This window comes from Elgaria multicarinata, chromosome 9 (genome assembly GCF_023053635.1).
Source record: "Elgaria multicarinata webbii isolate HBS135686 ecotype San Diego chromosome 9, rElgMul1.1.pri, whole genome shotgun sequence".
In the NCBI taxonomy this organism is placed as follows: domain Eukaryota; kingdom Metazoa; phylum Chordata; class Lepidosauria; order Squamata; family Anguidae; genus Elgaria; species Elgaria multicarinata.
The window spans coordinates 37,181,651-37,283,551 of record NC_086179.1 but is presented as its reverse complement, the minus strand read 5'-3'; the positions used below and the strand labels follow the sequence as shown (position 1 = coordinate 37,283,551).

The following is a 101,901-nucleotide window of genomic DNA, read 5'->3' as shown; positions in this document are numbered from 1 at the left end:
CTTTATTACCCATCCTCCATGATTTTGTAAAGATATAGACAGTGGTTCTGAGAGTTCGTTTGCCAGCTCCTTTATTACTCTAGGATGCAGTTCATCAGGCCCTGGAGATTTGAATGCATTCAAAGAAATTAGATGTTCTGTGACCATTTCTTTATCAATCTCAAACTGCAATCCTGCCCTTTCAGCTTGTACTACATTTTTACCAGAGGGATCATAGACCCACTTTTGGGAGAAGACAGAGCCAAAGTAGGAATTGAGCACTTCAGCCTTTTCTTTGCCATCTGTTATTTTTCCATCCTCACTGAGTAGTTGAACCACCATTTCTTTCTGAAAAAAGCATTTTTGCTTTTAGCATCTCTTGCTAATCTCTGTTCGTTCCCAGCCTTCCTGATGCCATTCCTGCACTTCTGTGCTACCTGTCTGTACTCTTCTTTTGTAGCCTGGCCTTCCTTCCACTTCCTATGTGTGTCCTCTTTTTTGTTTTCATGTTATCTCTAAGCTTTTTGTGGAGCCACATTGTTTTTTCTGATTTTTTTTCCTAGTTGGAATTGTTTGTAATTGTGCCTTTAAAATTTCTTTTTTTAGAAACTCCCACCCATCTTGGACTTCTTTTCTAATTAGGGTCTCTTGCCAAGGGGACTTACGTATTATTGTTCTGAGTTTATTAAAATCGGCTTTCCTAAGATCCAGAGTACGCATATGACTACACCCAGCTTTTGCTTCCTTTAAAATCAAGAACTCAAGTCTGACGTGGTCACCTTCCCCCAGAGTTCCTGTAACTGCACTTTACACACTAAGTCAAGGATAGCTGATCCTCTAGTTCCTTCCTCCACTTTCTGTAGGAGAAAATTATCAGCCACACATCACGAATTTCTTGGAGGGGCCACTTTTGGCAGAATTTGTCTCCCAACAAATATTGGGGTTATTGAAGTCCCCCCACATTAATACATCACACTTCCTTGAAACATTGGCAATTTACTTATCAAAAGTTTTATCCTCATCTTCTCCTTGTTTGGGTAGTCAGTAGTAGACTCATTTTTTTTTATTCTTTGTCCCATTTATTTTAATCCAGATGCTCTCGATGGAGCTACCAGGCTCACCCTTTTGTATTTCTGTGCAGGGTTAAGTATTTTTAAAGTATAGTGCAACTCCACCTCCCTATTTCTTCTGTGCTTTTTGAATAAGTTACATTCTTCAATTGCTATATTCCAGTCATGGGAGTCATCCCACCAACTTTCAATTATACCTATCAAATCGTATTTGCCTTCATGGATTAAGAGTTCAAGTTGTTTCCCATACTCTGAGCATTACTATATAGACATTGAAGACCATGTGCTTTATATGCCTTGCACATCTTGGTCTGCAAAGTGGAAGTACAAGGGCCTTCTTCCCATAGCCTCAAGGACTACTCCCTTGAGGGACAGCCAGGGCTATCATGCAGTTATGTGTGAGTTTGCTGTAGGTTCTCATCAAGACAAAAGCTGTTTTGTAAGACTTTTGTATTCCATATTTGTGAATAACCAATTTACATAAGGACCTACAGCAGCATCAACCTACATTTATTTTTATTACTACATTCATATCTTTTTTCCTTTCCCAAAGAAACCCAAGGCAGCTTTCATAGTCCTCATCTCCATTTTATCAACAACCTACATGTATTTATTATGCATAGATATTGAACAAATGATTCTTGCCTGACTTTACTGTCCAGTTGGAGATACTAAACTTTCTAGCAACATGGTTGTAACTGATGTTTGTTTTTATAAGAGTGGGAGTAGGCACCAGTCCCCTATATTCTCCTCTCACCAGACTCTGCTCTTTAGGAAGTAGCGTCATATCAGGTACTCATTCATCTCTTTTGCTAGTTGGATACAGGTATGAACAGTTGGAAATACTATAATGTGAAACAAAGAATGATTCTAAATGGTCAGCTCTTCAAAATTTATCTTCCTTGCCATTTCCTAAAATACTTGTTCACAGCCATCCCATCTCAACAGTTTGGGGGCGTTTTCACTGATCAGGAAGTGCAGTGCCTAATGTAAACTTTTCAATTTACCTTCGCCAACAGCGAACTCTGTTCAACGCTTCTCTCCAGCAGCTTATACTTCCACATCCTTGTAGTACTAATTTTCTTTTCTGTGCCTCCAAGAGTCAAAGCAGCTAAAGCAGTTTCATTAATGCTAACCTATTTGTGAATGGGTATTTAGGCAAAATCTTTCTCCTCTAATTTTACAGACTCCTATCTAGAGAATTAGGCTTAAAAAATAACAGGTTTTTTATTTACCCACTCTTAAAAGTTTTTCAGAAAGTGGAAGGGAAAACTGCATGGCTGGTTGAATATAGTGTGTTGCGTCAGGCTTTCCCCTCACATCGAATTTCTTCTATAGCATCTCCTTTGAGACCGTCAACTTGTTGGAACTGGACCAAGTATTTTCCCCTAATGATCTGCAGCCCCCTTTCTTGGTTCAGCCTAACTCCTTTGCCCTTCTCTTTTGGCTAGCCCTGATAAAAGGATGTGGAGGTCCTGCTCCTTTTGAGACCAGGGGGCGATTGGTAGCTGGATGTGATTGTTCTGTACCCTAACTCCCCTCCTAACAAGAGTTCACGAGACATTCCCTACTGACAGTTGTGTGAGAGTAAGTTTGGAGTCTGCATAGATTAGATAAAGGCTTAGGTTTGTTTTGTGTTTAAATGTATCCTGTTCTTCTGTCTCAGTAATTTTTTATATATGTCTTTTTTCTTTTAAATGATGGAAGTCTGTGATTGAGGTTTCTGACCAACCCCCCAGTGAGAGTGTTCTAATGTGGCCTAACCACTCAGTAATACTACCAAAGTATTTGATCTTAACCCTGGAAGGTGGGTGGGTTGCTGCATAAAGGATCTCAAGTAATCTCCATCAGACAGTAAACCAGTTTAGAAGGGGCAGAACACTACAGACTGCCCATCCCCTTTCCCCCTTTATCCTTGGCCCTTTCTACACCGAAGCATTATCCCAGGAAAACGGAGGGATTGTCCCTGCCGGCTCCCAGGATCCCGTGTGTCATTTGCATACACAGGAATGATCTCGGGAGGATCCCTGGAAAAAAAGGCAGGTGTAGAAACAGCCCTTGTCTTCTACTATTATAATGTAATATTTAATATAGGATAGCAAGTTCCTTGGGGCAATTTTTTGATTACTATGTAAAACACTCTCTCTCTCGTTTCCTTGAGACAGACTGACTAAGCTAACATTTGACTACCTGTACCATAGGAGTTAATGGTACAGTTAAAAAGGTTGGCTGCACCTTCATTAACAGCCTATCTGACTAAATGTACCTGTAAAAAGTGACAACTTTACTTTTTTGTAAAGCCTGGCTACAGCAAAAGGAGATTAAAAATTAGGGCCAGTTTGTGCTTCTACATGACAACAAAAGAGCCGAAGCAACCTAAAAGTCAATGCTGGAAACAAGGAAGTAGGCTTCTGGCTTTGCTTATGTGTTTTCCATGAAAACCAACTTCACATTTAGACAGGCATATCAGAAGGCAACACCTTCTTACTTCTGCCTAAGAATGGGATAGCAGCTTTATCCTGTCTGAATTTGGGAACGGCAATTTTTTAAATTCTGAAATAGTGTTTCTCACTGATTAAAAACAAGATTTAGCAAGCTGCATATTGTAAAAGCTAGATCCATCTGTAAGCCAGATAAAGACAGCTTCGGCTATTGGGCGGTATAAAAATGAAATAAATAATTAAGAGAACTTGTCTCACAATATATCTTTGATTGCAGTACACCTAGACTGATCTTGTTTGTATACCCGGTCTCCTTGTAGAGAGACCTGTTCATTGTAGTACAGGTCCTATAACCCAGTCCAGATTAACTCACCCTTTTAAAAAAGTAGGATTGGCTAGGTCAGTTTGCAAAAACTTACTGTAACTACTGTACTAAGATAAAGAAACTTGTCAACTTAGAAATGTTAGCTCCAATCAATTTTGAATGCATGTTTGGCTCAAGAACTAGAAAGAAATTTCATTTTATATTTCCATATAGCCCGTGTGTAAACAAGAATACGTTATAAGGTAGAAATGTAGTACTAACATGAATAAATGCAAAAGCCACCCAACAAAAATGAAGGAAGACATAGTTATGGGTAGTGCAAAAATGCAACATTGGTGATAGTTCATAGAAGATACAATAACATCCACTTCAATTTAAAGTAAATTTGCATCTGCAGTCCACTATTAGCATATGATTTCAAATTTCTCTTCTTAACCTCATAGCAGCTTATGAATCAATGATTTTGCAGTTTTTACCAGACTTCGGAAAGTCTGTAAAACTATTTACATAGTAGACTGTAGATTCAGAAATCATTTTAAACAGAAGTCTTTGACAACATTGTACTTTGTCATATTTTTGCAACACAGGTAATCGTACATTTGTGATTTCCTTTTATGGTAGTTCTTGAGTCCTACATTCACTGCTAGCCCTTACATTACTTTAATAAATACCCAATCTCTATGACCCTGTTTTTGGAACTTAGCTAATCCAGAAAAGGATGCAAGAGGCTGTGATTCATTTAGAAGACCTTATCTTTACTAACTCATATAGGCACCAAGATGACAGGATTTCTATGCTTTAGTACTTGACAACACAGAAGCTTCCTCAAACTCTCAGGACACCCATAAGAGCAGAAACCAAGACGCCTCTGCAGAATCCTTCTGCAATATTACTGTATTTATTATTAGATGGGTAGTTAGGTATTGCTCCATCTACTTTAGTGGGCACAAGAAGCTTCAAACTACAAAACTGATGTGCTATGATATAGGGTGGATTAGGCTTCAGAGCATTCTTCTAATAAGATTAAAAGTGTGATATTGTCATAGCAGGCCGATATTTCTAGTGTACCTGAAGTCTCTATTACTCCCCAAACTCTTCAGGTCACACTGCATGCCAATTTGCTGAATCATAGGATGGTGCCTGGTGTTATAATAAAACTTAATCTCTCAATCTGCTCCAGAATCCACACACTGAAGTACATTCTGCAAGTTTGTTTGAGGATGAAGAGGTACTCAAGTCAAATATGCAGACAGCATCCCACCTGGATATTAAGAAATGTTTGTAGTTTCCACATCACAAGTAGAAGCAAATACAGAGTCACAGCAAAATGGACATTGATCATCTTCATTACAGCCCATAATACCCTTTTTAAAATAAAAACACACACAATAGTATGTTATACATCAAGTAGATCTCCATAGGTTGTTTTTGCAAAAGCAAACCATCTTCTTTCCCCATTTTAAAATAAGCACCAATAGCAGGGGAAAAGAAGAAGGGAAGCATTAAAAAACATCAGTCTGTCTCACACAGTTTATTTAACAATAGGTAATAAGAAATCAATTAACAGTCTATACAGTGATCGAAAGTTCATATTTATAAGTAATCAACTTTAATTGCATGATTTACAACATTTGAGGGTTTTTTGCTTTCTATTTTCAAGTTTTACAGAAAATGGAAGAGGAGGAAAAGGGAGGGGAGGGAAAGAGAAAGCAAGCATAAAGAAGAAACCCCAGGGATTTTCTCTCAGGTTAAAATTATACCCTTGGAATAGTTTCTTACCCTCTTTATTTTTTTCCTTTGTTAGATGTAAAAATAACAAAAAAAATCTTTCAAGAAAACAAACCACAATATATATACTACATCCATTTGGCAGCTGCCCCCGTGTATTTGCAAAAAAGTTGTCTTCTCTCTACATGTACAAATTTTAATACTTGAAGTTTAAGCTCAGACTCTGGTATAGAAAATTCTTGGAGGACAAAAGTAGACTTCGGGAGGGAGACTGGGTTACTTAATATTTTTTTTACAGTTTTTAAAAGAATTGACATCTTTCCAACCAAAGAGGAAAAATTGGTATTTATCTTTAATATATATTTATATATATGCACTGTATTTTTAAAGCAACATTCACCCTTTTTTGTCCTCCAGTTTTAGGTAATGTTCTGTTTTTTTTTTTGCAGTAGACATGAGGAAAACCAGAATAGGGAAAAAGTTAACCATCTGCCTCAGTAAATTATAACTATCAATATTACATATTTTCATTAATTTAAAAAAAAATAAAACCTATTGGAGGCCAGAGAAGGGTCATTTGGTCAGCAGCCAAATAACTATTCCCTTCCCAAGCACCTCCCCAACGCACGCGATGGGAAAACAAAAACAAGAAAAAAGACTGGTTTAGGATCCCAGCCATAACAAAAATATATTTTCTTTGTATTCTATTGTCCCTCAGGTTCATTTTGTTGGTTTTGAGTTTTTAAAACCATAAACTACTGCTGCAGAGTTCAGATGTATTCCAGGGAAAAATGTTCTGCTAAGAAAGATTCAAAAAAAATTGTCTTCAGTACAAAAAGTCTTGTGAAAATAAGGTTTTTTTGCTCCCAAAATGCTACAATGTGTCTTAGTGTATGTCTAGTGTACTCTGTGAAAGGTTTGTATTCAAGTCTGAATTATCTGAGCTGAGTCCCAGTTCTGTGGCACTTGCACCGTGGAGACCTGCCATGCCTGGATTGCTAGCAAGCTGAGAAAGCATTGCACTCTGGTCCGGGCTGGCAAAATGCCCCTGATCCATAGGGTTAGCTTGGGCAGCTACCAGTCCTGGATGTGGGGAGCTGGTCTGTGGGGAGACGTGATGTGGAGAAGGTTGAGGCTGCATCCTAGGGGAAGGGCTGGAATGGGGTGGCTGGGACTGGGGACGTGGTGAGGGGACCGGCTGTGGGGAACGCACTTGATTGGTGAGCGATGATGGAATCTGCTGGCCTTGTAAGTGTGGGGACTGGGCCTGGCTAGGGAGCATGTGCTGTTGGGGGCTCATGGGATTGGGCTGAGCTGGTGATCCCATCTGCTGCTGGAGTAGCCGCTGCTGGAAAGCTTGCTGCAAACTTGATCCTGTGTCCGCACTCATTGCTTGTGGAAGCTGGCTCATTTGTCCCATGTTTCCTTGCTGCATCTGCTGCATGTGATGCTGCATCCGTTGCTGCTGCTGTTGGGGGTACCCGACTCCCTGGGGCTGTTGGAATTGGTTATGGTTGGCCATGCCAGGACCCAGCCCTGGTCCTGCTCCTTGCTGCTGCTGCTGCTGCTGCTGCTGCTGACGCTGCTGTTCAATCATTTGATGTCGTCTCATAAGGAGATCCCGAAACTGGGGAGACATTGCTGAGTGATTCATGTTCATTGGCTGTGCCTGAGGATTCATCCCACCCATGGCCTGCTGGGGTGGAGGCTGCTGGGGTGGTGACTGCTGCGGCATGCTGGGCCTCTGGACACCCGCTTGCATCGGATTCATGTTTTGCATGGCTGGATTTGGGTGCACACCTTGCTGCCCAGACATAGCCTGCTGCTGCTGCAGCCCTGGTTGCCCCTGCGGCATTCCAGGCTGGCCTGGCATGCCCTGTGGATTCTGGTTCCCAGCATACTTGGCAGCCCGCTGCTTGATGAAAGCGGCTAACAGCTGAGGGTTGGAGTGCAGGATGTTAAGTACCTGCTGCTGCTGCATGGGAGAGCTGGGTGACCTGAGAGTCCGCAGCAGGTTTTGTAAGGCTGCCTGGGGCAGAGAACTTGGTTTTGACTGAGCTGCACCAGGTACTTGACCCATTCCTGGCTGTGGTGACATATTCATCGGCTGCCCAGGCTGGGCCATTGACATCATTGAGGGTCTCTGCATTCCTGGCTGCAGCTGCTGAGGTTGGGGCAACCCACCCTGGGCCCATGCAGGCTGTTGCTGAAGACCTGTTGGTCCCATTCCTTGATCTATGTGGCCACCAGGACCTCTGGCCATCTGAGGCTGTGTTACACCCATAGGCTGTATTGGATTCATTTGGGGCATCTGGTGTTGAATTGGCCTCTGGAAAATTGGAACATGAGCCATCTGCCGCTGGTGATCTGCTACTCGCTGTATCTGCATGGCTATTTCCACTGCAGCTGCAGGAGGGCCCTGGATAGGTGGCTGAGCAGTCTGAGGAGTTGTTGGAGGAGTTACCTGGCCACCTGCCTTGCCTTGCGACACAGCACCAGAAGGTTGAATTCTTGAAATGTTAAATGGAGGCACGTTATTGGGAGGTGCAGGTTGTGGCTGCGAGGCAGGCTGGGGTGGAGGCTGCGGCTGTGGGGTCTGTGGAGTTGGGGGCTGCTGGCCTGTTGGAGTAGTTGGTGTGGCTGGTGTTGGCGAGGGCAGTGGCTGCTGCTGGCCTACCATGCCGGTCCTGTTCATGCTCGCCATCCTCCTTCGAAGCATCTGGGCCTGCTGCAGGCGATGCTGAAGCTGTTGCTGACGAAGCTTGTGTTTGATGTTGAGGCAAAAGGGCACGGGACACTTGTTCTCCTGGCAGTGCTTAGCATGGTAGCAGCAAAGAGCAATGAGCTGCTTGCAAATTGGGCATCCTCCATTGGTTTTGCGCTTGCAACCTTTGGTGTGTTGGACAACCCTCTTCATCTTCTGGCAGGACGGCAGTGAACAGTTGGCGTTGCGACACTGGCAGGCATGGACCAAGGACTGGATGCAGCGTTGGATGCTCAGGCGACGCGAATCTCCAGGGCTCTGAGTGGTGGCTGTCTGCTGGTTGTTGCTCTCGTCATCAATACCAAGACCCAGTTTCTCCATCTTGTGCTCGTGGTTTTTAGTGTTGTAGCAGGTGATGCACAGGTCATAATCCTAAAAACAGAAATAATTAGTCAGGTAACTGGCCATGTTGCTCAACAGGAGCACATGAGTTTATCAACTCTAAAAAAAAAACCTCAATAGCATTTCAGCAGAAATCTATAGCTTGAAGAAGATAGTCTTCATTAATGTAAATCTCAAATTGCTAAAAATAATCTTCATTAATGTAATCTCCAATTGCTAATGATGAAACTGTCCAAGAAACCCACCCCCCTAAAACTTATAAATGTGAGCATCCCCACCCAGAGACAGGAAAATCTGTTCTGATCAATACAGATGAGAGAACTAACTTCTTAAGCTGAGAGAGGTGAAGGAATAAACACTCACTGAACACCATGCAATGAACATCAGAGCAAGCGGTACAGAACATTATTAGGACTAGTAGGGGGAGCAAAACAAGTAAAGGGCTGTCTCCCATCCCTGACAGATGCAGTCCTGCCATAGTGAAGCACACACCATCATCAAGCAAACAGGGATCATTACAAAAAGGGCCTTAAGATGGTACGTTTCTATTATCTATCTGGCTGTAATATCCTATGGTAGATACTCTGTAAGTAGAACTACATTAAGTTGGAATACATTAAGTTGATAATTACTTCATTATCAGTCACAAAGGAAAATAGCTGGGGTGGGACAGTAGGGAACATTTGCTTTACAAATGTCCCAAGATAAAATTCTACATGGACCATATTAAGAATCCCATGACTAAAGAACCCCCTTCCCCCTCCGTAGACCTCTGAATGTAGTTTAACCGATTGTTTCATTACAGGGCAAACATACCTCACAGACAGTGCAATGCCACCTTGTCTCCACGTGGTGCTTGCATTCATTGCAGGTATAAACAAAACGGTCCTGGCTCTGAGTGTGCAGCTCTACCAGCATGCACATAGTTGACCACATTGCCCTTCGTAGTGAGGAAAATTCAAGGTGTTTGTCTCTGGCAAGGGTGAGGAAGGCATCACGCCCATCCATTAAGTCACACGGAATGAGTGGGTCAGGTTCAATGATGGGAGGCAGGGAGTTGGCTTGAGGACCAGCCATTAGACGAATCACAAAGAATACCTGAAAAAGAGTGGCCAATTTTAGGTTTTAGTCTAAGAGGTTTTAGCTATTACCCTTTACTACACATTACTTACTGCTCTATGGTATTTAATCGTAGTGTGAAATGCTTGAATACATCAACAGGCTACAAAGATCAGAAACAGGCATCAGGTGCTCTGCATAACCTGTATAGCACTGGGTGATCCCACAATTAGGAGCAAGTCCCCCCTCCTCATGCACAAACTGAAATGTAACTAATTAATTTCCCCTGATGATCCAGTCACAACCAGTGACAAACAAGTGCAACTGATTCAGAATTGCAATAAAGTTATGTTTAACTAACAGTAGTATGTTACTTTATCAGGACAAAACCAATCCAGATAACCTCAGCCTGACTGCATGCCTCCATGTGAACATCATTTAGCGTTTTCCTGTGTCTTTTCTTACCACTTCCTACTTTTTCATTGTGTATAGAATGCAAACTTATGAGCATATTTTTAATATTTTATATTGTACAATGCTTTAGAATTTGGCAAATACTATCAACTTTTCAGTTTACAAAATACAATCCTTAAAATAGCAGTGCAGGTTATTAGTTTCTAAAATATGATAATGATGTTCTTTAAATAAGAGAATTAGGACTTTTTTTGGATTTCTTGTTTAACACAAATAGAAACCATATGAGCTACTTATTTCCATAATGTTTCAGTGTGTGTGTGTTGTGGTCTGCTGATCATTTCAGTACTGCACTTTGTCTGAAGCCTCAGGCCGCTGGATTAAATTAGCAATGGGCCTAAATTGTTGACAAATTAGAAGAAGAATCTTATTTGGGCGTGATAGAACTTCTGAGACAGAAAAACTCTCTCTGCTTTCTGTGTCCCTGGTCAGACATTCAAGTATTATTTTTGCTCTTACCTCCTTGTGCTTCTCCATAGTGGCATACAGTTTCTGGGAAAGGTCATTGGAGACATTGGGCATTCCAGGCTTCTTTTTATTACCACGACTCAAGCTGCTCTTATTTTTACTGGTCTTCTTATTGTTCTTCTTTTTGGCATTTTTGCTATCTCCTTTGCTGACCTGGAAGTGAACCCAGAACTTAAGTCAAGTTTGAGAACGTCAAGATACATTTTATTTAGGACCTGACATTATGTGGAATAACTAAACTATCGTCAAGAAGCAAGTTAACAAAATACTTGCTACGCCACTGATCCCTCAGCTGCTGGTGCTGAGGCAAAGATGCCAGGCAGAGCCAAACAAAAGGCTGGAGTAGTATGCAAATCTTTCAGCCACCCACGTTAGTCACAAGGACTGTGGCAGATGAAACACTCTTCAGGCCAATTTAACACAATGAAAACAAAATGCCTTTGTTTGGTCCCTAGTCTCTTGCTCTTTATCAACCACCCTACAAGCCATTAAGAATTAATTCGCTAGCTGCAGATTTTAGAAAAGTGAAGGATGGCAATTGTTGAGTTTAAGCTACTTCCTTACATCAGTGCTCTCATTGCTAGTGTTCTCTTCTCTCTTCCGTTCTTCCTCCTCTTGTTCTAGCTCCTTAATGCTCTCTTCTAGAACATTTGGCCAGAAGTCACCTTCAAAGTAGGGCAGTTCTTTTGCACTTGTTAGACGGTCTTCTGTTGCCTGCTTAAAAATATCCTGCAATGCAAAGTGTTTGTCAGCATACACTACATTGAAGAAAACACCCAAAGCTGAAAAATGTTGAGACACATGTGCAAAAGGCGAGTTATTCTCTCTTGAATCCTACACCAAAAAAAAGTTTCATCAGGCTGCTTTGGTTGTATAGCTTCTAGATGTTTAAACACGTATTTAGGATTATAGGAAAGAAGCAACATTTTTTCTAGGTATGACTGCTTAAGTCCCTAAATGATCCAAATACTTTTCAATTATGAAGTTAAGCATTGAGATATCAAATACTTCTGAAAAAATGTTTTTACACTGTTTGAGAAATAAGTTCCTATTCCATGATAAAACAGAGGTGTGAGAACAGAAGTGATAAATCTAATTCACAACCAACCTTGTAATCATGGACTATGCGCTCTGACACCGATTTATCCAGCATCTTTTTGTACCACTCTTGCAGTCGTTTGGGTTTGGGTATCTTTTGGTCAGGAGGATGGCAATGGAAAATATAATCATCTCCTTCACTAGGGGGGCAGGCCCAGATATGTCCAGTTGTATACCTAATAATATTTAAAGAAAAACCAGGACCATTAATTCTATTATCCATTATTATTAATACTGATTCAATGTGCTGCCCACTTCATTCATCCATTTTTCCAGGAGCAATTTTTCTCTCTACATGCAACTAGCAGAACAAATAAGAAAAGTTATATCCAAGGATCTCAGGAAGTGTGTGCATAATGACGTCAGCCACTGGTATAACCCAAAACTGCTTAGCTGCAGCTACAGAACTACTTGAAGTATCTTCAAACCATTCTAAGGATTTGAGAAGCCTAATACAGGAGGCAATGGAAAAAACTTTATGTCCATCCCTATTCACCTAAACTTTCCCAATACCTCGCTATGTAAATAGCTAGTTAGAATCAGTACTCAATTAAATCTACAAACTGGAAGACATCTCAGTTCTACACGTGATTATTTTGGGCATCTCACTAGCCTACCCTCACCTTCTTTAATTTTTGATTCCTTTTCTTTGGAGATGGAAAATAAGAGCTTTCGATTCAGAGAGCTTTAACATATTTATTGATGTTTGAATTGGTCATAGTTCTCCTTTGTACCCTTTCCCCAACTTGGTGTTTAATTTTGAGTATTCCTCTATCCATTCCATTACTCATAATCTCAGGCTTCCTTGGTCCAATATTTACCAAAGCTGTTAAGCAGGTTCTGCAGAGTTGATAAAAGATGCTATAGTGAGGTTGCCTTTCATTTTAGAGGTTGTTCAGGATCTAGTGTCTATGTTTCTACCCTTTGGAACTACTTACCCAATATTCCCTGCTGCGCTACAATAATTTTTTTGCTTACTGGTTGATGACAATTTATGCATACTTTGTTGACCATTTTGATTATGGTTTAATGGCATTAAATCACCCACTCCTCGGTCTTCTGCAACTTATATTCTCCCCTTTTAGCAACCGCTATGCGGTGATCAACAGCTTATAAATCTGTGATAGTTTATTCAGGTAGATAACTTCTATATGCCTCAATTTGATGGCAAAGAACACTTAACTTGCCATTGAAAAGGTTACTTTACCAAGGCAAGAATTCCGTAGCAACTGTGATTGAAATAAGCAGAGAAGCAACAAAACCTCATTGAAAAATATCTTAAAATGTATTTTTGCTTGGATTTAAAATTTTATATAATTCAAAAAACAACTCCATGATGATGGAGAGATTTGGAATTTCTCTTATGAGCACATTCACCCTCATCCCACCTTTTCTTCAAATCCAACCCACTTTTGCTTATTTTACTTTGTTAGATATTAGATTAAACCTGTAGCCCACAATACATCTCACAGCAGTTTTTTTTTTAACTTTAACCCTACTTTTGAGATAAAAATGGCCTCCTAAAGTGGTTCAATATAATAACTTCAATAGAATACTGGTGTCCAACACTACATGAATGAAAATGAAACCCAGGCCCTGCCCTCAGGTATTCAAACTATAAAAAGAAATGACAAGGAGAAGTGGAAGGGAAAGGTAGAGAAGAAAAACCAGTTTGACAATAAAGTTCGCACTGCTGACAGAGACAATAAAATAAAACTACCTTTATTTTTTGTAAGTCAGTATTTCAAGAATTGTTCTTCTTTTACTCTTGTATGGCACATACTGTCATCCTGGAACTCTACGTAACTGACAACTCTCCCCTCCACTGAAGGGACTAAAATGCATCCTATAGTTCTAACAAGCAAGCCGGCCTTAAATTCTTACCCTCCACTGAGGGTATACTAGTCAAAGCATATCTAGACTTAGAGTACAAAATACAGCTTGTATACCATCTTCAATCATTTTTGATATTATGGAATTTTACATAAGAGAAAGCTTACCCCAGTTTCTTGACATATTCTAGGTATCCTATTAATATTTCATGATAGACAGCAGTCCTCAGGCATTTAGGGCGGAAGAAATGAACACTGTCAAGATAAGATATGTATACTCGCCTAGATAAAAGACAGAGAAAGTTCCTAAGTCCAGGCCAAAATTAGAAGCATTTCGCAATGTTTAAATATCTGTCCATTCTATTTCCCATCTTTCAGCAAAAAGGTGTCATCTGTATTTGAATTAAGCTGCCATTAACATTTCAGGAATTTGCCTTCCTTCACATTTTTATCTTCCTCCTCCACAGCTATTGCATTTACACTGCCATTTTACTATCCAAGCTATCTTCCTCTGTTTTCCACGTAATATTTTGCACTTTATTCTAAAACTTTAACATACAAACTCTCACCTTGGGAAAAATGTAACACAGGACTGGTTCAGACCCAAGGTCCAAACATGCTTTGGTCTACAAGAATGAACATTCAAGGAGCTGTAAGCTTGCACAATGCAATTCTCTTCCTAATTTGAGACAAGTCATAGTTTACCATTTTGTCTGAACTGGCAAACAGTGATTTGCATTTGACCTGCAAACCAGGATAGGCAACTGAGATTGAACTGAGGGTGCCAATTCCAGTTTGTAGGCCAAGTGCAAAATGACAAACTATGGTTTGCCTCAAACCAGGAAGGGAACTGCCATGTGCAAACGGGGGAGGAGAAGTGAGTGTGCAAATCCAGAGGTCTTTGAAGATCTGTTCTTGTAGTGTCAGACCATGATTAGTGTTTGGAAGAGAGCCCCAGAGCCTCCAATGATGGCTGTTCCCACATGCTTCATAGGTTGCGTCAACTATTACAATAACAAACATGTATTAAGACTTATTAACAGTGCAGCATTTTAACTGTATTGCAACTTACACAATTTAGTAGAAGTGAAGTTAGGACAATAAGCAAAATACATAAGAGAATAGTTTAGATCAGGAATGGGAAATGTCTGGACCACAAGCTTAATACAGTCAATGGAGGTTCCCCATCTGACCCACCAGATCTTTTGCCAGGCCCTTACACCATTCCCCCTAAAGCCCTAACCCTGCTGGGTTTCCCCGAGTTCAGAGCTACAAAAAGGGAGCCCTTTCTGTAGCGCTGAGATGGAATGATGGTGAAATAGATGGGGCTCTCCCTGACATCATCTGCCGCCCGCCCTGGGGAGGAGGGTGTCCCAGGAGGAAATCCTTGGCAGCAGCACTCTTAAGTGCCACAGCCCAGCATCAGCATTCTTTTACCTTCTTTCCCTGCAAGGACAGAGAAAGAGTGGTGGGGAAGGTCCTTCAGCTGTTGCTCAGCAGGGACTCTTGAGTCCCTTTGTCAAGTATCAGCTGAAGCCAGAATCCTCCCTGCCTTCTTTTCCCACCAGGCTGGGAGGGGTCCTTTGCATTTACCTCCATCAAGCTAGCAGTGAGGATGAACCTGATGGTCCCAAATTTTGTTTTGGCTAGCAAGGCCAGACAAAAATTGTAGACCCTAAACATAAACGTGAGGAAGGGGGAAGCTAGTATAAACAAAAGGCTTTTATATAATAGCAGAACTAGGTACAACTAATGGCACATTCCAACAAATTGGATAAAAGAGTCTTGCTTTTAACAATGCAGTCAACAGATTTTAAGTTGAGTCAAGCTGTTTCTATAAAGCAAACTCAAGCTGCTTCTAAAAAGCAAGTAATTGTTCCAAACTTAAAATAAGCTCCTTTTACCAAGCATAAACAGTTTGTTTGCATAGAGAAAACTCAACTTTTGTGTGACCGGCAAGTTAGGCAAAGGACAGGAGAAGAAGAAAGCTGTTTTAAGTTGTATAAACCAATCTTGTTTCTTAGCTAAAATTTTCAACGCCTCTTAGGTCTAGCAACAACCCAACTATAATCAAAAGAATAAACACATCACAATGTAGTTCTTTACCTCTGGTTGGGTTGTGGGCAATCTGACCCATACTCCTGAACATGCATACCAAAAAAGCACAAATCTACACCATCAATCTCCTCAAAAGCAAAGAGGGCTTTTGTTCGATAAGGGAACTGTTCTGCCATCTCTCCACTATCTACAAACCTGCAAAATTAAAAGGCATAATTTAAAGGCAATCCCTGAAAATTAACATAACACAACAAAAACAGAAAACTGAAACCCATCATGTGAGAACCAAATAAGAAAATGTTTTAACTGCTGCTGCTTTTAAAATTTTAATGATAGATTTATTTTTATCTGGGTATTTTAATGCTTTTGTGTAAACTGCTTTATCTTGACAGTATAGTGGCATATAAATAATAAACTAAACCAAACCTGACCAAAACCACCCACTCAACAGTTCAAAGTATCTACAAGTCACTTGAAAAATTATTCTCTTTTCTGCTTGCTGTAAAGAAGAGAGTAACATTTGATACCAAAACCCAGTGCTCAAGTTTATCACCTTGCAATCACCAGACTTATTAATTTATTTTAAAAAATGTTTTGCCGCCTTTCAGGGCAAAATCCCTCCCAAAGCAAGTCACAACAATAAACACATAAAACTGATTAATCAACTTACTTTCAAAAATCATGATTGTTAAACTGGAAAAGCATTTTAAAATCAAATTATTCAAAAGAGGAAGGCTAGAGCATATTATATGTCAAATACCGCCAATGGCAAAGATATTGCCAGTGCTCTTTTGATTACCCAAGTAACATTTTGTAATGCCCCAAAACATGTAGCAATGCTAAAAGGGTTGATCTAAGAATAGAACATACTACTTAAAGGCTTGAAAAAAAATCATACCTTGCTTTCATTCCTGGTTTAACTTCTACAGTTTTCTCTGAAGTATGAACCACCCTAACAATGACTTCTCCTGACTCAGGGTGATTCTGTCTTCTCAGAAAGTCATTCACTCTGTTCTCCAAGAATGTACCAAGTCTTGTGGTTGGTAATCCTATGTAAATAAAGAACTCTTAATATACTATTACCGTAACACACCAGAACCAAAAGAGCTTGTAGCTCAACTGATTAAAATTTGCACAGTTGCCCCTGATGGTCAATTAAAGTTTCTTTGATTAATCCCCCAATTAAATGTTGCAGCAGTGAAGAGTTATATCAGTTTTCAATAAAGGTAGTAGTCTCATCTTATGCAAGTGCTCCCCATGAATAGAGGGTGCTATCCAACAAAGCCACCACCAAAAATGAAGAAAAAGAAACTTATCTAGAAGAAATTTATTTACTTACAACATTTATATACTGCTCTACATCTAAACAGATTCCAGAGCAGTTAACAATAAGAGATAAAATAAGATAAAAAGAATAAAATGCCATATTAAAAGTATTCTTTTTAAAATCAGAGTTCCAATTAAAACATGATGAAGCAAGACAATGGCTCTGCTCTAATTCAGCACTGTTTCCAGTGGCTGGCCATATGCCTCTGGGGAACTCACAAGAAAGGCATGTTGTGCAGACTTTATACTGTTAGTTTTACCCTACCCTGTGCCTGCTTACCCTACCCTGTACCTGTTTGCATTCTCTTCCCCTCCTTATTGTTTTACTAGGATTTTATTAGATTGTAAGCCTATGCGGCAGAGTCTTGCTATTTACTGTTTTACTCTGTACAGCACCATGTACATTGATGGTGCTATATAAATAAATAAATAAATAAATAATAATAATAATATCCCTCAGCATCTAGAACTATCTGCCATGACAAGACATTTGCTGAACTGATTGACTACTGAAGAAAAAGAACTTGGTGAATAGCTCACTGAGAATGCTGTGTGCAGCCACAGAGAGAGAAAAAAAGGCAAACCCAATATCAGATTAGGAAATGAATTGGGAATTAAATAGTACATATGATACTGCAACATCCCTACCCCCAACCTCAGTTCTCAAGCAATGATCCCAATAAATCTAGGAAGCTTTAATTAGGGGGGGAAAGCAAACAGATGTTGAGACTTGAAATATCAGTCTCATATGGTGGTTTGGTTTCCATTTTAGGAGAATGGAGCTGAAGAATAAATCTTTTGGATAGTTATGTTGCAAGTTAATGTCTTCCATATTTCAAGGATGTGTAGAGAACTGGGCCTCCTAATTGCCCCTTGTCAGTGCAACTTACCAGGCAGTTACCAATAGCAAAGAATTTGTAAGCTTGTCTGGGTTTTTTTTAATTATAAAATGATTAAAGATTCTTAACTCCAATTTATTAAAGGCAGATCATGTTCCTGACAAGGCAATATTGTTGGGCATCATATTAGTAGCTTAAATGGAACTCATCTGGTCTACAGAATTTTCTTCACAATTTTTGCAGTATAAGCAGTTTAGGAAAAGGGGAGCATGCAGTTAACACCATCCAATATTAGTAAGGCTGCAGCCCTCAACACTATTTGACAATAAAACTCACTGAAATTAATGGGGCATATTTCTAAATTAATAATCCATACAAACCTGTCCACTTATTGAACCATTAATGGAGACCCTCCTGCATGCCCCAATAGCCCTTGAAATACATCTGGGTTGGGATTTGAGAGGGTCTCCTCAGTTGTTCCACCCAAACTCTGGAACATGTTCCTGAGAGAAACATGTCTTTTTAAGAAGGATTATAGAAACTGTTAATTGGCCACTGTGGGCTATTTTTATGCTATTTTTAATTTTTCTTGTTTGATTTTATATGGTGTTTCTTATTTTTAAAACATTGTTAGGCGCCTTGAAGTCTTTGAGGAAATGTGGGCGAAAGTTGCTTTAAGTTAATAAAGCAAGGAAGCAAAAGATTGAGGAGTACAACTGAAGTCATTTCTTCACTTACTTCTAGCAGAGAATTTATTCTCTCTTCGGGTTCGCCCTGTTTTCTTTAGGCAACCATCACAAACAAAGCTGAAATAGAAGAGAGTAAAGTAGTAAAACTATTTATCCAAGTATATTCCTAACAGAGTTGTGAATAATCTCCACAAAAAATTCTCTTGATACGTTCTACCATTCTGACACAACCCATTATTGATTCCAAACACTAAAGAAGTGTAACATTTTGGACTTGAACAGTATTTTACAATTAATCAATTATAAAGTCAGCAAATCACTGAAAGAATCCACTGCCCAAAGAGAAGGGTTTCATCAACTAACACTTATTGTTAAACCAGAGAACTAATTTTAAACTGATCTAATTATTAATCTATGCCACTACCACACCCTGCACCTTATTACACACTTTCTCAACAAACTCTGTATTATGGGATGGACAGAATGGAAGATCCTGTGGTATACTCTGATCTATGGCAGTTTCTACTCCTATCAGTAAGGAATCTACTAGAAGTATATAACTAAGCTCCCTGGGATTTGAGTTGTGGAAAGACTCCCTAAAGGCCACATTGAGATTACACAGCAGTACGAATTTAAATGTCTATTAAAAGGGCCAGTGATCTTCAACCCGAGAACCCTGGGACTTTATGACTTAATGACAGACATTTTAAGGAACATTTAAAATGAGCATGGATTCGGCTTTAAGTTATGGCAGCAGCACATTTCCTAGACAGAACTGTAGTTAGTGTCGTTTTTTTAGATATGCATACAAACACATCAATATATAGCCCAATATCATCCTTGCAAGAAAAGGAGAAGCAGCAAGCAACCCACCCAGATGGCCAGATTGTCTCATTGTGAAGTACACAAATTTGATGCATTTTTCTTCCACATTCTATACATTCAACAAATCTAAAAGAGAGAGAAAGAGAAAATAAGCAACACAGGATATTGTAGATGACAATAGGATTGTTTAGGAAAATGATTCATTGTGATGTCAGAAATTATGTAGAATTCTATGTTCTTCAAACCTACATATTTGCTTTACATTCAGGAATAGGCAAATGTGCTATGCTTCAAATTCATACTATCCAGCCTCAAAACACTACTCCCCAAATGGACTAAAGTAATGTGAGGTGTGAATTCCATAAACTTTGCTTTTCTTATACTCCATTACTAAAAGAATTCAGAGCAACTGAGACTCCAGCACACACACACACACACACACACACACACACACACACACACGTGAGAGTGTATAATTTCAAAGGTGAAACTGGGTACATGACAAAAAAAACCTGAACACTTAAGATTGGGAAAGCTTCAGAAAAAGTGATGTCAACTGGATATAATTTTTCTACCTCAAGACAAATGTTCTCAATAAATTTTAACTTTGAAAATTACTACAGCAAGGCATCAATATCTTGCTCTCCCCAAACTCAGAATAAATAGAAAACAAAACATAACATCCTTTAGCACAATGATAGGCAGGCAAGTTTTTGTTTTCTTCACAACAGAATACAGAATCAATATTGTAACTGACAGACTAAAGGAATAAGGCTAAAACCCTTTTTAAAAAAGCATAGATGGTGGGAAACGGCTGCCTTTTTAAAATGGTGAATACATTTTTTAAGGTGTTATCTGAGCTGCTCAGATATTACTTACTGTTCAGGATCCAGTGTATCATTTTTTCTTTTTGAAAACTGATCTTTATTTATTGTGCTGAGGAGAGAAATTGACAAACTTAGTTGTGACAAGAATAGGCAACTGCTCATAACAAAAATGTCCACAGCAGACTATTATACACTTCAATAGGATCTTCGTAAGCATATTGCTTCTTAATTGTTTGGGGAGGAAGGAAAAGGAAGACTGAATGGGACAAGAAGATAGGATACCATATCCCAGGATGAATGCTGTCACATCCAGCTTTCCCATGAAGTAAAGATTACTTTCACAGAACACTAGAGGTGGATTTTGATAACTGGGAGCAGCACAACGGCTGGTTAAATGTTTACAACACCGTGGTTATCCATTGCCTGGGACCATGCATTTAAGCACTGCTACCCTTCTATAGATGCATCAAAAGTCAGAGGGTGGTCACAGGGCTAAACATTACAGTCAGAAGCTACAGATAATTTTCTCCTTATGAAGCACAGGATCCCCATAGGTTACTAAGTGGCTATCATGTGTCTAATCATCCAAATCCATCCTCTTGTTACAGATGGGGGAGCATATGAGCACAAAGAGGGCTCCAGGAATACCAAATGTGTTCTTGCTTGTTTAAATGTCTTCTTTAGTTTGAATTAAGTGTAAGAGTTAGTGATATTTTATGAAATGTAACACGGGGTTTCCAAGCAGGCCCCTTTACAGTCATTGGTCACAGCCTGCTTAGCTTCATCAAGGGGGTGGGGCTGCATCATGTGCCCTCAGCCTACTAAGAGTTTGTTCCCAGGTTCAATTTAAAGTGCTGTTTTTGACCTTTGAAACCCCAAACACCTTGGGACCAAGGTACTTAAAAAAACACCGTCTCTCATATCAACCTGCCCAACCTCTGAAATCTGCTTCTGAGGCCCATTTCCAGGTACCCCCACCCTTTAGAGATTCAATGGGTACCAACTAGGGAGAAAGCTTTTTCGGTAGTGGTGCCCCACCTTTAAAAAGCCTCATTAGACAGATTTACAAGGCACCACTATTTAGGGACCAGTTTAAGATTTTACTTTTTACCAAGGCTTTTAAACTGAATTGTTACCACCTTTTATTGATATCTGTTTTATTAAATCCAGGTAACTCAGTTTCTCAGAGGAGGTTATGCTGCAAGTGCCCTCACCAACTGAGTTATGGTGTCTGTACGTTCTATGGTTTTCTTGGTGAGTGTGCTGCAGTTATGAAATTCTTGCCTAGAAGAGGTATGCCTGGCCAGTCCCCTTTCACTTTGCTAGAGTAATTTGCCCTCTCAGAATCCAATGAGATTTAAAATTATGTCTGCTATGATCTGATGCACTTTACCCAAAAAATGTATTAAAACAGTCTTTTAGGCATGTGTGGTGATATGTTTAGGACAGGAGGACTTTGAAGGACTTTGTCATGTGAAGGACGTTGGAAATAAAAGTATCTAGTTATTTGTAGGAGGAGAAACACACTATATGCTGCATATTGAGGTTTTGATTTCACTTCAATGTGACAAAATGGCTATATTTTTAAAAGATAGCGAAATAGGTTTTGTTATCATCTACTATTTTAATATTGTCCAAGTTCAAGAGAAAGACATAAGAATGTTTCAATATTTTAAATATTTCCCTGTTATTTGGCATAACTACAAAATCACTATCATAAGCTACTTTTTAGTGACTAACACCTTGTGTATTACTAATCTTGAGACACTGCAGAACATTATATGGAAGGATCACCTCCAAATTCAGTAATTTCTAACACTATCATACCTCATTCTGCTGTAAAAAAAAAATACGCAACAGATTCCCCAGAAAGTCTACTACACAGCATATTCTATAGTTGGAAATTAGTGGTGGATCACACTGAAGAATACAAGTTTAGTTTCCTGTTTTAAAGAAACTCTTCTTTCGAATGCTTATTAGCAGACTCCTCAGCATTAGGTTCTTTCCTGCTTGTAGCACCTGTCCAGTTTATACTTTCACATGAATCCAGAGTCGTAAGATCCTCCACTACAAAAACGTTGGGTTAAAACGAAAGCCTGCAAGCATGACAGGACTTTCTCCCTTTGTCTCCTCCCACGGCTGCAGCCCTCTGAAAATCTGCTCCAGAGAGTTCCACAGCTCTCTAGAGCAGATCTGGAGGGCAGGCAGAAGGGAGAAGGATGAACCCCACTGCCAGTTCCATTGCCGGAAGTAATTATATCGGAGGACAGACACCACTGGATTCAACCCATCATCTGCACCTCTACAAAGAGTTGCCTGTTCTTACTGCAATTTTTGTGTATTTTACACATTCTGGAACTATTAAAACAAGGTTGAAGTTATTGATATTTACACAAGATTGTCTTGCAACTTATAGGCATTCAACTGGAAAGTCTCCTCTACAAGCAGAAGCCAAAAAACAAATGTTCAGACTCAGGTGAGGTGGGTTTTTTTTAGCATTAGGTATTTATGCACTCTAGCACATCGTATCAATTTAACTGGAAAAATTCTTCCATCTTTAAAAAGTGATGTTTCTTATTCATCCCAAAACAAATATCTGGTATTTGTTCAGAAACCTACCATTTGGGATTGATGCAGGTTGTCATGAACAAATGCCTCTTTCTTCTGTTCCACCCATAATTTGGCACAAAGGCTTAGCATTAAATAAAACAATGTACCCGAATTTGACTTATGTTTCCCCCCTAAGTTGTAGTGTTTAGACAAGGGTAAGCAACCTGGTACCTTCCAGATGTATTGGACTACAACTCCCATAATCCCTGACCATTAGCCATGTTGGCTGTGGCTTGTGCGAGTTGAAGTCCAAAACATCTGAAGGGCACTAAGTTGCCTACCCTTGATTTAGACCATGAAGAGATTGATTAATGCTATGGTGAGTATTTATATATATATATGAAAAGGATATAGCTACTCACGTTTGAGGTTGTGATGGGTCATCCCCCAGAGAAACGCTCTCCCCTTGGATTTCGTTGAAGCACTTCTCACAGAAATGATACCTGTCGGCAAGAAGGCCATATTTGGGTGAACTGTTCCGTCCACACAACACAGCCCAAGCCAAGCAACGGAGCCACCAATCACAGCAGGCCAAGGAGGGGGGCGGGAGCAGAGAGCAGGTCATCAACGGCGACAGGGACATTCAATGATGAAGATTTATGGGACCCAGAGTTTGTGTTTGGTTGTTTAGGTTTGTTTTTTTGTTTTTTGGGTTGTTTTTTTGCAATCAAAGCCAAGTGCAGACAACGACAAGCATGAAGGAGAAATAAAAAAAACAACATACACACACACACAAAGAAATGGGGGTTTGCAGGACGAAAAACAAAGAACACAGAAGCAAGACAGGACAACACAAAGCAGAAAGCCAAGGCAAAGCACAGATTAGCATTAAATCTCTCAAACGGGATCACAAGCAGCAAATTTATAGCAAATAAAGAGTATTCCATTTTAGTATACCCATGCTCTCCTCATTTCAATAATCAATGCCACATAAAGCAAAGAATCAAAATGAAGAAGGAAGAGGGTTAAGAGTAATTGCTGCTCTGACATCTGCATCAGGGTAGCAATTCCTTTCACAAGAACATCTGCCAGGAGAGGGCTGGAAAGGGGTGAAAACAATCAATCTTGAAAATGTCCAAATGTTGACAGAGCACAAGTCTTTCCCTCCTGAAGTGTTTGCTTGCAACACTTGTTTAAATCAGCAGCAACTATCCTCAACACCATTTCAATGCAACTGTTCATGATCTGGCAAAATATTAGGTACTTTAACACATATGACGATCAGCTACACATATCTATGTTCATAATGTAAAATACTGATGTACTTGAATTTGGAAGGATAGTACAGCTGACATATTTAAAGGGTTTCATCTTCACCTGAATTAATCTTCAGTGTTTTATTCAAAATATTTTCTTCCTTAAGAGTGTACAGAAACCACAGCCTTTCCATTGCTAAGCAAGTTAATTTGAGAGCACAAACACAACAAAAAGGAACAAAAACAAAAAACAGAACTACGACAGTATTTTAAAAGCAAAACAAAACCAACAGTATGAGGTTTGTAATTGCTAAGAAATGGATCATTTCCCCACCCATCCCCTCTTCAGGTACATAATAGCAGTTTATTCATTCATGACAATACAAGGATGGAAACACCAATTTGTATGTTCCAAAGAACCACACTAGTGCCATCTGCCAAGAGGGCTTCGGGTTTCATGTTTTAGACAACAATCTTCCATTCCACACAGCACACAGCTTTTGGAATTAAGGGGTGTTTCAAAAGTAGTTCATGGTATGGCATCAGGGTCTGCTGATTGAGGCCTCAAATCTTAGTAGAAATGCCCAAACCCTTACAGTAGTTCTTTGGATCACAGCTCATATATGTACTATCAAGTTGGCATTTGTGATAAAGCTTATGGCTGGAAGCTGTATATTTTAAAAAAAGTGAAAATTCAGCTTTAGGTTTTTTTAAAAGATAATTTCAAAGGGATGAGTGGAGAGTACAGGTATGCAAAAAGAGCTTCCTGTCTACCTCTGTGCCGGGAAGTCTATTTTTGATTGGCCCTGCCTTCCACATAAGTGAGAGTTAACCCTTTCCGGCCTGTTCCACTCCTCCACTGACTAAGAACAAACATGATTTGCAGCAATCCCCCAAAATTGAGGGGGGAAAGCAAGCAGATTAAAATTTCTGTGTTCTCAGCATTGCTTCTTTCTTCATTGTTTGTAACACAATTCTCCTATTAAATGTTTGTTGCCCCAAAAGCAGAAGACTGAACCTTTCTGTGAAATAAAGGAAGTAAGTCTTGCGAAGACTGCCACCATCATGCAGGTGGAACTGAAAAGGCATGAAGATGCTGATTTAATAGAGCAACTCCGGAGACTTCATCTCTTCCACTTAAGAGAATAATCTAGTGCAAGAATGGACAAAAGGTGGAGTGTAGGTCTATCAGTGGGGAATAGAACAACTACTGGTGGCTGAATTACAGCAAAAGATTTTGGACTAGGTGGACCTTGGTCTGATCCAGCAAGTTCATAAACAAGAGTACAAACTCAGGATCTCTTGACACAGATTAGCTATACCTTAATGTTAAGAGATCCCAGACATGCACACCATTAGGCCATCACAGAGATTCTAGGTTTTTTGTTTTTGCTTTTAAAAGACAAACTATGGTATGGTAAACTGAAGAACAACCCTGACCTAGCAAGCACTCTGCTTTTAATTTGGTTCTTAAATCAAATAAAGTTTAACCATTATGGTTTTGGATGTGACAACTGTATGGATTTAAATACAGGAAAGCACCTCCCTTGAGAAAAGACTAAAGGCAAAAAAGGCAGTGAACTCAAGATGCAGACATGCATGCTTTGCTGTGCTCTATTTGGCAGGGAAAAAGTGATGATCAGCTTACTGCAACAGCTTTGAACTTACTATGGTATACAGAGAGTTTATTTAAACATTCTAGTTCCTTGAAACAGGGAGAAAAAGTCAAATGGTGCAACAGGGCAGTTAGTTAGCATGGTAAGTCAGCAGCTTAGGTTTAGAGCGTGCCTGCCTATATCTATTACGGTTTTTCACAGCAGGCAGAATACTGCACCAAAATGCTTTCTTACCTGTTTTGGTAACTGTAATATGTAGCATCTCGTGGGATTGTGCATAACTGTTTTCCATAGCAACATAAAGTCTGTGGTGAAAACTCCAACTGCAAAGAAAGAGAGGGAAACAGGTTGCTTACAGATTATCCAAGGAGAAATTCCAAACGCTGCTACTCAGAAAAAGTAGTTGAGCAGTAAGGCACAGACAACGTTCTGTGGAGTACAAGCACTGTTGTGGGGGGGGGGGGGGGAGCTCTGCACCAAAATGTTTCAGTAGAAAAGGTCTAAAAGGTCCTGAATGCTTCTCTGCACAGGTGCAGAGCCCATATAAATGTGTGCAGTATTAGCTAGGTGTATTTACTGCCATACCAAAAGAAGATAGATTCAGTTTTGGTAATTCAAAATCAACATTGCCTGCACACCAGAACAGATCCTAGCATCAGTAGAAATGCGGCATGCTAGTGAAGATGCATTTACACATTAATTTATTCATTCAATATTCCCCAGTTTGTAAAAATACCCTCTTTGTACAACAACACAATATAGTTTATGAGGCATGCTTACTTAGAAACCCTGTCACACTTAACATTGTGGAACTCATTTCCAAATACATAAGCAGATGATTCCACTGTCAAGAACAGGAACCCTCCCTCTGCCCCAAATAAGCCATAGCATCCAAAATACTGAATATTTTGTACAGACTTGTGTAGGGATAGACCAGGGATGGCAAACATGCCTTGGAGAGCCATTTGCTTTATGCTTACATGCAGTAACACATTAAGGAATATTTAATCACCCCTTGAATAAGTAATGAACACAATTTAAGATATCAAACTGAACATTAGTACCAAAAACCTTTTGAACTCTTTTTCTCATTGCAGATGAAAAATTCCAATGACCTGCAAGGCAAGTCAGCTCAGAACCCCAAGGAAGTTAGAGCCAGGAGAGGAAGAGACAAAAACTATGGACTCCATGTTCACCATACTTAATGTCTAATCTATTCCCAAATCTGACAGAAAGAACTGTAATATCAGACAATCAACTACCTTGACAAGTGTTACAATTTCCTGAAGTTCAACTTAGAACCTGCCCCCTGCACTCACCTTTCGTCCACAGCAATAACCAAGGCTCTGCATAACTGGATCAATTTCCTGCTCAAACACCTCTGCCAACTTGGAGCAGTATTTATACACTCTAGACGTTTTGCGGTTGTAAAGCCAGGCATTGTTGAACATGAGCCAAATATCATCCACATATTGCCAGGGCTCCTGGTACTGTCCTGTGTCAAGCTTCCTCTTGATAGTAGAAAGGTCCATGGGGTTCTTCACTATTTCAAAATAATCCTACCAAAAAAGAAAAATGGTGTAACAAATTAGAATTCTGAACCCTTAGGTGACCATCTTGGACCTCACTTTCTTCCTGTTGAAGTTAACGTTGCTTCCCTCATTTGCTATGCAAACATGGCATGAAACCCTTACAATGTGTCACCCTTCCTCAGAAATCAAGGGATAAGCAATTTCAAAGAGGATGCCCAAATTTGAACTACTACGCTCCAAACTGAGAAGTAGAGAATCTTGCTCTGAATGTGACTTTTCATAGCTTCTTACCCCAAATTCTGATCTAGGAAGAAATGAGACGGAACTAGAAGACCCTTTAGGTATGCACAGAAGCCCTGGCAAAGCGGTTACGCATTAAGAGAAAGAAAATACTTTTAAAATACACTTACAGGAATTCCTAGAAGCTGGGGATCCACAGGCTGTCGAAAGGGAAGGGACTCTGGATCTTGACGGTAAAGTGCCTCCAAAGTTGGCATAAGTGCCTGCCTCAACTCTTCTGGCTTGAAAACTTTTTTTTTTTCAAAAGAGAAGACATGCAAGATTAAAGTAACAAAACTAGCAATCTTCAATAACACTGAGGCAATGCAACATCTTGAAGTTTCCCTACCCAATATCTAATACTGGAGTGCTAGACAGAGCTTATAACTGGCAACAGTAAGAACCAGGCTTTAATGATATGACAAGACCGTGTTAAAAAGTAATTTACTGAAGGGCTAATGTACACAGTAAGGGGCAAATTGTGCTAATATTAAGTAGCTAAACGTCAAAGATCTGTCTCCCAACCAGTGTTTCAACAAGGTTTGACAATCTATAATAGTATTTCTATTAGCAAAAATTAAATACATTTTCAAATCTTAAGAAAACTTCCCATGTAACTGACAAGATAACTTACTTTTCCTCTTCGACTGTCCTGAAGCCGGTGAAGACTGAGTACCTGGAGTACTAGGTCTTTCCTCCTCTTCCTTCACTTCTTGCTTCACTTCTGGTTTCTTCTCCTCCTGCTCTGTTGGTTCAGATTTACATTCTTCGGCCATGGATTCTACCTTAACCTGGAAAACAAATAACACTTTAGAAGAAAGTAACTCACTAATAAGAATATGTTGCATGCTCTCCCCTAAACAATTGCTCTCCCCTAAACAACCTCTCACTCATGCAACTTGTTCTTGTTCAAAATGGACATTTCAGTCACTATGCACTCCCTTAATACTTCTTTGTAGAAAACGGTGTCAAAATCATGGTTAGATAATCACATGATAACTGCACACAAGGCTAAATAAGTACACAGAGGCTGTACTACGTCTGAAAAATAAATTGTAATGTGTATCAGTCAACAGTCCTACTGCAACTATCGAAAGGCCTAGCACCAACAAGTGATACTAAGAAAGCTGCTCGGTCATAATTTGAAGCTATCTTCTAAGTCTGCTTGGGTCATGCCTCAAGGACCATGTAGACCAGAGTCCTAGCCATCATACACACCATGTTTTGAAGTACTTCAGTTTTGTTTGTAAATTTTCCCAATCAGCAAATAAGAGTGAAGTATTGGATAAAGTGCTGGACTTAGGTGGACCTGTGATCAAATCCATGCTCAGTCATGACACATACAGGCGACCTTGAGCCATTTTTCTCAACCTAACCTACTTTACAGGGTTACTTGGATAAATTGAGAAAATCCCACATACACCAACCTGTTTCTTGTAAGATGAGCAAGATCCAAATATGACAAAATAAAATAACCATGAAATACTAATCAACCACTAAGAATGCTATGCACTCACCTCTGGTTTCTCTTCCATTTGAAGGTCTGTTTGTTCTGACTCCTCCTCTTCCATTTTAACCTCCATTTTAATTTCAGGCAAAGGTTGCTGCTGCTGCTCAGGGGCAGCTTGCTGAGAGTTCACATCTGCACTACTGGTGGATGGTGGGTTTGATACCTGCCCATCAATATTTGCACCTGACTGTGAAAGCTAAAGCACAGAGCAACAGAATAAATAATTCTAGATGTTAAATAGTGAGAACCACATAATTCTGCATAAATTTATTCTTTGCTTCATTCTGTGCTTCTAAGATAGAATGTTAAGGTTGTTCAATATTTCCAATACATATCCACCATGGGAAGATGTTTTGTTATGCTCTTACTATTCCCCCTCATTCCCAAGACACAGCTACACTTAAATTGCATCTTTGACAGCACTGAACTCCTTTGAAACACTGCTCCACAAAAGACAGTATATGTTCCAAACTCTAGTCTATTCTTTCATGCAATGCATGCCATCCACAGAAACCACTGAGCAATAGATGCTGTATATAAACAATTTAACTCTAAAAAGACTGTGTTGGAGGTCCAACTCTCACACTTAATATTAGTAGAAGGCTTAAAGTTTCCTTACGGGTGTTGTAGGATGTTGAGGCTGCAGCGTTGCTGTTGGTGTGGGCACAGATGCAGTCGTGCTCTGTTGTGAGAGAGGTTGCTGTGGCAGCTGTTGCTCTGCAGAAGGGGTAACAGAAACTGGAGGCTGCACTTGTGGAGTCAGCTGAGTCTGGGGAGGTGTGGGAGTCTGCCTCTGAGGGGGGTGCATAGTTTGTGACTGTGGTCCAGGTGGCATTGCTTGAGAAACACTGGCAGGAGCAGAGGCAATTGTGGCCTGTGGTGGTGCTGATGGCTGCTGCTGTTGGGATACCAGACCTGGGGGTGTATGGTGAGGTGTGGGAGTACGACTTGGTACTGGAGAAGGAGAGTTTCGGTGCAAAGTTGACTGCGGAATAGGGGGACAATGAATATGACTCCCCTGAGAACCTGGAGCCACTGCTGGAGAAGTCACAGGACAGGAAGAGCTGGTCATTTGTGCCTGTGAAGAAAGTTAGAATTATCCATATCTGAACATATTACATTCTGCAACAACAACAGGAGGCTCCAGGGCCAAACGCAGGCCCCAAGTATTATCAGCTTCTCTTCCCCTCCCTGCCAGTTGCAGAAGGAGTGATGGTAATGAGTCTTGCTAACAGTGCAGACTGGAGAATGGGCATGGCTCTAGCTCATCACCATTCATCTTCCACTCAAAGTGCCCCACTTGTGAAACTAGTTACTTGTGAACAATGAACAACCCACAAAGGGAACCCATAGTTTGTTGTTGGGTTGTGAACTATGGATTGCTCATGGTTAACAAAAACATGTTTGTTAGTGCATCTGGGTTCACACAACACAACAACCCCATCTCAACGATCCACACTCAACCCATACTCAACCTTGAGTGTAGGTTGTCGTGCTGTCTGAACCCAATCACTGACTTTTTGTATGAAGTGTTTTGCTTCCTTTTTATAAATCCCATTTACCTGCCTCTACCATATACATAAAGAAGTCCATATTCAAAAAAGCTGCCAATGGAACTTCAACATACTTGAGAAGTTGGAGTCTGATTGCCAGGCTGAGTCATAGGCGTGTTTGTTGGATTCATTCCAGGGGACAATGCAGGAAACTGATTCTGTTGCAGGAACTGGCTCTGACTGGAAGGCTGTCCAACCCCTTGCTGTTGCATACGTGGGGAAAATCCCATCTGTAACTATGAATTAATAAAATATTGCACCATGTGATTATCCTTACTAATAATCGAAGTTAATATTGATCAAACACTTCCATTTAATCATAATATAGTATATTTATTGGTAGCCCCTTCTCCTCAAAGTTGTAATTAAGTTGCAAATTTAAATAGGACTGCCTCTGGATCCGAAGTCCAGCTCCTCAAAAAATCCATTCTCTGAAGGAGGCTGCAAGCCTAGCTTGAAACAACCCAAGATAGAACTGATTAAAGAATAGATAAGAACTCTGCTCTTAGAATGCTAAGTAGATTACTGACAAATTTATATAGAAATGAAGTAATAATACATACAAATAGTACGGACATCACAACTAACAATGGATAGAAGAAATCAACTGACCTGGCTCATGGTCCCTGTCTGGCTTAACTGTGCAGGATGCTGTAGGGGAGGAGTTTGCCGGGGTCCAACTGATGGTATCTGCATGCCGAACTGAGTCATTCCTGTGAGTTTGCACGTTTAAAGCAAATGCTGAGTTCATTAGAACATTTATAACATGCCACACAAAAGTTACATGTAAGACAGGAGGAGAGGAAATATTTTAAGTGGGCAAGAGAGGAGGGGGAGATGACAGGGACAAAACAAGAATTAGTCCTGGAAAGAAGAGGATAAGGCAATACTAAATGGGTAAGCAGCTGTAACCACGATCATTAAGTGAGTGTGTGTGTGTGTGCGCGCGCGCATGTATATATATCTTGTACGGGCAAAAAGTGTTGGAAAGCAAAAGCAATGCAAGGGGAGTGGAGAGATTGTGTGCATAGAAGTAGTACGCTTTAATGTGTAAGTGCAAAGCTTGTAGCTGAAGTGAACAAAAATAGGAAGCAAAGAGGAACTTTATCAGGCACTGGAGAGAAAATACATTTAGCACAGGGATTCTAAAACAAAGCAAGGGAAATACACCAGGAAGGGGAAAAAACACGTAATAGACTATAGGTAATTACTTGATATGAATATGCCCTAGATTTACTTGATACGGACATGCAATAAAGAGAAAAAGTTGAATCTTAAGATTTCCTAGAAAAGGAAAAAGCAGCAAAATTTTGGCAACTATTTGGTAAGAAGGAAATGGAGGCATCATATACACCCCTGTATGATGAGAGAATTAGCAGTATTTTGTATAGAAGCCAGACTGACAATAGTCTGTGAAAAGATGAGCTCTGTCTTGGCCATGTTCAAAGAAAAATGCCATTAGAACTCTCAGAAAAATGTGTCACAGAGATATAAGATTCAACAGAAATTGAGAAAAGTAGAATGAAAATAGATACGAGGGTCAGTTAAAGTTTGTAGTAAGAGACAATTGAGCAAGTCAGATCACCCAGGGATAGAGAAACTGAGCACTGCAGAAGACCCACAGAAAGTGGGAGGGGTGGTGGCTGAAAATAATAGTTTGAAGGAGATCAGAAGACCAAAAACAAACAAACAAAACCCACCCACAACCCCAAGGAAGTGAGGGTTAAAGAGACAATGTGTCAAAAGCAGCCAGGCATATTAGGATGTAGGGATTTGGCCAGAATTTGGTAGAATGCCACTGGGAGCATTTTCAAGGATTGCAACGTGAAAAACTTGTACATGGACAGGAACAGAGATGGGTAGTTAAAGGGAATGAGTATGAAGAACCACTGAAGAATCAAAAAGGCAGGAAAGGATAGGGAGGAGCCTATACAATGTAAACAAAACTTCCCACTATCCATTCAAGTTCTCACCTGGTGGTGTCTGCATGCGATTCACCATCTGATTTGGCACACTGGCACGAATCATATTCGGGTCGGGAAGAGGACCATCTGTAATGCAGATGAAACCCAAGGTTAAAAAATTAAAATATTTCCACAAATCTTAGATTTCTCATATTTTACTACGGGCGGGGCATTGACTTGACAATGTTTAAACTGTCCTCATTTTCAAAAACTCGTAGCTTAAACTATTATTTTAAGAAGTCTTCAACACTTTCTCACTTGCATCTGAACACTTAAATCTTGGGCAGATGTCAACAACAAGGTAACTTCCCGTATTCACATTGAAAAAGCACACAGAAACAAAACATAAAACAAGCACAGGTGTTATATATTACAAATATGCCTAAGAACTGTTCACTTCTTATAGGGAGTTTTAACGAAATTGGATTGTTATTATTATTGTTATTATTAATAATAATAATTTATAAAGCGCCATCAATTTTCATGGGGCTGTACAGAATACAGTTGCTTTGAATGTTAACAATTTTATCTAGGACACCAAACACCAACGCTAACCAAGTAAAATTTTATAGCTCCACAACAGAGTGGAAGCATCAAGAACCAAATGCATCTTCAGAAATGAGCCTTCAAGGAGAAAGACAAAGGGCATTATTTGGTGCTATATAAATAAATAATAATAATAATAATAATAAATTATTCTGAAGGCACATTCTACAGAAGATGAGAGCATGCACAGTTCTCCAAGCAACCTCCCTGGAGCTGGAGCTATCCAAAGCAGAATAAAGATAACCTTCAACAGAACCACACACAGTGGAAAAGAGATGACATGCCATTTCACTGGCCATGTTTACACTGCTAGAGAATCCTGGCTTATCGAGAGCAGTGCACACTGCCTGATTTCTCTGACTTAGCTCCTCCTGTCAGTGGGTGTGGCTAAAGCAACCAGAAACTAACCTAGAAGCAAAAGCTTAGCTGTCTGTCTGACCCAGGGCTCTTGGTTTGTTGCTCCCCTAACAGGCCAGAATTTGAAGCCACACGTTTAATATTAATTCCCAATTCCTGGTTTGTTTGGGAGAGAAGCCAGATGTCTTGGTTCAGACACAAATATTTGCCTCTTGGTTAGTTTCTGGTGGTAAAAAACCAAGCAGGAGTGATCAAGCAGTGTGCACTAACACATTGCTTGTGGATTATAAGCCAAAATGTCAGGGAATCCTGGCCTATTTCCAGTTTCAGTGAAATTATTATTTAATGGTTAAATAATTGGACACACATATCAGAAGGCTATCACCAACCCAAAATGACTGATCAGTAGCTAGTAGTTTTCATACACACGTACTGAGGTAATGTTTCCTTTCATAGACAATGATAGCTATTTTGAACCACGTTCTTATATTTTGCTCCCATGAACCCAAGGACTGTATACAAATCATGCAGCCATTCCCAATCAGCACCCAGTTACAGGAAAGCTATCAACTGTGTAGAAAATACCATGGGTTCACAAACAGAGTTGCCAGAAGCAAGCATAAATTTAGTTCTGGTGACCAGTAGAAAGAGTTTCGAGTATACTCTTAATGCAAAAAAATTTAAAAGCTGTTGCCAACATAAGGAGGCACCTCGTCTCTCTTTCAAAATGGCACCAGAATGCATCCTGTACCCAGGATTCAGCAAAGGGAGTTACTACTAACACACACAAACTACTCCTCCAACACATATATCATAAAAAACAACCACTGAACGCTGATACTAGGCTGGCTACTAAAAACAATGGTTGGCCACAAAACTATTAGAGTTATATGGCTTCTTGGGGGGGGGGGAGGATCATACATTAATCTTCACCCATGTGATTGTACCATTTACAAGCAGCTCCCAGATGACATCATATGGAAGTACTACATGGTTGGGGATACTGGCTCTGTTCACCCGTATCAACTACAATTCTTAGAAGCTCAAGTTTCTTGGGGAAACTTTAAAAGCTACTTTTTTATTGGCCACTTTGAAAATCAACTCAGGATGGATAAGATTTTATGAACAAATTGACTGAACACCAGTCAGTTTTTAAAAATGGATATCCCTCATTCATTTCTTTATAAAATTAACCCAAGTCTGTCTAAGAGTCTATGCATAAATTAAAAACACATCATTATAATAATAGCTGAGGTTTCCTGTTCACTGGCACACACTGCGACAACACAAGATATCTGCTTAGGATCTCAAGTAGATACATTTCTATGACTTTCTAATGCTATGTCTTTTAGTTTTTTATGCAGCTAAGAACCAAATAGTTCAAATAGTTTTATCCTGCTTTCCTCAAACTGTGTAATCACACAACGCTTACTTGATGTTAACCCAGGCTGCGGCTGCCCCATAGACCCTTGATTCACAGGAGCTGACGGCATGACTTGGTTTGGTATCATGTTCTGCCTCTGCAGTCTAGTCCTCCTTTTTTCTTCCAGTTCCTTCTGGATTTTATAAATCTTCTCTGCTAATAAGTGGTAGTACTCTGCCTGTAATGGGAAAAGAATAAGAGTGTAAGAAGAGCTGACTGGATCAGACCAAAGGTCTATTTAGTCCAGCATTTTGTTCCCACAGTGACCAACCAGATCCCCCAATGGAAAGCCCACAAGCAGGTCATGAATGCAATAGTACCACCCTGCTGATGTTCTCCAACAACTGGCGTGCACAGTCATACTGCCTCTGTAACTAAAAATAATATTGAGTCATCATGACTAGTAGCCACTGATAGCCTTATGCTCCATGAATTTGTCTAATCCCCTTTTAATGTCAGCCATGTTGGCAGTCATCACTACATTGCGAAAAGAAGTACTTCCTTTTGTCTATTCTGAATTCAGCTTTATTTGATGATTCCAGGTCCTAGTATTAGAATCATAGAATCATAGAATAGCAGAGTTGGAAGGGGCCTACAAGGCCATCGAGTCCAACCCCCTGCTCAATGCAGGAATCCACCCTAAAGCTTCCCTGACAGATGGTTGTCCAGCTGCCTCTTGAAGGCCTCTAGTGTGGGAGAGCCCACAACCTCCCTAGGTAACTGATTCCATTGTCGTACTGCTCTAACAGTCAGGAAGTATTTCCTGATGTCCAGCTGGAATCTGGCTTCCTTTAACTTGAGCCCGTTATTTCGTGTCCTGCACTCTGGGAGGATCGAGAAGAGATCCTGGCCCTCCTCTGTGTGACAACCTTTTAAGTATTTGAAGAGTGCTATCATGTCTCCCCTCAATCTTCTCTTCTCCAAGCTAAACATGCCCAGTTCTTTCAGTCTCTCTTCATAGGGCTTTGTTTCCAGACCCCTGATCATCCTGGTTGCCTCCTCTGAACACGCTTCAGCTTGTCTGCATCCTTCTTGAATTGTGGAGCCCAGAACTGGACGCAATACTCTAGATGAGGCCTAACCAGGGCTGAATAGAGAGGAACCAGTACCTCACGTGATTTGGAAGCTATACTTCTATTAATGCAGCCCAAAATAGCATTTGCCTTTCTTGCAGCCATATCGCACTGTTGGCTCATATTCAGCTTGCGATCTACAACAATTCCAAGATCCTTCTCGTTTGTAGTATTGCTGAGCCAAGTATCCCCCATCTTGTAACTGTGCCTTTGGTTTCTATTTCCTAAATGTAGAACTTGGCATTTATCCCTATTAAATTTCATTCTGTTGTTTTCAGCCCAGCACTCCAGCCTATCAAGATCACTTTGAAGTTTGTTTCTGTCTTCCAGGGTATTAGCTATCTCACCCAATTTTGTGTCATCTTCAAATATGATAAGCGTTCCCTGCACCTCCTCGTCCAAATCATTAATAAAAATGTTGAAGAGCACTGGGCCCAGGACTGATCCCTGCAGTACCCCACTTGTTGCCTCTCCCCAGTTTGAGAAGATTCCATTGATAAGTACTCTGAGTCCGATTCTGTAGCCAACTGTGGATCCACCTAATAGTTGTTCCATCTAGCCCACTTTTAGCTAGTTTGTTAATCAGAATATCATGGGGCACTTTGTCAAAAGCTTTGCTGAAGTCAAGATATATGATATCCACAGCATTCCCACAGTCCACAAGGGAGGTTACCCGATCAAAAAATGAGATCAAATTAGTCTGACAGGACTTGTTCCTGACAAGATTATAAAAGACAGGGGGGGGGGGGGACATTCTCCTTATTCACTTTCTTCACTCTATGCATAATTTTGTACACTGCTATAATGTTCTCTCCTTACTTGCCTTTTTTCTAAACTACAAAGCCCCAAATGTTGTACCCTTTCTTCATAGGAGAATTGCTCCAGTTCCTTCATAGTTTGAGTTGCCCTTTTCAGCACCCTTTCCACCTCTACAATATCCTTTTTGAGGTGTGGTGAATACAATGGCACACAGCATTTCAAGTGTGTTTGCCCTATTTGCATAAAGGCATTATGGTATTGGTAATTTTATTTAGATCCCTTTCCTAACATTCCCCAACATAAAATTTGCCTTTTTCACAGCAGCTACACACTGAATATACATAAATAAAGCAAACAATATATATTTCCATTCAAAAACTGAAGAAATCCTCCAACTTTACCATATTAAGATAGCTTTTTCACATCAGGATTTGATTTTTACTCAGTACTAGTAAAATGCTGATTATTGTGATGGATGTTCTGCTAGCAGAGATGGAGGGCCTTTATACTGCAGTGACCAGGACAAGGGATGAAGGGGGGAAAGCATGGGCATTGGTTTCCTATCAGGAGGGCAGGTCTTAGGCCAGGGCTCCTAGTAAATCAGGCAGCACTGTCTTATCTCCTTTGGCACCAGTAGTCTTTTTACACTGCAACTCTGGAAGACTAGTCCTGTGCTTCAACGGCACCATCCAGGTGACCCAAGGGCCAGTATCTATACATCAGACCCTATAAAGCACTACGCTCAGAACATGCTCCTTGGTCAAAGCAACTCATCACTAGAATGTTGCCTAATATTGTGCTGCCTAATATTGTGCTACCTTTCCTTGTCTATTGCTTTGAATTTGACTGTTGCCTGTTTGGACCACACAGACAGCTCTGGCCCAATCAGACTGACAGCCAACTCCCAGAAATCAAGGGCTTTGCAGACAAAGTAGCTTTGTCCAACTACTTTGTCACATTGTGGAAACCATTTCAAACCAACCTTCACCTGTCTACATACTCCAGGCTAGGTTCTGCTCCTTGGACACAACAGACTATGACTGAACCATTATAACTGGCTTCATACGTAACCAAACCATTTACAAGTGATGACTCATTGATACTATTTAAAGCATTCCTTCCAAATAATTTGTTTCATATACATGCTACTATGATGGGGAAGAATGTGATATTTTTTTAATAGCATGAGTATAGAAATTACAGAAGGACCAAGTACTTAGAAATTAATACTTAGAGCAGAGATATATCAGGAAATTATAAATCTCAACAACTTACCCTGCTATTTGCTGATTCATACATGTCCCCTTCCACCTTCCGAGCATAGGAGACAAGATTTGCCATGCGCCTATCTTTTAGTGCTGCAGGGTCAGGAGTTGGAAATATGGCTTGTACTCTACAAAAATACAAGGGGGAAATTTTGAATATATTATTTGTCTCATGAACATCTGAAGGCTAAAATGTCCCAAAATCACTTCTAACAACAAGGATACTACAGCTTTGATTGAATAATAAAAAGTGAATTCCACATACAGTTTATCATCAAAAAATTCCTTTAGGAACAGGAAGCAGGTAGCTGGCTGATGAAACCACTCCCATCAGTTCTCAACATATATAAGTGTCTATAAAACTTAAATATCATAAGATAAAACATGAACAGACAAGGAACTAGATGTAAAGAATAAAAGAAAGACCTATATCCTATGAATAAGTAACCCATGTACTTTAAATTAAGCAAGATCAAAAGAAGAATCCAGAATGAGCTGGGGTGAATTGTCCAGCTAAGGTGTTTTTTTTTTTGTATATTTTCTTTTTCATACATTCTCATTAACTTCTGCTAAAGGCGAAAAACATTCATAGACTGGGAATTCTATAGCTATGTTGGCCAAAGAGGTAAAAAATCAACTCACTAAATTTACTGAAAGCTTGCAAATTTAGACCACACCAGTTGTCTTATTTATGCACAGGTGTTCAGTAAAATGATGATGTTTGCCCACAGAGAGTTCTTAGAAACAAGAACTTGGAGGAATCCAGTAAAGTATAGCCTACTACAATAGTCAGGCACAGAAGGCTATAGTGACTGCTGCATAGGTAAAGCTTTTCTCAGCAGAAGCTACTGGGCTGCTCAGATGGATGGAATTGTCCTGTTGCTTCAAAGGAAATGATAGCCGTCTAACCCTTTTAATCTATAATCCCAAGGGGCAGGAGACCACAGATCCAGAGTTTTAGTTCTAGGCCCAGTGGACCCTAACAAAAGTCTGCTTTTCATTCCATTCGCATGTACTCTAAAAACTATATGCAAAGACCCATCTTTCAACAGTTTCTACTGTTGGAAATGTGTGCTGTGTGTCTTGTCAATTACATTTTGATCCATTTCTCATGCTAAATTGGGGCAATTCATATCTAAAAGTTGGTAAGAAAATGTTTTTGTGGTGGATATGGATAGATAAAGCGAATTTCACTTTGGATCAACTGGTGAGTGCTGACTATGAGTTCTTCTTGTTCTCTATCCTGTGTGCTAAATATGATTTGCCAGCTTTAGTTGAATGGCAGTATTTGCAATTAGAACATTTGTTAGTATCTAGGTTTGGCCCTGCTGCTTCTGCACCATCAGAGATTCTGTCATTATTGGAAGTACTTATTGAGGCTGGTCAGGTCAAGAAAAGACATCAATTTAAATCACTGATTTAAATCAAATTTCCCACTTAAACTTTTCCCACTAAAAGTATATTTCCTAAACAATGTTGTAATGCATCTTTTTGTCTCACTGAATATATTTTGCATACTTTCCATTTTTATCTATACAGAGAATGTCTTTAAAATATTCTAATGTTGCATTCAGTTATGAATTCTCAAAAGTAAGTTTATTCTTTCTTATGATTAGTACCAATGACAGCTTAAAGTTAAAAGAACAATCCTATATATGTCGCCTCATAAATAAGTTCCACTGAATTCCATGGGATGTACTCCCAGGGAAGTGGCTACAGGACTGCAGCCTTAGTATGAGAATACATGAAGATGCACAAGCAACAATTTTGCCTTCTCTTTTTCTTTCCAATGCTGCTCCTTTCTGCTTCATTTTGTCTTGGACCAGTCTTGCGCACACAAACAATGAAGTAGCAAACAAAAACAAAATGTCCATGGCTGATAAGACAAAGCAAGTTTGATAGTTACTAGGCTGAAAAAAATCCAACGTAAATTTCTTGTATCCCATTGTTTTGGATTTTTTACAAGCAGCAAGTTTTATCTAACCTGCTATATTGTCTTTCTGTCTTAACTCCTTGCTTGGTCCAACTTCACCACCACACAAGAACAGAACAATACTATCTAGTCTGTGTCTTGCCACAGTCGGAGAAACTGAAAGCCTAAATCTTTCAATAAGAAAAAGCTGTTAGGCTGGGCAGTGCCATTTTCATGAGAGGAAAAACTGAAATTAATTCCCACGTTTGATTGGCAACTTCATTTTTGTGAGACTGCAAGTGTAGGTTTAGAATTTTTACGAGATTTAATTTTAACTAGGTTATTTTTTTAATTTAGAGGAAAATGTATTTTATTTATGATTTTTTTTAAAAAAAAAAATGCCCCCCGATTTAAATTTTAAACAAGTTAAATCTAGAAAATTCCAATTTTATTTTTTAAAGAAACGGATTTTATCCACTCTGCTTTGAAACACTTATCGTCCCAATAAAGCTTGCCTATCATATTTATTGTTGAAGTAAAGGGTGGGCATAGGGAACTCTGTACAATGCCTTGAGCTCTTTAGAGGAAAAGGGGTAGGAACATTAAATAAAAACCTTTCAGGGAAGACTATCACAATAATGAAGAGCTCTCCTGGTCCACCCCCCAAAAATGAGATTCTAGAATCTCTTCTTCCTTAACATTTTCTCAACTGATTTGATATGGGCATGTATCCCAGCCTCCATTTGATTAAAGAAAGTTAGCTCGTTCTCTGTTAACTTGAGAGAAGTTCTGTGGCAGCCTCCTTTATGTCATTCAACGAAATATGGCTGGTAACCTAGCATAATTCATCTGGGCAGGGCTACAATGCTCAATATACTTATTCACTAATCACACTGTGAACCAAGTTTCCTTTTAGCCCTAGAAATGATGCATTTGTATCTTGCTGAAAAGCCAGGTGTGGCAACATTCACTGGAAAATTCATTTCTAATGACCACAGAAAATGATAGTTCAACATAGTATGAATGACACACACTGTTAGATGTGGGTCTCATAATTTTGCTGTCCTATCTGAATGTTAAGTACAGCAACTTTTTACAGTTTGGGTTGCACCCACTGGATTGGGTCGAGTTAGCAAGGCAACAAGTTGGAAGTGTTTCTCACAATCTTTGGGCCTAGGTTCCTTTGCTCCTTTCATTGACAACTGGGTCTGGGCCCTGGATTCCTGGTCAGTCTCCCACAACTCCCCAACAGACAAATACCATTAACCTGATCATTACAGAGCTAATAAAAATCGACAGACATCAATCATACATGGCAGGAATACAACAGAGATATTCTTCTTTAGAAGCTGTATGTATATCTTTCACCATTTCAGTTCTTTTACCTAGAAGTCTGGATAACATTTGGTGATCAATACTTACAGTTTATGGACAAGGTGATTTCGGAGGTCCTGAGTAATATCTTCATGCCATGGTTTTCGAATTCCAATGCCAGATGGATGTGTTGCTGTTGGCATGGCCCCCAGACTGGCAACATTGGCATTTTCATTCATCATAGGACTGAAAATAGAGTGGGAACTTATCAAAGATAGCTTAAAACCTAGTTGAGTGATACTCGCAGTACATATAGTCATCACAGATTATTGAATATGGATGCAGTCTACCTATGTTAAGATTCCTACTCAGCAATTGCCAGATAAATTTATTTGGATCACCCTTCAAAAACCCATTTTTGACTCTTTTTTTTAAAGCAGTTTTAGCTATATGTTAGTTTTTCTTTTAAATATAATCACGTTTAAAATGAAACCTGAGCACTGCAAGCAATCCTCTAAAATTGAACTCATGATCCTCTTAAAAGCTTCTGAAAGGCTGTTTTTGGGAGGGTAATGAAGTAACTGTTAGCTTATTTTATAAAATGACTAGGAGCAAAGGATTAGCAAGTCATCACTGACACTACAATCCAGGTGATGCCATCCACTCACCAAAATCATCCACTAAGCCGATATAGATGATCGTGCACTCCTATTTCATACCCAACTAGCTCTGCAATGTGTTCAGTTCTAAAGTCAATTTTCATGTTAGCATGGACAATCACTTTATAGATGGAGAACTCACATTTCCCCCAGCAACTGTTGCTTTTGAGAAGTCCTGAAGATGTGGCTGCAACTCATCTTAAATCCAAGGATGAAGTCTCAAGGTATACTTTATTATCCTTTTCTAAAATGCCCTCATGTACCTTTTCAATGCTGTTGTGCTATATGCCAACTTTGAGAATTCTTTGCTCAAAGTATTATTCCAACAGGCATTTCATATACAATTAAACAAAAATAAACTTACTTTTGAGAATTCATAGCTGAATGCAACATTGATTCAGGTAGCAGACTCTGGGCTTGAACTCCAACACCTCCATTCACTCCCATAGGATTAGCATCTAGACATAGGGGGAAATCAGTAAAAAATATGCTTGACTATAGATTCTTTCCTCTAGGTTATAAGAGCCCTAATGTGGCCATAGCACTCCTTCAGTTTTAATTGGTTTTATGAGCTCTGCTTCATTATGACTTCATTCCACTACTTCCATAATTTAGTCATTGCAACTTAAGAAGACAGCTCCACACAAAATTAGTACCCAAAGAAGACAACCAGCGTGTTTTTAATGGTGCATTTTTTGCACATTTCAAATTTCTTCTCTGTAACAACCAAGCCCATACCATTACCATTATTTGGCTTTAAGTGTACATTTAGTTTTTGCAACATTTTTAACAGAATTATTAGCATTACTAGAGAAAATGCCTATCATGACCATGGGCACTGAGATATGTAACAGCAATTTATTCACATGAGGTAAAAATAAGTTGGACGAACTTCAGGGCATAGGCAGATATTGTTTCTTTAACTGCGTCCTAGATAAGGTTAAACTATATCCCCCATTCCTTAGAACATAATGTATATTACTGAGTCCAGACCTAAGCCCTCTCTATAAGGCTACCCTCAGTTCCATTTTGTAGTTATGACAGAATACAACGGAACCTTGAGAATGTTGACATGGTTTACTCATAAAAACCAATGGGTTGCTGCGCACAAACGGGCACACTACCTGCATTGCACCCACCTCTTCCGCTTTACAGCACAACCCACAATCATCTCCTTCATAGGTTGTGTAGCATGACGTGCAATTCTGGACCACTGGGTGACTCATGGCTTGTTGCTGGATTAAACTGCTGGATTATTTAGCTCCTAAACAACTCAGCAGTCTGGGTTCACACATCATGCTACACAACAACCTGTATTTAAATCCATGTTGTCATTACATGCAAACAGCCCCAATGACTTCTGGATAAGTGGCATAAAAAAGTTATCAAGATGGCTCGGCTGGTTTGCGAAGATGAAGATGATAATCAAGCAGCAGCAGCAGAAGAGGCTAAATTAAACCCTACTATTTAGTCCAAAGAGTTATTTGAGTAATGAACAGGCCAGATGTGTACTAAAGTTTTTGCTTATCAATTAAACAGCAAAAAATATTGTGTAAGGCATAAACATCAGAAAGCTTGATATACGTATGTCCCAAAAAATGAACTGGTTTCATTAGCAAATTTTAAACAAGGAATTATCTTCTCAAAGGTATTATTCAAAATTGATCATATCTAGCCTGAAATGTATATGCAGAGGCTTTTTCCATACACTTTTATTTTTTAAGAGTATTTAGTAACAACAAGATAATTAAGACTGGGAGCCCTAATTTATGGGACAGTAAATAATAATAGCTAGGCAGCATTTTATTAGAAGATTATCTATGAGGCTGCCACAGCAGCGATCAAAAGAGAACTGAGGGAGCAGGTTTGAACCCACTTACTGGGATGGTGGGGGACGGTTGCTGCCAAAAATTACTCTATAGAAGGTTCTGAATGGGCCCCCGCACATGCGCAGAGCCAATATGTGTGATCCACAGAGACAACGAAGAAGAATTTGCTTTTACCACTTTCATTCTTTCACTCCAAAAAGCATAATTTTGCAACTTTACCAAAGTCCAAGAATACATGGTTTTAAAGGATGTTATGAACTTACTCGTGGGATTCATGGGGCGAAGTCCCTGTGGTGACTGTCCTTGTTGCTGGCTCTTCACTTGAGCCTGAGTCTGTGTCTGCATCTGGTTCCCTTGATATGTCAGTCCGAGAGCTGCATAAGCCCTCTCAATAGAGCTGGGGTCAATCTGATTATTAACATTTATGTTGGGTGTTGTCTGCTGTCCCACTCCTACAGAACCAGAATTTCCAAGTCCTACTGCAGCACCACCTAGTAATGCTAGAAGAAAATCAAACAAAGATGATGATTAGGATTATCATTTATATACTGCCCCATAGCCGAAGCTCTCTGGGCGGTTTACAAAAGTTAAAAACAGTGAACATTAAAAAGAAATATACAAAATCTAAAACCATAAAAAGCATAAAATACAAACAAAGTCAGATAATATCCATTTAAATGAAAAGTTCTCAGAAAACACTGACTATAAGGAAGAAACAGACAAGTTGTTGGGACACGATACTCTTTTAAAACCCTTTGTGATGGAGACATTTTGCTGCATTAGACAGTCAACAGGGTGCTTCGATCACAACTGGTAAAAATTTAAAAGCCAGCCAATGTAACGCACAGAGTGTTTGTATGGCCTGATTCACATGTAACATCAACCCAAACTATGACTGGGTTCGTATGACATATTAACCTGCTACGGGGCAGCCAGCCATGTTGAGTTGTTATGCTGACCAGTCCTGGAACATTTTCTACCGGGTGGTTTGTTTGTTTCCCCCCAGAAACAAGTCACACTAAGAACCCATGGCTTGTTGTAGGGTTGTTAATGCCCACAATGGGTTGTCGTGCCATCTGAACCTAGGAGACCATTTTTATCGTGGGTTGTGGCAATACGCTACAGAGTAGCTCATCAAGAGCAGCAAAAAAGCATGTGTTGATTGCATTTCACAATCTCACTAGTGACTGCCCTTCTACTGATGCTGAAATGGCACTTTGGAAGGACTGCCACTCGTTACCAAGCATTTTTATTTATTGGTGCCTCAAAAAATTGCAAGTAGAGATGCGATTTTTATATTATTATTGTTGTGGATCTTTTGCAAAAGCACACTTACAGCTATCCAATATGCACTGCATTGCTGCTGTTTTGATCTGGTTGAGCTTTTATGTTGTAATTTATATTATGGTTTTATACTGTTGTTTTATACTTTGAATGGTTTTAATTTTTGTGAACCGCCTAGAGAGCTCCGGCTATTGGGCGGTATAGAAATGCAATAAATAATTAAATAAATAAATAAATAAATAGTCTTGTCTGTTACATTCCCTTGTATGTTTCAGCTGTGAAGTGGAGTAGGTAAGATACAAGAAAATTGACAAAAGGAGGTTGCATATCTGTTAATTTGTACACAGTTGCAAAGGACTGGGGGAGAAATAATAGTAAGAGAAAGGAGGGGGGAAAGCCAAAGGAACAAGTGCACCAAAAGGGGGGATGGACAATACCTCCCCCTTGGCAAAGTGACCCTCTAGCTTTTAAGTTTTGGAATGACATTTCTCAGTGTCCTTCACCTTTTCAACACTTCCCCAAGTCTCCACCTACTCCATAGAGGGGGAGCTATTAACTCCCCCACTACACACACTTTCCACGGATCCAAAATGGGTAGTGATCAGAGTGGGAGACAAGTTTTTTTTTAGCTGCAAAGTTGCCTGGGCTATGTGCCAGAGCTGGCTAGATGACAGAGGGGGAAGGAGGCGGAGAACAAGTCATAGCAAGGCTGATTGTCGGATGTATCCTGAGTAGTTCTGCAAACAAACAAATGACCGTGGTTTATTCGCAGGGTAGCTTTTCTAGATATGTGAACCCACCCTACAGGTTGAGTATGGGTTGTTATTGAATCATGGGTTGCCATTACGTGAGAGCCCTGGACTATGTTTTAACTAAAGGTTGTTAACCACAAGCAACCCAGGAAGAGAATCATGGGCTGTTATTGGGTTGTGAACTCTGGGTTGTTAATTTTAAAGAGCTCCACATTCTTTCTTTTCACTCCCCCCCTTTTTTAGATCATGGCAAATGGCCCAAGGAACTGTTTAAGCATAGTTTACATATGTATGCCCCAGGTACACTTGGCATCCTCTGTCCCATAGGGTCCTGTGATCCACAGGCCCTCCCATCCATCTAATTTGATAGTATTGGGAGAAACAGGATGACGATACAAAGCTGTAAGGCCCTGATTTGTTAGTCCAAATGACCAACCACAATTTCTTAATGACCGCACTCTTAAGAAGAAAATGAAAATGAACTTCTTACATTGTTGATTTCTTTTGTCCCCAGCATTCTTGAGAGGCAGACACACAGGACAATCATGCCGTGTACAATTCTTCCAGTGTGATATGATTTGTCGTGAAGATGCACAATGAGCCACTAAAAGATGGTAAAAACACCATTTTGTGAAACTTAAGCTGCAAATTTCTTTGATTTATCAATACAAATTGAAATCTACTGCTGATGCCTAGGAACTAATCACAATTATTCTAACTTAAATATGGATATAGGCATGCAACCTTAAAAAACGACAACCCTGCTGGCTCCTAGAATGTGAAAGACTTTTCCTAGTCCTGCTTTGCTATCAACTAGGATGTCCCATAGACCAATCTCATTCAAATGCAAATCAAGGCTTCTGTGGGCTTTGCAACAGGTCAAACCAATTCCGGATCACTTGTTCCTTTTACACAGTGGAGACCCAAGTTGATTGCTAAAAGCTAAGTTTATCTGTATTTCTCATCCTGAATATGTAATGTTGGAAGGAGTAGAAATTACTGCAACCCATTCTTTTACTGCAGTCTTTTCAGACAGTTAGCTTCCTACTGTAAGAGTGCCAAGGTTTCTGGAGAGGCTTGGCTTATCCTTCACTACAGCAGGAGAGAAAAGATTTTAAGAATGCGGGATCTACTTTGATTTTTACTAGAACCCCAAGATCCAGCAATGCCTCTAAGTGTATAACCAAAAGACATACACTGAGAATTAAATAACTAAGAACCCAGAAATGTGTTTTGAGTACCAGAACTGAACAGAGCACTCAGCCCCTTCACACTCCTGATTACCCTAAACTTCCTTCATTTCACAGCATATATTAGAATGGGGGATTAGTTCTGTTGCTATTTTTGCATACTTGAGAGTCAGAAATCCCTACCGATATACTACAGATCACCAAGAGATCTAAGAGTAGATCCTGATACACCTTGTGCCCACCCCTGCTTTACAGAGTAGAACCACAGATGCATTAGAAAACAAGAGGTTTACTTACCCTGGCAGGATTTTCCAGCCTGGCAGTGCGTCATGTGATTGAGGACATTCTTCATGGTTCGACAATGAGGGAGGTTACACTGTCGTACCTCACCATTTGCTTGTTCCCGCCGCTGACATTTGTGAGCATGTAAAAGGAGAACAAGTTGCTGCTGAATGAGCTTGCGTTTTTCTGGGTCTGCTGTAGGTGCTCCTGATCCCATACCCTGGGGGGCAGTTGACACCATCCCAGTCTGCTGAACTGGAGGAGTCTGCTGTTGACCCTTCAGAAGGAGATAGAGTAAAATACAAATTAAAATCTTATTTCTTGAAGACAGCAAAATGTAGGAAAAGTAGAAAATGTAGAACATTTAGCGAAACTTTTTGCTTAAACCTGTAAAAGAAGCAACTATACCAATTCTCTCTCAGAGCTAGGATCACCTAGCAAGCTGTTTGCTCCAGTCCAGAAAAAAAAAGCTTATTCTTTAGCAAAGCTGTAAGGAGGTTCTTGGCAACTCACAATGACTGCATTTACACATAGTGATTGTGCCTGGAATCCTGGCTTGACATGAATGAGCAGTAAGCGAGTGCACGCAGCCCATTCACTCCCACTTTGCTCCTCCTTTTACATAAAACCAACCAGAAATATGAGTAACATTGCGATGTCTTAACCCAGGCTCCTAGTTTGCTGCTCTCAAACAACTATGGCTTGTTGCTCGCTTACAATTCCTGGCTATTCACTTTTTGATTTCATTAGTCATTGACCTTGTTCATATGACACGACAGTAACAATGCCAGGACTTGAGTAGCAAGGCTCACCGCAATAAAGGTGTGACCAGCTCTTGCTACTTCCAAGCAATTCAACATGTGTCCAGTTTAGATCATCCATGATTATTAAGTATAAATAAGAACTGCTAGAATTATGGCAAGAAGGAAGCTCCTATTAGCTGAGTACACAAGGAGGGATTTTTCAAATGGTGTAATAAACAGCTAGCCACTGAAACACACTACAGAAATATTTGTGGGAACACTGTCACAAGAACCTAGTGGGATTAATGCATGAAGGATGTGTTACTTTTATTCTGGTGCCACAATTATGCTCTCCTGTGATTAAAAAAAGAGCACCAGAACTGCTATAAACACTTGTTGGCTACTGAACTACAAACTGAAACACTTCTGCAACATTTAAGACTTTTTAAAAATTTCTATCCATCTTTTAACCCTAGAAGACCATCAAGTCGGCTTCAAAATTAAAACACGGAAATACAATAAAAATGAACAATACAATAAAACCCCCCACAAAAGACCATAAATATTAAAAAGGCAGGAGAGGTCAGTTTAAAAACAGCATAAAAACAGGTCAGTTTAAAATATAAGACCACAGCCTTTCAGTATTTCTATTCTCAGAGCCACTAACCATTTGTAATAAATTATGACAAACATGTCAAAACGGCACACAGACAAGAGCAGAAATAAAAGCAGAGGAACAGTGAAATAAAAACAATTCAGGTATTTTAAAAGCCCAGGGATAATTTAGGTATTTTAAAGGCCAAGGGCTTTGCCTCGTGTCAAAAGGACAGAACTAAGTACAAGATGAGCATCGCTAGAAAGAGTGATCCAAAGACAGGATGCCACGACTGAAGGAACCCCTTTTCTGCTTCCAAACCACCTTGCCTCAGAAGGAAGAGGCATCCAAAGGGGCTCTGAAGATGACCTCAAGTGATGAGGGATATTGTGCTTTTAAATGTAACTTCCATAATCTGGGCCAGAAAAACTTGCCAGACTGGAAAATGAGCAGACATTTTGAGGAACAGGCACCTTGCCCTAAACAGTGCAGTTTTGATTCCCAAGTCGGAAGTGAAAACTTTCGATTCTCCTTCCATGCACACAAATGGAAAAAGGGAGGTCATAAGTAAAAGAAGACTCACTCTTGTAATGGGTTTCCCATTATGTCTGAATTTGGCCAGTGCGTAAGGAAGAAAATATTCCAACAAATGGACAAAACCAAAATAGTTGAATACCTAGAAGAATACCTGAAATCTTATACAAGTTGTTGCCATTGTGACTAGAGATGTGACGCCCTGGGAAAAAACCAGAAAAATTTGGAAACACTGAATAGTTTTGGATCATGAAATATTTTCTTTCAGAATTTAAGGCAAGTGTTCGTATATTTTTATCTAGCTTTTATTCCCCAAAAAATGATTTCTAAGAACCATGTAATAATAAAGTTGTTTTAAAAAACTAGAGCTGTAAAATGTTTGGAATTAATGAAGCCATGGGGGGCAATGTTTTTTTTTTAAATCCTCTCTGCAAGATTCCAAAAATAGTTATTTCTTCCACCTTTATTAAAATTATTGATCAAATGTATCTGATAGACATTTAGGGATGCTCCAAGTCATACTCAATTTTCCAACATGTGAGTAGAGTTACCATATCATAATATAGAAGATGTGCATTCTTGACAGATTATTGTTTATTTATTGCATTTCTATACCTCCCAATATCCAAAGCTCTCTGGGCGGTTCACAAAAAAATAGGTTTTGTTCTATAGAGTCCTGTCTTTCTGGGCTTGTTCTAGTTAGATAATAGTTCTAGATGCTGTTGCAGACAATTAATGTAGTTCTAATCTAAAAATCTCATGTGAATAAACACTGTAGATAATTTCACCACTGTCACTAGATGCATGTTGGTTATCCCACCTATGTTTCTTTTTTAAAATTAACTTTGAGGCGTGGGTCTATAAAACTCTCTGCCACCGTTTTTAATAAAGTTGTCAATTAAACTTCATCATCGGGGAATGCTGCCTCAGCTATAAACCTTTTAAGTGCTGCCACTAGAATAAATCCTCTCTACCTAAAAGGAACTCAATAGGCCGGTTCCTAGGATATAGGCATGGGACTGACACTACTACTATAGACAACCCTTCAAAAGGAACAAGAAATAAGATGTTTAGAATAAATTATTTACAAAAATGAATAAAATTATACTCTTCAAATAATAGCTATTAAAGGTTCTTAAATTAAATATGGTTGTTTATAATACCTAAACTGAGTCTTTCCCAGCTAAATAAAATCTTAATAGCTGTTCCTTCGGATCAAATTTCCACCTAAGTTCCACCTCACAAATAGGAAAAGGTTTAGGAATTTCCCTAAACTTCCTTACAAACAGGAAGAGGTGCTGTACACCAGTCTTCCTCTGCCTCTTGTTCTTCTTGGATGATTCAGGTGTTTCAGGGATCACTTGCTGAAGTTCCATTTGGTCAAATATAAACTAGGAACATAAAATATATTATGTATGACTTGGTTTGCTCATAAAATTATTGTGTTTGGTATATTAAATGTAAAAGTAGAGTTTATTTAGATAATAATGACAAATTTACTGAGTTTCCTTTTAAATTTTTAAATAGAATCATAATTTTATGAGCACACCAAGTCATACATAATATAACATTAGGAACATAACGACTGTTTTCTGTTTCTAAAGCACCCTTCCCCAACTGCATGCTCTCCAGATGTTTTAGACTTCAATGCCCAGCATTCTTGACCATACTCCCCAAGGATGATAGGAGCTGAAGTCCAAAATATCTGGAAGGCACCAGGTCGGAGAACGCTGTCCTAAAGCAACAAAGTGAAATTAGATATGTAAAGAATACTAAAAAAAAAAGTTGCTTATTTTTTAATTTCCCCCAAAATGTCTGGATTTTGGGGGTGGGGGCAAGAATGAGGGGGGGGGAATTCTATGGCTTCAAAGTTTCTGGAAATTTTACATCTCTAATTGTGACATTAGAATGTTCTCTGCAAAGGAGGTAGGAGGAGAAGGGAAATCAGTTGTGAGCGTGTGCATATTACACTGCCTGTTCCGTGAGTGCTCAGGTGCATATGTGGGGCCATGTTTCACTACCTACAGGATCAAACAAAAGCATATTATGCAAGCTACAACAACAAATACTGGAGCATCTTAAATGAGGTATAGAAGAATTTGATACAGAAATTGCTACCTACCATGTTAGGCATTACTGGACCAGGCACTGGTTTCTTGTCCATTGGAAATTGGGGTAAGCTGTTAGGTAATACCGGTTTATTCTGCAACTGGGGACCAAGCCCACTGGCTCCAATTGGTTGTCCAGTGTTTTGGCTGTATGGCGGGACATAAGGACTGGGGTTGTTCATCATTCCCATCTAGAAATTAAGAAGTTGTAATTAAGTTTAGGAATATTTTCATGTTGTTCATTTCATGGAACTTATAATGGGTAATAACAGTTTTAGTACAAGGAACAGAAAGTTTGGCATGCCACAATATCAACAAATCCTGATCCTCTTAAGAGTTCTGTCTCCATTTCCTCCCCAGCCCCACTTACATACCAATCTAATTGACAATTAAGAGAGGTTTGCTACCATTCAGTGCTAATACCAATTACACAATTTTTCCTTCTTGAAGCATGCATTATTTCAGAGATGATTTTCCATATCTCAAATTGTATTTTCCATTGAAACTTATAATTGTATATTTCAGGACTTCACAAGTGAACGCACATGAAGCAAAGGAACATCTTCGGTTTTATAATCTGGGTATTGAGTCAGATTCTGTTCATGGGACATAAATAAAGTTGAAGATTCTGTGTAATGCCTTAATACATAGACAAATTAATTTTTTTATGGAGCATCAATGCCTAAAGGATAATTGTGTCAGACACTAGAGTACATATAGAGAATATATTTGAACTATGTACCTAGCTTGATTAATGTTGTCTACATTCACTGACTTTCCCCTCACTATCAGCTATAACATAGTAGACCAACAGTTCTCCTGACATTTATGGATAATATGTATACTGAATGGATTTGTTTAATCAAAACAATTTAAAAGTCATAAAAAAATAAACACTTAACCACTCATTTAGATTATACCTATATACAGCCTATATACAGCCTATACAAAAAGGCATGAGTGTTTAAGTCCACTCACCAGCTGCAAGTAACCCTGGCCCCCTGGCAAAGAAGACTCTCAATAACTTTGTGTTGCAACTTGGAAAACACAAAAAGCAATAAGAAACTCTTGTGCCATTTCTTCCCTTCCCCAAACTGCTGCAGAAGAAAAAGGTAACTGTCTCTCTCCAAAGCACTCCAGCATATGCAAGTAATTCCTATTTTTCCTTCTCTTCCCCAAACCTCTGTGCAAGTGGGGATTCCTTATTTGTGCAGTAATTTGTAGAAGGGAAGAAATGGCGGGAATGATTCCTTTTGCTTCTTGTCTCCTCAAAACCACATTGCAAATGAAAGACATCTCTGCCTCTCTTTGAAGCCTTCAGCACATCCCAGAAAAGAAACTTGGGGAAGCAAGACAAGGGGCTGTCAATGACAAAGAGGGTTCACTAATAAGCCAATCTAGTATTTTTGAATATCTTAAAATGCATACTAAATGGTTTTATAAAGTATTAAGACATATCAATTTACAACTAAAAGGAAATATACAAGCCAGGAGTGAAGTAGAACCTTCAAAACTATTTTACACATAAGCTTTCACAGGTTACAATGTTTAAGTAAGATACTAACTTGTGATATTGTTTATTGTTAAATATTGTTGTAGTTTTAATTTTTGTAAACCGCCCAGAGAGCTTTGGCTATTGGGCGGTATAAAAATGCAATAAATGAAAAATGAAAATGAAATGATCACTGTTGTCGAAAATAAAATACATCTACAAGTCCTTTCTTTAAAGGAAGTGTCTCTCTGTACATCTGAGAAAGTATTGGGCCCCTCCCCTAAGCTTGGCTGAGAGACTAGCTAACATTTGGCATCTCCCCTTCCTGAACTGTTCCTATCCAAGCTGGTCATTGTAAGGATTAGCAACTTATTTATTTAATTATTTATTACATTTATATACCGAAGCTCTCTGGGCGGTTTACAACAGTTAAAAACAGTAAACATTAAAAAGTATACAAAATTTAAAAAAAATCAGAAACATTTAGACAATATAAAAACAACATTATCTATTTAAATAAAACTGTTGCCTGAGTTTCCTTTTTTTTCACCTTCATCCCTTTTTACTTATGTCATGTCTTTCAATTTTAAGCCTTTTTCTTGATCTGAATACATTTGTTGTTGTTATCATTGTAGTAATCATCATCATCATCATCATCTAGGCAAAGGTATTCACTTAAAACCCAATCACCCAGGCTTTCCAGAAACTAGGGCTGTTACTGAAATTATTCCATGAGATGGTTGGACTTGCAGACTATTTGCCCCTTAATGTAAAACACATGACCTGGAGGAGTCCCCAATTTTTGGCTGTAGCTGTGTCTCCACATGAAGTGAAGAAAAATCCCCAGCTCCTCTCTCCAGCTCCAAGCTGAAGAAGTAGGTAGTTCCCCATAGTTCTTTCTCTACATAAAAAAAAAAACTTATTTTCTATATAACCTATGATGTTGGACAGAAACCATGGTTTTACTAAGTGTATGCTTTGTTTCAACATGTTTAATATTAAAAATACAGCTTTTCTGTAAGACAAGGCTATTTTAAAAGATACTTACTATACTTACAATTAAAAACCTTCTTTTTTTAAAAAATAAAATCTTATCTGCAAGAGTGGGAAACATTATTTAATACTATTTAGCTAACAAATTTCTTAAATACCCCCCAAAAAACTACACTGGAAATTGTGAGAAAGGTCCATTAGCCACAATGTATTTTACATGGAAATATCACATCCAGTGAAAGCAAGCACAAGTTTTTAAGTTGTCTAAGCCACAGGTTTGCCCCAATTACAACTCGAAGTAGCTAGACACTAGCATAATTGGTAACCAGTGTCACTAACCAGACAGAGCCCAACCTATATACTATTGGCACTGTGGAACATGCTGAAAATGTCCTACACATTCCAATGCTTTATTATACCATTACCTGTTGCTCCATAGTACCTACTATCATTAGATAGGCAAGCTGTGGCAGAATCCAACAGGGTGCTTTTGGCCCTGCTGATTCTCTTCCACCCTGTTGATTCTTTTCCACAGTGCCAATTCCCTTCCATAAGTGGGACCCACCGCTTGCACAATAGCAATTTAGCGCTCCTGAGGCAACCTGAAACAAGCAGAAATACTCATTTCTGGCAGGACTTAGGTTGGTGTATCTCACATAAGGGAGCTCTGCTGCCCCCCTTCCAAAAATGAGAGTTTCCCTTGTTTTGTGGCTTCCCCTAAGAAGCGCTAAATCTCCCTTGCCTGAACAGTGAGTCCTGCTAGCTAAATGGTGAGTTGTGAAAAAATTGGCAGGGGCATAAGCACCCAATTGGATTCTGCCCCTGATGCCCTCCAGATGATTTGGACTAAGACTCCCATCAGGGATTATGGGAGTTATAGTCTAAACAGAGGTTCTCAAATTTTCTACCCTCAGGGCTCATTTGAGAGAACTGAAAATTACTGCGGCCCACTAGTCACAAAATTGTGACAAAGCCTGGCATAATCAGCTGGCATTTGCTGATGATCCAGAAGCTCTAAGTCTGAGTTTCGAACCTGGTACCTATGGGCTTTTGAATTTTAAAGCTCAGACCCCCACCTCTGCCTTGTACTTAGGATCTTGCCTTCTGGGAAACAAGTGTTTTGTGACAGGCCATGCCCACCAAAGCAACCATCTTATGAATGAGCAAGCCCCTCCATCACAGACATTTTGTGAGTCCATGACACTCTCAAAATTCCAAATGTAACCAACACAGTTACGCACCCCTAAGTTGGAAAAACTGTTTATTTTACATTGTTTTTCTCCTTCTTCTGCACATGCCTCTAAAAGTCTTCTTACTCATCTCCTGGCATTTCTTCTCCCAGTTTTCTTTCACACTTAACTTGCACCCTTGTCACCAAATGGCAGTTTCTTTCATTCTTCCTTCCTGTTCCTTTTACATTAACTTCCTCCTACAACAGTTTCCCTCTTTCCTTCTTTTTATTTAAAGGTTTTTTACAATTATTAGGAAAAATTTAATATTTGCTCTCTAACCAAATCCTCTTTCACACCTTTCTATGCACACTAGTGGGTCCTGACCCACAGTCTGAGCAACACCCATCTAAAACACCTGGAGGGTACCAGGTAGCCTACCCTGAGATAAACAAACCATTCACCATTATTCACAACTATATAGTATGAGCAGGAGGGAGGCCAAAAAGATCACACTGCTAGAATGTTAGTTTAAAGTTTAAGACAGGCATAGTTCTGCCAAGAGCAAGTGTGGTGCAGTAGTTAGAGTGTTGGACTGTGAGTCAGGAGATATAGGTTCTAGTCCCCACTTGGCCATGGAAGCTCAATGGGTGACTCTGGGCCAGTCATAGACTCTCAGCCTCACCTATCTCACAGGGTTGTTGTTGTGAGGATAAAATGGAAAGAAGAATTACGTATGCCGTGTTGAGTTCCTTGGAGGAAAAAAAGGTAGGATATAAATGTGATAAATAAAAGAAAGAAATAAGTATGTATAGTAGTCACAGCAGCAGCAGCAGCAGTAGTAATTTCACATGGTGCTGAGAAATCCTTTAGCTCCATACTCTCAGAAGTATGGACAAAATAACAGTTTAGTTACATCATCACTGAAGAATGTAGTCTTTCTCCAATGTTGCTAGTGGACAACAGAAGCAACGTTAATGACTCGGCATCTAGCAATTTGCTCAAATCCATCCCCAGCTCATCCTTCTTTGTGGCCTGAGTTTATATCCCCAAACATACCATGTAGCGAAGCAGGAAAACTGTAAATGGCAGGAATGCATCCATCATGAACTCTCCCATATTAGAGAAAGTGTCACACATTCATACTATTTTATAATCAACACACCACAACATAGCAAGCTTGAGTCTTTGTAACAGAGTTCTACTGAGGCTGTATTTCCCTCACCCCAAATGCTTTACATTTTAAACTTTTAATGCATTAACTGAACACACTCTCCCAATTTGGTTGTAAACAAATAGCAGGAAAGCATTCTTGTTACAACTAGTTTATGTACAACATGGAAATCTAGGCAACTAACACATGTCTAAACCTGGAGAACAAATATAAAGGCTTTTCATTCAAGCCAGCCCATGTCCTCTGCTTTCATTATGACTTAATTAACCCATCATGGGTTATTGTGACATCCAAACGCAATCACCGAAACAGAAGAGAAAGGGTGGGCACAGAGATTGGTAGAAAAGATGTATCCTCTCCTGTATCTTCCCCCTGCTGTTGTTGGAACTTTTTAAATTGAGGGAGAGACCTCTGAGTAGCAAAGTGAAGCATGAGAAATTAAAACTCTCCTTCAATAGAATCCCATTCAACACTACCCATAATGTACATTATATTGTGCTGGAATAAGCAACCTTTATCACAACATCAATTATGTTTGGTGGCACAATAGGCTCCCAGCACAGCTATACCCAGGTTCCCCTATACACATCCTTGGCACTGAAAGTGTTTTCTGTTATTAACTCTTTTGTGTTTTATAGATTATATACATTTTCCCATCTCATTTTTTAAAATATACTAACTTGGGCTATTCTTGTGGTTCCAGGAGAAAAGACTGGAAGAACTGTCTCACCATCTGATATTTGCTTAACATTATTACATTTATAATTATTTAAATTTTGATTTCATTGTTTCATAGCAAATATTAATGTAGTCAGTCTAAACTTGTTCTGTGGTAGTTAACAAAATTTGTGAAAGTTCTAGTCAATTACAGCATTTATATTTGGCCATTATTTGTTAAATGGATGAGACTCAAACAACCTTGTTCACAAGCAGAATGATTCTAATAGCAAGCAGGCAAAGGGGCTGTCAACTCAGCTTTGAATGCAACCCTTGGAATCATATTTAATCCTGCTACAGAGGGTCAGTCACTAGCATAATTAGTAACTAGTATCACTGACTGGACAAGCCTAGATAGTTAAAGTGGAAGTACCCATCCTATATGCTACTGTAACATGCTTAAAATGTCCTAGATGTTCCAATGCTTTATTATACCATTAGTTACTCCATAGTATCAATATACATTAAGGATAGACAACCTGGTGCCCTCCAGATGATCTGGACTGCAACTCCCATCAGGCCCAACCAGCATGGCCAATTGTCAGGGATTATGGGAGTTGCAGTCCAAAACATCTGGAGGGCACCAGGTTGCCTACCCCTGCTTTAGTATTAAGGGCAACAGATCTCATTAGATAAACAAATAATCCTTAAACCCCTTATTATTACAAGCTGCTCTTGCTTACTCTTCCTTTCCACACTACCTAGCTGCTGAAGTAATAGCCACATGAAAACTCTAATTTCAACTCCCCCTGCACTCCAATGCAATCTTACTGTACACCCATGGTGAAGAAGAAAATGGATGTTCTGTCAGATAGGAGAGACACATTGCAAGATCTGTACATACTCTGCTTCACTAATACATTTGTAAGCCTAGACTTTTCTTTACACTGAACATGCAGTACAGACTCCACAATTGTTTTAAGCCAGTATTTGTTACTATATGGTCTGGGAAAAACCTCCAGCATTCTCTTCTATTTGTGATCTAACAGACCATGTGAAAGCACACTGTGAATTACCAATAATCCCTGGGCCACAGTTAAGACTTACTAGAGAGAAACATTAGGATTTTATATATTGTTCTAAGACCATATTTTCTTGATGTGTGATTGGGCCCCAAGTCGATAACCTAAAGTACAAAAATACGCCAAATAAAGGTCACAACCCTTGCATAACAGAAGGCTATATTCCTCCACTCTTATAAAGATCAACTGTATGTCAGGTTCATAGGTGCAACCATCTTCATGGGCTGTCATGGAATTAAGCCCCAAATTTTCCACTCTACAGTGCACATGCAAGTCATGTACTCTACCACTGAGCTAAGGCTCTTCCCTGCATGAAACTATGATCCTGGTTTCCAGGCGTCATAGGCCCCATATCTACTAGTTTTATTCTCTAGTTCATAAGTGAGGAACTTGCAGCCCATGCTGCAGCCTACAGGGCCATCTGACCGCTGCAACCCCACAAGCATTCCTCACTTTGAAAATAAGTTCCCATTGGTACCAATGGGCGTTTTTTTCTTCAAAGCCTTATTTAGTGTATGGAGGTGAGGGGCAGACATGTGTAAGAAAGAATGAATGTGTGGAGTTGGCTTTTGCCAAGTCATCATTGGCATGTGCCATGTCCTCAGCTTTCACCCAAGGAAATGCAACCTCAGGGAAAGATTCCTCACCCGTGCTCAAGTTGGATACAACTCAATATTTTTAAAAGATTTCCTCCAACATTTTGTTTAAAAATTAACTGAAAACTAAAACATAGTTCATCAAAAATTATCACCTGTTAATTCAATAGAAATTACTATTACACACACAGCCTAGTTGTATATTTAAGGACAAAATAACTCAAGCTTGTTAAAACAATGGACTAGTTTATGAGAAACCAGATCTTTGTCTCCTTCAGATACTTGCTGTTTAAATGTTTATAATTCCAAGTTTAGAACCTTTCAAAATGATTTTTTTTAGCCTATACAGGGTAACACATGTAAGAAACATATGTTTATTTTTTAATGAAATGGCAGTTTAGAATCTGCACCAATTTAATTAGATTTACTAATCTGCCCATTGCAGTCTGATCATTAACACAACATGACAATGCTGCTTCCAAACAATGCACAGAGAATAGTCTATGCAAGAACACTGCAGAGTGTTCATTAATGTAAAGCTAGGAAGTCCTCTTAGAATACTAAGGACAGATTCACTAGTTATTAACCTCAGCACCACTGTTTAAGACTAATCCTCTAATAATTCTTCAGGGAAAATGAACCTTCTATCAGTCTTAGTTTGAGGTTATAGTATGTGTAGATATAACAAACTTAACAATAACTAAAGGCATTTAGCTTTCCTAACCCCCAGGTTATCACCCCAATCCTAGATTACCAAAAGGAACAGTTTTGTGTAGCTAGGTTTTAATCCCAGCAAAACTGTCAGATTCTCAATAATAATAATAATAATAATAATAATAATAATAATAATAATAATAATCCTGTAAACTTTGCAGTTGGAATACCCAGGAACTATCCATTACATCACACCAGTTCAACCATTGTAAGAGTTTTCACTGCCACAGGTGTGACACAGATAGAATGTGAAGACAAGAATTAGATGCACTGGCTCTCTTACATGGTATTAAAAACTTGGTTATTGTTGAAGCCTGAATAAAGGCCCTATTAAACTAAAATCATAATGTTTATCAACCACTGCTAAAAGTAACTTGCAAATGAGCCACTCCTATAAAGAAGCATACAAGCATTAAAGTAACTGACAATGATTCACATTCACAGATTAAACATTACACAAGAGCAGTGATTCACTTTTGGGTGGTGGAGGGTCTCTCATTTACACACACAGGGCAGCAAATTGATCCTTTAAATACACAGATTTTAAAAATCTCTATATATGGAAGCTCTTGTTGCCAGAAGAATATGTTTATTTTCTTCTCACCTCTGTTAAATTCAACCTGCAGAAGGTGCGTTAAAACAAAGCACAAACTGATTTTACTCCCATTGCAAAATCTGCAAGTTATACCTGTTTGAAGAACAGATGAGCTAAACGTCAGTCAAGCAAAATTTTGAAGACAAAGCAGCTTCTCACCAGACAAATAAGGTTATAACATTTGAATCAGTTTAAGTAGGCTTACAAATGCAAAGCTAAAATTTTAGTTTATCAAATTCATTTAAAAATAAAATATACTGAAACTATAAGCAGCTGTTAGAAGATGCCAATATGTAAAGCAATGGATCAGGATTCTATATAAGAGTGAGGTAATGTAAGGCTTATTACTTAGGATCTACCAGACCAATTTTGCTCATATGGGAATGAGCCATATGTGCATGAGCCATATTTGATTATTTATTTATTACATTTTTATTCATCAGCCCATCTGTGGTGAGGGGACTGAGGGGTGAAAAAGCAGGGATGGAGCAAGACTATCAGTGCCGATAGCAGTGTGGGCTTCATACTAGTATGTGAAGACCTTACTCTGAGTTCATATAAACAGCACATGCTTCATGTCTTGTGATCATGAATCTGACGCCCAGGAACAATGCAAGAAATGGCAATGCCATCATAGGTATGACATTTGAATCCTGATTTCAGGACACCACAATATGTAGCTAATGGAAAGCAAACAAACATAGGAAGCTGCTTTAATGAAGGGCTCCGGCTATTGGGCGGTATAGAAATGTAATAAATAAATAAATACCGAATCACCCATAGGTCCATCTAGCACAGTATTATCTACACTGATTGAAAGTAGGTTTCCAGAGCTTCAATCTGTTCCACCCCTACCTGGAAATGGCAGAGATTGAACCTGGGGCTTTTTGCAGGGAAAGCATCTGCTTTGTCACTGAGCTATGGCCCCAAGTTCATCACAATTATCTGAATCTACCTGACTGACCTTTCACTGTTGCTACTCCATTCTACTTGAGCTCCATAAGTTGGGAATATGTACCCATCAAGGACATTTACTCTAGCTCATGTAAAAAAATGATCTGCCACCTACCTCCTAAACCACAGCTCTTAGCTACTCTTGAAGAAACAATATCATTATTGCTACAATGTAAGAGTACAGAAGTATATTCCAAAGGCACCAAAAAGGTAAAGCACATTACAATGATTCCTCAATTATAATAATCAGAACATGCCTCTATACAAATGGATGGAAACACAGCTCTTCTTTAAAAAGGCTGAAACCCTGGTCAGTAGTAGTAATTTAAAATTAAAGCACATTCCAAACTGTCATCAGTTAACTCGAAACACATCATTCCCACCTAATTACCCTCCATTTTGCGTCAGTTATGTTTGTGTTCCACTGCTATATTTTTCAATATCTTAAAGTGCATTGTTTCATATAGTTAATTATCATCATGATGAATGGATACAATATCAATTAAATGTGGACATGCAAAAGTTGTAATTAATGCACTTCAGGTGACTAGCCTCATTAATTAATTTTGTTGCCTTGATAAAATTAGTAGCTTAGGGTGCAATCCTATCCATGTTTGGGCAGAAAAAGTCTACAACTCCCAGCAATGCTACCTGGGAAATGTTGAGAGGTGTAGGACTTTTCCCTGTCTAAACATGCATAGGATTGCACACTTAATAGTACTTTCATGATTTAAAGTTAAATTACAATGTGTGGGCCATTGAGTATTCATATCTGAAATTAGTTACAAACATTCAAATGAAAATAATTTCCAAGTAAAGCTTCAAAGTGGTTTGACTACAATACAAAATTTAAACATTAGGTGTGCTTTATTCATTTATTTTTCGGGTTTAATCTTTTTATTATTTTCAAACACCAATAAATAAAAAACATTACAGAACAAAAAACAAAACAAAAATGAACAAACAAAAAACACAAAAATAAAATGTTCTTCCAATATTCCCCTCAGCAAAAATATGTAACAATGTTATTATTATTTTTCTTACTCTATCACTGTCAAATCCAAATCTCTAATTTTTCTCTTAACATTTCCTACATTATTGGTTGAATCCACAGATATACAAGTCATCTTTTTCTTATCCCTTCATAAAATTTACAAAAGGTTCCCATTCTGTTATAAATCTTAAAGTTGATTTTTCTCTCATTATTGCCATGAGTTTTGCCATCTCTGCTAGTTCAAACATCTTCAGTAGCCATTCCTCTATTGTGGGCACTATTTTGCCCTTCCATCTTTGTGCATATACCCTATTTCTTCAATTCTAAGATGCACTTTTCCCCTCATATAAGCATCTCTAAAAATGGGGTGCGTCTTAGAATCGCGGGTGTGTCTTACGTTTTTTTTTTCTGTTGGTGGTACTGAAATTAGTGTGCGTCTTACAATCGAAGAAATACTGTAGTAATCTTGCAGCTGTCATCATATATAGGAATATAGTCCCATGATTCTTTTTCATCTGCTCATCCATAAATCCCAAAAGGAAGTATTCCGGTTTCAATTGGATATTAATTTTTTGGATTTTTTGGATTACAGAATGGATTTGTATCCAGAAATTTTTTGATTTTTTGCAGGTCCACCATGCATGGTAGAATGTTTATTCATTTATTTTTCATAGTCAAACTTCAAATACTTTTGCAAAAATGATTGAAATATCTCTATAGTATGTAAAATTAACATGGTGTTCTTTAACATGCTAAATCAAATGACATATTTAGGGAATCAGAAAAATTTCCAAAACATTTTTTTTCTGGAAAACCCACTTCATTGTTCTGTACCTATCCCAAAGGCAGGATTAGAAAGTATTTATAAAGTAAAAGTATTATGCCTTTGTACAATGTTCATGTGAAAATCATGTTCTCTGTAGGCAGAACTTGTACATATTACAGCTAAGCTAGCTCCTTCCTATCTCTCCTCTCTCATCTCACACTATTGCCCCGCTCGTGCTCTTCGCTCCTCTGATGCCATGTTTCTCGCCTGCCCAAGGGCCTCTACTTCCCTTGCTCGGCTTCGTCCATTTTCGTCTGCTGCCCCTTACGCCTGGAACGCTCTTCCAGAACATTTGAGAACTACAAGTTCAACCACAGCTTTTAAAGCTCAACTAAAAACTTTTCTTTTTCCTAAAGCTTTTAAAACTTGATGTTGTGCAGACTTCTACTGTTACTTTCTACTGTTAGTTTTTCCCTACCCTGTGCCTGCTTACCCTACCCTGTACCTGTTTGCATTCTCTTCCCCTCCTTATTGTTTTACTATGATTTTATTAGATTGTAAGCCTATGCGGCAGGGTCTTGCTATTTACTGTTTTACTCTGTACAGCACCATGTACATTGATGGTGCTATATAAATAAATAAATAATAATAATAATAATAATACCTGCTTCCTTCCTACTTTTCTAGACTTGGATGTGGGTTGTTGAGGGCAGATGGTTGGAGAGAAACATAGATCAAACGCCTCTGCTGTCAATTTGTACCAACTCCACCTAAAATTTTAAAAAAGTGAGCTCTCCAGAATATTCTCTGGAGTCTCAGCCTCCATTTCAGGTTCCCCGCTTCATCTAGCTTAAGAACATACACAAAGAATAAAGTTTAAATCCAAAGCAAGATATACATGCAGCTAAAAACAAGAAATCCTCTTTCTGCTAAATCAAACACCAGCAAAGCCAAATTGCATCCACAGGTTACATTAAGCATTACATTGATACACATATTTCTCTACTTCTCCAATTATCCAACTTGGAGTAAATTTCAGAATCTGAAGATTATATTATAATCAAATGTGAATTGCTCATTAAATTGCACTTCATATATTTAAAGTGGGATTATATGAAGACTATCACTCAATTAAAGAAATCATAGTTGATTAATCTTGCGGTGTTTAACCAATCAATTAAGACTGCAATCTTATACACACTTAGAAACAGTCCTACTTTGTTCAGCAGGACTGTATGAGTAAAATGCATAGTATCATGCTGTAAATCTTTATACATTTGCATATTAATAAAATATTTTAAGAAAAAGTGCATTCAGTTTAGAAGATCGTTTGTGCCTGTGCTGTAGCAAGTGCTATCTTAAAAAGAGGCATTCTCTCTTGTAGAGAAAGAAGCAATGTCCCTTCTAAGATGGTGTCTGTTACCTACAATTTATCCTAAGCACTTCACTTAAAAAATCACCATGCAATTAAGCAGGGACACAACTCTTCCCAGGTTCAAACAACTAGGCTAGATCCAGTCTCCTTTCTATCTTATCTTTTGTGTTGTAGCAAAATTCAATAGTCCAGGTTTGACAAATACAAATTATATATTCATAGAATCATAGAATAGCAGAGTTGGAAGGGTCCTACAAGGCCATCAAGTCCAACCCCCTGCTCAATGCAGGAATCCACCCTAAAGCATCCCTGCCTCGACCTCCGGGGCCCATGGATTTGGCTCTGGGGCGGTGTGGGGCTTCCTTTGCTTAAACGCGACTTGCCTCAAGATCCCTGGACAGGGCAGGCGGAGAGTCCAAATGAAGGCTGCCTATCGTGTATAAAGCAATGGCGACCAGCCCCACAGGGCCTCCTCCCACACACCTGCCCGACTAGCAGTGCTTCCCCCACCCCACAACCAGGAAACCGGGCTTACCTCCCCCGCCGCACTCCTCAAATCCCCCTCAGCCAGCATCTATAACAAGTGGCTAGAACTACTCTCTAAGATGAACACTTAAGGGCCACAAGGTAGAAAACTACAGTAGCTTGCTCAAGTGCCAATTGTTCAAATGCTCAAACGAAGTCTCTACTTCAGAAGTATATTGCTGCTTCTTTTCCTTCTTAGCTGAAGAGAGCAGTTGATCACCATCTTTTCACCTGTTCTTAAGGTTATAGTTGTATCCAAAATTGAATTTAGTAAGGTTAAGATTAGTCCCAGTTCCAAAGGAATATTTGATTAGGTTTTCATCAGAACTATAATCAAAATAAATGTTATAAAAATGTTAACTTACAAAAGTACTGGTGGCTTTGCCTTTGTGGAAAGTACTTCTGCTCACATGATTTGAGTTACACAATTTTAAACAGTGACCCCCCCAAAAGTTATTATCTATATGTTAAACAATGTCATTCACATCTATTTATGAAATCCTTCTTGTTTTTTAATTGGACTATACTTTGATTTCCAAAATTTATATATTTAAAACCACAATATACAAACATTTTTTAAAAAAACAAGACAAAACCATTTAAACAGCAGTTATGACTGCAGCGGTAGTCAGGGGTTGTCTGCTCCTAAGTGATGGAGTCTCCTCTCCAGCAACACAGAGATCATTTGCTACCTGATGATACCATGATGCAATTAAAGAGCAGGAAAACAACCTAAACAAGGGGGCACTAATCTCTTGTAATATCCTCATTATCTTCTGCATCTGAAAGGAGAAAAATATTCTCAAATTCAGCTCCTCCACACAAGGGTCTAAGAAATAGGGTAAAGGGTGCTACAGGATAAGCTTTTCCTTCTCTGCCTACCCTTGTCATTTCCAATGTGAAGTTCAGTCTCACTTCTGGTTCATAAACAATCTACCATCAAAGTCAAATATGGTCACCAGTAGCAAACCTACTTCCCTCTCAACTCTCAGTATCCTGGATGCCGGGCATGAAGGTCTCCTCCCCCAGAAATGTCACAAATTGCAACAGCAGAGGAGGTGGGAGAGAGTAAAGAGGCCCATCTGTTTGGATTGATTTTCAAGGTAACAAGACATAAGAAAATTAAAGCAAGTTGATTATACTTTTATTACCCACTCTAAATGTTTGGCCAGCTATACTTTTAAAATAAATCATATAGGTTACTTTTATCATTCCCACTCAAAATGGTATGGGAGGTTTTTTAATCTGGTGTCTGCCCCCTTCCTTTTACTGCAAGGTTTCAGAAGTTACAACCTGTTCGTTCTATCTGGGAACTGAAAGTTCTGATTAATCTGCCTTTAAAAAATAGTGCATTTATGTTGATTGTATATATCACTTATTAAAATTGTTTGGGTTGTTTATAAATGCTGGAAATACAAATTTCATTTGAGTTCTAAACAAGTAGATAAATGGGGGAGGGGGCGACAGCTTCCCTGAATGTTGTATGTTGGAGTAGTATACTGATATAGAAACCAGCCTGAGATGAGGGAACCCTTTTAGGAAACATTCAGCAAACAAGTCTACTACCTCCTCCCTCATTCAGTTTTCATTAAAGCTCCAAAGAATATCAGTTCAGAAATTTGAAGACTTTTTCTGTTGTAATCCCTCTGTAATCCCTAGCAAAAATTGTATGCTGCATGGAAGATGTGTCAAGTACCTTTGAGGAGGTATCTTGGATAGTTACTGAAACTATTGTGTTGCCACACTGGATTTTCACACTGATTGCTATACCATTCAAGAGTATTATAGAAGTGTTATATACTCACACTGATTTAAGATTTTAAAATACATCTTTGCTTTTGCAAGAATCTCATTTAGTATATAGGAGAGTTTAGATGTCAACACCTGGGGGAAGGGAGTCATCAAGAAATTCCTGGTTTTTGAGAGGAAAAATTAACAACTCATAAGCATTCTTTCAGAGTGGAACACTCCTTAAAGCAGCTTTTTAATATAGATACAGCCAATTCTCACAGCTTTAAATGTCTTAGACTCAAAAGTGATAATGACAACACTGCTGCTGCATTTGATTCGCTTACTAAACAAGCAAAACTCTTAGGAGTTAAGGTTGGAAAAGTACTTTCAAATATTGCAAAACAGAGAAGTTCTTCAGCTATTTAGTGCAGGAGCGCACTCTGGGAATTTGTCAAGAATATTGCTCCTGCAATGTCGTGGCAAGTCCTCTATACGGTTTCAGATTCTGTCACATTCTGCATCTAGTGAAGGACACTAATGAATATTTTAAAACACGCACACACAAATAACAAAAATATATTACGTAAGAAATTTATTGTAAATTATGCGAAGCTTCCATTTGCCTCAACATGAAAGTTCAAAACCAAAAGCTGTGGATGTTTCAGACACAGATTTTGAAAGAAAAAAAAGAGTTATGCCATTCATTTTCAATATTCTTTATTAGAATTGTAGCAATATTTGAATATGGGTTCAGGATAACCAATTATCTCTGCTGTCTTGTTATTACAATACTATTGAAGACTTAAGTAGCGTATCTTCATAGACATATCAAAGTTGCTGAATATCCAGAAGTATTGTTATTCTGTAACTGTATTTGCTTGGTTCCCAAGGTTCTGCTTTACAAACAGAAGGCACATCTGTTTGGAAGGGGGTGACCCAATCTTTGCAGATTCCCCTTTCTGGTACACCACATTCTATGCTACCCAGAAGAGCCCTTAAAATTCAGGAGAGAAGGCGGGGCGGGGTGGGGGGATGAGTATAGTTGTGGAGGCTGGTGGGAAAAACCAATTCTGTGAACAGAGATCTCATGAGAAGTAGGACTTTCTGAGCTCTCTTGAAAAATATGAACCACTTGTTCATGCATGGCACTGCTGATGCTACCTAAATGGGGGGAAAAACAAGATATACTTGGTTTCCAAGTATAACTAAAGTTATATTAAGGTCCCTCAGACAGCATAGATCTAAAATTTCTGGAAATCTTGAGGCCAAGGAAAAAGAACCATTGGATTTTGTTTGTTTGTTTTACACACACACACACCCCACAGAAATTTTGGAAATACTTTTTTTTAGCGCTTGACAGATCTAAAGTCACCTTGTTGCTTTCCTTCCCCAACGTGGTGACATTCAGATATTTTGGACTTCAGATCCCATCAACCTCAGGCAGCATGGCCAATGGTCAGGTATACAGGGCACTGTAGTCCAAAACTTCTGGAGGCACCATGTTGAGAAGAGCTGCTTCAGGAACAGTTATTTTATTTATGACTTCGTTTGGTACTAAAACTATCTTTTTAAAGTTTTAAAAGTAAACCCAGAAAATTTCTAAATTATTATCTGAATATATTAGAACTATTTTAAATGACCGTTAGAGCATCAAAAACAACATGGATCTATAGAAAAAAAACCCCAGACTTTGAAGAATGCACATTTACTATCAAGTATGCACAATGGTGACTCACTCACCTATTGGGAAATTTAGCATAAACATCTATCAGTAAAATATACTTTAAATCAGTGGTTCCCAAAGTGGGCAATACTGCCCCCTTGGGGGCGTTGGGATTGCATAGGGGGGCGTTAAGAGGCAAGGGGTGGCGGGGGGGCACTAAGAGGCAAAGGAGTGGCAGGGGGGCGCTCAAGGTGGTCTTTTCTGAGAAGCACCTCTCCAGAAGGTCTTAAAATTCAGGTAGATTTTTATGGGAGAAGGTAGTTTGGTCCCAAGTAGGGGAAGAATCCACACAAGTATTAATACAGTTTAAGAAGAGTCCTTTTAACAGTGAATTGAAAAGTTCCAAAAGCACCAAAACACTAATGAAGAGACATACCCTGTTTGGTGTGCCCTGCCACGCTGGCTGCAAAACAGAGGCATTTGCTCTCTTTTCCCTCCCTCCCTCCGCAAGCCTGCGGAGGGTGCTTTGGATTTTGAATAAATATTCAATTAATTGTTACTGTTTTGAATTTTATTGCTATTATCTTCCTTAGTGAGTCGTTGAAAACTGCTATTCTGAATAATTATTTTTATAGTTTAGGGTAGGGGGGCACTGGGCATGAGTTTGTGGAACCAAGGGGGTTCCTGAAAAAAGTTTGGGAACCACTGCTTTAGATCAATAATTTTAATAAGGATTGAAAGAAATAATTATGCTTGGAATCTTACGGAGAGGATTAACAAACATTTTCCCTCATGGCTTCATTATTTCCAGACATTTTACATCTCTAGTCTTTTCAGAAAAGTCTTATTTCATAGTTTTTAGAAATCATTTTGTGGAAGAGTAAAAAAATACATTGTCTTAAAATCCAAAAGAAAATATTTCATAATCCATAGCTGTTCAATTTGAAAAACTGTCTTCAGCACCACCAACAAAAAACTGCTCAAAAGACTGAATACAAGGCAGAGAAAAAGTCTGAGCTAAACACACTAAACAACCATTGTTTTCAGCACAAAGAGAAACCCATTTCACAGAAGGAAAACTTTCTCTCTTCAACCTTGGCCAGCCAACTCATTTACTCTCTCCCTCTGGAACCCTATGGCTCACCATAGTGCGCTCTCCCTCTCTCTCTCTCTCTCTCTCACACACACACACACACCCCTCATGTATCCATCATGCATGCATAAAAACACACAAACACAGCCCTGCAAACACACAAAATTACACACTTTTTCAGGATTCCTCCAACCCTTTCTCTTTCTTTGTCACACACATGCAGCCCTCACTCATTCAGACATACAAGAACACAATCTTCCCCAACCCATTTCCACCCACACCAATTGCTCCCAGCTGGCTCTCCTAGCCCATACTACTTTCCTGCTGCTCTTCCTCCACATTGGCTTTCCTAGCCCACCCCCTCAAGACAACCAGAGAGAAGTGCCAGGAGTCCATTTTTTCCTTGGGGACAGTGTACACTGCAGAAGAAAGCATGGGCCTGCAGCCATCCACCATCTTCATTTCCTAAGTATGTCTCTGAGTCCCACTTGTGGCCCAGAGGCATTCATAGGAAATTAAGATGGCAGCAGATAGAAGCCCTCAATTTGCTTTGAAGCAGTCCCAGCTAATGGTAAGAATTGTTTTTAATTTTAAAAGAAATTGGGGAGGGGACACCACCTCAGTGGGCACCTACAAAAGTGTCCAGGGATGCCATGTTGCCTGCCCCTGATCTAGCAGAAGATGCCATCTAAAGAATTCTGAGAATGAATTCTATGAGAGATCCAATTGAGCATATTTGCTGCCATGCTTCACAAATAACCTTGGTTTAACAGCTGCTTGTCTAGTAACCTGTGACAAGTTAGCAGTCTCTTCCAAGCAGGCAAGCTTTTCTAACCTCGAAGAATGTTTTCCTCTGGTGAGGAGATGGATGGGGCACAAATGACTAAACAAGTAGGCAAGTAAGCTTTTTGTTGGTTCTTTTAGTTACAAGGTCAAGTAAATTTTGTGTTTTAAATAATGCTGTTTTAAGTTATGCCTAGCAATGGTACATATCTTATTAATATTGAAATTCCAGATTTTACTATTTTGTACTTGCCTGTAGCAATTTGAAAGCTCTCTGCCATACATACATCCAAATGACCAATACACCCTACAGCTAGACTTTTGTCCTGTCCTAATGCCAGGAAGCACAGGCCATGCATGCTATCCTCCTCTAAAGAATCCTGTGAGATCCACTAGGCAGAGTTTCATGACTAAGCAGGGATCTGAACTCCAGGTCTCCCTGTCTGTCCAATAATCTAGCTTTTGACCACACTGGTTTCCCACACCTGTTTAAACCTGACTATTTCATGTCTGCCCAAGGATGATGTTTTTACAACTCTTAGAAAATGTACACAGGCTTGGACTGATAGATGTCTATGAGAAGAGAGTTCTACAACTGTGGGTAGCCCTCAAAACTTTTAATTCCTTATTCACAGCTTTTTTATAATCAAAGTTCAATATGTTCCTCCTTGGGCACATAGTCCTGGTTGTTGATATTGTGTCTGACGTTTTCCATTCTCCAATGAAAAGACACTTCCTAAAAACAATATGATGCTTTTTACAGGGCTGGTACTATGTCTGGCAGAGTCCTCAACATCATGTACCACTCCTACTGCCCTCAGGTGGACAGAGCTGCAGCAAGGAAGCCAATTTATTTATTTATTTAATTTAATATTGCATTTATATCCTACCTTTTTGCCTCCAAGGAACCCAAGGTAGCATTCATAATCCTCCTCCTCTCCATTTTATCCTAACCCTGTAAGGTTAAGAGTCTGACTGGCCCAAAGTCGCCCAATGGGTTTCTATGTCTGAGTGGAGACTAGAATCCGGATCTCCAGTCCAACATTTTAGCCACTACACTACACTGGCTCTCAGCAATATAGCCAGCAATCTCTGCTCGCACCCACCATTTTAATTCCCCCACAATGCCTCTGGGGCCAAAATTATTGTGCCAAAACAACACTACATCAGAGCTCTAAAGTCATTGTGGGAGAATTAAAATGGCGGGTACTAGCAGCAGTCATCCAGGCTCCAGCATTTGGCAAAGGAGCACAGAGTGGACTGCTGAGCCTGGATGGCTGCAGATGGTATTTTGGACCCATAGCAAGCTCAGTAGTGTATAAAACTGCCCAACAGTGCCAACTCCTGATGCCATGCCTGGATCTTTATCTGGTCTGAGTATCTGAGTAGCTATGGTAAACTTAGTTACTTCTACACTTAAACATATCCTTTAAAATTTGCTTGAAAGTCCTTAGATTCGAATTATCAACTGAGATCCTACAATACTTAGGAAGCCAAAGGGCAGAACCTGCAAGATCAAGATAAATCCCCTCTACCAACATAGTTCAGTTCTTAGGTTCATGAATGGCATATCTGATGATGAATGGTATATCTGATGAAAAAATGATGTCATTCCTACGTATGTAATGTTTCTTTGCTTTGCTTTTTCACGATTTATTTTTTGTTTTGTTTTATAAAAAATAAAAAATAAAGAAGTTCACAAAAATGGAACTCCAAGTTGAATAGTTCTGTCTGATCTGGCAAATTGCATGACGGATGTGCAACATTACTTACAACATTTGCAAACCCTGCCTGCATCTAAACATAAACCATAATGGCCAGTGAGAGTCACGAGTACAGATCTCTGTCCTGCATTGTATTAAGTAGACTAGAATGAAACACAATAGGGGCTGAAGAGAGGGTTATGCTTACATAAGAACATAAGAGCCATGCTGGATCAGACCAAGGGTCCATCTAGTCCAGCACTCTGTTAACGTAGACCTCAGCTAGACCTATGGGTCTAGAGCGATGGAGGGGTGAGGATCTTGCGATATTTTTATTGTGAGATCTCCCCCTCTGTTTACCCCAGACGTGCGACAGCCTCGGACGAACAGGATGTCATGCCTGTCATTTTGGTTTTTTTTTAAAGAAACAGAAGGAGCGCCCAAGAGCCCAAAGGTAAGGTGGTGGTGTTGTTTTTAAAAAATCCCCCCACCCCAACCCCAATGGGCGCAGAGGTCCTGAGGAGTGCTGTTCCCAACTCCTCATGAGTAACCACGAGGAGCCGGGACAAACCGTGACTCCCGCCCACACTTTAAAAAGTGGGCTGAAAGGGATCCCCTGTGCATCATGTGGATCGCCCTGGGATATCGCCGTCTAGCTATGGCCATAGTGGCCAGCCAGCTGCCAACCAGGGAACCACAAGCAACAGCACCCTCCCACCCATGTTTCCTAGCAACTGGTGTATATAGGCTTACTGCCTCTGATACTGGAGGTAGCACTTTGTCATTAGGACTAGTAGCCATTGATAGCCTTCTCCTCCAGGAATTTATCCAATCCTCTTTTAAAGCCATCCAAACTGGTGGCCATCACCACATCGTGGGGTAGCGAGTTCCATAGTTTAACTATGTGCTGTGTGAAGTACTTCCTTTTATTTGCCCGGGATCTTCCACCAATCAGCTTCATGGGATGACCCTAATTCTAGTATTACAGAAGGGGGAGAAAAATGTCTCCCTATCCACATTCTCCACACCATGCATAATTTTGTAAACCACTATCATGTCTCCCCTCAGCCTCCTTTTTTCCAAGCTGAACAATCCCAGCTGTTGTAACCTTGCCTCAGCGGGGAGATGCTAACCGGTAGTCACTGCCTTATGTAGGCCTCTGGAAGTGGAGCGCCTGCTCTGTTTAAACTACTCCAACTCTCCATGTGCTCCTCCTCCTCTATGCAGTGACTAGTTAAGTGCACAGACTCTGAGGCTGCCACTCAATGTTATCAACCTATTAGTATGTTGCATAGCACACACACACCCCATGCATATTTATTTACGATGTCTTTGTTAAGAGTTTTAGATGTAATCCCAAATCTTTGCTGAAGTAATTGAGGAAAATCTCTTTCATATTCCCCCCCCTCAATTATTCATTTCAAAATAGCTTCATACTTTTGTATTCCCTCAACAGCCCTCCCCAATGAAGTACCCCTTCAGATGTTTTGGACTAGAATTCCAAATTATCTCTGAACTTGGGCTGGTTGGGACAGATGGAAGTTGAAGTCCAAAACAATTAGAGGGGAAGGCTGTCCTAGAATATTTTTCTTGAAAAACTATTTCTGAAGTTTACAGCAGAAGCATATATGATTAGTAGGTAAAGTTTTAAAATTTAAATCATTTTTCTGCTACACCACTAACATGTACTAACACACCCTTATCAGTGGTGGCTTGATGTTTCATTATAAACACAGTACTGTTCATTCCAAGTAACAACATATGAGCAGACTTACTGGATCAAACCAGGTTGTCAATCAAGTCCATCATTAAATTACCAACAGTGACCTGGTTAACACGTAACACCAATTCATGGATTGTTTAACCCTTGAATTCACATGGCTGTGTCAATCCGAACAAGCACAACTGCCTCCCATGCACCCACTGTTTTTGCTTTACATCTGCAACTCAGGAACGCCCCATTCTTGGGTTGTCAGATGCATGTGCGAACCCAGAACTCTGGGTTGTTGAGGGACAAACAACTAAGAGTTTTAACCCAACAACAAACCATGGGTTCAAACTCTGGTTTGTTTATTCCTCAAAAACCCAGAGCTCCAGATTCACATGTCACATCAAACTACCCAGGAGCTGGGCATTCCTGGGTTTGTTGATGAAAGATGATGCAAAGCGTAAGTGACGGGCCGGTGACAGTGCGCTCACTCATGCATGGCCCCAGCAACCCAGTGTCTGCCAGATGTGTCCCAGAAACCTGCAAGCAGGGAATGAAAGCAACAGCTTCCTCCACTGCTTGTACCAAACATTCAGAGATGTATTACCTCCGGAGGTTGCAATTAGCTATCATGGTTAATAGCTGTACAAATGCTTTTCTTTCTTTTTTTACCTGCTTCCTAGTTAAATCAAGATGGAAAATGCTGAATTAACACACACACACTTCAAGTCACAGAGCCAGTTAATATAATTTCCCCCACCCCAATATATGAACATGCTTGTTTAGGAACTTTGGAGATATTTTTTGTGTTACTGAAAAACTTTGTCTATTTAAAGTGTAATACTATATTCACCACCACAAGCAAGATCATTTTGCAGGAGAGGAATCAGTCACAAGTATTAAGTCAAAGCTTCATTTTGAATGACAATACTGTGACTAGACAAGTATTACAAGGTTTTAAAAAATACAATACAATGACTTTCACATCCAGTTATATGCCTTATTACTATGCATTCATAAGCTCACATATATTTATAGGCTTCTTTTCATAATTGCACTGAATGTCTCTGACAAGCCTGCTCTCTAGCAATGTTCTGAAAGGAAAATACTTTCATTGCCACACTTCAAAAGTTTAATATGATCACAATAAAATCTTCGCCTTACCTTGCCCATTGCTCCAGGCTGCGGGCCCCTCAAGCCTGCCTGGCCTCCCATCTGTGGAGAACCTTGCTGCAGCGTCTCAGCCAGTAAGTTACCAGCATTACCCATTCCTGGGTTTGGGTAAGACATGTTGGAACGTCCTCTTCCAGCTCCAATTGAACCGTTCAAAACTTGCCCCTGCATCATACCTTGTCCATTTCCTGCAGCCATCATACCAGGATTCATGCCAGCATTTATTCCTGCATTCATTCCCATTCCAGGCTGATTTACTGGACTGTTTACTGCTGGCATCATTCCTGCAGTGGACTGAGTTGATGGACCTTGGTTTGGTCCACTTGCACCCATCCCTAAACTCGGAGACGTCAACGCAGCCTGTGCCATGGGACTTTTGACCATACTGTTTAAGATTCCCATTCCAGGATTGTTCTGTTGGGGCTGACTGGCCATGCCCTGGCCTGGCCCACCGACTCCCATATTAAGGTTTGGTGAACTACCAGCCCGTAGCAATTCAGACAGCTGTTTGTGTTTAGAAGCAGCATCTTGTGCCATACCAAGACTAGTCTGCAGCTGATTAATGTCACCACCATTGGTAAGTCCCAGTTCTGTGGAGCTGATTAGTTCATCGGGTAAGTCGTGTTCCAAATCAAAGAGGGTTCCAAAATCTGGGGGAGAAAGCCAAAAAAAGGGGGGTTAGAGCACTTAAGCAAATATTTCAGATGAACGAAGTTAACTGTAACGGCACTGAAAAGTTATCACTTTGCTTATCCAATTTGTTTTTCTAGCAAACCAAAATACAAATAGACATTTTAATTAATCACATTATTTCCTCAACTTTGTGAAGTAGATCAGGCTGAGAGATGGTTACTACCCCACAATAAGTGTGCTGAGTAGGGAAATGAAATCAGGTCTACGCAGTCCAAATCTGACGCTATCTACTACACCACAATGGTTCTATGTTTACGTGTTGAAGGCTAAAAAAAATTTCCTCCTGCAAGATTTTCACACATGTTAAAACTTTTCAATCTAAAAAGGGTTAATCTAAAACCTAGTGTTTATACACCATACATCAAGAGTTCAAAGCACTTCAGATATGTACTCAGCAAATCTTACAAATCACCCTGTAAGGTAGGCCAGCATTAAGCTCACAATAAAGATGGGAGCTTACCAACAGACCAGTGACATCTAGCAAGTTCACAGCTGAAAAGAGTTGTTTCTTTCAGTTATCACGCAAGACCAACTCTCCTCTCAAAGTGCAAGTACAAGAATTACTTTCTTCTTGTTTTCCTGCAGCAACTGAAAAACTGTGTGGTCTAAAAAAATTTAAATGCTGTCACTTGTACATTTATTTTGTCACTCGTGCAATTAGTTTGGTTCAGTTCACAATCTACTTAAGCCTAAATCAGTTTAAGATAGGTTAGATACATTTTATATCACCATGAAAACCACCATCAAAAAGATACTTTGGTGACACAACATCCATACCCAAATGTGCAATACTAAGACTATAGAGCAGAGCTTTCCAAACTGTGTGTCGCAACATGTTAGTGTGTAGGTGTGTCGCGTGAACGTAACGAGAAACCTCTGAGTCTGTGAAATAAACAATACCAACTTGCATGTATTTTTATGCAGCAAAGGTGCTGATTAGTATGGTGCACTAGTATATTCCCCTTCCGTTGTATTTGTGTATGCACACCACGGTTGAGGGATCATACAGGTACTGCGCATGCGCAGTATGCATAATTGGCTCTACACAGCTGATTCCGCGTCACTTCCGGTGACGTGGCTGCACCTGAAGTGACACATTCGAGAAATTCCATGGGTCCAGTTTTTTGACAGAACACCGTCTCAACCGCCGCTCGATCAAATTGGTTCAATGTGAAAAGTCTTGGAAATGTATGTTATTATCTTGCAAATCATATATTTTTAAAAATATAAATGAAAGGTTTTCATGAGATATGTTGTGTCCCCATACTTTTCGTTATTACAATTTATGTATGTGTCCGTATCTCTTATAAGGGGTTAGTTTAACCTTCGGTTTGCTAGTAAAACTGAATTACTGTATCGCAAAATGATGCATGTCTAAAAAGTGTGTCACCAACATGAAAAGTTTGAAACACTCTGCTATAGAGTCCCAACAACAAAATGCACACTTGCATGCAGATAATGCTAAAAAAAAAACACATTCAGAAAACGCTTAGTCATAAGCCTTTAAGCAACAGGGTTTTTACATTTTCTACTACAAGCCTCAAAGGTCAAGAGTTATACAGTAACAAATTAGTCCATGGGTCTATCCATTACCTACAACATAGAAAATAAATGAAAGTAACTGTAATTCAACAATTGCACTAACTTGTTCAGTATCTTGACAGCTAGCGGGATCCACATACGTCTACCTAGAAAGACCACTAAGCAGGTAAAAGCACCTGCAAGAACTTGCTCCATTCATTTTGCCAGATAATGATCCATATAATTTACAAGGTCATACATCCTTCAACTATTTGATATCCCAATAAAAATATATATATATATATATATATATATATATATATACCAGTTCCTTATTTATGGGAGAATAAGACAGTCTTAGTTTTTACTAATTAGTATCTACAGTATCCTATTTTGGCTATAATGCTCCTACTTATTTAAAGCATGAACTTACTGAACAGCTTCACACACACACACCTCAAAAATTATAATAAAATATGTACAACTTACTTGATCAGCTACAAATATCAAAGCATACAGCTTTTATTCCAGAGATACTGAATAGGTAAAGATTATGAGAGAAATACAAGACTGTGCCAGCTCTGGAGGTTTTCCGAGCATTCCCCATTCAGCAGCTTCCCCCAATGAAACCATGAACCACTTCCTAAGCTTCCAGAGGGTTTTTTAAAGACACAATTTTAAATGTCACTGAAAGAGAAATTGACAGGAAAGACACCAAAGCTTGCAAAACATCAGCTACTGGCCAGCCTGCAAAGCTGAATAGGACAGCCAGAAGCTCAGCATTCACTTCAGAGCCTTATCATTCTACACCTAGCAATGGGAACCACCACAAAACTAATGGACTAAGCTAGCTCTTGCCCAATGTGGTGCCCTCCATCTCTCATCATTCCTAGCCAGCATGGCCACTAGCTATGCTGGCTGGGGCTGATGGAAGTTGTCATTCAACAAATCTGGAGGGCACCGAGTTGGGGAAGACTAGTAAAACAGGGCATGTGCTTCAGTTCAGACAAATGCTATGCAGTAAGACTTAATAGCTAAAATGTTAAACACAACTCATTTCTTTTATTTACAATTATTTTTACATCACCTTTAAGGATGGAACTGGTTTTAGAAAACTCATTTTTCGATGCTTGTGAATTAAAATTGATTCAATTTAATTCTTTATTGTATAATACACATTCCAAAGAACTAACACTGCAATGCTACCATGCAACATTTCTAGATTTTAAATGCACTAAATACCACTTGGAAGATAGCTAAGGTCCCCACGTTGTGACAAGCCTTGGAAGCCAAGCCATAATGTGTGCTCACTAGGACCATGCCCCCCTCTCATCCTATGTATATCTTCTTGGAAGTAAGTTTGACTGTGTTCAACAGGATTTACTTCCAGGTAAGCCTTAGGCTGCAATCCAGTGCATTTTTACTTGGGAATAAGCCCCATCCAACTTAAAGGGACTTGCTTTTGAACAGACATGTACAGGCTGCTAACCTAAGTCTCTAATTTCACACTGGGCTTGCACACAACATCCAGTGACAATACCATAATCCCCTCCTCACAGCTCCAAGTTAGGTAAAAGAGAAGGCAGAGTCCCTGAAATTGAACTGGATTTTGAGGGGCACTGGAATGAAAAACAAGTGTGGGATAAGTCTCATTCCCCTGTTCTGCACTCACATGTACATATTCTTCAGCATTACCATACAGGAAGTAAAGATGCATATTTCCTTCAACTGGGCTAATGAAGAAGTTTCAGCCCTCTCCAAGATTTTAGTTTATTTTTCTTGTTAGATCACATCCCAGAAGTTAGAAAGTCTACAGAAGAGGGCAGACCAAGGGTAAAATTTAACCTAAATCCTACTTAAAAGTAGACCCATTGAAATGAATGGAACTGAAGTTAGTCATGACTAACTTAAGTCCTATTCATTATAATGGGACTACTTAAGTTGGATTTTACCCCAAGAACTTCTTGTACCTTGCAGCCAGTGTGCAGTGCATAATCCAATTGATCTCCCACACACAGGTCAACCTGCCCAGTGCCTTCCTCCCGTCCACCTAAAAGGATGGGCAACTTGTGGCCTTCCAGATGTTTTAGCCTACAACTTCCATCAGCCCTAACCAACATAGCCAATGGTCAGGGCTGATGGGACTCGTGGCCCTCCAGATGCTTAGCCTTGATCTAGGATATAGCTCAATAAGCAAGCAACATATGGAAGTTCAGAGGGACTCTTGTGAGACTTGCATGCCTCCCCCATGACTAGACTTGCTCAGGTCTTCCTTGGGAAGGAAGCTCATAGTCATAACTCTGATAGAGGCACAACTCCCCCTTTCTATAAGGCAAGGTGAGTATACACCATATTTTTACGGTTGTTGTTATAAGCCAATAGCTATTTTGAAAAGTTGTTTTTCCTTGTTAACTTAGGGACCAGTGTACCTAGGCCAGAACACTTTTGTTTTTTTAAGTTTTGAGGAGGTTCAAATAATGTGACAAATAACTCTTCCTACTGAAATTTGTTGCTCCTTAGCACATAATTTATAGCTTTTAATTGCCCTTAATAATTATTCGAATGCATAAAAAAATAAAAAATGGAAATTAAAGATGTAGTTAGAAGCTTTGTACATTATTTTCATTGATATACACCAACAGTTCTTGGCACACTTGAAGAAAATATTATGTTAGTCAGGATACGGTTCAAACCATAGTGAAAATAAATAATGTTGAGCTTTCTGATACTAATAATCATCACATCGGAAAGAGAAACTGCAATCCCATTTCTATCCTGCTTTAGCTGAACATCAGAGAAACTTTATCACAAAGTTTAGCTTTCAACATTTTGTTGTTTAAGTCCAATTAAAATAGTGCTTCTTTACTAAAAATTCAACACATTCCTGGAATACTTGGAAAAATGAAATGGACAAATTTCCAGGACATTTGGTTCACCATTTGGATTTAATTGGGTAGTTTTGCTTACAGAATTAAGGATCTGGCACCACAATCCTAAACATATTTTCTTGGGAAATGAAATGTATTTCAAAATGGAACTGAATGGATTATGTTGCTGCAGTATTTCAGAATGCATCCTATTTAGTTGTAATGCATGACTACACATAGCTAATGACTTGGTTCACACAGAGCACTAATTCATGGCTTATTTAATGCATGAGTTGTTGAATTCTGGGTTGCCATGATATGTGAAACCAGCTATGCTAAACAAGCCATGATTTGTTTGTTAACCACGAACAACCCAGTAAGAAACTCCATGGTTTGCTGTTGGATTGTGAACTCTACGTTGTTTAAACCATAGGTTGTTATGTTGAAACCCAGTACCATGGTTGTTTTGCCAGGCTGCAGAGGCAGCAGGCAAGAGTGATTAAATAATAAAAAAGAGCTGCTCGACAATCCAGTACTACAACACCTCACAGGCATTTTGGATACAGAGATGATGTAGCTAGTGGAGGAGGCAAACAACTCAGGGATTGAGAAAACAAACTAAACTTTGTTCAATCATCTGCAAGACAAACCCTGGGTAGGACAATGAACCAGCCGGCCACCATTTTGAATATGAAAACTATGGTGGTCACACAGTGTAGCTTGTTGCGCCATGAAAACCTAGGCAGCATGGATTATGCAAAGGTTTAACCCCTGCGTAACAAATGCCGCCCAGGTTCACATGACAAGCCATAGCGCACACCACGTTAAAAATGGCAGTCTGCACATACCACAGTGCCCAGCAGGTGAATTAGCCCACAGTTGCTTACCATGACATGCAAACCGACTCAAACTGCAGTAATATGAAATTGAATCAGTTTTCAAAGTCATGAGAATGTACTATATATTCAACATTTTAATGAAACAACCTTAAACAAAAGAGCATTATAAAATCCTCAACATTCCTCTAATTTGTTGCATGATGAAGTGTAGTGTTCATTTAGGTATGAACATTCTGTATTCAGTCTGTTGAAGCCACACCACCACCACCAGCACATTTTTCCATCATTGTTCCCCCAGTCATCACTGCCTTTTAAAATACTGTGCATTACATATTCATTCTCACTTATTATCAGTCATCTTGGGGGCCTCTCATCAGGCTGAAAGTTGGAATTAATTTTTTTAAAGACTCTAGATTTTTGAAGTCAATAAATTGTTTGTCTATGAAAAATCTTATATTTCCCTTCAAAAGCCAGTATCCAATGGGGCCGCCCTGCTGGTTCTGTTGCTCTCACAAGAGCAGCCACTCACACAATGGGGCTTTCTCATTTCTACAAATAACCGAAGAAACAAGTGGATATGCTATTTTCCAAATCAGGATATGTTTACAGAGATCCCTTCTGCAAACTCCACTGACCTGTCCCATTCTAGAAGCAAGGATTTCCACTAGTTTTTCATTATTTCTAGAAACGCATAAACCCCATTCTGCGAGCAGTTCCTCCAGCATGCACATCGGCACAACAGAATACTACTCAAATACAGTATTTTGTCATTATTCCAGTATTTCTATTTTGAACACAATTACAATCAAAGAAGCCACATCACATGTTCCATTGCTTAGTTATTATGTATAAATGTCTATGCACATGTATACATTTGCCAACTGAGGATAATGTCATGCACTTGACAAGGCAGGCTCTATTCTCCAAAAGCTTATACACAATAGATCTGTGCAATCCTATACCTGTAAGCATTGGCATAGGTGATTGCTTAAGATTCCTAACACAGGTTTCGAATTCCAAGTAAATGTGTTCAGGATTGCAGTAGGGCCAGCTGTAGGTCTGAGGGGAATCTTGACAAAGTGCTCTCTGGGTTCCCTCCTGCAAGTTTACCTGGTGGCAGAGATGGGCAGCTGAGCCACCATTTTAAATTCCCCACAATGCCCTAGGCCTGCCTGATGTAGCTCTGGGCCTGCACTGCAGATCTTTGTTTATTTTGAGCACCACAACAATAATTTTTTGCTGCAGACAAAACACTGCTATCTCTTTGCAAAACAAATCCTTCAACACTGCAGCAACATAATCCATACAAACTTCTGGTCAAACACATTCACATAATGTAAAAAAATTCTTCTTTGAGCCATTGCCTTCAAACATAAGATTTCATTTGAGAAAGGGTTGGTGGATACTTAAGATACAATATGTAACACAAAAAGCTTTGAAGCTCAGATGGTACAAAATTTATATAGGTACTGTTTTAAGTTTATGTATCAAAAATATTAAAACCTCAAGGCTCCTAGAATATGCTTTGATAGTAATATACAAGTTTTCTATAAGAACACTTTTGAACAATTGCTAATGAAAAAAGGTAAACAACATTGTTTAAGAGATTCTGTTGAACTGATTTTTCAAGCTTCTTGTTAGATTTAGTTTGGATCCATATCCAAGCTCTTCAGCTTTTGTTCTGATTATGGGATTTTATTGACAGTTTATCCACTGAAGAACAGTCTTAAAGTCTTTGAAACACACTGCAGTAGTAGCGGTTGTTTGGAAATAGATCTCTGCACCTATGCTCTTCTCTTCTATGTACTTCATAAAATGCAACACTCTTCATTTGTGGTTATACAATTTAATAATGTGTTGTTCAGCACTACCCTAATGCTTACTTGGAAGCAAGGCTCTCTTATTTCAATGGCACTTATTTCCATGTAAGTCTTTACAGGACTGCAGACTTTGAGTTAGATTGTGAGTTGCCCTTCCATGAACAGAGGGAATGGGGATTCAATAGACCAGACCTCCTTGCTAGAAGAAGGGAGTGGGGAAGCTATTTTTTATCAACTCCTCCTTCCCCTGCAACCTCCAGGACCATCCCTCACACTGTTCTGGAGAATCCCCCAACCATCCAGAGCAGACTGTTGGAATGTTGGATGCCTAGCAGGCTGCAGGGAGAATCTGCAATAATCCCCTCCCCCACTCCACCCATGGGTCCATCCAATTCATGGAGTTGCTCTGAACACAACTCTAGAGCCAACCCTGAGTGACCTTGTATATTGTTTAACAAGTACATTGCACTGGCTGCAATCCAGAGAGGCATGCACATTCACAGAACTACATACCAGCTATCCTAACACAATCAAAATACATTTTTCAACTTCCCAAATTAGAAGACAGTAAGGAAACATGGATATCAAACCGCTTATGGGAAGTTCAGGCAAGCTAATTTTAGGTAAGTCACAACACTTTTAGACAATTCTGCTATTAACTTCAGTTTGTATCTAGGACAGAAAGGAGGGGGGATTGCAGATGGAAGAAAAATCTTGATCACACACAATCCTCTTTGGATCACAGTCTAAGGGTGGGGGTTGTTTTAAAGTCTAACAAGTTCAAAGCTAAGCATAGTTATTTTGTGACTTAAAGACAAAAATCAGAAGTTGGTCTTGGCAAGAAAGCCCCAAAAGTTGTTTAATGTACTTTAAAATTTAAAGGTATGTCTCAATTAATAAATAAGCAGCTGCTGTTCTAAAAATCAAAGGGATTCTCAAGTAATTACTTTTGACTTTCGTTGGGAGAAGGAACATTTTATGCTTCAGATAGAAAAAAGCAAACAGCTACTGTATCATGCTTACTTGCTACAATACTGTAAATCTTGTTGCTCAAAGTTATTAATAGTTATCTGCATTAACCTACTAAGACCTAGTGAAATTATTATCTATAAGATTCACTAAAAAAAATACATTTATATCCTGCCTTTTTTTTCTTTTGCAAGGAACCCAAAGAAGTTTACATGGCCCCCCACCTCTCCATTTTATCCTCACAACAATCCTATATGGTACGTTAGGTTGAGAGTTAGTGACTGGCCCAAAGTCACCCACACGCTACTCACCTAGGACAGGTAACAATTGCTTCAGGAGAGCATCTGAACATAACTCCTCTGTGTGAACTCTTTTCTAACCTTATTGGTAACCTCAGTGATTTAGAATTAGAAGAAATAGAGACTGTGTGTTGAGCCAGCCAAGTCCTGCTGCGTGCTGCACACTCTCCCCAATTGCAACCTTAAGGGTGATTTAGTCTATTTTGAAGCCAGATGTGCAGCCTGAAATTGAGGCATCATCACTCTCTGCACCATTTTGTCTAGACTTCCAGGTTCAAATAATCCACCAGTATCCCTATGCTCAACCACTTGCTGTGTGGAACACCCCACTACCACTTCCCTGGTGTATCTGAGCTCAAACCAAGTAGCAAGGAATTGTTCCTGCTGTGTGGTAGTAGGAGCAGGAAGAATGAGTACAGAAATTGTTTTCCTCCACTACTACTTACCCCAAGTCTTGACTCTAAAGGAACTTGCAGCGTTGCCAAAAAATAGAGGATGGGAGAAAGGGGAATAAACGACTACTCCCTATTCACAAGATTGTTATATGTACTAGAGTCCATTACGTAAATTAACTGACACTGTATGAAACAATGATGTATGTAAACTATTAGTTTATAGTATTTTTTCCATCCTGATTTCACAGAACAAGTATATCCCAGCTGCAAAATTCCAGAAAAGTGAGCTGGAAAAAGGTAGAACAAAAGAGAAAAACTCAGGTGATTAGAAAGAAGAAGTTTAGAAGAAAAAATATGTCTGATTTGTGATAACTTCAGAAACAAACTGTTAAGACATGATTTGTTCCAAATTAAGAACCACACAGAGCAAACTAAATATAGTATCACAGTACTTCAGACTTGGAATGAAACATATTTTCTCTGTCACAAGAAAAATATGACTCTGAACATGACAAGATTTACAAACAGGAGATAGATATTTTGAAGATCAGAATCATAATTCTAATTAGGTCCAGAGACTTAAACATAGAAACAAAGAGTAATATAAACAAATGGACATTATGGCTAATTAGATCTATGTGCCTGAGATCCCAAAGACCATGCATCTAATTCCACCTATTAAAGGGGCTTTGGTTGGTTCCATCATTTTTGAATAGATTCCCCCTAAGCATGGCAAAATCATTCAAAACTGAACGGACTTTCAAATGCATATTTGGAGGATAGGGAGGGAGAGAAAATAAAACATCCCACTGAACATGACTAAACCAGCTCTTTAGATTCTGACTATGGAATCAAACCTTTCATATACCTGTTAAGATGTTATTAGTTCACACTGTAAATGTATAATATTTTTCTATACATATTTACAGATACATCTTAAGTCAAAAAGCAAGCAAAATGATACAATTTGTTTCTAGAAAAAAGTGTTTGTAAGCATACTAGCATCAAGATGAAAAGCAGTCACCCTTCTACCAGCAGAATATGGATTTCAACTACAAGCCCCTCACCTACTTTGCACATCATTGTGCAGTACACATCAATATTTTTATAGTATCTGAATGATATTCTAGTACTTACATTTATAATACACATTTTGACATATATCCTAATTGCAGAGATACAACTGAAATGCAAACTTGTATATTCACATGAACCCATACATGGTTATTCTGACAAAGTATGAGTATATGAAAACAGATCCTATAAGTCTGATAAGAGGTTTCATAGTACAATGCACTAACTTTTAGTTTGGTTGTGTTCTGTCTATTCATTGCATGCTGTCCATTCATTGTATGCTTTTGTTAAGTGCTTAAATTTTATATTCCCTGTTAAGTTCCATAAAGGAATAGACTGTGTTATATTCAAATAAACATGTCACAGCTCTATATGATATTACTAACTACTGTAGCAAAATACATTTGTTTGAGAAAAGGGGGAAGTGCTATGTTCTAAAACTGTGTTGATATAGCTGATGTGGACATTTTAAATAATGGTATTGCTATTTGTTATGGAGATATAAAAGTTGCACAAATTATCAAATTTACTCTTGTGGTAATCACAGATCCTAGAGACACACTTCAATCTCTTAACACTCCTGCATTCCTGACTACTTTTTGCCGAGTCCCCCAAAGAATTTAGCATTTACATGGAACATTTTACAACTGTACAAGTCTTCAGGCTTTTATTAAACATGTTCTAATACACCAAAGCAAGCACAGAAAAATGAAGCAGCTAGGGAGTCTAACAGCTAGAAAGAGATGCACCACTGTGACGCAGCATTATGGGAAGAGGCTAGTAGTTTGTTTCAGAAAAAAGGTTTACTATGGTACCACATGTTCACATTTTTAAAATTACTTCTCAGCATAGCTATGTATCTTTTGCACATTCTAAAAATGAAATATATCTCTACAGTCTACCCTCTAGGATAAAGCACCAATGGAGATTAAACCAAATTAGTCCTGGCTGCAGCACACTGAATATACTAAACATTTTACCAAATGTGACTAAGTTAATATTACATTTCCAACATATCCTATTGACTAGTAATTCAATGAGGATTCAGTCAAAGTGGGCATTATTGATATTTATTAACAATTAAAATAAAAAAAATCAGAAGCATGAGGTAACAATTACCTTGGGATACAGGTAACATACTAACCACTACAATAAATTCAGTTTGGTCTAGTGTACTTTTAAAGTAAAGTGGAAACAGAAAGATGTAATGGCTAACTATCAGTATAGAAGGGCAAAACAATACAACCAAAATTGCTTTTTGAAGAGTCTAAGTAGGCAAAGAAACATCAAGTTTTCATGGGCAAAGGAATCATTCACTGAACACAACTGTAATCCTAAACACGTTTACTAGTGAGTACACCATACTGAACACAATGGGACTTACTTCTGAGTAAACATGAAAGTCCACACTGACTTGAAATGCAATCTTATCACTCTACTCAGAAGTGCCATAACATTAAATGGGAATTACTCCCAGGTTAAGTGTGCACAGGACACAAATTAGAAGACCAAATTACATCTTTTCATTCTGTCTACAGAGAAAGGGAGAGTGATATGATATGAATCTAAATACTATTCTGGAGCACAGTTCTGAGAAAGAAATACACGCTTGATTATCTTTTCAGTATATGCTTTTTATTATCTACCTTCAGAAACAATTCTGCAAATAGGAAAGCAGGGTTGGGACCTACTAGTAACATGGAACCTGTTGATTTTTAGGCAAGTGTAGTACCCCAATATTGTAACTAATGCTGCTTGCTATGAAATGGTATCCCAAGTTGCTAACTTCCTGAAGATATAGATGCAAATGAAAACACTGCCAACACTGAATACTCATACAAGAAGCATTCCAAATTATGCTAGTCCATCCAACCAGTATTCAAAACAAGAAAACATATAAATATACTGTTGTCTGTCAAACAAACTCAGCCATTTTCCCTATGCTTTCTTATATCCAGTACAACAAACAAGTTCAATGAATAAGACTGGCTACCATCAGTGATCACGATACTAGATGTGAGGTTGAAAAAAAATCCTACATCTTCTCTCATGATGAAATTAGTTTTAGCAACTATTACACAGGTTGATCACATATTCCTCACACCCCTCAGGAAAACAATATCGAGATTATCCTTCATGTAGCCAGTTTCATTCTACAGTGGAACAGTTCCTTGAACTTCTAAGACAAATAGTAAACATTTGTTACCAAATGAACACCTGTAACTTGCATCTCTAATTCTAAAGAAGTTTTAGTGTGTCTAACCTAACTGACTTGCTCTTCAAGAAATCCATTATTAAAATATAGGCAAGATAGCAAAGAATGGCTATACTCTTCCTCAAATCCAGCAAGACTATATGGGAATTTCAGACATTTTGGTCTCAGAGCAGAGAAGCAGAAGATACCAAAACCATTAAAAAACATGAAAGAGGGTCCATATTGTTTTTCAATACAAATCTGGTGAAGCTGTTTAACAAATGTCAGTATAAACACTACCAACAGCAGCAAAATATATTCTTAAAAACCAACAATACCAGTGCTTAATTTGGAGAAAGGAAACAAATAGTGGAAGAAATAAAAACCTGCTACCAGAATATTGATAAGAATAAAACAGTAAGTAATATGGAGACTGTATGCCCTGTTTTAAGACTGGAGAAAAATTAATAATCTGCATCCACACAAAGACAGATAATATTTGTGCAATGGTTGACACTACAGATACAATTTACATAGGATTCAAGTGCAGCAAACAGTCAAACAGGTACGCTAGCAACACAGACTTGCTTTTAGCCTCATCAAAGAAATAATGGACAACAGCAATTAAACATTCAAGGCAATGTAGCAAAGAAAACTGGGTACACAGAAAGGCAAGTGAGAAGCCTGTAAAAATGGTAGTGGGCAACAGATTAGGCAAAAAAAGGGAGACAACCAAAAGAGTAACAGAAAGAGCCCATATGCGGTGAGGTAAAATGAGGGAATCAAAGCCCGAGACTGACCTGTGCCATCGCTTGCAGAGAGAGACGGTGAGTTGTTGAGTTTAGGCCTCTTGGCTGAAGGCGGGCCCGACTCCACCACATTCTCGGCCATTTTTAATTCTTTTTAGACAAACAGAGCCCAAATTGAAGATGGGGATCCCCAATGCCGTCAACCTTCTTATTGGATCCGGAATCAACCGAACAACAGTATGAGAAGGAACTGAAGAAAGAAAGGGACAAAGTTCCTCTTTTTCTGCCCCTCGGGATCGGTCTCCGTTGGGTAGCAACGACTAAGGGGGAACAGAGATGGGAAACAGGGTGGGGGAAGCAGTCTTTTCTCCGGGCCACAGGGAAAAACAAGGATGAAAAGAGCAGAGCAGCCCCTTTCCAAAAGACAATTAAGAGGGCTTGGTGGATTTGCAAATCGAATTAAATCCGGCTGTGGGGCTGTTGGTGCTTCCTCGCCGCCAACACCACCATCTTCATCCTCCGGGGGGTCGTCGTCTTCTCCTCCTGCTGCCTCTTCGCCGCCGCCATCAACCTCTTCCTCCTCGGCGTCGTCCTCCTCCTCCTCATCGCCACAAGGAGGCGGGCGAAGGAGGAGAGGAGAAAAAAGGAGAAAGGCTCGTTCTCCTCCGCTCGCAGATCCTTTCCCCTCTTTCCAAAAACCAGCCTGCAAAGGAGGGGAAATGCCCACTGCTAGTGAAGAGGGGGCTGGGGAAGGGGGGCACAGACGAAGCGTATCGAGGGTCTCCAACTCCCCCTGCGCCTTTCTCGCCAGTCACTAATGGCTGCAGAAAAGGGAGCCGTAAGAAGGAGGAGGAGGATGAAGCTAAGTCCCAGGAGCCTCCGCTTCACATCTTGTTGTGCAGGAACAAGGAGACGGAGGAGGGGTTGTTGTCCCGATGGAGGCAGCAGAGATCCTGGGATGGGGTCTGGAGAGGGTGGGCTTCAGGACTCGCGCCCCGCCACCCCCACCTTTTCTTCCTTTCTTTCTCTGTAGCAGGGTACCCCCCTTCTGGTCAGACGGAGGGATCGATCCCAAAGCAGCAGCAAGAGGAAGCAGCAGCAGTAGTAGCAGCGGCGAAGGCAGCAGCAACAGCGGCCCCTCCCCCCCTTCTTTCTGCCTCTTCCCCCTCCCCGGGGGGTAAGGATGGTTTCGAGCGCTTGGTCTACGGAAAGGATAAGACTCTCATCGGAACCGGAGACGCGGTGCCTCAGGCGTTTCTGGAGCGGCTCCGTCTCATGTCCGCCATGTAGAACCAGGGGAACGGGGGTGTAGAGAGAAGAAACAGCTCTCCAAATCGGGGCGAGGCGGCCTCCTGACCCCGCGAAAGGGCTCAATAGCCAGGAAGGACTGTGGGTGGGGTCCACCCAGGGTCCCGAGTCTCTAGCCGAAGCCGGGAGTGCGTACTCCACTACTGGCTGCGAGCTAGTGTAGTGGGTGTATCACGGAGGTTTCGGGTTCTCTCAGGTCTGACCGGCCAGGGGCCCTGAGTTGCTGGAGATCTCTGTCGTTGCTTTCCCCCTCCCAGGCTCTGCCCGCCCAGCTCGGTCCCAATCGTTCGCTCCCTCCCCTCGTCGCTCACACACAAACAAAATGGCGGCTGTTGTTTCTTCACTCCCGTTTCCTCAGAGGGAAGCGAGCGGCCGCGGCCGGAAATGAGCCAAGAGAAAAAGGGGCGTGGCCAAAGAGGAGAGGCGGGGACGCACGCAGCTCGCACACACAATGGAACGCGGAGAGCCGAGGCGGGGGAAGAACCCGAGGCGGGGCTGGCTACGGTCACGAGACTAGTTCGGCCACTAGGCTTGCGCTCCTTGAGCGATCCCTTCCGCAAACTCTCTCGCCTCAGCCTCTTAAAGGGGAAGGCAAAACTTCTCTCCCTCTTTTCTCCGCCCTTACCATTTTTCAGTCGGCGAAAATATACCGCGGGGTTGCTGGTCGGGACAGGCTTATTGTAATATATGGGGGGGGGGGGGTGGAGAGCAACTGGCAGTGCCCATGCTGCGCATCGGAAGCTCTCTGTCCGAACTGAGGCCCTCCTTTATTTCCTCATTTGCTGCCACACAGGCACCGGTTCCGACGTACAAACCAGGGGGGGGGGTCGGAAGGGGAAGGACGGAAGAGAGCTGGATTTGGCCGGTCTTATAGTTACTCCTATATAATACACACAGAGACAAATGCGGGGGGGGGTCACGATTCTGCGTGTAGGTGTACACATACATACTACATGGAACATTAGCCATCATCTATGGTGGCATGACTGAGAACAAAATCGTCCTACAGCCTCAAGGTGGCGGTGCAAAAGGTCTTTTATCAAGCCATCGATCTTGCACAATTCGGTATGCTCGTTTCCCTGCTAGAATCCATGTCTGCTCCTCCTGAAGAAGAAGGGAAAGTCGAGGAGGAGGAAGGGGCTTTATTACGGGGAAGGACGTGGGGGTAGCGTTATACTTGGGCTGATACGTATTGCTTGTAATACTGCGAGCCTGATTTCTGAGTGAGTGGCGCCTGTGGTTTTCTCTTGACTTCGCACCGAGTCCATTCTTGCCAGAATCACGCCAGTGGCGTAAAGAAACACGGAGTTGAAGTAATTTATAGACGTCGAGAGAGACCTCTGTCCTTCAATATGTTGTTCGCTGTAAACAGGATCCTGTTTCTGCAGAAGCTCAGGGGGAAACAGTGGTTGGGCAATGTAGCGAAAGTGAGGGTTCCATTCCCCCCCCCCTTCTTATCCATTTAATCTGAGAGGTGAAGAGCCAACTCACACGACCACTGGGCACATGGCTTGCTTTTTTTGTTTTTAACCAGTTAAAACTGTCTGGGAAATTCGACACCTGAACCATTCATAAGCACGTACTGTAATGTGGTATACTACCGATACGGTCACTTTTAGAAGGGTTTCCTGAAGCTGCTTTACAACAGATTTTGATGGCTAGTTCACCACAATAATGGTTTTATTAAGAATGTAAAGAAAACAAAAGCAGAGCATTCTGCCTTTTCTGTGACTTAATCATTGCAATGCCCTATCAGGGGTGAATTAAGCTACATATTGAAGTGATCCAGTAGATTAATTAGGATATTGTAACCCGGAGAGTTGTGTGTGTGTGAATCCAAACAGCACTAACATCTAATAAATTGGGCCTGTAGCACTTGGATTGCTGAAAAGAACAGAAAGGTTTCTTCTTGGACCTGTACTGCTGTGCCAAACACTGAAGGGCAGAGGGGTTGTAGGACATAATTGCTGCATCTTCCTCCTTTTCTCTGTACTTTAGTCTTCCGGCTTGGTTAGTTCTCTCAAGCCCATTTTTTAGTGTAGTTTGGCTTACATTACTCTCAAACTTGTAGTAGCAGCAAAAGCAGAAGCTTGGACTCCACCTCTTCCAGTGGAAGGTGAGGATAGGAGTAACCAACCAGAATCCACAAACAATAAGAGGATCAGCTCCTTTCAGTCTACTCTAGAAAATCTTGCTGATTCCTAAATTTGACAAAAGTATTGCACCCTTGGTAATCTGCAGTCTGCGAAGCATTTAGGTGACCTGATCACCAAGAATAAAATATGTGGTTGCTTAACGTAACAGCCATGCTGAATCACATCAAAGATCCATCTAGTCCAGCACTCTGTTCACACAGTGGCCAACCAGCTGGTGACCAGGAACCCACAAGCAGGAAACGGTGCAACAGTACCCTCTGACCCATGTTCCCCAGCAACTGGTGTACACAGGCATACTGCCTCTGATACTGGAGGCAGCACATAGCCATCAGGACTAGGAACCATTGATAGCCTTCTACAGGAATTTATCCAACTCCCTCTTAAAGCCATCCAAATTAATGACCAGACCATCAGATTTGCTACCATCTGATGGTAGCAAATTCCATAGTTTATGTGCTGTGTGAAGAAGTACTTCAAAACTGCAGCAAACTATGATGTACCAGACAGTTCAGTACACACTAGAATATACTGTGGCACATTAAAATTGGCTTTGGGAATATACCGCATTGTGCATCAGCTGGTACAGATATGGTTAAAGAAGAGGCTTTTTATGGTGGTGGGGATGCTGCCAAATTATGCACACTGAATAGACTGAAATATCACCTCAAATGTGTTTATGAACTAATAAATCACTGCTAAACTTTAAGGGGGTGGCAGTCTGTCTATCAGACCCCTGCTATTCAGTATTCATTGCTTAAATGAAAAAGTGGAGATGCATTACATTTGAACAAAATATGTGAATATACAAACCTGTCCTACCTTGAATCATGTTATTGGTCTTTCTAGTCCAGCACTGTCAGATTGATGGCCACCAATTTGGATGGCTTTAAAAAGGTGTTAGATAAATTCCAGGAAGAGAAGGCTATCAATGGCTACTAGTCCTGATGCCCATGTGCTACCTCCAGCAACAGAGGCAGTAAACCTATATACACCAGTTGTGGAGGAACTGGGAGGGTGCTGTTGCACTCATGTCCAGCTTGTGGTTTTCCTGTGGGTAGCTGGTTGATCACTGTGGGAACAGAATACTGGATCCTTTGTCTGATTCAGCAGGGCTCTTCTTATGTTTTTAATGTTCAGCGTAATGCCCTGGCTGGGACATTATCAGGCTCTTTCAGGTCCCCAACACTTCCCACAGCAACTCTACTGCACTCCATACAATTCAGTTATTTTCAGAGTTAAGAGGTCACAAATGACAGACTTAGGGGGGATCTACACGTCGTTGTGAAGGCGCTTGCGTGCGTCTGGAGTGCGCCCCGAAGCTCATTGAGACACACAGGCTTACTTTCAAATCGCAGTTTCCCGGCTTTTGAGTGCTGTTATTTACGTCTTAAGTCAATTTACTGCGTTCCTTCTTCCAACATGTGTAACATTTATTCGCTGTTTCCTCCCCACCCCCTCCGCCCAGACTTATTTTGTTGCCTTTCGACTTCCGATACCATTTCCGGTGCGAACAGCAGCATCCATCTTTAATCATCACCTTTCCCACGTGTGAGGACAGGTGTGGTGGGTTCATTTTTCCTCATTCCTTTCCTCTTTTGCCTTTCCCATTTTTAATTTTTTTTTTAGTTAATAGGGATGTGCTTATGTGCTTGTTCGGTTAATCTGCTGTTTACATAACGGCGTCTATTGTGCTTAAAGTCTATAGCCAACCCACAAATCCAGCGCGAAAAGCAGCATCCATCTTTACTCTTCACCTTTCCCGCAAGCGAGGAGAGGGGAGGCGGGAGGGTTAAATTTTCCTCATTCCTTTCCTCTTTTGCCTTTCCCATTTTTAATTTTTTTTTTAGTTGTTAATAGGGATGCGCATATGTGCTTGTTCGGTTAATCTGCTGTTTACATAGCGGCGTCTATTGTGCTTAAAGCCTATAGCCAACCCACAAATCCGGCGTGAAAAGCAGCATCCATCTTTACTCTTCACCTTTCCCGCGAGCGAGGAGAGGGGAGGCGGGAGGGTTAAATTTTCCTCATTCCTTTCCTCTTTTGCCTTTCCCATTTTTAATTTTTTTTTTAGTTGTTAATAGGGATGCGCATATGTGCTTGTTCGGTTAATCTGCTGTTTACATAGCGGCGTCTATTGTGCTTAAAGCCTATAGCCAACCCACAAATCCGGCGCGAAAAGCAGCATCCATCTTTACTCTTCACCTTTCCCGCGAGCGAGGAGAGGGGAGGTGGGTGGGTTCAATTTTCCTCATTCCTTTCCTCTTTTGCCTTTCCCATTTTTTATTTTTTTTTAGTTGTTAATAGGGATGCGCATATCTGCTTGTTCGGTTAGGGTTAATCTGCTGTTTACATAGATCTGTTTACATTAATCCGCACGGAATTTTTCTTAGCAGAACTGCTTTTGCTGCCTGGTCAAGCTCATTTCATTTCTGCATGTTGGAATGTAAATAATGTTAAGTTTCTCCCCTCCACACACAAACCCACCCCACCCCTCCTTAGATTACCCTTTAATTTTGATGTTTTTATGTCTGCTTATGAATGCATGTTCTCTTTTTAATGTATTCTTCCCCCAGCCTCATGGCATAATTTATTTAACTCTAATGTGGAATGCAATGCTTACTTATAAACCTTTTGCATGCCTTTCTTCTAAGTAGAACTGCTTGTGTACACTGCGGTCATTTTCAATTTCAAAGGAACAAACAACTTTGTGTTTTGTTTGCAAAAATGTGGTCTTTAGTTTCAAGTAATAAAACATTTTTAAACAAGAAGTGCTATTTTTTATTTATGTACATTATTAATTTAAATAAAGTTATTTTTTAAACAAAACTTCATTTTTTGGAAGCTACTGGTTGAAAAGGAAAGTGCAGATGCCAATACAAAAAGTTTTTATTCAATATGAAACAACGTAACACAAAACATAAAGTCGCGAAGAGAGTGAAGGAATATACAGGAACAGCATTGCAATTATTGTACACTTTAATTTTATCTACGCAACTCCCTATTGTGCCACAAGTATGTGCAAATAGCATCCCTAACTTCGGTTCTCTCAGCTACATGCTCGTTTTCATTATTAACATAGGGTTGTCCTAGGTTCGCAAGTGTTACACGGTTTTGTGGTCCATCACTGTTAATGATTGCGTAACCTCTGGCTTCACAGATGTTGTGCAGAATTACGCAGGAGCCCTGAAATCCCAAAGCTGCAAAGCCATCCATTACCTGTATTAAAAAGTGAAAGACAATGTTTAAACCAACAGGAATGTTTAAATTGAAACACATAGCAGTTCGTCTCACATGCGCACGTGTACCGGCAACTTCGGGCCAAAGGGGAGAAAAAACCTTCCTATACATAGCACTAGTTCATTCATCACACATGCGCACGTGTGAATCCAACTACGGGCCAAAGAAAAAAAAACTTCCTATATTTATAACAGGCGTTCGATTGTCTCACATGCGCACGTATACAGGCAACTTGGGGCCAAAGGGAGAAATAACCTTCCCATACAGAACTCTCGTTTGATCTCTCACATGCGCACGTGTACCAGCAACTTTGGGCCAAAGGGGAGGAAAAACCTTCCTATACATAGCACTAGTTCGTTCATCACACATGCGCACATGTGCATCCAACTACGAGCCAAAGAAGAAAAAAAACTCCCTATATTCATAACAGGTATTTGATTGTCTCACATGCGCACGTATACAGGCAACTTGGGGCCAAAGGGAGACAAAACCTGCCTATACAAAACTCTCGATCGTTCGTCTCACATATGCATGTGTACCGGCAACTTCGGGTGAAAGGGAGAAAAAAAATTCCTATACATAGCATGATTTCGTTCGCCACACATGCGCACATGTGCATCCAACTATGGTCCAAAGAAAAAAAAATCCTATGTACATAACACACATTCGTTCGTCACACATGCGCACATGTGCATCCATTTTAGCTTAGAAGAAAAAAAATTACCTTTCGAAAGTCGCCAAGATAGACTGTGCGACAAAGAAGAACTAGCTCCATTGCCAAGCACACTCCAAATGTCAAGCGGCCAACCCCAAACTGTTCTGCTGCATTTTTATAGAACCCAGGGTTCTATAACAGCATCCTCCGTCTGCGGTGAATTTTGATTATTTTTTGGAGTTGCGCCTGGCGATGCCGGTACTCATCCTCGAGCACAGACAGTGCTCGAAGAGCACATAGAAATAAATTGATAGAAACAGCCATGGTGCTGACTAATTCCGTTTGGCTATCCATGGACTCCATCTTCTCCACAACGAGCACAACGACCCAAACAGGGAATTCTGGGATTTGAGGAATTAAAAAAAGGGGGGGAGCAAGGGAGAATGTCACAAGCATCCACCAAAGCCAGCCTCTAAGAAACGCCCACTTGCGACGGAAGGGACAGGAATTTAGAAGAGTGTGAACCGCTCCAACGAAACAAAACGAAATAAAAACCGCCAGAGACAGTAAAGAAAGGCGCGCTTCTTTTAGGTACATATTAAAAAATGGCGCACGGAAGTGCCTTTGCAACGACGTGTAGATCCCCCCTTAGGCTTTAGCTAGACCTAAGGTTTATCCTGAGATCATCCCAGGGTCGTCCCTGCCTGCTCCCGGGATATCCTGTGTGTCATTTACATGAACAGGGATGACCCCGGGATGATCCCGGAATAAACCTTAGGTCTAGCTAAGGCCTTACTGACTTACTTACTCAAAAGTAGATCCATGGTGGAAATGATCCCACCTTGCTACAGAAATCATCTTGAAGTAAGCTTGCAGAAAGTTGAGACAGGCAGACACCAGAGAGTAAATGTTGACTGTGATTACTCTTTAAAAGCCTTCTTCTCCCCTATCCTTGAGGTTGTCTTCCCGCCTGGAGAGAACTCTAGGAAGTGAAACACTTGCAATATTTGGTGGATATTTAGGAATAAAAATCAAATTAAGGTGAATTTTACTTTTTACTATTATCATTATCAAATCTACCCAGGCCAGTTCCAGATCTAGCATCTTGCTCCCAATCTATGTGGACTGATCTCTTAACTATCAAATCTGGTTTGATCCCTAATGATAGTCTAGACTTTTGGTCTGTCAATCTGAGTAGAACGTTCCATTGTTGCTCTTTGCTGTGCTTTAGTCCCAGTTATTTCTTTACGCTGCTAATGCCCACAACTAGACAAAAATTGAAAGATCCACTTCTAAATGGAGATGAGCATTTGTTGAGTGGGGGTTGTATAGAGAATCCTGCTGTTCACATAGTTGGTTTTGAGGGCTCCTTCCATTCTACGATTCTTGGGATCTTATCAGTATGTACCTATTTCACAACTAGTGACAACAGGTTGGCCTTTAGTTTCCAATGGGACCTAATAGGGGTTGTGGTTGTTAGGTTTGTGGAGTGTTTGGTTGTTTGTTTTTGTAGATTACAATTAGTATTACATTACATTGTACCGCTCTTCAGTAGCTCTGTTCCTACCTGGACAGGGCTTCTAACGTTAACCCTCAAAGGGCATTGTGTGCAACTATTCTGTCTTTTCTTCCTTAATAGTTTTTTCCCTGTTAGGTGGGAAAACATGTGAGGGCTACACACATGTAAAATTCCATGAATGAGGCAGTGTGATTGCACAATAAAACCTCATCTGGAAGCACCCCTATAGAGAAGATGGATTAGCCTCACTTAGCCACCATTTGATCACCCCCAGGCTAGACTATTGCAATGCACTGTATGTGGGACTGCCTTCAAAGGCTGTCTGGAAGCTTCACTTGACCTAAAATGGAGCAACCAGTTTTTTATCTGGCACCCACAGGTTGAAATATTTAACTCCACTCCTTTGTCAGCTCACCTGGCTATCTATTTGCTTCCAGACCCAATTCAAAGTGCTGGTTTTGGCCTTTAAAGCTCTATGTGGTCTAGGACCATGTTACCTTAAGTACCACCTTCTCCCCAAAGAGCCCATAGGGGCATGAAAATCAGCCTCAGAGTCCCTGCTATTGATGATTAACTGGGTGAGCATAGGAGACAGGGCCTTTTCTGTGGTGATACCCCAGGTATAGAATACTCTCCTGATCAAGATCCATCAGGTCCCACTCTTTGTCAGAAATTGAAGCCATTTTTATTTCAGCTGGCTTAAATGTGTAATTTTAGATATTGGTGCTGGTTGATTTTACTGTGATTTGCACTGTGTCAATGTGTAATTTGTTTATTTTGATGTTTTTAGTTAATGGATTATTTGTATTGTATTTTATGATTTTGACTTCTTATCTACAGTATGTTGCTAGCCACTCCTGTGTACATCAACAGAAGAGCAGGATAGAAATAAATAGATAGATTAGATTAGAACCCCAAGCCTGAGCCCAAATCTGACCAGCTGAGATCCCAACCTGGCCCCCTGGAGTTCCCCATATGCCCACCTACCCCCTTCACCCTGACCACCACTTGGTGGTTTCCCAGCTTTTTCTTTTTAAACTTTATTTATTTATTTATTTATTTATTTATTACATTTCTATACCGCCCAATAGCCAGAGCTCTCTGGGCGGTTCACAAAAATTAAAACCATTCAAAGTATAAAACAACAGTATAAAACCATAATATAAAATACAATATAAAAGCTCAACCAGATAAAAACAGCAGCAATGCAAAATTACAAATTTAAAACCATGTTATTTAAAATTTATAGATTGTTAAAATGTTGGGAGAATAAAAAGGTCTTCACCTGGCGTCTAAAAGCATATAATGTAGGTGCCAAGCGAACCTCCTTAGGGAGCTCATTCCACAGCCGGGGTGCCACAGCAGAGAAGGCCCTCCTCCTGGTAGCCACCTGCCTCACTTCCTTTGGCAGGGGCTCACGGAGAAGGACCCCTGAAGATGACCTTAGGGTCCGGGCAGGTACATATGGGAGGAGGCGTTCCTTCAGATAGCCTGGCCCCAAGCCGTTTAGGGCTTTAAATGTTAATACCAGCACTTTGAATCGGGTCCGGACCTGGACTGGCAGCCAATGAAGCTGAAAAATGCCTCTCCTATGGCTTAGTTACTGGCAGTAAGAGTTTTAAGATAAAATGTGCTGATATGTTTTCGTGTTTGGGGGCCCATACGCTACCAAGAACTTCTCCGAAATGGAATTTCATGCTCCTGCAATTCAACACCTGGATCAGATAGACAGACAGATTAGATAGATGGAGCCTTTCTTCCCTATACAAATAGCAGCTTCAGAGAGGCAATTTTCCTTGGGATTATAGTAAAGGAGGCAAGGGGTTACATTCTCCCTCTTTTGCCTTGCCCCTTAGCTTCTATTTACATCTTTTAAAACCTGCATGTTAATTCCATTTGCACAATTAACCTCATGTTAACTTTGGCCCTGACATTCAGTGGTGCAGCTAGGTAACTTTAAACCCTAGACTTCATGGTTTTATGGCAACACCCTTTAGACACACACAATTAATACTTCTCTTCCCCCACCCCCTCTTCCCACACTGCCATTCTATGTTTAACAATTACTTTTACATTCCTAATATATTACAGCAAAAACAAGACAACAAAAACTGTTTGCCAACCCTGATTTTTTTTAAAAAGGAGTATGCTTAACATTAGTTGTTTTGCATTTTAAACTCACTTAAATCATAGCATCATCATGAGTACAGGAATAAAAAACAGATTTTGCTTCTGTTGCCACATTTACATGGGAATAAGCACCATTTTGTTGAAGAAAAGGAAAACATATTTTATTTGCCCAGCAAGATATCCACTGACCCTACAACATACTTTTAAAACTAGGGAAAGGATGCTGCAGCAAGTAGTGTCAGCCCCAGCATGCCCATGCCAGCCCAGGTGGTGACGCTGGGCCTGTTGCTGCTGCCCATGGTGGTCATTTCGGGCTGGGAGGCTGGGTTGGGCTGGGGGAACCTAGACTGGCTCAAACATCCAGCCCTGGCTGTGTCACTGCTTGCATTATTTCCTACTCTTCTGTCAAAGAGGCAGCTATTAGAGAGATATTTGTGATTAAATACTTCAACAATTTCATAATGTAGTTAGTTCAAATGTTTTGGAAAAATCTTTTTCTGGAGACATTACATTTTAATATAGCATTTTGGTTAAACGATCTGAGAACTTAATTTTGTTACTTAGATATAACAGGGATCCTACCAACATTGATTTTAGAAAACAAAGATTCAAAATGCAAATCATTTGCTGAATTTCCAGCAGTCTTCCTAGTTTCAATTGCTACTTTTTGCAAATATGTCCTCACATTTTCCCGCTTTCAGAATTTATTTATGCTGTCTTTGTTTCTTCTTCTTTGGAAGTACCACGTCTGACGGGTCTTTTTCACAACATACATACATTTTGACAAGTAACACCCTACCACAATAAATTATAAGGGGAAAGTTAGGGGGCACTTAATTAAAGTCACAAGCCCCATCCCCTGGCTCCCCACAATTATCTATTTTATTTATTTATTATTGCATTTATATCCCACCTTTTTTCCTCCAAGAACCCAAGGCAGCATACATAATCCTCCTCCTCCTCTCCATTTTATCCTCACAACCACCACCCTGTGAGGTGGGTTTGGCTGAGAGTGTGTGACTAGCCCAAAGCCAGGGTTTCCATGGCCAAGTGGGGACTAGAACCTAGATCTACAGACTCCCAGTCCAATACTTTAGCTACTACACACTGGCTCTCAAATATAGCCAAATCATGCTTCTCCATAGATTTCAATGGAGCTGTCACAAAGGGAAACAGGTGGAGCTCCACTGTCCCCCTTCCAGTTCAAGCACTGCCTTATCAGGCAGCCTATTCATGCCAACAGCCTACTTCTGGAACTAATCTATGGCAATCTACTGAGTCATATGAAACTTGTCAGAGGCAGCGCTACTGTGGGAGTTAAGGGCCTATTTGCATAATGGTCGAGCACGGAGCTGCAGTGCAGGAAATTTTAACCAGGCTGACCATGTGGCCTACCCATCACATCTGAAAGACTGAACAAAGAACAAACTGGTCCGATTCAAAACAGGATGTGCAGGATAATCCTGTCAGCAACCCTGGTCAAAGGAACAGAAGAGTAATCAAATGAGAACAGTTACAAGACTGAGAGCGTCATCAACCGGGGGAAATCGTGTTTCCTTACTGTCGCTTCTCCGCCCGCGCGTTTGTCCCTCATTACTTCCTCTTTCGAAGAGGAAGTAAACAACTTGCACATGGCCCATTCAGTGGGCTGTTTTGATCATGCTGCTTCTCCTGTACACAGCAGGAGAAAAAAGCAACTTTGATCTCAAAAATTAAGTCGAACTTACTGGGGTGTTTTTTTGTTGCACGAAGAAGGCTAGAAGGGGTGGGAGGGGTGCGGGGCACAGATGACGTCTTGAGTGGGATCCTTGAAAATTCATGTGTGCCCAGCAACAAGCGTGCAATAAAACGCTTGTGTGATAACGCCTGGAGGCTTAAAAACAAGAAGAGCCCATAAGGATTTTAAATGTTTTTTAATGATCGTAACGTTCTGCATTTAAGGGAACGTCCCTTAATAGAGACTATCTTCATAAAATATGTGAATGTTCTTTATTACAGAAGGAAAGCCTCTGCTCCACAGAAATAGATAGAGCAAAGTCACAACACTGAAGTCCTGAATGTAACAGAAAGTGCTACAAATATCTGTTCCTCACTTTTCCTGTGTGTGCAATGTGGATAATAATGCATGCTTACTTACAAACTGGCTAAAAGACTCCTTATTACTAGTAATTGTTCTGACTTACATAGTCTGAGGGAATAGAATTTAAAATATTGCTGTGTTCATTTAATTATATTATTCTAATTACTTGGGCTCATAATGAAACAATTTAAAAAAGGGGAAAGGTGCTTTGCACTGGGTTGCAATTTAGACCCTGAGGGAAGGCAACCTGGTACCCTTCAGATGTTTTGAAGTACAAATCCCACAAGCCCCAGGCAACATGGCCAATGGTAAGGGATTATGGGAGTTGCAGTCCAAAAGTTCTGGAGGGCACCAGGTTGCCTAGCACTGCTGTAGGGGTTGTCCTGCACCCAGCTATGGGTAAAGGCCTTTCAAAATAGGATGGCATCATTTGCTTACTATATGACTCCTTAAGAATAGCAACTAATTATTATTTTTGGTCTCATTATCTACAAAAAAGCACAGAACATATGGACAGAGAGTTAGCTTTATTCTGTTCTGACTGAGCCAGTTTGTAATATGCTAATAATGTCGTGATGTTTAGTAGAAATCTAGTTAAATTGGAATATCTTCCTCACTTTTCCCTTTTGTGCCATGTCTATTAATTTGTAAACTTGTACATTCATGTTTTTAGTTTCTGTACAACACGTAGAAAAATGTAGGCAAATAATACATATTGTTAATCCAGCCACTTTAAATATTTATATTCATCTCACAAAGAGAGGAGCCAGAAGGAGAAAAGCAAGTAAAATCTTTCACTCTTAACCTGGTTACCTGGTGCAATAAACTGGCATGTTGGACCAGCTGAACAGCTCTAGAGTGGATTTACATAAGTGTGTAATCTTTTGAGCGAAAACCATCTAGCTACTAATAAATTCCACAGGAGAGCGAGCACAGAGGGGCTGCACTCCATGAATCAGGTTGCAGATTTGACTCCCATCGCTATAGACTGTATTATTCTGTGACTGCACATTCAACTGATGCTGCTCCCTCCAAAGTGGCAGGAAAGATTAGATGATACTTCAGGAAAGTTTACAAGATACTTTAATTCTCAAAAACTAGGAACTGTGTAGCACTGAATTCACAGACTCCAGGACAACCATCTCAAGTAACTTGGCCATGGATCATAAAACTCATGACTAACTGATCCACAGGACAGTGTCAAATGCAGTCTTCCAAATAATTCTCCAAAATTTACTAAACCAAAAGATTTATACTAGCCCATCTGTGCATGCGTACCTGAAATAATGTTTTAAAAGAACCCAGTCACTTCCACTTTACAAAAGTTTCTCTCTCTGGTCAACTGAAAACCATCATTACTTGCCCCAGGGAAGAAGAGAAGTGGCTGTTTTCCAGTGTTGCACAGAAGAGTTATGAAGTAGCATATA

The 101,901-nt window shown here is 39.9% G+C and overlaps 1 protein-coding gene across 1 annotated transcript; it reads right to left on the bottom strand.

Moving 5' to 3' along the window:
• Positions 1-5,327: 5,327 nt before the first annotated feature.
• EP300 (E1A binding protein p300) lies at positions 5,328-89,076 on the bottom strand. Its single transcript, XM_063133586.1, has 31 exons — positions 87,441-89,076; positions 73,961-74,619; positions 51,044-51,220; positions 47,065-47,326; positions 46,068-46,181; positions 43,805-44,041; positions 42,077-42,170; positions 41,162-41,299; positions 37,838-37,955; positions 34,740-34,908; positions 32,414-32,491; positions 31,053-31,153; positions 30,515-30,676; positions 29,507-29,965; positions 28,895-29,083; positions 28,012-28,168; positions 27,509-27,627; positions 26,886-27,125; positions 25,801-25,889; positions 23,117-23,197; positions 20,197-20,253; positions 19,366-19,443; positions 18,542-18,609; positions 16,537-16,687; positions 15,687-15,833; positions 13,749-13,862; positions 11,759-11,924; positions 11,215-11,379; positions 10,642-10,803; positions 9,466-9,747; positions 5,328-8,679 (listed from the first exon to the last, which is right to left on the bottom strand). The coding sequence occupies exons 1-31, from the start codon at positions 87,529-87,531 to the stop codon at positions 6,430-6,432; spliced, it is 7,374 nt and encodes a 2,457-aa protein (XP_062989656.1). The 5' UTR covers positions 87,532-89,076; the 3' UTR covers positions 5,328-6,429.
• Positions 89,077-101,901: the final 12,825 nt, after the last annotated feature.

Bases quoted from the DNA above. Each gene is read 5' to 3' on its own strand.
- EP300 (XM_063133586.1), bottom strand. From the start codon at position 87,531: ATGGCCGAGAATGTGGTGGAGTCGGGCCCGCCTTCAGCCAAGAGGCCT. The intron at 31,154-32,413 runs GTGAGAACTTGA...GCAAACTCACAG, and splicing joins TCGCATGCAGACACCACCAG to GAATGACTCAGTTCGGCATG. The intron at 27,628-28,011 runs GTAAGTTATCTT...AAAAAAAAAAAG, and splicing joins AGGACAGTCGAAGAGGAAAA to TTTTCAAGCCAGAAGAGTTG.